The sequence below is a fragment of the Pongo abelii genome, chromosome 1 (assembly GCF_028885655.2).
Source record: "Pongo abelii isolate AG06213 chromosome 1, NHGRI_mPonAbe1-v2.0_pri, whole genome shotgun sequence".
NCBI classification, from domain to species: domain Eukaryota; kingdom Metazoa; phylum Chordata; class Mammalia; order Primates; family Hominidae; genus Pongo; species Pongo abelii.
In genome coordinates, this window is record NC_071985.2 from 75,972,271 (window position 1) to 76,088,968 (window position 116,698).

Genomic DNA, 116,698 nt, shown 5'->3' on the forward strand with positions numbered 1-116,698 from the left:
GAGTTCCAGAGCAGCCTGGCCAACATGGTGAAACCCCATCTCCACTAAAAATACAAAAAAATTAGCTGGGCGTGGTGGCACATGCCTGTAATCCCAGCTACTCGGGAGACTGAGACAGGAGAATCGCTTGAACCCAAGAGGCGGAGGTTGCAGTGAACTGAGGTTGCACCACTGCACTCCAGCCTGGGCGACAGAGTGAGACTCCGTCTCAAAAACAAACAAACAAAAAACTGGAGACCAAAATGCTTGAGATTAGACTTTGGATTTTTCCTGGATTTTAAAATATTTGGGCCAGGCGCAGTGGCTCACGTCTTTAATCCCAACACTTTGGGAGGCTGAGGCGGGCAGATCACCTGAGGTCAGGAGTTCGAGACCAGACTGACCAATATGGTGAAACTCCGTCTCTACTAAAAATACAAAAAATTAAGGTCTGGCGTGGTGGCTCATGCTTGTAATCCTAGCACTTTGGGAGGCTGATGTGGGTGCATCACGAGGTCAGGAGTTCAAGACCAACTTGGCCAAGATGGTGAAATCCGTCTCTACTAAAAATACAAAAAATTAGCCAGGTATGGTGGCAGATGCCTGTAATCTCAGCTACTTGGGAGGCTGAGACAGAGGATTGCTTGAACCTGGGAGGCAGAAATTGTAGTGAGCCAAGATTGTGCCACTGCACTCCAGCCTGGGCGACAGAGTGAGACTCTGTCTCAAAAAAAAAAAAAAAAAAAAAATTGTGTATACATAATGAGATCTCTCAGGGATGAGACCTAAGACTAAATATGAAATTCATTTATGTTTCTTTTCTTTCTTCTTTTTTTAGAGAAAAAAAACAAAACCTGTCAACCCCACTGGAGTGCAATGGCATGATCATAGCTCACTGCAGTCTTAAATTATTAGGCTCTTGGGCTCAAATGATCCTTCTGCCTTAGCCTCCCAGTAGCTAGGACTACAGGTACAAGCTGCCACACCTAGCTAATTTTAAAAATTGTTTACAGATGAGGTCTCGCTACATTACCCAGGCTGATCTTGAACTCCTGGCCTCAAGCGATTTTCCCATCTCTGCCTCCTGAGTAACTGGGATTATAGGAGCTAGCCATGGTGCTCAGCTCATTTATGTTTCATACATACTTTATACACAGAGCCTGAAGTTAATTCTATACAGCATTCTAAATAATTTTGTGCATGAAACAAAGTTTGTGTACATTGAACTGTCAGAAAGCAAATGTGTCACTGTCTTGGTTACCCATGTGGACAATAAGTGTTTGTTCGGCATCACCATCATTCCTGACTCAAAATTTATGTGCTATTGATAAACAATAATTTTCTGACACTTATTTACACAAAAGTAAATTCACACACAAGTGGGAGGGTCTTGTTTCCTTTGAGGATGCTGAATAAACTGTGTTGTGCGTCTGCATTTTGACTACAACTCATTACATGAGATCAGGTGTAGGATTGTTCACTTGTGGCATCATGTCAGTACTGAAAATGTTTCAGATTTTGGAGTATTTTCGATTTTGGATTTTCAGATTAGGGATGCTCAACGTGTATTACCTCTCAAATTTTCTACTTCCCTTGCTACAATTCCGTTCTCACTAGTAAACTCTCTGGTTTTCCAGGGCCCCTGATGGTGGGAAGAGAGAGCCCCAGAGAGTGGTAAGAGTTTCCAGACGCTGGAAAGAGAAATGCTTTATGACATTATGGCCAGTATATAAGTGTCCTGAGTTTGGTCTGTGTGAATTGCCTTCAAGACACTGTTCATATCTGGGTAATGGAGAAAATCCAGTTTATGAATCTCCAAAGCTGAGGAGCAGTCACCAGGCAGTGGTGATCTTGCCAAGTATTCTGCTAAGGAGAGCCTGCCAGAACAGTCAACCCTTAAGCCATACTTCCACTCAGTGCCCCAAATTGTTACACACTTCCACTTGACAACCATCTGTCCTGATGAGACCATACTAGAGAAGCCATATAGTGCAGTAGTCAAGAGAGTAGACTTCAGAGCTAAGCAGCTGCAGTTTGAATCATGACTCTGTTATTATTCATTGTCACCTTGGGCAAGTAGCCAACCCTTCTGTGCCTGTTTCCTCATATGAAATAGTATGCTAACTGTGCCTACCTCACAAGGATGTTATGAGGAGCTAGGATAAGTAAAATGATTCAGACAGTGCCCAGCGTATAAGTGCTAAAAAAATAACAATTATGCAAAAAGCAAGTTCTGGGTAGGACTATGATAAAACTAGTTTAGGCCCAGTCTATTAACTCATTTTGGTAAAATATTAGGAAAAAATTGTAGAACTTGTTTACATTTTGTGATTATTTGTTGCTTCCCCATTTTCGTCTATTTCTTTTGCCTACAAATTTGTTTCCCCATAGCTGTTAACAGTGATTCCTTAAAAAGGAAAAGGGCCTCTGGGCTTTTTTTCTAAGGTAATCGAGGATGGTTAGAGAAGGCTGAAGAGATGGTTTCTCAGACAGCCTTGTGAGGAGAAACATAGATGGTGTGGTGGCAACTGTGTAGAACAAAGGAATGCAGGTCAAATTACATAAACCCCTGAGGGAAGAAATAAGTGTCCAAAGGTGTTGCTGGATCTCAAGATCTGTTTTTTTTTTTTTAGAGACAGGATCTCACCACGTTGCCCAGGCTGGTCTTGAACTCCTGGGCTCCAGTGATCCTCCCACCTTGGTCTCTCAAAGTGTTGGGATTACAGGTGTGAGCCAGCATCACGCCCAGCCTTCATGATCTCCTCATGAACAAGAGCTGATTTAAGCTTGGCCCAATGCTTACTCTCAGCGTACAAAAAGACAGTCTCCAATTGTTCAGTAGATAAAGTTGTTTGTAATACAAGTAAACTCTTGGTTAATACCCAAGGATGTGCTTTTTTTTGTGGCTGTTTTCCTAGGGTATCGAAATACATGGTATCCCATATATTCTTTGGGTGATTTAGAACACTGATGCACTTTTTAATTCGCTCTGACCTTCAATAAATTTCTATATTTATTGAAGGTCAGAGCGAATTAAAAAATGCATCAGTGTTCTAGGCTGCAGTGCAGTAGCACGATCATAGCTCACTGAAGCCTCAGTTCCTGGGTTCAAGTGATCCTCTTGCCTTAGCCTCCCAAGTAGCTAGGATTACAGGTATACACCACCATGCCTGGCTAATTTTTTTTTTATTTTTTGTAGAGACAGGGATCTCACTATGTTGTCCAAGCTGGTCTCAAACTCCTGGCCTCAAGCAATCCTCTGGCCTCAGCCTCTCAAATTGCTGGGATTATAGGCATGAGCCACTGCACCCAGCCCAGTAAATATTTCTGAGTCTTCAACCTCTTATGAAGGTCAAAACCAAACTGATCTCTTGGATTGATTCCAAAATCTCCACTGAGTATACTGGAAAATATGTTTTTGCATATTCAACAATATTGGGTAATTTTTCCTCCTACTCTTTAGCAGGACGACTTCACAGTCCAGATCCTGCAGCAGATTGCCAAGCTCAATTTCCAGCTCTATCACAGTTTTGACGAGTGACCGCTGGGCAATAACTTAACCTTTCTCTTTCCTACGTTTCCTCATTTGTAAAATGGTGATAATAATAATAATACCAATTTATAAAGCTGTTGTAAGAATTTAAATGAGTTAGTACAATTAGAACAATGCCTGACACAACCTCAGCACTCAATTAAGATTAGCTGCTAGCTGGGCATTGTGGCTCATGCCAGTGATCCTAACACTTTGGGAGGCTGAGGTGGGTGTATCACTTGAGGTCAGGAGTTCAAGACCAGCCTGGCCAACATGATGAAACCCCATCTCTACTAAAAATTAGTCAGTAGTGGCTGGGTGCGGTGGCTTACGCCTTTAATCCCAGCACTGTGGGAGGCCGAGGCAGGTGGATCACGAGGTCAGGAGTTCAAGACCAGCCCGACCAACGTGGTGAAACCCCATCTCTACTAAAAATGCAAAAATTAGCAGGGCGTGGCGGCATTCACCTGTAATCAAAGCTACTCAGGAAGCTGAGGCAGGAGAATCGCTGGAACCCAGGAGGTAGAGGTTGCAGTGAGCTGAGATCACGCCACTACACTCCAGCCTGGGTGACAGAGCAAGACTCCATCTCAAAAAAAAAAAAAAAAAAGAAAAAAAGAAAAGAAAAAAGAAAAAACAGGATGGAAAAAATCTACAGATGCCTTAAAAACTGTTTTAGGTTTTTATATCGGTTGCAGGAAACATAAGCACACTCAGATTATATCAAGTGGTAGATGGTTTACTAAAAAGATATTCAGGGAAATTTTAAAAAGAAAGTAAAGACGAATCTTAGCCACAAATCTCAGCCAATCAGGAAAATAGGAAATGGCAAGATCACTGGATCACACAGGAATAATGTGAATCTGAATACAGCTGAACTAGACAGAGTCAATACTGTGGTTTCTGAACTAAAAACTTCTTCAGGATTCAGCACAAATAAAGCATCCCCTCTGCTGCAAGAACTTGCCAACATTTCCTGAGTGCTCAGCTATTGACATCGTATCTTTTCTCTACGATTCTGTTTCTCTCAGGATGACTTTTCTGCCGTTGCTCCTAATACCAACTAATTGACCCCCTAAATCTATAGATCAAACACCAGATAGATTGTTGCTAAGGTCCTGATGACAAAGCTCTCACTCCAAGTTCTTTCATAGGAAGCCAGCCAGTCAGTCAATCGTTTGCTGTTCTTGGGCCAATGGCACTCACCTGGTCCAGTCAAGAGGAACAAACACATCCACTTATTCTGATGCCCAGGGATATCGCATTGTTAAAGATTTCACTAGAAAGAGGCTATGGTACAATTAGTCCTTCCAGTGAAATAGACTGTTCTTTGAATATATATACATAAATATACGTATATGTATATATATCAAAACAGGGTCTCACTTGATCACACAAGCTGGAGTGCAGTGGCGCCATCTTGGCTAACTGCAGTCTTGACCTCCCAGATTTCAAGCAATCCTCCTGCCTCAGTCCCATAAGTAGCTGGTACTACAGGCGTGTGCCAACATGCCTGGCTAATTTTTGTGTTTTTTGTAGAGATGGGGTTTCACCATGTTGCTCAGACTGGTCTTGAACTCCTGAGCTCAAGCAATCCACCCTCCTCAGCCTCCCAAAGAGCTAGGATTATAGGCATGAGCTACCATGCCCAGCCTTGTTCTTTGATTATATTTGAATCATGTAAAAATGTTTGGTGGTATTATCAATGACAGAATTCAAAGCTTTAAGCTAAAAATAATAATAATAATAATACTTTTAGGCTCTCACCAGTAAGATTAGAGATTATCAGAATGAGAAGAGAGGTCCTTCAGTCCAAACTAGCAATATCCTATCCATGACACTGGCCAAGACAATGTCCATACCAGGGTCCTATCAGGCTTGTGGAAGATACTCTAAATATTTAAAACAGACAAAGTTTGATGCACGGAATTAGTTACATAATTGTTATGAGAGGCAATCCAGAGATTAGCCACCAACAACACTAGTTAAAAGGGACAAAAAGAGGAAAATGTTTTACAGGGGCCCAGGGACTAGCGTTACCTGATGGAAGCCTGCTCAGCCTCAGCTGGGGCCATGAAGGAAATAGCTGTTGCCCAGGATTCCACCTGAAGCAGGAGGAAGAGAATCAGCAAGAAGTAACTTGGCTTCTTTTTCCTCCTTCTTAGCCAAACACACCAGGAAGGCAGCTGACACAGGAAGGCCAGTCCTTACTGTGATTCAGGGATCAAGTAAAGCAAGAAATGGATCTGGAGGTAAACAGTCTCAGGACCAGCCCTGTGTCTTATCATTAACTGAGTCAAATGGGTTATTACTATCATTAAAAAGAGAAAGCCATTCAAGCTTTAGATTAGCTAAATTTACTTGAGATATCTAAGAGAGTCAGCACTGTTATAATCTAGACTGAGTACATTGGAATGAGTAGAACTGGCTTTGAATCCTAGTTCTGCTATTTACTGTGTTTTATTTGGAGTGAGTTATTGAACCATCCCAAACCTCAGTTTCTTATTCTGTAAAACGGCAGTAATAATATCCATCTTCCAGTATTGTAAAGATTCAATATAATGAGTATAAAGCTTCTAGATGTGGGGGATGCTTACTTTTTATGATGGTGGTCTTAAATACCTGGGCTCAAGAGATCTGTCCTCCTCAGCCTCTCAAAGTCCTAGGATTACAGGCATAAGCCACTGCGCCTGGCCAACAGGGAAATCTTGCCATGTCCCTCTTCAGCCTTTCAGACTTTGCTCTTAAAATAGAGAATAGCCCAGTGAGGTGGAGCTTGCCTGTAGTCCTAGCTACTAAAGAGGTTGAGACAAGAGGATCACTTAAGCCCAAGAGTTTGAGATTACAGTGAGCTATGATCGTGCCACTGCACTCCAGCCTGGAGTGAGACACAGTGAGACCCTGTATCTCATAAATAAATAAATAAATAAATAAATAAATAAATAAAAATAATGGATAATTTTTTCAATTTATGTTCCATGCAATATTTGGGACATATACTAAAATACTATTGTTTATTTAAAATATAAATTAGTTTAACATCCTGTACGCTATCTGGCAAACTTATCTTAAAATAAAGCTCAAATGATTTGAAGATATTGAAAAAATAAATAAAGCTCAAAATTCCTACTTTGGCTTCCAAGGTCTACCTGCTGGCCTCTGTGGCATCTTCTTTGTTTGCTAGGCTCCCTCTGAATCTGTATACTTTCTTCAGCCAAACTGGATTTCTGTTAGTTCCTTGAATATACCACACTTTTTCCTACCTCAGAGATACTGCACATGCTATCCTCTGCCCTGAAACATTTTACCCCTCATTTGCCTAGCTAATTCCTACTCATCCTTTCACTTCAGCTTAAACATCACTTTCTTGAGGAAACTTCTCTGTTCATCAGACTAGGTCAATTCTTACTGCTAAACATCCCCATGTACTTTGGCCTTCAGGACACTTAACATACTTGTGGTTATTTAATTATAAGTCTTCTATCTTCCACACTAAACTATAAGCCTCTGAGGGAGAGACCCTGTCTGTTTTGTTTACTGTCATATCAACATAGCACGGCCGGACACAGTGGCTCATGCCTGTAATCCCAGCACTTTGGGAGGTTGAGGTGGGCGGATCACCTAAGGTCAGGAGATCAAGACCAGCCTGGCCAACATGGTGAAACCCTGTCTCTACTAAAAATACAAAAATTAGCCAGGTGTGGTGGCAGGTGCCTGTAATCCCAGCTACTTGGGAGGCTGAGGCATGGGAATCATTTGAACTCGGGAGACAGAGGTTGCAGTTAGCCAAGATGGTGCCACTGCACTCCAGCCTGGGTGACAGGAAAAAACAACAACAACAAAAAAAAAACAAAAAAACATAGCGCGGTGTCTGTGGTGTTATGTGGCACATAGGAGATTACCAAATATTTGTTGTGATTGTAATAAAGTGAATGCAAATTAATTTTATTCTGTGACTTTTATATCATCACTTGAGAACATTTGTGACTCAATTAGATGTTGCAGAAACAAGGTTAAGTATCTTTGCAGAAAAAAAACCCATAAATGAACATTTCAATTTTGGTAGTTAAAATATTTTTGCAAAAATGTAGAAAATAATTCTTTTTTCCATGTAATTTTAGCAAGGAAGGCTTTGATTGCTTGATTGCCCCAGTTGAAATGCTTGATTAGAAAAATTCTTCTGAGATTGCGCCACTGCACTCCAGCCTGGGTGACAGAGCGAGACTCCGTCTCAAAAAAAAAAAAAAAAAAAAAGAAAAGAAAAGAAAAATTCTTGTTAGGAATTCAAGAAAAAAACATTTATTTTTTGTAATAGTTTTTAGCCAAGAAAGAGATTATTTTATTCTTCTTTTTCTCCCCTAGCATATAAATCCTAAGAGAGAAATTGATATGGAGACTTTCCCCTTGAGAAATTAGTGCAATATTAGTTTTAAAGTAGACACTGAACATTCTTGACAGATGGGTTAGAAAGTTCAAATCGAAAGCTTGAAAAGAGGTCTTATTATTTGGGAATAATAAATGAACTGAGTTAACAAAAGGAAACATGTCATTTAGGATGCCTTCACTTCAATTTAATTGAAATGGATATAGATGTTCCTTGAAGTTTTGAGACTCTGACAACTGCAATCATAAAAATCAGGGCACAGAAAAAGAAAAAACATGGATAAGTCCTTTAAACTGAGTAAAGAGTGTCTATATGAGAAATAGAAAAGTAGATTATTTCTGCAGTCCCTTGATTTCTACACTCTTCCTCTTATAGGTCAAACTATCTCAGTGGCTAACTTAAGCAGAATAGGAATTTACTAGGAGCAAACTGAGTAGCTCAAAGTTTTTTTGTTTTGTTTTGTTTTTTTGAGATGGGGTCTCACTCTGTCACCCAGGTTGGAGTGCAGTAGCATGATCTTGGCTCACTGCAGCCACTGCCTCCCAGGCTCAAGTGATCCTCCCACCTCAGCCTCCTGAGTAGTTGGACCACAGGCACGTACCATCATGCCTAGCTATTTTTTTTTTTTTTTTTTTTTTTTGTATTTTTGGTAGAGAAGGAGTTTCACTGTGCTGCCCAGACTGGTCTTGAACTCCTGAGTTCAAGCCTCCCAAAGTGTTGGGATTACAGGCCTGAGCCACCGTGCCCAGGTAGTTCACAGTTTTGAAGAACAGGAATTGAGAGAACCTAGATAGCCAGAATCACAGCTAATGTCAGCCTTGAAATGCCCTGATAAGAGTACCATTGCCACTGCCAGTGGATGCTGGCCATCACCTCAGGGATTGCTGCCATCAGACTCTGATGTCCCACCAGACTCTTGGTACCAGCGCTGCTAGTGGGATGAATTCTACTTAATTCTGTGTAACTCATTGCAGATTCACAGTCCCAACTAACAGCATCTATAGTCGACCAAGCTTAGATCACTTTCCTTCAGCCTAGTTGGGTGCGTATTTTGTGTTTGGCAGATTGGGGAAGGGCATTTAGGCAAGTATCTGACCTTTCCAGTCCTTATAGTGGGAGAAGAGACCCTGCCATCCACTAAAACTCCCAAATGGAGAATTCCCAAAGAGAGGGAGGAGGAGAGAGTCAGATGCTGGGCAGCCAAAATTACTAATGTTCACAACAGTTGCTCATCCCTCAGGGCTATATAAGAACCTTGCCCTATCCAACAGCTACTACTGCATCCTTTCTACTATTGTAGGCAGTAGGTTACTAAATTACCAATAACTTTATTTAAACATACCTATACACACTTGCACACACATCCACACAAACTGATCCACTGACTTTTCCTTTAAGTTTACTATTTCTATTGAGACAGAAGATATTTTTCTTTGTTCCAGGTTAAAGGTAATGAGCACTGGTATCATTAAACTTAACCATAATATAGCCCCTAAACTCAGAGGATAAATCAGACAATAATGTATTTTGATGAAGAAATCAGTGTTGAGAGAAGGTAAATTCAGCCGTGTGGAAAGCCATGAAGTACTATTTAAAGGATCCCTTTTTAAAAGATGCTCCTTTACAGCCTGTTGCTGAAAAAAGGGAGCTACTCTGTGGCATCATTCTCCTCTTTACATTGGTTCCTGAATGAGTCCTTATGTCCCTTTTATTTTATCTGATATTTGTAAATGGAAGCATTAGGAGAACCTGGCCATTCCTGAACTCAGTTTCACATGTAGTCTTGTATAGTCATTTGTTTATGTGATAATTACTCATGCAGGATTACTTATAAATATTATGTCTGTGTTGTTGTTGTTTTGAATGACTAATTCCTTGGAAGGCAGGAGCGTTGTCTATTTAATTGTGTATTGCACCAAACACTGTAAGGCTTTTAATGCTGCCATTGAATATAATAATAATATACTTTCCCTGGCTATAGCAAATTAAAAAAATCTCCCTCCACATAAGAAAGTGTTGGCAAGCAATTGTCTGGGGACCAAATCTGGCCTGCCACTTCCTTTTGTCTGTTTTTATAAATAAAGTTGTATTAGAAACACTCATTCTTATTTGTTTACATATTGTCTATAGCTGCTCTAACACTACAATAACAGAGTCAAATAGCTGTGACAGAGACCATATGCCATGTAAAGCCTAAAATATTTACTATCTGGCCATTTACCAAAAAGGTTTGCTGACCATTGCCCTATGTCAGTGGTTCTCACTCAAGAAGACAGGATAAAATCACCTGTAAAATCCAAAAAACATAAAGATGCCTGGCCCCACACCAACACTCCAAATCAGAATTTCTAGGGTCAGAGCTGGAGATACATAGTTTTTTGTTGTTGTTGTTTTTGTGACAGGGTCTCACTTTGTGTCCCAGGCTGGAGTGCAGTGGTACAAACACAGCTCACTGCAGCCTTGACTTCCCCGGGCTCAAGTAAACCTCCCACCTCAGCCCACCAAATAGTTGGGACTACAGGTGTGTGCCCCCACACCTAGCGAATTTTTGTACTTTTTGTAGAAACGAGGTTTTGCCATGTTGCCCAAGCTGATCTTGAACTCCTGAGTTCAAGCGATCCACCTGCCTCAGCTTCCCAAAGTGCTGGATCACAGGTGTGAGCCACCATGCCTGGACCATAGTTTTTAAAAGTTACAGCAAAATTGAGAACCACCAGCCTAATGCAATGTACAGTACCTAGTATAATTTTAATAACTCTCATTCATCAAGTGCCTAATAGATGTCAGACATTGTACTAGATGTTCTACATATATTTTCTCATTTTAATCTCCATAAAATAAATTTCACTATCCTTGTATTTTACATTAGATACGTTTGACAAATCTTATACTAAAGGAAAGTGAACATTTCTAAGGTTAACTTGTATAAGATCACACAGGTAGTAAGCAGTGGAACAAGGGCTTGAACTAGGTCTTTCTGCCTGTCCCAGTTTGACAACTGAAGAAAAATATCAAGATGGAAAAAGACTCTGACTCTTAACCCGAGTGATTTGCTTTTCTTCTGGTGGAGCTCTAGATATTTCCCATCACTCGTGCTATACTGGCCCAAGTATGGTTGCAGAACTCTCCCATTAATAGAAGATTAGCACTGAGAAAAGACTACAGCACTCAAACACTTTATTCAAACTTAGAGGATAACAAAAAGAAAATAAACTCATGTAGTAACATGAAGCTGAATATTCATCTTCAATGAGGAGCCTACTATACAGACATTTTACTGCATGGTTCATGAACTGCCTCCAAGTGATAGGGATAATCTTTGGTCCCTAACCTCTTAGAAAAACAAAAAACTCTAAAGACTCCCCCAAGTCCAGATCATACAAAGTAAAGTATGGAGCAAAAGGAAGTTTCTTCTTCATATTGCTTAAAGCATTATGTTTCAAATTCTAGTTTCCTGAATGATTTACATATGAATGTCCAACTTTTTCTTAACTGATATTCATGATCGGATAAACCTAATATTGCCCAATAGATATTGAATATACATTTGTGCTACAGGACATCATTTGGTTACAAAATATATTGAACTCAGTATATCTAGAATTGTTATGTTTAGATAGACAGAGCCCCACACGAGGTTCCAATAATTAGTTATATAAACAAACAGTCATCTTTCCCTTCACTTTCAGTCTACAAGAGTCCTTCAAGGCAATGATCCCCAACCTTTTTGGCACCAGGGACCAGTTTCTTTGAAGACAATTTTTCCACGGACAGGCCAGGGGTGGGGAATGGCTTCAGGATGAAACTGTTCCACCTCAGATCATCAGGCATAAGATTCTTGCATGTGCATTTCACAATAGGGTTCGTGCTCCTATGAGAATCTAATGCTGCCACTGATCTGACAGGAGGCCGAGCTCAGGCGGTGATGCTCTCTTGCTAGCTGCTCATTTCCTGCTGTGTGTCCAGGTTCCTAACAGGGCACAGACCGGTACTGGTCTATGGGGACCCCTGCTTTAAGGTGAAGTGATTCTTATGTAGGCAGCATATACTTTGGTCTTGTTTTTTGTTTGTTTTTAGAGCTAGGGTCTCATTCTGTTGCCCAGGCTGGAGTATGGCAGCACAGTCATAGCTCACTGCAGCCTCTAAGTCCTGGGCTCAAGCGATCCTCCCACCTCAGCTTCCTGAGTCACTGGGATTACAGGGGTGAGCCACTGTGCCAGCTCCAAGGGTGTTTTTTTTTTTTTTTTTTGAGATGAAGTTTCACTCTTGTCACCCGGGCTGAAGTGCAATGCACGATCTTGGCTCACTACAACCTCCGCCTCCTGGGTTCAAGTCATTCTCCTGCCTCAGCCTTCTGAGTAGCTGGGATTACAGGCACCCACCACCATGCCTAGCTAAGTTTTTTTTTTTTTTTTGAGTTGGAGTTTCGCTCTTGTTGCCCAGGCTGGAGTGCAATGGTGTGATCTCGGCTCACTGTAACCTCTGCCTCCTGGGTTTAAGCAATTCTCCTGTCTCAGCCTCCCAGGTAGCTAGGATTACAGGCGCCTGCCACCATGCCCGGCTAATTTTTGTATTTTTAGTACAGACAAGGTTTTGCCAAGTTTACCAGGCTGGTCTCAAACTCCTGACCTCAGGTGATCTGCACGCCTTGGCCTCCCAAAGTGCTAGGATTACAAACCTGGCCTCTAAGGGTCTTTTTTTTTTAATCTATGCAGCCACTCTATGCCTTTTGATTAGATAATTTAATCCATTTATATTCAAAGTAATTACGTATAGGTAAGGACTTATAAGTGCCATTTGAAAAATTGTTTTCTGGGTTTTTTTTAAATTATTGTTTTGTTATTCTGGTTGATTTGTAGTTCCTTGTTCCTTTCTTCCCCTCTCATTTTCTTCCTTTGTGGTCTGATGATTTTCTATAATGGTATGATTTAAATTTTTTCTTATCCTTTGCATGCATATATATATATATGTTTGTTTTTAGACTAAGTCTCGTTCTGTTGCCCAGGCTGGAGTGCAGTGGCACGATCTTGGCTCACCACAACCTCCACCTCCCAGATTCAAGCGATTCTTCAGCCTCAGCCTCCCGAGTAGCTGGGACTACAGGCGTGTGCCACCATGCCCGGCTAATTTTTGTATTTTTAGTAGAGACAGGGTTTCACTATGTTGTCCAGGCTGGTCTTGAACTCCTGACCTCATGATCCGCCAGCCTCGGCCTTCCAAAGTGCTGGGATTACAGGCATGAGCTACTGTGCCTGGCCTGCATATCTATTATGGGCTTTTGCTTTATGGTTACACTGAGGCTTACATAAAACATCTTATACTTATCCTGGCCAGGCGTGGTGGTTCATGCCTGTAATCCCAGCGACTCAAGGGGCTGAGGTAGGAGAATTGCTTGAACCAGGGAGGCAGAGGTTGCAGTGAACTCCAGCTGCACTCCAGCCTGGGCAACAGAGCGAGACTCTATCTCAAAAACAAAACAAAAATCTTATACTTATCCATTTTACACCAATAATAACTTAGCATGCTGCCATGTGGGATTATGTTTAAAAATCAAAAAGCCACCCAGACTGTGGCATTTGGTGTGATAGCCCTAGCAAACTAATAGTGAAAACAACAATATTCCAGTGAGTTTTGCCACTGGAAAAGTGGAGCTGCTTTCTCTTAACCCAACTGCCTAGAATGGACCACTTTGCTGAAAGTTGTTTGATGTCTCTTTTGTAAAGGCATTCTGTTTATCATTGGCTTCAGATAAGTCTCTAAGGGTCAGTTGAAGTTCAGACAGCTCAATGTTGGGCTGGACGCCTTTATGGAAGGCAGGCCAATTTAGAAGCAATTTCGTGTAAGACTCAGAAACATCATTTTACTTAGCTCTTTTGGAATCTCAAGTCTACAGGAACCTAGCTCTTGAAATCTCAGAACTAAATTGGGCTATATTTGCCATGTGATTATCACCCTGAATCTACAGCAATCCCTTAGGCTTAATTTGCAGATGATGATTTGGGTCTGATTTTGGACTTGACTCTAAAGGTGTAGGGTAGGTCAGACACCATCGGTTTCCTCACATTTCTATAGTGTATTGCATGGGACATCTTCCACTGCTTCTTATTTTTTAGAGTTTTATTTTTAATGAAATTTTAATAGGAGGGGTACAATATTGTGGACTGGGGAGGAAGTAGGAGGTCATGGAGAATCTTTGTATAAGAGTAAGAGAGGATAGTAAGGATGGAGAAGATAATTAACTTCCCACTCTTACTTTACCTAAAGCAGTTCAGAAAACCCAAGTGGCTCGGCTCAGCTCCAGTACTCCCTATTTTGTGTGTGTGTGTTTGAGGATGTCATTCCCTCCCCTTACATAAATTATTTAGACTGGAGAGGTCTCAGGTCCACCTGTACTTTAAACCAGGTTTTTTGGTTAATCCAAACTCTACTCTCATACCTTTCAATTTCTCCTTCCTTATCTCCTTCATCCCCCTGGTGTCCCAAATTGAGAACTGATTGGATTTCTATGCCCCGGGTACACATCCGATACCACAGAATTGCCACCTGTCAGAAGGTAGGTTCCATGACATTAGAATGATTTTAACTCTCAGAGGACTTTGTACTTACTTACTTTCTTTTTTTGAGATGGCGTTTCACTCTTATTGCCCAGGCTGGAGTGCAATGGCACAATCTTGGCTCACTGCAACCTCTACCTCCTGGGTTCAGGTGATTCTCCTGCCTCAGCCTCCTGAGTAGCTGGGATTATAGGCACCAGCCACCATGCCTGGCTAATTTTTGTATTTTTAGTAGAGACAGAGTTTCACCACGTTGGCCAGGCTGGTCTTGAACTCCTGACCTTAAGTGATCCACCCGCCTTGGCCTCCCAGAGTGCTGGGATTATTGGCATGAGCCACCGCACCCTGCCTGACTTTGTACTTTCTATGCACTAATCACTAAGGTACTTTATATTCTAGTTTACATGACTATCTTATTGTATTGTTCCTACTAGGTTATTCAATTTCTCTAAGGCAGGGATACATACCTCATTCATCTTTTCTCCTCTTTTCCCAGCCCTCTTTGCTCCCTAACCCCCTCCTAAATTACATGGTGTTTATCCATAAAGAAGTAGTTGGGTAGGTAAGTGATCTATCCAGTCTTTCTTACTCTCAGCTTCGACTGTTGAAATAAATGAGTATCTAAGGTCATTTCTAGCCTTAATATGACAAACAGTGTGTTAGGCTGACATTTACACATTCTAGAACAATTTTAAAGCATGTAATAGGTTAAAAAGTCATGCAGCATAACCTAAAAAGCATTAAGTTATTCTAAAAAAATAAATAAATAAGAGGAGGCCAGGCGCGGCGGCTCATGCTTGTGATCACAGCACTTTGGGAGGCCGAGGTGGGAGGATCACAAGGTCAGGAGATTGTGATCCTGGCCAACATGGTGAAACCCCGTCTCCACTAAAATACAAAAAATTAGCCGGGCATGGTGGCGAGCACCTGTAGTCCCAGCTACTCTGGAGGCTGAGGCAAGGGAATCTCTTGAACCTGGGAGGCAGAGGTTGCAGTGAGCTGAGATTGTGCCACTGCACTCCAGCCTGGTGACAGAGTAAGACTCCGTCTCAAAAAAAAAAAAAAAAAAAAAAATCAGAGGAACAAACAGTATAGTACAGGCATATCAGAAAATACAGTACAGGCATATTAGAATATATATTGAAAACATAAGGCATTATTTTAACTGATTTGTGTATGATCTGAAAAGTTGCATTAATCTTTTTTTAGGGTTCATGCAAAGAGCAAAAATGTATTTGATGACTTGTCATTCTTATCTGACTGATTAAGAAACAGAAGACTATAATAACACATGCACAAAATGAATTTGAAAAAAATTGAGTACTTACTATATGCCATGTGCTGATATTTTATATGAAATGACTCATTTGATTTTCATAGTATATCAGTAGTGGAAGCCAGGGTGGAGTCTAAATTTCTGGGTATTCCACATCAGAATTATTAACAAAATATGAGATAAAACAATTTGTTTAAGTTGTCTTGAAGCTACAAAATAGTGATTTTTTTTTTTTTTTTGTGAGACAGGGTCCCACTCTGTAGCCCAGGCTGGAGCGCAGTGGCATGATTTCCATTTGCTATAACCTCTGCTTCCCAGGCTCAACTGATTTTTCCACCTCAACCTTCTGAGTAGCTGAGTAGCTGGGACTACAGGCACGAGCCACCAATACCCAGCTAATTTTTGTACTTTTTGTAGAGATGGGGTTTTGCCATGTTGCTCAGGCTGGTCTGGAACAACTGAGCTCAAAGTGATCCGCCCACCTCAGCCTCCCAAAGTGCTGAGATTACAGGTGTGAGCAAAATAGTGATTTCTGAGCACAAATGGCTATGAAACATATAAGCTGTTTATCTTAAGTAATATACTCTTAATTAACATATAATCTAAGCTCAAGACACTTCTCAAACACTATTTCAGTGTATTAATACGAGTTTCAGTGGATTAAAACAAATTTTAAGAGTTCTGAGGTTTAAATATATATAATTTAAATTTCAACATAATGTCTCATTAATCTTTTTTTTTTTGAGACAGAGTCTTGCTCTGTCACCCAGGCTGGAGTGCAGTGGCGTGATCTCGGCTCACTGCAACCTTTGTCTCCCGGGTTCAAGCAATTCTCCTGCCTCAGCCTCCCAAGTAGCTGGGATTACAGGCATGTGCCACCATATCCAGCCAATTTTTGTATTTTTAGTAGAGATAGGGCTTTGCCATGTTGGCCAGGCTGGTCTCGAACTCCTGGCCTAAGGTGATCTGCCTGCCTCGGCCTCCCAAAGTTCTTGTATTACAGGCGTGAGCCACCTCGCCTGGCGTCATTAATCTTTTATAAATTTTCTTTTTTAATTAAGTAGAGACAAAGTCTCGCTATGTTGGCCAGGTGGTCTTGAACTCTTGGCCTCAAGCAATCCTCCTGCCTCAGCCTCCTAAAATGCTAGGATTACAGGCATGAGCCACCATGCTCGGCCTCATTTAATCTTATTTGTATTAATTCACAACTAATCTCAATACTCTAACAAGAGTAAAAACATTTTAAATAAAATTTTTAAAAAGAGCTTATTTCCCTAAATTTTCAAATAATTGTTAATTTAGGAATAAAACCCAGAATATCTTTTTCCCCCTTGCTGAATATTCATATTATCTTTATTTTAAATAGACTCAGTTTCAAGAGATAAATTATCCTCCTCTGTATCTTTTTTTTTTTTTTTTTTTTGAGATGGAGTCTTGCTCTGTCGCCAGGCTGGAGTGCAGTGGTGTGATCTCAGCTCACTGTAACCTCCGCCTACCGGGTTCAAGCAATTCTCCTGCCTCAGCCTCCCAAGTACCTGGGATTACAAGCGTGCACCACCATGCCCAGCTAATTTTTGGTGTTTTTTGAGACGGAGTTTCGTTCATGGCTGGAGTGCAATGGCACAATCTCAGCTCACTGCAACCTCCACCTCCCAGGTTCAAAGGATACTCGTGCCTCAGCCTCCCTAGTAGATGGGATTACAGATGCCTGCCACCATGCCCAGCTAATTCTTTTGTATTTTTAGTAGAGATGGGGTTTCACCATGTTGGCCAAGCTGGTCTTGAACTCCTGACCTCAGGAGAGCCACCCTCCTCAGCCTCCCAAAGTGCTGGGATTACAGGCGTGGGCCACAATGCCTGGCCAAGACCGAGTCTCGCTGTCCTCCAGGCTGGAGTGTAGTGGTACAATCTTGGCTCACTGCAGCCTCCGCCTCCCAGGTTCAAGTGATTCTCCTGCCTCTGCCTCCCGAGTAGCTATGACTATAGGCGCGCGCCACCACACCCAGCTAATTTTTGTATTTTTGGTAGAGACGGGGTTTCCCCATGTTGGCCAGAATAGTCTCCATCTCCTGACCTCGTGATCTGCCCGCCTCGGCCTCCCAAAGTGCTGGGATTACAGGCGTGAGCCACCGCTCCCGGCCTTAACCCCTATATCTTATACTTCTAGTCTGACTGGGGAGTTGAAAACATGTGACTTCTCACAGATTTTTTTTTATTTTTTTATTGTAAGCATAAGTGTTTTCTTCAAAGCTGCTCTTCTTTTTCCATCAAGTGCGTCTTTATATCACTAAAATGAATTTGGGTTTGGGGAAGCGCCTCTTATTTTTAACTTTTTTTTTTTTTTTTTGAGAGAGTTTAGCTCTGTTTGCCCAGACTGGAGTGCAATGGTGCGATCTCGGCTCACTACAACCTCCACCTCCCAGGTTCAAGTGATTCTCCTGCCTCAGCCTCCCGAGTAGCTAGGACTATAGGTGCATGCTACCACACCTGGCTAATTTTTGTATTTTTAGTAGAGATGGGGTTTCTCCACTTTGGTCAGGCTCCCGACCTCAGGTGATCCGCCCCTGTCAGCCTCCTAAAATGTTGGGATTACAGGCGTGAGCCACTGCATCTATTTGGCCTTTAACGTATTTTTAATTGAAATATTGACGAGATAAAAATAAACAACTTAAAAATCATATTGCTTAAGGGAACCTTTAAGGAGCCTTACCAACTGTGGTACAACTATTAATAGTTCAAAGAAATTACATTATCTAGGTTACTTGCAATGGAAGTTGAGTTACTTGCTTCACCTAAACAAGGAAGTTGGCATGTTTGCCTAGCAACAGTCGCTAAAACCTTCTGTTGTGGAAGGTTCCCTAGGAGTGAGAAGAAGGGAGGAGGAGGAAAAGCAGGAGGAGCAGATTAATCTGTTTTTCCCAGCAGGGTACAGAGGCCTGGTCTGAGGAGGGAAAGGCTTTAAGAGATCCCTTTAGATTGGCATATGCTAACCTAAATCCCCCTGTGGTAGCTAGAAATTCACTCTCTGTAGGACTGGGGTTACTATTTAGTAGGCTGAAAAGACGATTACAGATTAAATCCAGTTCAAAGGCAGCAAATTCCAATCAGTAGAAAGACATCAATAGGTCTTCTAAACAGAAGCTGAGATCTCAGTAGCAGGAGGGTGTTAACAACTAAAAAGAATTCTTCTCTGCCAAGAGTTTAGGAAGGTGTGTGATATTTCTTAAAAATGATACAAAAACACTATCTGTGATAGCGATTCCAGTGTATCAAGTTAAAGGCAGAAGTGCTTCTCTTGGGGTACTGTGATGTAAACAGTGAAGAAAGGACAGAAAAACATAATCTCTGCTCTCTTGGTCAAGTCTTGAAGCGAAAAAGGTGATAGCGCCGAGTAGAGAGTATGAAATGGTTGTTTATTTGGGGACTCTCTCTCTCCTCTATTCTAGATGATTTATTTTGAAATTAGCACTGTATGGTGTTACAATAATCCCATTTCTTCCCCTTCTCAAAAGCGAGGGTTTGGCTAAAATGAATTGTCTGAAGGGACCTCCCATTACCCAAAACCAAAACGGCACCTTTTCCACAAGGGACAAGAAACTTTTAAAGAGTCGCAAGGTTAGATTTCAGGAGCTCTTCTATGGGCCATATCTTTTCCTGTCGTCCCCAAATAGCTCTTATTGTTCACACAACCCAGGAGAGACGTTTTGGAGTAGCGTGTCCGGGCCTTTGGGCTGTTTCACAGCCTTAGGAGGCCGAACTCCGAGAGGGGGGACGAGGACAAAGCTGATGAGATCCAGAACCTGGATAATATGGAAGAAGAAAAATGGGGTGGGGGACAAGACGTGAAAAAGAAACAAGAGTTGGGGGACAACGGCTGAGAAAGCCAAAAGAGTAGACGTAGTGTGGGGTTCGATGGAAACGACAGAAATTCCCCCAATTTACTCTCGCCATCTGGCCACTGGCCCGCTGAGCCCAAAGGCGCCGGTGTGGGAGGGCAGGCCGGACGGAGGGACCGGTTCCTCTGCTCAGGGCGTGTGAGACTTTGGGTCGTGGCGGAGAGCGTCGCCGGTCTCCCTCCGGGCGTTGGTGGCCGGTGACTCAGAGCTTTGCTCCCGCGCCCGCCCCGCCCCTCCGCCCGCCCCGCCTCCTGAGGGAGGATCCTCGCCCTCGTCTCCGCCCCAGTCTCCGGGGCGGGCCGGAGCCTGAGGAAGAGGAAGGGGACGAGGACAACGAGCGACTGGGCGGCGGAGGACGAGGAGGAGGAAGAGGAGGCCGAGCAACAAGATGGCCCCTGCTGCAGGAGCAGCCTCAGCAGCAGCAGGTGGGAGGCCGGAGGCGGTGCTGGCGGTGGCGGCGGCAGCCGTGGCCCGGCGGCCTGGGACAGAATCAGAGTCAACGGTGGCCTCGGCGGCGGCGGCGGCTGCCGCGGCGGTGGCGACGGCCGCGGGGACTCGGAGCTGAGAGGAGCTGCTGCTCGGACCAGCGCGGTGAGCGAGCGGCGGGCGGCGACTTGGGGAGCGGGGCTGCCGCGGCCGGGGCCTCAGTCGGGAACAATAGGCAGCTGTGGTCGTGAAGGGTTTGTCCTCGCCCGCCCTCTGCTCCTCCGCGGCAGCGGCCGCCTGGCCGGCCCCAGGCTCCTCAGGGCCCCCGCCGGCTGCTCTGGGGCTTGTCAGTGGCCGGCGTCCTTTAGGCCTCAGGCCTCTGCATGCCGCCTGGAGGGCCTGTCGGGGTAGGTAGGCCGAGAGGGGGGCGAAGGGAGGCTCGGACGAGAGGGAGGGGGCGAAAGGGCTCCCTGGCTCCTCTGGTACTCCCAGGGCCTGGGCCAGGCGGGGAGTGCGCACGGGAACTGCTTTTTGGACCCCTCGTCTGTGGGGGTGGGGGAGGGCGAAGGCGTCTGTAAACAGGCGCCGCCTCGGCCTCCCAGCACCTCAGGGCTGCTTCCTCCCCCAGCCCCTGAAGCGCTCCCCTTCTTTGGCTAAGTGGATTTCACGGTGTCTGTTTCCCTGAAGCCCCTGGAGATCTAGCCTGGTAGTCTTCTCCCTGCTGGCGATGGGAAAATTGTGTGTGTGCAGGTGTCTTTAAAAAACAAAACAAAACAAAACAAAAAAACAAATGCAACAAAAACATACAAAATGTGGTTATCGATAAAGGATGGAGTGGTAAGGGATGCGCCTCTCTAAACATCTCTAAGCATCAGTTCTGTAAACATCAGTTATGCCCGCGTCCCAGGTGAGAGTGGATTGAAACAAGGGTTCTTTTGGAACAGTAATAATACAACTCTTGACATACCAGAATAGCCTATGAAACTGGAAACAAACACTTACTGGCAACGCGGAGACAAACTGTAATGTTTAAAGAGGACTTTTATTCCAGCTAGGCGTTTTCAATTACTAACGTGCAGTATAAGAAGCAACATTAACTAGCATAAAGTGGACCTCAGGAAGCACTTTTAAAGGAGACAGAGGTGGTTCATCTCCGGCCGTAGAGCTTCTAGTGCCTTGTCTCGTGTTTCAGTAGTTTTTCCTGAAACTGTTCAAGACCAGTCTTTTCTCTGAGTTTGAAATTTGATTTCGTTTTTGTTTGTTCTTGTTTTATTTTGCGACGGAGTCTTGCTCTGTCACCCAGGCTGGAGTGCAGTGGCACAATCTCGGCTCACTGCAGCCTCCACTTCCCGGATTCAAGCGATTCTCCTGCCTCACCATTCAGAGTAACTGGGATTACAGGTGCCCGCCACCACGCCTGGCTGATTTTTGTATTTTTGGTAGGGACGGGGTTTCACCATGTTGGCCAGGCTGGTCTGGAACTCCTGACCTCAAGTCATCTGCCCTCCTCCGCCTCCCAAAGTGCTAGGATTACAGGCGTGAGCCTCCTCGCTCAGCCTTAAACTTAATTTTTCAAGGTTTCTACCACATTTTCTTACAAGTGAGGGAAAAGGTGGATTTATTTCTAAAGTACTTTCTACCTATGTATGCAGAAATTTATATTAAAATTACTTGGATACATCCAAGGAGATTGCTTTTCACTTGTTAACATTCAACTGCAAGGCCTAAGGGTTATAGGTTGTGTTCTTTTCAGCACTGACCTTTGCTGAAAAGATGCCAGTTAATATCTTTCACTTCTTCTAAGGGTAAATTTCTAAGTAGAATTGGGCCAAGTCTGTTATAATTAAAAACATTATAAGCAGCACTAGTCTAGTTCTTAGTTCTTCCACAACAGTTGGTACTGAATAGACTAGCAATTGAATAAACATAAAGGTTGAATTATCTTGTTTAGGATTTGAAGTATAGTGAATGAATATCAATATTGACCTTCATTTTATGCTTAGCATAAATAATGTTGGAGATGTTTGATTTTTTGAATGATGGAGAAATAACAACTTTCTATGGCTCCTGATGCTGTGACTTTTTTGCAGATATTTCAGAAAGGACAGCGTTTTTCAGGTGCTCAAATCTGTGATTTTTTTTTTTTTCTGTGCTAAATTTTGTTAGGTCAGCACAGATTCCAAGTAAAGTCTGTGTTACAATGATACTTAAATTTATGTGTGGCCCTAAACCTATCAGAACAATAGTAGTAATTCATAGGTTGTAAGTTTTAAGTGGTTCATGTGCTGTGTTATGAAAAAAATGTCACCGTGTTATGTCAAGGGCAGATTTACCTCATATTTAATATCATTTTCCTGAAAATAAATATTTTTAAGTGATAAGGTTTTGTATTTCAGATTGGTTATTGACCCAGTAATTTATGGGCTTAGTCTGGGTCCGTATTTCTGTTTAATAGAAAAAAAATTTAGGGAATTGTTTTTATTTATTTTGTGTCAAAACAGTTTTAAGATATGATCCCTCAACTGTCCCGTCTTCAGTATCATTACTTATTACTTAAGTTCACATTTTCTCAGGTAATAAAAATTTACTTCTAAGAAGTTTTGGAACCAGAGCTTAAGAATTAGATTTATATTTTCTTGGTAATATTAAAAGTTAATATATGCTTGATTTATTTGAAGAAATTAAAAAGGGTAATTTTGTACACAACGCCTTTCAGAACATATTTGTTGAATGAATAAAAATATTTAAGCTTCCTCATTATGCTGCAGTATTAGTTCTGTTGTCCTCATTTTTTCATATGAAGAATCTGAAGCTAAGAGTAGCTACGTAACCAGCAAAAAGATCACATAATTAATAGGTAAAAGAGCTTACTCAGACCCAGGTCTTGTGACACAAATTAGATTCTTTGCCACTACCACATGTGTCACAGTTAAACTTTGAAGCATCTTCTGTGTTGACAGATTCCTTTTTTTGCCTGTGAACTTACCCTATTATCATTATTTGTATCCTGTCAGATATCTACTTGTAAGACCAAGAAAGTATTTGTTCATGTGAATCACAAAAGAAACACTTAAACTTTTGTTTTTAGCATATCTGAATGCTATAAAATATAAAAACTCATACTGTTTACATAGGACAGATTTATCATACTGCTGTAATTGTTTTCATGGTTAATTTGTTATATAGGCAATTACTAAATTGTGCCTTTGAAATACTTTATAAATTTTTTTAAATAATTAAAGATATTCAATGATGTTAAAGTTGGGTCAGCTAATATTTGAAGTTCTTAATTTATAATTTTTTTTCTTTAAGCCATAGATAATTTAGAATTCTGCAGTATTTTTCATCTCCAGATCTTAGGGCTTGAAGTGGATTTTGATGGGTCTAATCAGTCCACTCTTGTATATATCTTGAAAATGGTCAGCATCCAACAAAGTGAAGAATAACCTGATAAATGATCCCTGTTTGGTGAACACCTCGGATCAGGATGTTCCTTGGCAGGGTATTCTGACCTGGTTTAGCTTTGGCCCTGTCTGTGCTCAGGGTTCAGGTATTCTTCAGGATTGGGTTCAGAGGGATTAAAATTCTCAGATTGGCCTGTATCAAAACAGTCACAGATTTCAGTCAGCTTTTTCCCAGAACCGTCTCCAAGATTTTTTCTTTTGCGTAATTCTGGAATCTAGGCTGGATTTGGACTAGCTTTAGAGGTTATGATAAAAGATTAATTTTGTCAGGCATTTATACAAAGGAGTTTTTCTTACTACAGAGTTTCTTAAGGTAGATTCCTTCTATTTTTAAAGTGTGACATTTACCAATCTGAAGTAATGTTGCCCTACATCCCCAAGACAGTTAACTTTAGCATATTTATTTCTGTCCATTTTTGGTCAGGATTGTGCCTGTTTATTTCTTATATAATATTCTTGTTTACTTTTTGTTTATTAGATACTTCTTATTAGTTTATAATGTTTTCCTGATTGAGGCTTGGGGAAAGAATTTTCCTCAAATTTAAAGTCACCTTACTTATTTACAGATGTATGTCAGAGCAATATTCTTTTGACAATTATCAAGCATTTTAGCAATGCTATATATATATATGTATGAATGAATGACAGAGTCATTCATGGTCTGTCACCCAGGCTGGAGTGCAGTGGCATTATCATAGCTCACTTCAGCCTCAAACTCCTTGTTTTAAGTGATATTCCTGCCTTACTGGCTACTTTTTTTTATTTTTATTATTTTTATAGAGATGGCATTTTGCTATGTTGCCCAGGGTGGTCTCAAACTCCTGGGCGCAAGTGATCCTCCCACCTCTGCCTCCCAAAGTGCTGAGATTACAGGCATAGCAATGTTTTAAACTGACACTGGTATACCTTCACTGATTATTACTGTGCACATGTGGTAATAATTTAACTTATAATTGCATTTTATCTAAAAAATTTCCAAGATCTAAATAGCATTTGAACATGGTAGCAGTTTTGTTTTTTTTGGTTTTTTTTTGTTTTTTTTTGAGGAAGAAAAGAGTTCTAAAGGGATCAGTTTTATCTACAGATTAACATAATTTTTTTATTGAGGTTAAGTCACATAACATAAAATTAACCATTTTAAAGTAAACAGTTTAGGTAGCACTTTGTACATTCACAGTGTTGTTCAACCACCAGCTCTAATTCCAAAACATGTTCATTACCCCAAAAGGAAACACTGTACCCATTAAGCAGTTACTCTGTATTCCCCTCTTCCCTAATCCCTAGCAAAAGCCATTCTGCTTTCTGTCTCTAATTTGAGCCAACTTCGAGGAAGACTACTCTGTACAATTGAAATTGCAGAAAAAACTTTGGGATGTGATTGTTAGGAATAAAAAACCACCTAATTCTTTGCATGCTTCTCTAAGTACAGTAGACATGCTGCCAAGGACTCTTTGTGGAAGAAAAGTTGAGAATCATAGAAGTTTGCAGTTTTGTTTTGATCACCCCAGAGGGTTTTGCTCAAACTCTTAGAGTCATTTGTATTTCTTCATTGGGTTATAAGAACTAAAATTTAATGTTCTATACAAATGTGAACAACTAATACTTAGTCTCCTATCTAGAACTTGTTTGCCTTTTAGGTTTTCTTAATGTATAGAAGAAACTAGGAATATTCACAAAGGATTTATTTGAAGTTACACTGGGAAATGATTTTTAGAATTAGGTTGAAGCTCTTTGATCCCTGTGAATCTAACTTTATGACTATTTTATTCAGCTAATCTTTGAGAATATTTAGAGTTTTGATTTGCCTGACACTCTGCTTTTAATCCCTTGTTGAATAAGTGTTAGAAACCTTGATCTTGGCCCTATACCTGATCACCTCTAAAAACATGAACACTGTTACAAAGGCAGTTGTTTAGTAAGCTTTTTTGGATTGTTTTAATTGGCTGACTGAGGGAGACAAAATTAGGTTTTTTTTTTTCTTTCTAGAATAAAGAGTAATAAACTTGGACTTTAGAGTTACTGCTAAGATTGACATTTCCATTTGGGGCTTTGGAAATATATCGTTATGTTAAATTCAAAATGGTACTTTATCTAATTGAATTGAAATCTTAAAATTTTTCAGAAACAAAAGTCACTTTATGTTCTTAGTAAATATTTCTATTGGGGTTATAGGAGATCTAAGTAGAAAAAAATAATTTTAAATTTTGTTATTAATCTCCGCTCCTTAAGGAAAATTTTATTAATATACATAATTATAATTTAGTTATAAGAACAACTTGAGTGCAGTGGCTCAAGCCTGTAATCCTAGCACTTTGGGAGGCCAAGGCAGGAGGATCTTATGAAGCCAGGAGTTCCAGACCAGCCTGGGCAATAGAGTGAAACCCCACCTCAAAAAAAAAAAAAAAAAAAAAGAAAACTTAAAAAAAGATAAGGAAAAGGATTATATCAGAATATTTAGAACTCTGCAGTAAAATTTCTGGTTTTCTGTAATTTTTTTCAGGAAAATGTCAGCTTTTTGTAAATACATGTTTCTGTGTTTTTATATATGCCTCATTAATTTTTTAGAGTAACATTTAGTGGAAAGCTAATGTACTCAATGAATACATTTAAATTATAAAAATAACTTTTTTTTTTTTGAGACGGAGTCTTGCTCTGTCACCCAGGCTGGAGTGCAATGGCATGATCTTGGCTCACTACAACCTCTGCCTCCTGGGTTCAAGCAATTCTTGTGTCTCAGCCTCCCAAGTAGCTGGGATTACAGACTCACGCCACCATGCCCGGCCAAATTTTGTATTTTCAGTAGAGACGAGATTTCACCGTGTTGGGCAGGCTGGTCTTGAACTCCTGAGCTCAGGTGATCTACCCGCCACAGCCTTCCAGAGTGCTGGGATTATAGACATGAGCCACTGCACCCGGCTGAACTTTTATCTTGAAGTAGATAGTGTCAACAAATACAAAAATAAAAATAATGTCTTTAAATGAGGTGATGTTTAGAGCTATATCCATGAAAAATATGGGATAGGCTAGGAGGCGGTGACTCATACCTGTAATCCCACCACTTTGGGAGGCCGAGGTGGCAGGATCACTTGAGGCCAAGAGTTCCAGACCAGCCTGGCTAACATAGTGAGACCCCATCTGTATTAAAACATATATATATGAAAAATGTGAGGCCAGGTGCAGTGGATCACGCCTGTAATCCCAGAACTTTGGGAGGCTGAGGCGGGTAGATCACGAGGTCAGGAGTCGAAGACCAGCCTGGCCAAGATGGTGAAACCCCATCTCTACTAAAAATACAAAAAAATTAGCCGGGCTTGGTGTCAGGCACCCGTAATCCCAGCCACTCAGGAGGCTGAGGCAGAGAATTGCTTGAACCCAGGAGGTGGAGGAGGTTGCAGTGAGCTGAGATCATGCCACTGCACTCCAGCCTGGGTGACAGAGCGAGACTTGTCTCAAAAAAAAAAAAAAAAAAGAAAGTGTAGTGGAAAACTTTTGAATGAAACAGAATCACTAAATTCTTAGCTTTATTATAGAACAGTATTTATTTTTTATTTTTTTAATTTTTTTCTCTGTTACTGTTCTTTTATACTCACACCCACCTGCTGTCCATCCCCATCTCTAACCAGGCAGCCGCAAATCTAGAACAGTATTTAATTTGTCCAGGTCTCAGTTTAGATTAAGAAGTAGGCCAAAAAAAAAAAAAAAAAAAAAAAAGGCCTGTAATTGTCAGAAAAATTAATGAACTAAATCATCTGCACTAACACATTGGTTTAGAAGTTCTCTTGCTTTGTACATAATTCAAGGAATTTGATTATCTATTTTCTCATTCCCACAGCAGATTAAAAGGTGCAAATTAGATGTTGGAGTAGAGCCATATAGGTAGGATGGAGGGCCAGCTGGGTGGCAGGAAAAAAGTCACATTAGCCTGAGGCTGTTTAAAATAGGGACAGCAGTTACCTATACAACACCTCGTTAGCCTCTGAGTATATCATTAACTGTTATATTGTGTTATATATAAAGTATTGCTCCTGATGGAAACGTCATTGTGGGAAAATTATGTTTGTAATTTTGGGAATCATAAACATATATACAGTAGAGTGGTGTATATTAGAATATAGACTTTGCTAAAAAAAAAAAGAACATGGACTTTGGAGTCCAGTATATCTAGGTTCTCACCTTTTATGACTTAAGCTTTGTAATTCCTCATCTCCAAAAACAGAAATGGTAATACTTTTCTCTAAAGGTTGTTTGGAAATGTAAATGATAATGTCTTTAGTATAGTACCTGACACCTTTAATAAATGTTATTTTCCTCCTTAAATTCTGTTTAACAAAAATTAGAAAGATATTCATCCAGAATATTTTTGATCAAGTTCTACTGTAAAATGTTAATATAGAAGCTACATATAAAACCTTATATAGTTTAGGGTTAACTGTATGTGTACTTTTAGGAGTGGTAGTCAGAAATGAAGTAATTCTTCATATACCATTCTCATTTTCTTCCCACATCAGTCTATTTATATGGGCCTATGTTGTTCAATACTGGCCACTAACTATATATGTGGCTATGTAAATCTGAGTTTTTTGAAAGATACTATTTTTTTAGAACAGTTTTGGATTTACAGAAAAATTGCACAAAAAAATACACAGTTCCCATCTATACTGTCCCCCACAGTTTCCTCTGTTAGTATCTTGCATTAGTGTGGTGTGTTGGTTATCATTGATGAACCAGTGTTGATACATTATTAACTAAAGTCCATAGTTCACATTAGGATTTACCCTTTGTGTTGGAGAGTTCTATGGGTTTTGCCAAATGCATAACATTATATATCCACTATTCTAGAATCGTGCAGAATGGTTTCTCTGACCTAAAAATATCCCATGTTCCACTTACTCATCTCTGCCTCGTCCCTCTGAACCCCTGGCTACCACTGATCTTTTTACAGTCATAGTTTTTCCTTTCCACAATATCATGTGGTTGGAATCATAGTATATAGTCCTTTCAGACTGGCATCTTCACTTAACAATATGCATTTAGGTCCCTTCGTCAATATCTTCTTCTTTTGTTTTTGTTTAAAATAGAGATTGGTCTTGAACTCCTGGGCTCAGGCAGCGCTCCTGCCTTGGCCTCCCAAAAGTACTGGGATTATAGGCATGAGCCACTGCGCCTGGCCCTCTTCATGTCTTTTCATGGCTTCACAGTTTATTTATTTTTACCGCTTAATAATATTCCATTGTGGCTGGGCACGGTGGCTCACACCTGTAATCCTAGCACTTTGGGTGGCCAAGGATCACGAGGTCAGGAGATCAAGACCATCCTGGCCAACATGGTGAAACCCCGTCTGTACTAAAAATACAAAAATTAGCCACACGTGGTGGTGTGCGCCTGTAGTCCCAGCTGCTTGGGAGGCTGAGGCAGGAGAATCGCTTGAACCTGGGTGGCGGAGGTTGCAGTGAGCTGAGATCACGCCACTACACTCCAGCCTGGCGACAGAGTGAGACTGTGTCTCAAAAAAATATATATATAATAATAATAATATTCCATTGTATGGATACATTTAAATTTTATTTAAAATTTAAAATCTAATTCCTCCGTCTCACCAGCACATTTCAAGAGCTCAATAGCCACATGTACCTAGTGGCTACCATATTGGAAAGCACTGATCTATATGATTCCCCCAAGGTTCAATTCTCCACTTCCATTCACTCTCATGGAGAACTTTCCTGTTTATATGATCTCAATTTTTCCTCAAGCCTACATTTTCAATGCATTATCTATTTTGTTTTGTTGCTTGTACTATCAGCAACCCTCAATTGGATATTTAAAATCCTTTACTCCCCCAAAGAACCATCCTTTTCAAATGTTGTCCATTATAGTATGGTTTCCTAGGTTTTCCATCACAGCATCATCTCTTTTTAGTCTGCTCTTCTTTTTTTTTAATTTTCTATAATTTTATTTTGTTTTTGATCCTTCATTTTTTAAAAAATTTTATTTTATGTGGCAGTGTTCTATAATAGTCTGATCCTTTTTGTCCTTAAAATCTGGAGTCATCTTTTTGTTTTTTATTTTCCTCTAACCCTTTTGAATATTTAGCAGAGGTGTGCAGATCTCAGCACTAATAAATGGCAGAGTTGGTATTAGAATCTAGAGCTCCTTATTCTAGTTCTTTGTTTTCTTTTCTTTTCTTTTTTTTTTTTTCTTGAGACAGAGTCTTACTCTTGTTGCCCAGGCTGGAGTGCAGTGGCGTGATCTTGGCTCACTGCAAGCTCTGCCTCCCAGGTCCACGCCATTCTCCTGCCTCAGTCTCCCGAGTAGCTGGGACTCCAGGCGCCCGCCACCACACCCAGCTAATTTTTTTGTATTTGTAGTAGAGACAGTATTTCATCGTGTTAGCCAGGATTGTCTCGATCTCCTGACCTCGTGATCTGCCCGCCTCGGCCTCCCAAAGTGCTGGGAGTACAGGCGTGAGCCACCGTGCCCGGCCCTAGTTCTTTCTTGGGATCACCACTAGTTGGGGCTACTTTTAGAAGTTATTTTGAAGAGGGTTTTGGAGACTGACTATGTATTATGTGACTTAAAATATCTTTATAAGTTAAATCTATAGAAGCTATAGCTATAGATTTCATAAACATATTATTTATAATTCTTTAAACAATTAGAAACTAAAATGAGGAAATTTATCCTAATCAGCTAAATAGCTGATTCTCTCGATGGAAAAATATTTGTCCCTTCATATGTTACCTATTTTATTTTATGAGACAGAGTCTCACTCTGTTGCCCAGGCTAGAGTGCAGTGGAGCGATCAGGGCTCACTGCAGCCTTGACCTCCCAGGCTCAAGTGATCCACTCACCTCAGGCCACCCCTGCCACCTCATCCCCACCTGGTAGCTGGGACTACAGGTGCATGCCAGCACACCCTGCTAATTTTTGTATTTTTTGTAGAGACGGCGTCTCGCTGTGTTGCCCAGGCTGGTCTCAAACTTCTGGGCTCAAGCTATCTGTCTGCCTCAGTCTCTCAAACTGCTGGGATTAGTCATGAGCTACCGTGCCTGGCTGTGACCCGTTTTAGATGAAAAAAACTAATTTTCAATGCTAATACGAATTGGTTGTTAAAGGTGAATAGAATTAAACTGAACATTACTGACATCCTAAATCCTTTATTGGCCATAATTTACCTTTGGATTCTATTCAAACTACACTTTGATCTGTAGAGCCCAAATTGGTTACTATATGAACTTGCATCTTCCTAAACTCATCATGTTAAAAATTTTCACAGCTTGAAAAATGGAGGTCCTCATACCAGTCTCTTAATTTTCTTTTGCGGTAAGCTGTCCCTCTGCTTAGTCCTTGACTAAAAATAATCGTACTGCTTATGGTCTTGATTTGACTTTTCTGTATACTGGTTACACTGGCTCAAAAGTCCATTTTTGTGGAGACTCTTTTAAAGAGTAGTAGTCTTCTACATTCAAGTACTGTACTTGAAAAAAAAAACACCTGGATTTCAGCTTTCATTTAGAAATGCTTTCCCTGTAATTACTACTTTTAAAACCCATATTTTATATGTCAATTTTTACATTAATTACCTCATTGATAGCAGTTTTTGAATGGTTTTAGTTAAAACTGTCAATCTTCTTTGCTTGAATCTAGCCTCTCATTAAGTTTATCAAAAACTTTAAAAAGTAAATGTAAGACTCTTCATATAGTGTTTTTTTTTTGAGTTATGGATTCTTTGGATTTATTCATTATCTGAGTTAGTTTTTTCAGAAATGTCTTATTTTGTAGGTCTGCGGTTGATGAAAACCTGCCCATGAGGGCACAAAAGACTCTTCCAGTTTATTCTATCACTATAAAATAGAATTTGATGGGTTTTGAAGTAAGAAAATTCTTAGAATAGAAAATAGGATGGTAAATCTCTTTAAATGCACGTGAGTAATTAGAATATCATAAGGCTAGTACAGATAATATTCTTACAAAGGCATCCATAAATAACGAAGTGGTAGCACCTATTCCCCCATGATTGACATTCATTAATTAATCCATTGTACCCAGAGTTTTAAGATGAAAAGCTTTAAGTACCTTCTTCCCCTCATGAGTAATTGCTCCTCAGTGAACATATTCTATGCTTATTGCCATTTGAATATCCTTTTCTGTTCAAGTGTATCATCCTTTTTAAAAATTGAGTTGTCATGGAAGAATTTGATGTAGGTAAGTGACTATCAGCTGTGAGGAAGGTAGAGGAAGGCAAGAACTATCCTGAGGACAGAGATCCGTTAAACGGTTGCTGTGTGGTCAGGTGTGATGGCTCACAATACCAGCACTTTGGGAGGCCAAGGCAGGAGGATCGCTTGAGTCTAGGAGTTTGCAACCAGCCTGGGCAATATTGTGAGACCCCATCTATAAAAAAAATTGAAAAAACAGCCAGACATGGTGGTGCATGCCTGTAGTCCAGCTACTGGGGAGACTGAGGTGGGAGGATTGCTTGAGCTTGGGAGGTTGAGGCTATGGTGAGCTCTGATCATGCTACTGCATTCTAGCCTGGGTGACAGAGTGAGACCTTGTCTCAAAAATTAAAAAAAGAAAAAAAAGGTTGTTGTGTGATCTAGGTGATGAGACTGTATTCTGTATGAGGGCAAGGACTTTATTTCATTCAGGACTATATCAGTTTCTGGGACACTGGCACATAGTAGATGCTCAATAAGTAGTTTTTGAATGAATGACTAAGGGCCTCAATCAAGAAAGTGGAGATGAAAAGGAAATTATAGATACAAGAGGTAACTTATTATTATCATTTTACTTATTTTTAATTTTTGTGGGTACACAGTAGGTATGTATATTTATGGAAGTTTTTTTTTAATGGAAGGAAAAAGTGAGGACATCAGGCATGATTACCAGAAATGTACATTGTCTAGTGGTATCACTAAAGAAAGATTACAGAAGGAATCACCAGCTCAAAAATAAGAATGAATTTAGTTGCCAAGTGACCAGCATATTACCTAACATCTCTGTTACAGTGTTCTCGGCCCTAAAATTAATAATGAGACCAAATAGGCTCATTGCGAGGATGAAGTGTATGCATGTGATCCACATAAAAGACTTCCTGGCACATAGAGTGTACTCAAAAATAGTTAAATATAGAAACAAAAATCTGTTTGTTTGTTTTTGAGACTGAGTCTTGTTCTGTGGCCCAGGCTATAGTGCAGTGGCACGATCTCGGCTCACTGCAACCTCTGCCTCCCGGGTTCAAGTGATTCTCGTGCCTCAGCCTTCCAAGTAGCTGGGACTACAGACGTGTGCCACCATACCCAGCTAATTTTTTGTGTTTTTAGTAGAGACGGGTTCACCATGTTGGCTGGGCTGGTCTTGAACTTCTAACCTCAAGTGATCTACCCGCCTTGGCCTCCCAAAATGCTGGGATTACAGACATGAGCCACCATGCCTGGCCCACTTTTAAGGAGCTAATATTTCAGTAGTGGTGGGTATACGCTGTAACAAAATAAATATAAAACATAGATGTTGGATGAGAAGTATTGTTGAGAAAAATTAATCAGGAAAGAGATGGGAAGCATGCAGTTTAACGTGTGGTTGGACAGCAGAGGGCTGGGGAGGGATTGAGATTGGGGCATCTATTTGAAATAAGGTGATCAGGGAAGGCCTTCTCTGAAGGAATTCATATATTAATGCCTATATAGAAATGGGGAGAAGGTTCAGGGTTGGAGGAAGAGTAGGACAAACTATATTCTTAAGCAGGGTCCCTGTTTTTACCGAGCAGTAAATAGACTTATCTGTTTATTGTGCAATCCACAGTGGTTAGACTTATCTCAACCTTTCATTTCCTCTTCTCTATAACATGCACACTATACAAACCTAAGCATGAATTTAATCCCTGAAAAATCATCATTACATATTTTGGAGGAAGTGTCATATTTGATTCTGATACAGCAGCAGCCAGTCAGTAGGTTCTCTATCATTCGCAACTACTTGGGAATCAGCAAAACATCTTTTTTTTTTCAGACAAAGTCTCACTCTGTTGCCCAGGCTGGAGTGCAGTGGTGCAATCTTGGCTCACTGCAACCTCCACCTCCTGGGTTTGAGTGATTCTCCTACCTCAGCCTCTCAGGTAGCTGGGATTACAGGCGCCCGCCACCATGCCTGGCTAATTTTTGTGTTTTTAGTAGAGATGGGGTTTCGCCATGTTGGCCAGGCTGGTCTCAAACTCCTGACCTCAGGTGATCTGCTGGCCTTGGCCTCCCAAAGTGCAGGATTACAGGTGTGAGCCACCGCACCCAGCCAGAACATCCCCTTTTACAATTTATTTCCTGTTTCAAACCACTTTATAGAAAGATAAAATAATAATACAGTATAAACAAGATACATTGTGGCTATAGGATTCTGTGTTTGGAGTTCATGTAGCAATTTTTTCATTCTTTTAAACCCTTCAAAATGGAATTTTGCTTATATTTTGCAATAGTAGTTGAGAAATAATTCTAAAATGGTAAATGAATCAGCTCCTCCTCTTCCTCCTTCTCTTCCTCCTCCTCCCTTCCCCTCTTCTGCTTCTTCCTCTGCTGCTGCTTCTGCTTCCTTCTTTCTTCTTTTCTAAGCACTGTTTTTCAAGTATCTGCAATTAAAAGTCTCTGTGACATTGTTTTCTGGAAATAGTTTGAATTCTAGGAGGCATATTTCAAAACAAAACAAAGTAATGAAATGTCCTTAAGACCTAAGAGATTATGGGGAAATACATTTTAAAAATATTGATGTTATTGCTATTATTATTATTAAATATACTAGGTTTTTAATGCAAATAAAATTTCTAGGTCAGAATATATAATTAGATATGTACCTGTTGTGAATACATCTACATGTTTCTAGAATTAGTCAGAACATGATGGCAGCCACCAAATGCCACAAGGAAGTCTAAAGCACAGGATCATAGGGAAAAAGAAATAGAAGCAAGTAATAGGAGCAAGAAGCAAGTAATAAGAGACTTAGTGTGTGACACATATGCTGTGTGATGCATACACTGTTTTCTTGAGTAAAGAGGAGATTTTTGTCTACTTTTTTATTGACACCCATTTTTGTTCCTTCCAGTTCAGCATGATAAATCTGCTGCATTCAAAATCTACAAGTCATCATTGCTCCAAAAATAAGTTCATAAAGGGTAGCTTCCTAACTGTGATCATTTTAACTGGAGTGCTTTGTAACAGTTTAAAATGTAGTAAATGCTGGGAAAAAAAATCTAACAAAAATAATATTGTGTGGGCCGGACGCAGTGGCTCACACCTGACATCCTACTGATCTGGGAGGCTGAGGTAGGAGGATCACTTGAGGTCAGGAGTTTAAGACCAGCCTGGGCAATATAGCCCATATCTACAAAAATTGTAAAAAGTAGCCAGGCATGGTGGCCCATGCTCATAGTCCCAGCTCCTCAGGAGACGGAGGTGGGAGGGTCGTTTGAACCCAGGAGTTCGAGGCTGCAGTGAGCCATGATCATGCCACTGCACTCCAGCCTCGGTGATAAAGCAAGACCCTGACTCAAATAATAACAACAACAACAACAACATTGCGTGAAAGAACCAGGTACAAAAGAATACATACTGATGATTCCGTTATATAGATTTTTTTTTGAGATGGAGTCTCGCTTTGTCGCCCAGGCTGGAGTGCAGTGGTGTGATCTCGGCTCACTGCAAGCTCCGCCTCCCGGGTTCACGCCATTCTCCTGCCTCAGCCTCCCGAGTAGCTGGAACTACAGGCGCCCACCAGCATGCCCAGCTAATTTTTTTGTATTTTTAGTAGAGACAGTATTTCCCCGTGTTAGCCAGGATGGTCTCGATCTCCTGACCTCGTGATCTGCCTGCCTTGGCCTCCCAAAGTGCTAGGATTACAGGCGTGAGCCACTGAGCCCGGCCTGTTATATAGAATTTTAAACCAGGCAAGACTAACCTATTGTGTTAGGAGTTAGGATGGTAGTGATATTTGGGGAAGAATAAAGGAGTAATCATTGGGAGGGATGGTGAGGGGGCATTTTGAGATGCTGATAATGTATGTCTTAAGTATGCAGGTATGCTCACTTTGTGACAATTCGTTGAACTAAACACTCTTGATCTGTATGTATGTTACACTTCATCTTAAAATATCAGTAAGGTGTCTGAAGATATATGATTCATTTTATTTTAGTTCCCTTCTCATTTCTCAGTGAAATATTTTAAGAAAATCTTCAAGACAAAGTTATCCTTTTGGTTCTCTTCAAAAGAAATACAGTAGTTGCTGCTGCAACCTAATTTTTTCTTTTTAATAAGCAAGTAGGTTTATACAGTTCCAGAGTTCCTACTTAAAACCAGTCATGCTCAGATTAAACCCAAAACAGGCATCATTTAATTTATATCTTTAATTATGGCTGACTAATAATTATTAAAAAGTATAATAAAAAGTTACAAGTGCTCAAAGTTGGAAGGCATGGTGTTATAGTGGAAAAAATACAGGTTTTGGAGTCAGATAGATGTGGGTTCAAATTATGACTAAATCAGTAAGTTAGCTGAGTAACTGAGTTTTCTTTCCTTCCTTCATCAGTAAAGTAGAGGTAATAATATCTATGTCAGAAGGTTGTTGTTGGAAAGATTAAATGAGATAGTGACTGGCAGCCACACGCCCTTCTTTTCCTCCTACAGTTTCAAGATAGAGAAAATATTTGGGGAGTATATGAAGATAGTTGTAGGTAGGTAAAAAGTATAACTTGCTGAAGATGACCAACCTTAGCTGATGATGGTAAAGAACAGTCTTTATTTATTTATTTATTTGTTTTGAGATGGAGTTTCACTCTTGTTCCCTAGGCTGGAGTGCAGTGGCGTGATCTAAGGTCACTGCAACCTCCGCCTCCTAGGTTCAAGCAATTCTCCCGCCTCAGCCTCCCAAGTAGCAGGGATTACAGGCACCCACCACCACATCTGGCTTACTTACTGTATTTTTAGTAGAGACGGGGTTTTGTCATGTTGGCCAGGTTGGTCTCGAACTCCTGACCTCAGGTGATCCACCTGCCTTGGCCTTCCAAAGTGCTGGGATTACAGGCATGAGCCACCGCGCCCGGCCAGGAATGGTCTTTAGATTGTCACCAGTAAGGACTGACAACATCTAACTTGGAAACACATGAAACATTATCAGTATTAAGAGTTAATAATGCTACTTTGGCACATCAACATAGAGGACTGTTGCATGGATCACAGCTTAAGTATGTTGAGCTGGATTATGATACATTTTAGATAGGTTTAAATTAAGCACAAATGGTACATATTTTTAAGTCAAAAGGGATTCATTGCCCATGTTGTGCTTTGAAAATGTATCCTTTTGTTTTTCTGTTACTGATAATTTATGATGCAGGATTGAGGAGCCAAATTTAGGCATGTTGTGTTTGTGAAGGTCCATCAGTATCTCAGTGATTTTTAGAGCTATGTTCTGTCTAAAAGGTTATCATTCAATTGAGAGAAGCTTTCAAATTCCTACGTCAATATTATGTTTTCTCAAAAGACTATAATGAAATTTATATATGTAAAACTATCTTAATTATATAATCACCAGATAATCTATTATTAAATAACAAACCACTCCAAAATTTAGCTGCTTAAAACAACCATTTTATTCGCTTACAATTCTGTGAGTCAGCAATTTGGACTGAGTTTAGTTTGGTAGTTCTGCTAGTCTCCCCTGAGGCCACTTGTGTAGCTACAATCATCTGACAGCTCAAATTAGGACTGGTTTTAGGGATCTGAGCTGTTATAAAACAGTTCTTCTTTGTTTCGTGTACTCTTGTCCTCAGACAAGCTAGTTCAAGCTTCCTGCAAAGTCTCTTGAGACCTAGGCTCTGAAACTCTCCCAGCATCACTTCTGTTGCATGGGACTGTTGAAAGTAAGTCAGGGCCACCCAGGTTGAAGGATGGGGGAAATAGACCCCATGTCACTATTTTCTCTATGGTTTTTAATACTTAGGAAGCTGTCCTATATATGTTAGCAAATCTATCAAGCTGGAGTATTCACGTATTCTCTAATAGAAAGTCAACTGACTCCTGTCCCCCTGCCCACCCCCCTCTAAAAAAAGCTTTTGGGCTAATGGGAAACTGTTGGGGAAGAAACCTAGGGCCTTTGCATGTTACTCTGAATGGTAAGACCCTATCTTCCCTGGCAGTTTCCCATTAGCCCGATAGACGTTTTTCTTTTCTCTCTTTTGTGATCTCGGCTCACTGCAACCTCCGCCTCCTGGGTTCAAGCAGTTCTCATGCCTCAGCCTCCCTAGTAGCTGGGATTACAGGCACCTGCCACTATGCCCAGCTAATTTTTTTTTTTTTTGTATTTTTAGTAGAGATGGGGTTCCACCATGTTGGTCAGGCTGGTCTCGAACCCCTGACCTCAGGTGATCCACCTGCCTCGGCCTCCCGGAGTGCCTGGATTATAGGTGTGAGCCACTGCCCCTGGCCCTGCCAAGTGACATTCTCTTAGAGAACACATAAATACTCCAGCTTGATTGATTTGCTAACCTATATAGGATAACATATGTATTTGTGTATTAAAACCATAGAGAAAATAGGGCCAGGCACAGTGGCTCACGCCTGTAACTTCAACAATTTTGGAGGCTGAGATGGGAGAACACTTGAGCCCAGGAGTTTCAGACTGGCCTGGGCAACATTGTGAGATCTCATTTCTACTAAAAATTTTTAAAAAACTAACCAGGTGTGTTGGTGCACGCCTATAGTCCTGGCTACTTGGGAGGCTGAAGTAAGAGGATCACTTAAGCCCAGAAGGGTGAGACTTGAGGCTGCAGTGAGCAGTGATTGTGCTGCTGACTGCAGTCTGGATGACAGAGCAAGACCCTGTCTCAAAAAATAAAAATAAAAATAAAAATAAATAATATATAATAATTAATAATATAATTATATATGATATATAATATATATAAAATAATTGTAAAAGATTAAAAAAAACTTCAGTGACTGACATACCAGTTACTGTGATAAAAGCATGGGGAATTGCCGGACGCAATGGCTTATGCCTGTAATCTCAGCACTTTGGGAGGCCGAGGTGGGCAGATCACAAGATCAGGAGATCAAGACCATCCTGGCTAACACGGTGAAACCCCGTCTCTACTAAAAATACAAAAAATTAGTAGGGTGTGGTGGCGGGCTCCTGTAGTCCCAGCTACTCTGGAGGCTGAGGCAGGAGAATGGCGTGAAACCCGCGAGGTGGAGCTTGCAGTGAGCTGAGATTGTGCCACTACACTCCAGCCTAGGGGACACAGAGAGACTCCGTCTCAAAAAAAAAAAAAACAAACAAAAATTCTCTGATTTTCAGGAACTTACAGTCTAGTTATTATAGCCTAGCTTTGCTGTATTAGGGATGTTTGTTACCAGGGATACCAGTTAAGAAATTGTCACAGTGATCCAGGTCAGAGATGTTGGTATTGGGAATGGATAAGAAGGTTTTAAGAAACATTAAAGAAATAATATGTACATGGTGATTGATGAGTTGATGGGTAGGAGTGTGAGAAAAGAGAGTAGTCAAGGATGATTCCCCATACTTTTTGTGTGTGTGTGTGTGTGTGTGTGTGTGTGTGTGTGATGGGAGTCTTGCTTGTGTGTGTGTGTGAGATGGGAGTCTTGCTTGTGTGTGTGTGTGTGTGTGTGATGGGAGTCTTGCTCTTGTTGCCCAGGCTGGAGTGCAGTGGCTCAATCTCGGCTCACTGCAACCTCCACCTCCCGGGTTCAAGCAATTCTCCTGCCTCAGCCTCCCGAGTAGCTGGGATTACAAGTGCCCACCACCACGTCTGGCTAATTTTTGCATTTTTAGTAGAGACGGGGTTTCACCATGTTGGCCAGGCTGGTCTGGAACTCCTGACCTCAGGCAATCCTCCACTTCAGCCTCCCAAAGTGTTGGGATTACAGGCATAAGCCACCGTGCCTGGCAATTCCCCATGCTGTTATCACAGTAATTGGTATGTCACTCAGTCCCTGACAAAGAGAACAAAAGGTTTGGTGGGGAGGAGATGAACATGGATGACTTAGTAGTCAACTGGTTATATGGCCCTGGCACTCAGAAGAGAAGTCTGAACTTGAGAGAGAGATTTGGAAGTCAGCAGGATCTAGTTGGTAGTTGAAAACATAAAAACAGATGAAATTACTCAGGGAAACTTTCTAGGGAAGAGAACTGGGGAAGGAATTCTAAGAACCAACACTATTCCAAGGATGAATAGAGAAGAAGCCCTCAATAGATATGGGCAAGGAGTGGCCTGCCAGTCATTGGACAGGATGTTGTATAGAAGCCAGAAAAGGGCAGCTTTTGTAGGAGTAACTGTTTAATATTATTAAGTGCTATATAGAAAGAAGTAAAATAAGAATTGAGATATGACTCTTGAATTTCATAAGGTTCTTAATGTGCCTGTTAAGAGTTATTTCACAATAGTGGTGGATGGAAACAGGGACAAGGATTGAATGAGTCTTTTTTAGATGAGACAAGTTGGAGACAAATTTCTTTCAGCTCCTGAACAAAGATTTAAGCATGCCAGTGGGGAAAGAACTAGTAATGAAGGACAAGTTGAAGAAACAGAATATTAGTGCCACCCTCTAAAATGTCTTAATTTCATCATATTCCTTAGGATTCTATAGGATAGTATTTAACAACCTGAAACATAAATTTATTAGGCATAGGTTAGATTTTCTTTTCATTGTGATTATTTGTCCCTGCATCCCACATGATTATTTGCCAGTCAGGTTTGTGTGTCTCAAAATAACTGGACAAGAGGAGTAAACTTCCTTTATAAAAATGAACCATTATTGCAGCAAGAGGACTGATTTCAAAAGATGACCTGGAAAACTGTTTAGTCTTGTTAAAATATTTGGCCTCATCTTCAAAATGTATTCATGAATCTTTCATTTTGGGACTGAAATATCTTTCTGATGTAGAAAAGAAGCTTGATTAAGAAGGAGATGTCAACTTTTACCTCCCCCGCCCCCAACAAAAAAACAGTTTCAGAAATTTATGATTAATTTAAAAGCAGTTAAGATAATAAACAAACTATTTTGTAAAATTTTTTGAGAGTAATGAGTAAACTGAAATGCTCAATGTATACTAAAAATACTCCTGATCTTAGTAACCAGTTTTTATTACATCCTTAGTGTTTGTACTAACACTAAATTGGTGATTATAAATTTATTTACTTGATAGTATAGTGTATGTAATATTCAACAGAGTGTTAATGCAAAAACTGAAAAAATTGAAACATTTTGCTTTTTTGCTTAATTGGTAAATTTTCCTTGCTACTACCTTTAAAGATGATGCTTTTGGCTGGGCGTGGTGGCTCACGCCTATATAATCCCTGCACTTTGGGAGGCTGAAGCTGATCACTTGAGGCCAGGAGTTTGAGACCTGGCCAACGTGGCGAAACCCCATCTCTACTAAAAATACAAAAATCGGCCAGGCATGGTGGTGCACATCTGTAATCCCAGCTACTCTGCATGAGAATGGCTTGAACCTAGGAGGTGGAGGTTGCAGTGAGCCAAAATCGTGCCACTGTACTCCAGCCTGGGCAACAGAATGAGAATCTGTCTCAAAAACACAAAAACAAAAAAAGGTGATGTCTTTGAGTCTGGTCACATCATTCTGCCACCTCTTTGATAATTAATGAGGGCTAATGCCCTCTTTAGTGTAGCACATTTATATGTAATGCATAAGTTGAACCTGGAGATTCAAACTACATATGTAAAGTTAAAGACTGTCTTACTTTCTCAGGCACTCTGTTTCAAACTCAGGTCAGGCAGCTTCTCCATGAATGATTTTGTCCTTTCTTACTACTTCTCCTAAATCTGGCATTAGGTTGGAGATAGAAATTTTTCTTTTTGCCTCTGAACGCTGAAAAAGTAAGCAACCTGAATTAACCCCTTGAACTTTCCTTGACCTTTCTTTATCAGGTTCTATTTTTCAAGCTATTTTTCCCTCTAACTCAGAAGCCCTTCTCTTTATGCCTGTCCCAAGTATTTATCCATTTGTACTAACATAATCATATTAAATTATTTATATCCAAGATGTTGTATATATAGGGTTACAGTTCAGTCCATACATTTTGGGAAGAGGTATTTTTACAATCAAAACTGGGTCTTTGTTCACAAGATATTATTGCTGGAAAAACCTTGAGCCTCCTCAAATTTTAGACTCTATTTCCACTGTAAATTAGTTGATGTTCTGCTGAGGATTAAAAAATTAAGTGTTATAATAGGCCTTCATTAGTTTTCTTCTTTGTGTTTTTATCTCTTGCTTCTAGCTTCATTTTTCAAGACAGTGAAACATTTTCTCTTCTGTGATGTGGCCCTACATGCTGGTTGCTATGGAAATGTTCCAGATAAATGAAAAATTAAGTTAAGGTCAAGAATAATGAGTTAAAATCTCATCTCATCGGGCATGGTGGGAAGAGAGCCAAGATTTTCTTCTTACAGACAGTGTGGTTTTGTTTGATAAAACATTTTTCACAGGCCAACTTATACTTCAGATATGTAAGACCTGGTGTTAATCCCAGTTCAACAGTTTATTGATTTGGGGCCGTTACTTAATGCTGCCAAACCTCGAGTTATCTTCTGTAAAATGGACATAGTAATGCCTCAGAGGAGTGCCTGGCTCAGAGTAGATAGTTGAATTTTAATTTCCATTTTTCTCTCTCTAAATCAGGAACATATAAAATGAACCTATAATAGAGGAGATAGTAATAAATGTGTGATACGTTTAAATGAAATTTTCACAGCAATGTAATTTAGCTATTTAATAGGGCTATTGCTGTGCTCATAGAACAGATTTGAATAGTTTCTGTGTTTCTACATTATTACTTAACATTTTTGAAAACTAAGACTATTAAACAGCCCTTAATGACTATTTTAACAGCTTTATTGGAGTATAATTTACATACCATAGAATTCACTTATTTTAAATACACAAATGATTTTTAGTAAATTTACAGAGTTGTGCAACCATTACTATGATACAATTTTGAGGCATTTCTGTCACTCCCAAGAGCTCCCTTGCCATAATTACTATAAACTTTTATTCGTGTGGTGGCACAAATTATAGAGTTTCAAAGTACCAGCTTGGGAGTTTAGCTGGCCTGAGTTTGAGTCTTAGTCGTGCCACTTTCTAGCTTTGTGACTTGGGTACTTTGGTTTCCTTATCTTTAAAATGGGCATAATAACTACATTACAGTGTTACTGTGAACGTTAATTAGATACTGTATATAGAGCACTGAAAGTATAATGTCCTGGTTTTTGCTTCACAAATGTTGGTTATTGGTGGTAGTTCACATTGTGGATATTTAAATAAGAGAAACATCTGAAAACACCTAGCACAGTGACTGACACATGGTTGATTTTCAGAAAACAAAGCTGTTTTACATCTTTCCAGATGCATCATGTCATCACAATTTTATCTGCAGTAGCTCATTGACAGTGTTTTAATCATACTTAAACATCGATGCTCACAATATATAGTTATTTGTTATTTTGCAGAGGCATATATTTGAATTTAACAGCTAAGGGAGCTGTAAGACTTGGAGTTTGGTATCTATAAACTAGTCACTTAACTGGTGGACCCAGGCAGTAGCCTTGTTGTTTATAATTCATATCTTTATTTCTCTCTTTTTTTTTTTTTTTTGACGGAGTTTTGCTCTCGTTGTCTAGGCTGGAGTGCAATGGCACGATCTCGGCTCACCGCAACCTCTGCCTCCCAGGTTCAAGTGATTCTCCTGCCTTGGCCTCGCGAGTAGCTGGGATTATAGGCATGTGCCTGCTAATTTTTGTATTTTTAGTAGAGACAGGGTTTCTCTATGTTGGTCAGGCTGGTCTCAAACTCCTGACCTCAGGTGATCTGCCATCCTCAGCCTCCCAAAGTCCTGGGATTACAGGTGTGAGCCACCACGCCCAGCATTTTTTTTTTTTTTTAGAGATGGGGTTTCACTGTGTTGCCCAGGCTGCAGTGCAGTGGTGCAGTCATAGCTCACTGAAACCTTGAACTCCTGGGATCAAGCATACCTCCCACCTCAGCCTCCTGAGTAGCTGGGACTACAAGTACGTGCCATCACACTCTGCTCATTTTTTATTTTGCTTATAGAGACAAGGTCTTGCCTTGTTGGCCAGGTTGATCTCAAACTCCTGGTCTCAAGTGATCCTCCCACCTCAGCCACCCAAAAGTGCTGAGATTGCAGGCTTGAACCACAGCACCCAGCCGAAATAATTTTTTTATTTTGATAATAAGATCTTTATTTCTTTGTTAAGAAAAAAAAACTGAGTAAAGTCAAATGGCAATATTAGTGATAAAAGTTTAGAGATTTAAGAAAGTGATGGTTCTTAACCAGAATTTAGACATTGGGATAAATTAATAGTGAAATGTCAGATGTGATATTCTGTACTGTAGCTTCAGTCAATGCCATGAACAAGGCATATAACCAAATAAAGCAGTCTTTTCAGTGTTTTCTATGAGCACTCTTTAGTGGTGTAAAAATGTGTATATATAATTGGGGAAATTATACGGTATTTTTGAACTTGGGTCTTAGGTCAGACCCTTGAACTGATTGCTATTTAATTATCATGTGTATTCTGTATTTGCAATTATCAACAGTAAAATCTTGTCATTTTTATAGGAGAGGAGTCCTTATTTAAACTGATGGGGAAACTAATCATTGCTTTCATACTTGAGCAGCAGTGTCACTCTTTTGAATCTTTTTGGAAATAAAGAGGGCTCATCATTTGTCTTCTGTTTCAATTAGGAAGGTTCCAATAGAAATACTCCTAATGAACTAGATTTGGCCTGACCCCCAACAGTTTATCTGCAGGCCTTGAATGCATGTGCTTTGATTAGTAGAATTATTTACAGCTGTTTTTGTTTTGTGGCCTTTTTTAATTTGCTGACTGACATACCTTGTTCTGAGGAAGTTCAAAAAATCTGGATGTTGGTATATTAATAATTTTATTTCATATGTTTACTTTTGACTGAAAGAATGCTTATTGTATTTAGTAAATCATGTCTTTTGTGGTTTAGATACATGTTGTGGTTGAAGAGTATATAAACTGTCTTTGAGAAGCTTGGAGAATGTTTGGAAGAATGCGTTTAGAGAAAGATACTTAAAGAATGAGGAAATGGAAATTCTTCTTAGATCTACGTCTACAATTAACTGACACTTTGAGTCTCAAAAAAATCTTTGCCTTGTGATTTTTTAAGTCCTGAAATAGGGTCATCTAAGAGTGACTTTCTGTTATTAATCATCAAATTTCCCAGAAAAAGTCAAGCTTTAAGAATATTATTTTCCCCTTGGTCTCTCAAACCTGTATTTATGGTCAAAATAATGCTTTTATTTTTAATGAAGAACTGATTGCTGATTTTTATATTTTTATTCTATCAAGTTGTTTATAGTTGTGTCAAAGAACTATTTAACTAGAAAATTTAAGAGATTAACAACTACATACCTTACTTTACAAAGTTAATAAGAGATGGAGGTGATAAACGAAATTAATAAAGGAATGCTAATTCTTTGAAGGGATAAGTTACAAAGTATTTTCAGGTTCTTAAATTTTGAAAAGAACTAATAAGTTTTGATATTTGGCTATCCAAATGTGTAAAAGAAGATTAATAATATTAGGACAAATGTTTTGAATCATTTTAGAGTGATTATCTTAAGAAGCTTAAATTGTACTCTAAGTGTACTCTAGCTTTGTGTTACTCTTTCAATTTATTTGTACTTATATAAGTAATTCATTATTACATACTTTTGTAAGTTGCCCAACTGTGTAACTGCCATTAAGTTTTTTTGTTTTGTTTTGTTTTAGACAGGGTCTCTCTCCGTTGCCCAGGCTGGAGTGCGGTGGAGCAAACATGACTCACTACAGCTCCGACCTCCTGGGCTCAGGCAGTCCTCTTGCCTCAGCCTCCCATATAGCTGGGACTACAGGTGCCCATGTGCAGCTAAATTTTTTATTTTTCTGTAGAGACAGGGTCTCACTTTATTGCCCAGGCTGGTCTCAAACTCCTGGGCTCAAGAGATCCACCTGTCTCCACCTCCCAGAGTGCTGGGATTACAGGCGTGAACCACCATGCCTGGCAGTGCCGTTAAGTTTTGTTACCCAAAAAAAAAACAGAGTTCCTTTGCCTTTCAAATAACAAATGACTCCACAAGAACACAGATTTTGATCAATGGAAGTTTTATTACTTGTCACAAGTAAGGAGAGCACTGGGAGTATTCTCCAAAGCAGTGGCTCTCTGAGGGAAAGTGAGAGGAGGGTTTTATGGGGCGATGGAGAGGGAAGAGAGGGTATGTCACTGCATGTAGAGGAGGGGTCCCAGTGGAGCACATATAGTGAGTCTTTATGCCCGGATGTAGGTCACATGCTATGGTAGTGAAGCTATAGCTTCTCCCAGGATGGAGACTTTAGCATGGTAATGAGGAAAGTTCACTCAGGTTTATCTATGAGTTGCCAGGGTCTGTGAGGAACTATGTCCAGCTGTCTAGGTGACTGCATTCTACACAGGGTTTAGGCAAAAATAGGCTGCAAGGCAGGAGGCTATAAAACAGGCTGATTGTTCAAGTTGATTAATTCCTATAGTCCATGAAGACCTTGCTGTCTGCTTACAGCTTGTTGAGTGTCTTTTCAGACCTTTTTCTTCCATTCATTTACATATATTAATACATAGACTGATATGTAAGGGTTCTTTTCCCTCAGCACAAATGATGTTATATGTATTGGTCTGCAAGGCTTGTTTTTTTACTTAATGTAGTTTGAGTCTCTTTCCATACATTTTCATAGCACTGGTATGTCTCTGTTTATCTAGAGTGCAATGGCGTGATTTCAGCTCACTGCAACCTCCCCCTCCTGGGTTCAAGTAGTCCAACTGCCTCAGCCTCCCGAGTAGCTGGGATTACAGGTGCCCATCACCACGCCTGGCTAATTTTTGTATTTTTAGTAGAGATAGGGTTTCACCATGTTGGCCAGGCTGGTCTCAAACTCCTGACCTCAGGTGATTTGCCCAACTCGACCTCCCAAAGTTCTGGGATTACAGGCGTGAGCCACCACACCCAGCCCAATTTTTTCAATTACATTGATTTCTAGTCGTTTAAATCTTATTATAAATACCTTGGTAAAGTTTATTATCTTTCTGTAATATGGATAATCACTGTAATCAATCTGTTTTCCATATTAGAGTTTTTACATATCAGGTTTTCTTAAAGTAAGCATCATGCTGGTGTAGCAGCATATGAGTGCTTTAGGGCCCAAGAGTGAGAAAAGACATAGTTGTTACTCTTCCTAGTTGAGCCTTGAAGGAGATCATAGTGGACTGTGTGTGATTGGTGAGAATAATATCACAGGAGAACATTCAAAACAATAAAGTGAGTCACCTCCTGCCCCTTCAGTGGCTTTGCACTACTCTTCATATAGTAACCAAATACCATCATATAAGTTAGAAGATCCTGTGTTCTTTGGTCCTTGCTAATTCGTTTTTTCTTTTTCTTTTTTTTTTTTTGAGGTGGAGTCTTGCTCTGTCACCCAGGCTGGAATGCAGTGGCACAATCTTGGCTCACTTCAAGCTGTGCCTCCCAGGTTCACACCATTCTCCTGCCTCAGCCTCCCAAGTAGCTGAGATTACATGCATTGTGCCACCATGCCTGGCTAATTTTGTATTTTTAGTAGAGACGGGGTTTCTCCATGTTGGTCAGGCCGGTCTCGAACTCCTGACCTCAGGTGATCCACCTGCCTTGGCCTCCCAGAGTGCTGGGATTACAGGTGTGGGCCACCATGCCCGGCCTCATCTGTACTATATTCTATCTAGTCTCAGAATCCATGGTTATGCTGTTTCTTTACCTAGAATCTATACTACATATATTAAACATTATTCTTCCCTTAACTTTCATTCAGCAGTCATCTTTAAAATCTTACCATAAATATCACTTACCTGTACATCAGCTCCACCCTAATTTGGTCAGGTTGCCTCTGTTATATATGCTTGTATCTCCCTGTACTTTACCTGCATATCACTTACCATACCTTGCAATTATATATTTAGTCGTGTGATTGGTGTTTATATGTTTAGTGAAAGAAACAGTGCAAGCTCCATGTGGACTTAGAATGACTTATCATTTTTTTATCCTTAGTACTGAACACATATTAAAGACCAAAAAAACTTTTTTTGTCATTTAACTAAATTTAATTTTTCCTGGGAATGGAATGTTTCTTTTTTTTCTTTTCTTTTTTTTTTTTTTTTGAGATGGAGTCTTGCTCTGTCACCTAGACTGGAGTGCAGTCACGTGTTCGTGGCTCACTGTAGCCTCAAACTCCTGGGCTCCAGCGATCCTCCTACCTTAGCCCTTAGCTTCCTGGGTCGCTGGGACCACAGGTGCATGCCACCACACCTGGCTAATTTTTGTAGAGACAGGGTCTCCCTATGTTACCTAGGCTGGTCTCAAACTCCTGGGCTCAAGCAGTCCTCCCATCTCAGCCTCTCAAAGTGCTGGAATTATAGGCATGAGCCATCACACCCAGCCTGAAAAATTTGTATGAGTCTGTCGAGATTGTGGTATAAATACAGAGGAAACATATGTTTATATAAATTGTTTCTACTTTTAAAATATTCTTATATTGTCAAAAGTTATGTTTGTTTGTTTGTTTTGAGATGGAGTCTCACTGTGTTGCCCAGGCAGGAGTACAGTGGCGGATCTCGGCTCACTGCAACCTCCACCTCCTGGGTTCAAGCAATTCTCCTTACTCAGCTTCCCGAGTAGCTGGGATTACAGCCATGCACCGCCACACCTGGCTAATTTTTTATATTTTTGGTAGAGACGGGGTTTCACCATGTTGGCCAGTCTGGTCTCGAACTCCCAACCTGAGGTGACCCACCCGCCTCAGCCTCCCAAAGTGCTGAGATTACAAACCTGAGACACCGCGCCTGGCCATCAAAAGTTATTTATGTCTTGTTCAGTAATTCTTCCCTCCCTCTACCCCCTTCCCCAACAAAGCTTTTTTTTTTTTTTCTCTGAGACGGAGTTTCGCTCTTGTTCCCCAGACTGGAGTGCAATGGTGCGATCTTGGCTCACCACAACCTCTGCTTCCCGGGTTCAAGTGATTCTCCCACCTCAGCCTCCTGAGTAGCTGGGATTACAGGCACCTGCCACCACGCCTGGCTAATTTTTGTATTTTTAGTGGACATGGGGTTTCACCATGTTGAGGCTGGTCTCGAACTCCTGACCTCAAGGAATCTGCCCACCTTGGCCTCCCAAATTGCTGGGATTACAGGCGTGAGCCACCGTACCCAGCCAAGATTATTTTTTAGATATATTTATTTTTTAAAAATTAGAGATTTAGCTGGGCGTGGTGGCTCACACCTGTAATCCCAGCACTTTGGGATGCCAAGGTGGGAGGATCATCTGAGGTCAGGAGTTCAAGACGAGCCTGACCAACATGGAGAAATCCCGTCTCTACTAAAAATACAAAATTAGTCAGGTGTGGTGGTGCATGCCTGTAATCCCAGCTACTTGGGAGGGTGAGGCAGGACAATCGCTTGAACCCAGGAGATGGAGGTTGCACCATTGCACTCCAGCCTGGGCAACAAGAGCAAAATTCCATCTCAAAAAAAAAAAAAAAAAGACTTAGATAAACTTAAGAGACTAGGGTCCTGGATGGAACTTTATTACTAACTTCAAGTCTCCTCTCAGGCAGGGGACTACTTCCCATCTCTAAAATGAGGGAATGGAAATAGATGTTTTATCATGGCTCTAATTCTGTAAAAGTGTGAAAAGATGGATTACAGTGATACAAATGTGGTATAAAAAGTTGTGGAATAAGACTGGACTTGTGGTTCTTTTTCAACAGTTTAATTGAAAAGAAAGACACTCAATTTTTTTCCTTTTTCTTTGTTTTCAGGTTATATTTCACACTATGTGCTGACTGTATCTACAGAAGATATTTAAAAAAAAAAGATAAACTTTTTTTCAAAGATTTTGATTCCAGTGGAATCTTTGCTTTAGATTTGTGTGTGTGTTTGTGTTCGTGAATTGTAACTCCAGAAGCAATGCCTGTACAAGCTCCACAATGGACGGATTTCCTCTCCTGCCCAATTTGCACTCAGACTTTCGACGAAACAATTCGGAAGCCCATCAGTTTGGGTTGTGGCCATACTGTCTGCAAGATGTGCCTAAATAAACTCCACCGCAAGGCTTGCCCATTTGACCAGACCACTATCAATACAGACATTGAGCTCCTCCCTGTGAACTCAGCATTGCTGCAGCTCGTGGGTGCTCAGGTAAGATGAGTGACTTAATACTTTTAAGTGTGTGTGTGTGTGTGTGTGTGTGTGTGTGTGTGTGTGTGTGTGTGTGTGTGTGTGTGTGTGTGAGACTTAATACTTTTGTGTGTGTGTGTGTGTGTGTGTGTGTGTGTGCACGCGCTGTGCATGTTTTTCTCCCGAGAGAAACCTGTTGAATTAAAATTGGGTAACATTGCCTTCTATTTAAATAGGTATAATTCTGTTTGGTACTGTAAATCCTTTATTTCAGCATGTTAGATTTATTGTGGTAGTCCAGTGCTTTTTAGTCATAGTACAGTAACATCCATTTAATCTTGTCAGATATTCAATAAACCTAGCTATGCAGATCACTAGAGAAACCTAAGGCTGGGTGTGGTGGCTCATGCCTGTAATCCCAGCACTTTGGGAGGCCAAGGTTGGTGGATCATTTGAGGTCAGGGGTTCGAGACCAACCTGGCCAACATGGTGAAACCCTGTCTCTACTACAAATACAAAAAAATGAGCTGGGTGTGGTGGTGTGTGCCTGTAATCCCAGCTACTTGGGAGGCTGAGGCACGAGAATTGCTTGAACCTAGGAGGCGGAGGTTGCAGTGAGCCGAGATCGCGCTGCACTCCAGCCTGGGTGACAGAGTGAGACCCTGTCTCAAAAAAAGAAAAGAAACCTAAGAGGTAAGTCATAAGGACCTTTTTTAACATTGAGAAAACTATTGTTCATAAAACCACTGCACTTTACTCAGTAGGGAAGGTGCAGCTGCTTCAGGCAGTTTTACTCAGTAGACATTAACTGAAATGAAAGATGAGAAAGGTGACAAAAACTACAGCACAAAGTTTGGGAACCATTAGAACACACTTAATGCTTTATAGACCTAAAAATGGTTGAGATGGTAAATTTTGTGTTATGTATATATTATCACAATAAAAAAAATAAAATTTTCCCAAATTTTCCTTTCATCTAAAAGGAAAAAGAAAAAATAAATTAGACTTTAAAATATATAATCACCAATTTCTCCTAGGAATGTAAGGTTGACTTAACATCTGCAAATCAATTAATGTAATTCACTATATCAGTAAAAGTTGCAAAATTGCACACATATGATCATCTCAATAGACACAGAAAAAGCATTTGGCAAAATCCAATACCTTTTCATAATAAAAGCACTGAAACAACTAGGAAGAAAACTTCAACCCAAAGGACATGGATGAAAAACCCACAGCTAACATACTGAATGGTGAAAGACTAGATGCTTTTTCTTTAAGATCAGGAACAAGTCAAGGATCTCCATTCTTAACTATTTCTGTGCAACATCATACAGGACCTTCTAGCCAGGGCAATTAGGCAAGTAAATGAAACTGGTGACATTCAGATAAGAAGTAAAAAATAAAAACAATCTCATTCACAGATGACATGGTCTTATATATAGAAAATGTTAAGGAATCTACAAAGGAAAAGCTATTAGAAACAAAAAACTAGGCAGAGTTGCAGGATATAAGATGAGTATATAAGTATCAGTTGTCTGAAAAAGCAAAAGTCTTTCTAAGGTGTAAAAATGTGTTTACAGTGTTTCATAATTTCTTTCTTTCTTTTTTTCTTGCTCTGTCACCCAGGCTGGAGTACGGTGGTGTGATCTTGGCTCACTGCAATCTCCACCTCTCAAGTTCAAGTGATTCTCATGGCCTCAGCCTCCCAAGTAGCTGGGATTACAGGTGTGCACTACCATACCCGGCTAATTTTTGTATTTTTAGTAGAGATAGGGTTTCGCCATGTTGGCTATGCTGGTCTCAAATTCCTGACCTCAAGTGATCCATCTGTCTCAACCTCCCAGAGTATTGGGAATACAGGCATAAGCCACTGTACCCAGCTAGTTTTGCATACTTTCATCCACAATATGTTAATAATAGTTTTCTTAGGCCAGGCGCAGTGGCTCACGCCTGTAATCCCAGCACTTTGGGAGGCCGAGGCGGGTGGATCACGAGGTCAGGAGATCAAGACCATCCTGGCTAACACAGTGAAACCCGTCTCTTCTAAAAATACAAAAAGTTAGCTGGGCGTGGTGGCAGGCGCCTGTAGTCCCAGCTACTTCAGAGGCCGAGGCAGGAGAATGGCGTGAACCCGGGAGGCGGAGCTTGCAGTGAGCCGAGATTGTGCCACTGCACTCCAGCCTGGGCAACAGAGCGACACTCTGTCTCAAAAAAAAAATAAAATAAAATAATAATAATAATAGTTTTCTTACACGTAAGAAAGACTGTCTGGCACATAGTAGGCCCTTAATAAAGATTTGTTAAAGAAGTAATATATATGTTGTATTTCTATATGCTAGCAGTGGACAATCTGAAAATAGATCAATTTCATCTACAAGAGCATTAAAAAAAAAATTAAGAATATATTTAACAAAAGAAATGTAAAATTAGACCGGGTGCAGTGGCTCATGCCTGTAATCCCAACAGTTTGGGAGGCCGAGGCTAGCAGATCTTTTGAGGCCAGGAGTTCCAAGACCAGCCTGGCCAACATGGTGAAACCCCGTCTCTACCAAAAAAATACAAAAATTAGCCAGGTGTGAAGGTGCCCACCTGTAATCCCAGCTACTCAGGGGGCTGAGGCATGAGACTTGCTTGAACCCAGGAGGCCGAGGTTGCAGTGAGCTAAAATCATACCACTGCACTCCAACCTGGGTGACAGAGCGACTCTGTCAAAAAAAAAAAAAGAAAGAAATGTAAAACTATATTTTGAAAACTACAAATCGTTGTTTAAAAGTAACTTAAAACTTGAATAAACATTTACGCCATTAACTCAAAATGGATCAAAGGCTAAATATAAGAACTAAAACTATGAAACTCTTAGAAGAAAATATAGACATAAGTCTTTATGACCATGGAGTAGGCAGTGGGTTTTTTCAAGGTGTGACACCAAAAAGCACAAGGAACAAAAGAAAAAGATAAGTTGAACTTCATCAAAATTAAAAACTGTGTTTCAAAGATACGAACAATTGGCTGGGCACAGTGGCTCACGTCTGTAATCTCAGCACTGTGGGAGGCCAAGATGGATGGATCATTTGATACCAGCCTATACAACATGGCAAAACCCCATCTCTACAGAAAATGCAAAAGAAAAATTTTTGCTGGGTGTGGTGGCACATGCCTGTAGTCCCACCTGTCTGTGAGGCTGAAGTGGGAGCATCACCTGAGCCCAAGAGGCCAAGATGGATGGATCGTTTGAGACCAGCCTAGGCAACATGGCAAAACCCCATCTCTACAGAAAATACAAGAAAAAAATTGCTGGGTGTGGTGGCACATGCCTGTAGTCCCACCTATTTGTGAGGCTGAGGTGGCGGCAGCACCTGAGCCTGATCACCTGATCGAGGCTACAGTGAGCCTCGATTGCAGCACTACGCTGTAGCTTGGGCGGCAGAATGAGACCCTATCTCAAAAATAATAGCAACAATGAAAAACAAAGATACCAACAAGAAAGCAAAAAGAACAACCTACAGAATGTGAGAAAACAATTGTAAAATCCTATTTCTGATAAAGACTTATGTGTAGAATATATAAGGAACTCTTACAACTCAGAGATAAAAAGACAACCCAGTTTTTAAAATGGACAAAGAGCTGAACAATCACCTCGTCAAGCAGATTATACAGATGGCAAATTGGCAAAATGAAAAGTAGCTCAGCAGTTTGTCTTTAATTGCAAATTAAAGCAAGTGAGATACCACTATACACAAATTAAAATGGCCAAAATCCAAAACATTAGCAACACCAAATGCTGGTGAGGATATGGAGCAACAAAAACTCTCATCTTTTTGGAAATGAAAAATGGTATAGCTACTTTGAAAGACAGTTTGGCAGTTTCTTTATAAGCTTAACATAGTAGGTATTTACCCAGTTAACTTGAAAATTTATGTCTACACAGAAACCCTCACATGACTATTTATAACAGCTTTATTCATGCTTGCCAAAAAATGGAAGCAGTTGAGATATCTTTTAGTAGGTGAATGGATAAACAGTGGTATATCCATACAATGGCACATTGTATAAAATGAAATAATAAAAAGGCATAGCTGTCAAGTCACAAAAAGACATAGATACATCTCAATGTATATCATTGCTAAGTGAAAGATAACCAGTATGAAAAGGCCACATACTGTATGATTCCAGTTATGTGATATCTGTAAAAGGTAAAACCATAGCAACAATAAAAGTATCAGTGGTTGCCATGGATTCAGGAGTAGGGAGGGAGGATAGAATTGGTGAAATAGTATTTCTTAGGGCAGTAAAACTGTTCTTTATGAGTCTGTAATTGTAGCTATATGACACTCTGAATTTGTCAAAAACTGTAGAACTTTACAAAGATTATGGAAAACAATCTGAGGTATATGAAACCATTTCACTAAAGGGGTGTAGGAGAAAGGTAGATTGTGTAAGATTAAAGATAGAGAAAGATATTATCTATAAGCAGTGTGCTCTAGTCTTTTCCCGTGGTGGTACGAATTAACTCTGATACTGCTGTATGTATAATACATATTAGAATTGAACAGTTAAGTAAGTGAATGGGAAATGGTTGGAGCCAGTTAACAGATAAACAAGGATGATGAGGTTAGAGTGATTCATGTGATAATGGATTGGAGTTGGAGGCATCAGTATGAACTCATTTTTAGCTTGATATGGATACAGATGGTTATATACAGAAATAGATATGTGTATATCTCGGGTTATTACAGTGACATATTTCCTTGCTCTGTCATCTAAGATTGCCTAGAAGGAACAACACCCCAATAGTAATTGCATACATAGCATTCATATCTTGGTTTCTAATACCATTCTCCAATAAAAGGAACCAGAGTTCCTTGGAGAAATGGCTAATTCTAAGACTGGGACAGGAAATACACGAAATGAGTCTGGAGTAGCTTGTAGCACTGGAAAGTATAGAGAAGTATTCAAAACACACACAGACACATACACAGAGTAATGGGGGCTATATCAAAGGCACATAGGAGCCAACTGAAAGAGCTCTCAATGGCCAAAGCTAAAACAGTTTGAACAACAAAATAAATGGAATTGGATTATAACCCAGGTATAAGATAAATATCCTTGAGTCTACACGATAAAATTAAATGATTGAATAAATAAATGGAAGAAAGAAACAAATCTCCCATGCAGAATTCCAAATTAATTACATAGATATTCTGCTCTCAAGGATGTAGAATATGTGTGGGCTACGCATAGTGACTCCTTCCAAAAAGTACAGTTTGGAAGGTGGGAGATTATGTAACTTTATAGTGGAGAAACCTGGTAAACACTGACTAAACCAGCTGATCAAATTTAACATCAGCAATAATAAGTTGTGTTGGTGGTGTGTAGCTTTGATATGATGTGATAAAAAATGGCACTTTTCCCCTATGATCTTCCAAAAATCCATAACCCCAATATACTAATGAGAAAAATGACAGATCCTAGATCCCAGTTTAGGGGCATTCTACAACATACCAGACCAGTACTCCTCAAAACTGTCAAGGTCATTAAAACAAGGAAAGTCTGAGAAAGTGTCCAAGCCAAGAGGAGCTTAAAGAGATATTGAAGCACCAGCGCAGTGGCTCACACCTGTAATCCCAGCGCTTTGAGAGGCCAAGGCGGGCAGATCACTTGAGGCCAGGAGTTGGAAACCAGCCTGGCCAACACAGTGAAATCCCGTCTCTACTAAAAATACACAAAATCAGCTGGGCATGGTGGCGCATGCTTGTAATCCCAGCTACTCAGGAGACTGAGGCATGAGAATCTCTTGAACCTGGGAGGTGGAAGTTGCAGTGAGCCGAGATTGTGCCACTGTACTCCAACCTGGGCGACAGAGTGAGACTTTGTCTCAACTTTGAAAAAAAAAAAGGGAGAGACATGGAGGGAGAGAGGGAGGCCAAGGTGGGTGGATGGCTTGAGCCCAGGAATTCGAGGCCAGTCTGGGCAATGTAGTGGGACCTCCATCTCTACAAGAAAATACAAAATTAGCTGGGTGTGGTGGCGTGTGCCTATAGTCCTAGCTACTGGAGTCCGAGGTGGGGGATCACTTGAACCTGGGAGACAGAGGTTGCAGTGAGCCCAGATGCTGCCACTGTACTCCAGCCTGAGTGACAGAGTGAGACTCTATCTCTGAAGACTAAGTGTAATATGGTATCCTGAATGGGATCCTGAAACTGAGAAAGAACATTACGTGAAAACTAAGGATATCTGATTAACATATGGATTTTAGTTGTTAATTATGAATATATTGATATTGGCTCATTAATTTTAACAAATGTACCATACCAGTGTAAGATGTTAATAGGGGTAACTGTTAGCCAAGTGTGGTGGCTCACTCCTGTAGTCCCAGCTACTCGGGAGGCTGAGGCAGAAGAATCGCTTGAACCCAGGAGGCGGAGGTTGCAGTGAGCCGAGATGGTGCCACTGCACTCCAGCCTGGGTGACAGAGGGAGACTCCATCTCAAAAATAATAATAATAATAGGGGAAACTGAATACAGGATAATGAGAATTCTGTGTACTATCTTTGCCATTTTTTTGTAAATCTAAAACTGTTCTACGAAATAAAGTTTACTAGGCAAAATGGGCAAAGGATCTGAATAGATATTCTTCCAGAGAAGATATACAAATGGATAATAAGCATATGAAAGGATGGTCAACATCATTAGCTATCAGGGAAATACAAATCAAAACCACAATGAAGTGGGAGGAAGGTAGATGGGAAGAAGAGATAATTATCAAAGAATACAAAGCTTCAGTTAGACTGGAGGAATGCCTTTAGTGATCTATTGCACAGAATAGTGACTATAAATAGTAATACATTGTATGTTTCAAAATTGCTAAAAGAGTAGATTTTACTTAAAATCTACAAAATAAAAATGTGAGGTGATGGATTTGTTAATTAACCTGATTTAGTCATCTCACATTGTCACATTGTACCCCATAAATATATGCAATTATTATTAATTTAAAATAAAATTTAGAAAAACCACAATGAATTACTACTTTTCACCCAACAGGATAGCTATAATAAAAAAGATAATAAGTAGAAGAATTATCTTTCTTTTTTTTTTTAATTATTATTATACTTTAAGTTTTAGGGTACATGTGCACAATGTGCAGGTTAGTTACATATGTATACATGTGCCATGCTGGTGTGCTGCACCCATTAACTCGTCATGTAGCATTAGGTATATCTCCTAATGCTATCCCTCCCCCCTCCCCCCACCACACAACAGTCCCCAGAGTGTGATGTTCCCCTTCCTGTGTCCATGTGTTCTCATTGTTCAATTCCCATCTATGAGTGAGAACGTGCGGTGTTTGGTTTTTTGTCCTTGCGATAGTTTACTGAGAATGATGATTTCCAATTTCATCCATGTCCCTACAAAGGACATGAACTCATCACTTTTTATGGCTGCATAGTATTCCATGATGTATATATGCCACATTTTCTTAATCCAGCCTATCATTGTTGGACATTTGGGTTGGTTCCAAGTCTTTGCTATTGTGAATAGTGCCGCAATAAACATACATGTGCATGTGTCTTTATAGCAGTATGATTTATAGTCCTTTGGGTATATACCCAGTAACGGGATGGCTGGGTGAAATGGTATTTCTAGTTCTAGATCCCTGAGGAATCGCCACACTGACTTCCACAATGGTTGAACTAGTTTACAGTCCCACCAACAGTGTAGAAGTGTTCCTATTTCTCCACATCCTCTCCAGCACCTGTTGTTTCCTGACTTTTTAATGATTGCCATTCTAACTGTTGTGAGATGGTATCTTGTGGTTTTGATTTGCATTTCTCTGATGGCCAGTGATGATGAGCATTTTTTCATGTGTCTTTTGGCTGCATAAATGTCTTCTTTTGAGAAGTGTCTGTTCATATCCTTTGCCCACTTTTTGATGGGGTTGTTTGTTTTTTTCTTGTAAATTTGTTGGAGTTCATTGTAGATTCTGGATATTAGCCCTTTGTCAGATGAGTAGGTTGCGAAAATTTTCTCCCATTTTGTAGGTTGCCTGTTCACTCTGATGGTAGTTTCTTTTGCTGTGCAGAAGCTCTTGAGTTTAATTAGATCCGATTTGTCAATTTTGGCTTTTGTTGCCATTGCTTTTGGTGTTTTAGACATGAAGTCCTTGCCCATGCCTATGTCCTGAATGGTAATGCCTAGGTTTTCTTCTAGGGTTTTTATGGTTTTAGGTCTAACGTGTAAGTCTTTAATCCATCTTGAATTGATTTTTGTATAAGGTGTAAGGAAGGGATCCAGTTTCAGCTTTCTACATATGGCTAGCCAGTTTTCCCAGCACCATTTATTAAATAGGGAATCCTTTCCCCATTGCTTGTTTTTCTCAGGTTTGTCAAAGATCAGATAGTTGTAGATATGCGGTGTTATTTCTGAGGGCTCTGTTCTGTTCCATTGATCTATATCTCAGTTTTGGTACCAGTACCATGCTGTTTTGGTTACTGTAGCCTTGTAGTATAGTTTGAAGTCAGGTAGTGTGATGCCTCCAGCTTTGTTCTTTTGGCTTAGGATTGACTTGGCAATGCGGGCTCTTTTTTGGTTCCATATGAACTTTAAAGGAGTTTTTTCCAATTCTGTGAAGAAAGTCATTGGTAGCTTGATGGGGATGGCACTGAATCTATAAATTACCTTGGGCAGTATGGCCATTTTCACCATATTGATTCTTCCTATCCATGAGCATGAAATGTTCTTCCATTTGTTTGTGTCCTCTTTTATTTTGTTGAGCAGTGGTTTGTAGTTCTTCTTGAAGAGATCCTTCACATCCCTTGTAAGTTGGATTCCTAGGTATTTTATTCTCTTCATAGCAATTGTGAGTGGGACTTCACTCATGATTTGGCTCTCTGTTTGTCTGTTATTGGTGTATAGGAATGCTTGTGATTTTTGCACATTGATTTTGTATCTTGGGACTTTGCTGAAGTTGCTTATCAGCTTAAGGAGATTTTGGGCTGAGACAGTGGGGTTTTCTAAATATACAATCATGTCATCTGCAAACAGGGACAATTTGACTTCCTCTTTTCCTAATTGAATGCCCTTTATGTCCTTCTCCTGCCTCATTGCCCTGGCCAGAACTTCCAACACTATGTTGAATAGGAGTGGTGAGAGAGGGCATCCCTGTCTTGTGCCAGTTTTCAAAGGGAATGCTTCCAGTTTTTGCCCATTCAGTATGATATTGGCTGTGGGTTTGTCATAGATAGCTCTTATTATTTTGAGATAACGTCCCATCAATACCTAATTTATTGAGAGTTTTTAGCATGAAGGGTTGTTGAATTTTGTCAAAGGCCTTTTCTGCATCTATTGAGATAATCATGTGGTTTTTGTCTTTGGTTCTGTTTATATGCTGGATTACATTTATTGATTTGTGTATATTGAACCAGCCTTGCATCCCAGGGATGAAGCCCACTTGATCATGGTGGATAAGCTTTTTGATGTGCTGCTGGATTCTGTTTGCCAGTATTTTATTGAGGATTTTTGCATCAGTGTTCATCAAGGATATTGGTCTAAAATTCTCTTTTTTGGTTGTGTCTCTGCCAGGCTTTGGTATCAGGATGATGCTGGCCTCATAAAATGAGCTAGGGAGGATTCCCTCTTTTTCTATTGATTGGAATAGTTTCAGAAGGAATGGTACCAGTTCCTTCTTGTACCTCTGGTAGAATTCTGCTGTGAATCCATCTGGTCCTGGACTCTTTTTGGTTGGTAAGCTATTGATTATTGCCACAATTTCAGATCCTGTTATTGGTCTATTCAGAGATTTAACTTCTTCCTGGTTTAGTCTTGGGAGAGTGTATGTGTCCAGGAATTTATCCATTTCTTCTAGATGTTCTAGTTTATTTGCGTAGAGGTGTTTGTAGTAGTCTCTGATGGTAGTTTGTATTTCTGTGGGATCGGTGGTGATATCCCCTTTATCATTTTTTATTGCGTCTATTTGATTCTTCTCTCTTTTTTTCTTTATTAGTCTTGCCAGCAGTCTATCAATTTTGTTGATCCTTTCAAAAAACCAGCTCCTGGATTCATTAATTTTTTGAAGGGTTTTTTTGTGTTTCTATCTCCTTCAGTTCTGCTCTGATTTTAGTTATTTCTTGCCTTCTGCTAGCTTTTGAATGTGTTTGCTCTTGCTTTTCTAGTTCTTTTAATTGTGGTGTTAGGGTGTCAATTTTGGATCTTTCCTGCTTTCTCTTGTGGGCATTTAGTGTTGTAAATTTCCCTCTACACACTGCTTTGAATGTGTCCCAGAGATTCTGGTATGTTGTGTCTTTGTTCTCGTTGGTTTCAAAGAACATCTTTATTTCTGCCTTCATTTCGTTATGTACCTAGTAGTCATTCAGGAGCAGGTTGTTCAGTTTCCATGTAGTTGAGCGGTTTTCAGTGAGTTTCTTAATCCTGAGTTCTAGTTTGATTGCACTGTGGTCTGAGAGACAGTTTGTTATAATTTCTGTTCTTTTACATTTGCTAAGGAGTGCTTTACTTCCACCTGTGTGGTCAATTTTGGAATAGGTGTGGCGTGATGCTGAAAAGAATGTATATTCTGTTGATTTGGGGTGGAGAGTTCTGTAGATGTCTATTAGGTCTGCTTGGTGCAGAGCTGCGTTCAACTCCTGGGTATCCTTGTTAACTTTCTGTCTCAGTGATCTGTCTAATGTTGACAGTGGGGTGCTAAAGTCTCCCATTATTATTGTGTGGGAGTCTAAGTCTCTTTGTAGGTCACTCAGGACTTGCTTTATGAATCTGGGTGCTCCTGATTGGGTGCATATATATTTAGGATAGTTAGCTCTTCTTGTTGAATTGATCCCTTTACCATTATGTAATGGCCTTCTTTGTTTCTTTTGATCTTTGTTGGTTTAAAGTCTGTTTTATCAGAGACTAGGATTGCAACCCCTGCCTTTTTTTGTTTTCCATTTGCTTGGTAGATCTTCCTCCATCCTTTTATTTTGAGCCTATGTGTGTCTCTGCACATGAAATGGGTTTGTTGAACACAGCACACTGATGGGTCTTGACTCTTTATCCAATTTGCCAGTCTGTGTCTTTTAATTGGAGCATTTAGTCCATTTACATTTAAAGTTAATATTGTTATGTGTGAATTTGATCCTGTCATGATGTTAGCTGGTTATTTTGCTTGTTAGTTGATGCAGTTTCTTCCTGGTCTCTATGGTCTTTACATTTTGGCATGATTTTGCAGTGGCTGGTACCAGTTGTGCCTTTCCATGTTTAGTACTTCCTTCAGGAGCTCTTTTAGGGCAGGCCTGGTGGTGACAAAATCTCTCAGCATTTGCTTGTCTGTAAAGTATTTTATTTCTCTTTCACTTAGGAAGCTTAGTTTGGCTGGATATGAAATTCTGGGTTGAAAATTCTTTTCTTTAAGAAAATTGAATATTGTTCCCCACTCTCTTCTGGCTTGTAGAGTTTCTGTGGAGAGATCTGCTGTTAGTCTGATGGGCTTCCCTTTGTGGGTAACCTGACCTTTCTTTCTGGCTGCCCTTAACGTTTTTTCCTTCATTTCAACTTTGGTGAATCTGACAATGATGTGTCTTGGAGTTGCTCTTCTCGAGGAGTATCTTTGTGGCGTTCTCTGTATTTCCTGAATCTGAATGTTGGCCTGCCTTGCTAGATTGGGGAAGTTCTCCTGGATAATATCCTGCAGAGTGTTTTCTAACTTGTTTCCATTCTCCCCGTCACTTTCAGGTACACCAATCAGACATAGATTTGGTCTTTTCACATAGTCCCATATTTCTTGGAGGCTTTGTTCATTTCTTTTTGTTCTTTTTTCTCTAAACTTCCCTTCTTGCTTCATTTCATTCATTTCATCTTCCATCGCTGATACCCTTTCTTCCAGTTGATCACATCGGCTCCTGAGGCTTCTGCATTCTTCACGTAGTTCTTGAGCCTTGGCTTTCAGCTCCATCAGCTCCTTTAAGCACCTCTGTATTGGTTGTTCTAGTTACACATTTGTCTAAATTTTTTTCAAAGTTTTCAACTTCTTTGCCTTTGGTTTGAATTTCCTCCTGTAGCTCAGAGTAGTTTGATCGTCTGAAGCCTTCTTCTCTCAACTCGTCAAAGTCATTCTCCATCCAGCTTTGTTCCATTGCTGGTGAGGAACTGCGTTCCTTTGGAGGAGGAGAGGCGCTCTGCTTTTTAGAGTTTCCAGTTTTTCTGCTCTGTTTTTTCCTCATCTTTGTGGTTTTATCTACTTTTGGTCTTTGATGATGGTGATGTACAGACGGGTTTTTGGTGTGGATGTCCTTTCTGTTTGTTAGTTTTCCTTCTAACAGACAAGACCCTCAGCTGCAGGTCTGTTGGAGTTTGCTAGAGGTCCACTCCAGACCCTGTTTGCCTGGGTATCAGCAGCGGTGTCTGCATAACCGTGGATTTTCATGATCCACAAATGCTGCTGTCTGATCGTTCCTCTGGAAGTTTTGTCTCAGAGGAGTACCTGGCCGTGTGAGGTGTCAGTCTGCCCCTACTGGGTGGTGCCTCCCAGTTAGGCTGCTCGGGGGTCAGGGGTCAGGGACCCACTTGAGGAGGCAGTCTGCCCGTTCTCAGATCTGCAGCTGCGTGCTGGGAGAACCACTGCTCTCCTCAAAGCTGTCAGACAGGGACATTTAAGTCTGCAGAGGTTACTGCTGTCTTTTTGTTTGTCTGTGCCCTGCCCCCAGAGGTGGAGCCTACAGAGGCAGGCAGGCCTCCCTGAGCTGTGGTGGGCTCCACCCAGTTGGAGCTTCCTGGCTGCTTTGTTTACCTAAGCAAGCCTGGGCAATGGCGGGCGCCCCTCCCCCAGCCTCGCTGCCGCCTTGCAGTTTGATCTCAGACTGCTGTGCTAGCAATCAGCGAGACTCTGTGGGCGTAGGACCCTCCGAGCCAGGTGTGGGATATAATCTCCTGGTGTGCCGTTTCCTAAGCCTGTCGGAAAAGCGCAGTATTCGGGTGGGAGTGGCCCGATTTTCCAGGTGCTGTCTGTCACCCCTTTCCTTGACCAGGAAAGGGAACTCCCTGACCCCTTGAGCTTCCCGAGTGAGGCAATGCCTCACCCTGCTTCGGCTGGTGCACGGTGCACTGCACCCACTGTCCTGCACCCACTGTCTGGCACTCCCTAGTGAGATGAACACGGTACCTCAGATGGAAATGCAGAAATCACCCATCTTCTGCGTCTCTCACGCTGGGAGCTGTAGACTGGAGCTGTTCCTATTCAGCCATCTTGGCTCCTCCCCCTGAAGAATTATCTTTCTACATAAAATGTAGAAGAATTGGAACCCTTATACACTCCTGGTAGATATATAAAATGCTACTCTGCTTTTGGAAAATAGTTTGGCAGTTTTTCAAAAGGTTAAATACAGACTCCTAGGTATATACCAAAGAGAAACAAAAACTTTTGTCTAGACGAAAACTTGTACACAGATGTTCATAGCAGCATTATTTATAATAGTCAAAAATAGAAACAACCCATATGTCTGTCAACTGATGATTGTATAAATAAAGTGTGATATATTTATACAATGGAATTTTGTTCAGTGATGAAAATGAATGAAGTACTGATATAACCTGGAAGACCCTTGAAAACATTAAGTGAAAGAAGCAAGTCAGAAAAGACTATTTATTGTATTGATTTTGCTTATATGAAATGTCCAGAATAGGCAAATCCATAGAAAATAGATTCTTCTTTCCAAAGGTTGGTGGATGGTTGGGAAGAAATAAGGGGTAATTGTTAAGAGGGTACTGTGTTTCTTTTTGGGGTAATGAAAAGGTTCTAAAGTTGATTGTGTTTATGTTTGCACAACTGTGAATATACTGAAAACCATGGAATTGTATATACTTTAAACCAGTCAGTTGTATGGTATGTGGATTATATCTTAATTAGGCTGTTAGAGAAACAAAACAAAGGAATGCAAAGATACATGTTAATAGGAAGGATCTTTTGAAAGAATTCAGTAAATTTGGTGGGCGTTTTGATGTTACCAGTGTTAGCATTATGAGTGAGTAAACTATACTAAATAAAACATTTAATTAATGAATTGAGCACTCATACAGATCTTTTGTTTTGGCCTCCAGGTCCCTGAGCAGCAGCCTATTACTTTGTGTAGTGGGGTTGAAGACACAAAGCATTATGAGGAAGCCAAGAAATGTGTAGAAGAATTAGCATTGTACTTAAAACCGCTCAGCAGTGCTAGAGGTAAGTTTGTTTTTGTTTCTTATTTAAAGAGTAAAATTGCTTTTTTAAGTACTCAGTACATAATCCTATATAAGTCCTGAGGAATTCCCAGAAAACCTAACTAGAGGTAAATTTGATGCAATTATCCGTACTAAGTAAATGTCTACTAAAGAAACTTGTTACCATAAAAATTGTGAGCTATTAAGCAAATGTTAATGAAATTTACCTATTGTAAACTAAACTCATTTTGTGCTAAATATCATTACACAAACCACATCAAATAAAATAGTGAATTTTGAGTTTATGTGATGATGGAAACATTATTCGAATGATCGTAAAAGCAAATATAACTACTTACTTCAGAAGTGCTTTCCATCATTTGACAATTCTGAATGGTTTGCCTTCTATCCAGTTTTATGTGCTATGCTATAGGCGGTATAATAAATATGGAAGTTGCCATTACTGCACAGAAAGGGCTTGCTATTTAGTTAGGAAAATAAGGTTATCCACTATGAAATAATATACCAGAACTCTTCGGACCTCAAGATTTACATTATAAACTAATTATCAACATTGTCTAGTCCTTTTTTCTTTCTTCCTCTGTGATTAAAATGAGTAATGGTATATTTAATGTCATAATGAATGCTAAGTGCACATGAGATAACTCATGTATACATTTGTATACTTTAAAAATGTATACGTAAGTAAGCTTTACATGTGTCGTTTTATTTGTTGCTTATTTTAAATACTCTAGTAAGACCCAGAACTAGTCACATACCCACAAGTTAACCCAACAGAAGAATTGCTCCTGGACTGTAAAATTGCATTGTGAACCTGGGAATAACTTCTTTACTCTTTTAAAGGAGTGGGTCTGAACAGCACTACTCAGAGTGTTCTGAGTCGCCCAATGCAGAGGAAGCTTGTGACTCTAGTCCACTGTCAGCTAGTAGAAGAAGAAGGCAGGATTCGTGCCATGAGGGCTGCTCGATCTTTAGGTGAACGAACAGTTACAGAGCTCATTCTCCAGCACCAGAATCCTCAGCAGCTCTCTTCCAATCTTTGGGCAGCAGTAAGGGCTAGGGGATGCCAGTTCCTTGGACCAGGTACAAATTAACTTTTGGTATTTATTCTGCTGGTAATTCTAAAAGTATGATGTAGCAATTATAAGTGATGTACAAAGCCTTGTTCTTTGCAGTATTTTATTGTTACCAGGTAATGTCTTGTTTGATGTTCATGGCTTGGGCAATTCCACGTAACTTAGTGGACTTACTAGGTGAACTTAGTGAACTTAAAACTTTTCTCTTAATGCCAAAAGTTGTTTCTTTTTTTAATTTTTTAATTTTTCCTTTTTTTCATACCTGTAGCAGGAAGTTCATTCATTTTGATAAGAAGTTTTTCTTAAATGTATTAATCACTTATCTGTTTTCTTTATAAAATATATAGAATGTAATACAAAATTGCTCACAAAAATGGTGTGAAAGTGTGTTGCTGGTTAATCTTAACTGTATTGCCAGTTAATTGAGTGAATAGCTGCAGAAATGATTAAATATTCCCCTTCTAATAAATGGATTTATCCTATCTATGTACTTGATAAATTTTGGTTTTGCCCAACTTTCCCTAGCAATGCAGGAGGAAGCTTTAAAGTTGGTTCTGCTGGCCTTAGAAGATGGTTCTGCTTTGTCAAGAAAAGTATTGGTTCTCTTTGTGGTGCAAAGATTGGAGCCACGGTTTCCTCAAGCCTCTAAAACTAGCATTGGGCATGTTGTTCAGCTCCTTTATAGAGCCTCCTGTTTCAAGGTATGAACCTACATTAAAGCTCGGCTTGAAAGGAAACATTGTTCTTTCCCCAAAGTTAAGTAGTAAAACTTTGAGTTTAATAAAGTTGCCTGTATCTTTTCAGAAAATTTCAGCAATTTTTCTTTATCCTTTTAAAGAATGTAGATGGTGTCTTATTATAGTTAAATCCTATTATGTTGAATTTTTGTGTGTTCGATATTGAACAACATAGATCAAGTCAAGGTTTATAGATTTTTGTATTTGAAGAGACTAAGAAACTATATCAATTTCTTACCAAGACTGTGCAGAATTGGTCTGAAGAGAGAGTTATTGAAGCACAAATAAATTTTATTTATTTATTTTTATTTTTTTGAGACAAAGTCTTGCTGTCACCCAGGCTGGAGTGCAGTGCGTGATCTCGGCTCACTGCAACCTCCACTTCTGGGTTCAAGCGATTCTCCTGTCTCAGCCTCCCGAGTAGCTGGGATTATAGGCAGGGCCACTGCGCCTGGCTACTTTTTGTATTTTTAGTAGAGACGGGGTTTCGCCATGTTGGCCAGGCTGGTCTCGAACTCCTGACCTCAGGTGATCTGCCCGCCTCAGCCTCTCAAAGTGCTGGGATTACAAGCGTGAGCCACCGCACCCAGCCAAATAAATTTTATTCAGAGATTTTCTCCTAGTGTAATTCCACATATACAATAATGAAATTCCATTTGCCATTTCAGTTTGTATGGTAATGCTGGACATAGTCTCTTATCCCAAATTGAATGAGCACCGCCTCAAACATTGCTACTCACTATGTATCATTTATTGTTCATCCAGTATTATTTTTCTGACTTTTTTTTTGAGATGCAGTCTTGCTCTGTCACCCAGGCTGGAGTGCAGTGGTATAGTCTTGGCTCACTGCATCCTCTGCCTTCTGGGTCAAGCAGTTCTCCTGCCTCCAGCCTTCTAATGATAATCATTATGATTATTCTAGTCTAGCATCTCACTTTACACTTTCTGGTGGTAGCCCATCCCACAAAACTCCGTGGAGAATTAAGCCAAGTACAAATTAAATCATTTTTAGAATTACACCAGCATCTGAAGCTCTACAGTCATCAGTCCCACCTAGCTCATTGTCAGGCAATCCCAAGAGTCATAATCCACATTTATGGAGAAGAAACATATTGTTTTTCAGAATATAGAATTGTATTCGTATTTTTTTCTTTTCAAAAATACATATACACACACATACACCTTAAACTGAATGTATATGTTAAAGTCTGTCAAATCTTTGGATTTCATTCCAGCACGTACAGATTGACTATACAAAAATCCAAAATCCAAAACTTTTTGAACACCAACATGATGCTCACACGCTCATTGGGGCATTTCAGATTTCCAGAGTAAGGATGCTCAAGTGGTTTAATGCAGATATTCTAAACTTTGAAAAAATCTGAAATCTGATAATACCTCTGGCCCAAGCATTTTGGGTAAGAGATTCTCAGCCTGTATTTATTCTTTCTGAAAGACCTATCCAGAAAATGTTGGCCTAAATCCAACTTGACTCAGAATGGGATGATAACAATATACCTACCTCAACAAGTAGAGGAGAAAGTATTTTGTAGGCAAATGGTATGTTCATTTAATCTTGCTGTTGCTGCTAAATTTGTTACATTAAAAATTATATGTTCTTATAAAGCATAAACTCATTTTTTTGACTTCATTATGAGATCATTTGTGTCTTATTAGGTCACCAAACGTGATGAAGACTCTTCTTTGATGCAGCTGAAAGAAGAATTTAGAACCTATGAAGCTCTGCGGCGAGAACACGACTCCCAGATAGTGCAGATTGCTATGGAAGCAGGCTTACGAATTGCACCAGACCAATGGTCCTCTTTGCTTTATGGAGACCAGTCTCACAAATCTCATATGCAGTCCATTATTGACAAGGTAGGACCTTTTTTGTTCCTTACTTCTTAGACTAATCTTGGCATTTTGGTAATTCATTTAACAAATGTATATTAAAGTGAATACTGTATAGCTTTTGTAAATTGTATTTATAGCCAGTGTCATGTCATAGCCAATCATATTATAATACCACTTTGTTCATTTAAAGATTTGATTAGTTTATATTTCTTATTTTATTTATTTTATATTTTATTTTATTTTTACTAGAATCACAGAGATGAAGGCCAACTCTAGAGACCACTCTACATTTAATTTAGAGAAATAGAGTCAAATAGTAAGAGTAACCTAAAAAAAAATGAACATTTACTAAAATCTTAATATGTATCTAGTGGTTTTAAATAATTCATTTAATCCTCTAACAGCTCTGTATTATCCATTTTAGACAAAGACAAAGGGAAGTTAATATGTTTTTCCAGCATCACATAGATAATAAATGACAGAAGTGGATTTGAACTTGGCCATTCTCACTGTAGAGTACACTAACCTTTTACCAAACTGTTCCCCCCAACCTTTTTTTTTTTTTTTTTTTTTTTCCTATTTCTAAAGATAGAATTCCTTGAATGGGTAATACAGTGAGAATTGGGAAATATGTTTTTTAAATGCTTGGTGTAGGGTGGGCACGGTGGCTCATGCCTGTAAACTCAGCACTTTGAGAGGCCAAGGTGGGGGGATTGCTTGAGGCCAGGAGTTCAGGCACAGCCTGGGAAACATTGGGACACTCATCTCTACCAAAAAAAAAAAAAAAAAAAAATAGCCAGGTGTGGTGGTAGGCGCCTGTAGTCTCAGCTACCTGGGAGGCTATGGTGGGAGAATCCCGTGAGCTCAGGAGTTTGAGGGTGCAGTGAGCTATGTTAGCACCTCGGCAACAGAGTGAGACCCTGTCTCTTTAGGGGGGAGAAAAGGCGGTACATAATTTTCAGTTACAATGTAGGTTGTTTGCTCTGCTCTATAAGTCTTCCCTGCATACCTTTAACCAGACTTTACCTGCAACTCTTAGGTTTGGACAGGAGCTTGTATCGGAAGTTTTGCGACTGATTTATAATTTACGGAAACGCTTAACGCTTAGTAATGATCTATTAAAGGAGTACCTTTCTACCTCTGAAGAGAAACTTGGCTTTTTTTTTTTTGAGACAGAGTCTCGTCCTGTCACCTAGGCTGGAGTGCAGTGGCACTATCTTGGCTCACTGCAATCTCTGTCTCCCGGGTTCAAGCGATTCCTCTGCCTCAGCCTCCCAAGTAGCTGGGATTACAGGCACACTCTACCACGCTCGGCGAATTTTTTGTATCTTTAGTAGAGATGGGGTTTCACCATGTTGGCCAGGCTGGTTTCGAACTCCTGACGTCATGATCTGCCCACCACAGCCTCCCAAAGTGCTAGGATTACAGGCGTGAGCCACCGTGCCTGGCCTGGCTTGTCTTTTATAGATTCTACAAGGTGGTTAATCTTCCTGTCTGAACTGAACTGTGTAACTCGGTGTATATCCTACAATAATTTTCTCACATCACGCGCAGTGCTTTAAATTTAATATCCAGAGACCTTTATACAACAAACTGGTAAACTTTGCAGTGTATGTGATTTTTTATAGAGCAATAGAACTTTCTGTAATCATGAAAATGTTCTGTGTATGCACTGTCCAATATGGTGATCACTAGTCACACACGGCCATTAAGCACTTGAAATGTGACTTTTGCAACCGATGAATTGAAATTTTTATTTCATTTAATTAACTTAAATTTAAATAGCCACATATTGCCAAGGTTGCCATATTGGATAATACAAAAGAGAATTTATAAAAAGTGATGAGAAAAGCACTAATTCTAGTAAATTAATGTGGAGAGAAACAGGAATTAACAATTCACAAAGAAGACTCATCAATATATCTAATTGATGGTAGGCTGAATTGAGAGAGGTCTCACATTTGAAGAATGTGACAGCAGAGGCAATACAGTACACAACGTGCCAAGCTCTGGATACAGAGAAGTACAGAATTTATTTGGGTAGCAAGTAATCTACTCTGGCCAAAGTGTAGGGTATATGGGAAGATAAAAATTAAATTTAATAAATCGCAAAAATGATCGTGATATAAATAATCTTTATATTTAAAGGATTATCTAACCTTTGGGAAAGTTAACATTTATCTTTTTTAAGTTGCAGACCCCAGCCTCTTTTGCACAGAGTGTTCAGGAACTAACAATTGCTCTCCAGCGGACTGGAGACCCAGCAAACTTGAACCGACTAAGACCCCATTTGGAGCTGTTAGCAAACATTGACCCTAGTCCAGGTAAACCCACGGGAAATTAATGGACTATCTTATATGTGCCTTTCGTGCTGCTCAATGGTTCTTTAATTATCTTTTGTTATTCCTCTAGGGTTTCCCAAAGTAGTTACTCCAGATCTTTTTTACAGTATTTTAAGTTTCCATTTTAAATCTTTTCCCTCTTTATCTCAGGTTAGTTCACTTTAACATTTATTTAATACTTTTTACACTGTTGCTCATTTCATCAGGAAAATAGATTTCTCTGGGCTTCTTTATGTTTCTTCTTTCTCTCGTCACAAAATTGTGTTGTGTTTTACCATTCTTACCTCTTCCAAAACTCGTTTTTCTCATTTTTTCTGTATTATGTATCCTCAGTTGCATTTCCTTGATCCTGTTTTTGCCCTCTCCATGATATCTTGTTCATTCAAGTATCCTCTCTTGTATATCTTTACTTAGGCTTTTTCTGCTCCTTCTCCTTAACCTGAAAATATACCCAACCTTCATTTTTCAACTTATACTTACATCTGAGTTATTTTAGCTTCTCTGTGTTTATTCCTACTACTGATCTGAAGCTCTCTTAATATTCGCTAGTAGATTCCCAGTCTCTGATTCCAAAAGCTTTGTCTTAGTCTTTAAATCACTCCCATTTGTTTTCAGCATTTGGATAATGTTGTTAATCACTTTTTTGATATCTTTCTGTGATCTCCTAGTTCTCTTCTGACCTGAGTGCTACTTCTGTCTTATTTGTACCATGCTTTCCCCTCCTGCCCACTAAAGAGTAGGCAGGTTATGCTCTTGGAATTTTGTTTTCTCTACATGCTCTGATGGTGGTTATTCATTCTTAGCATCGGGTATTACCTTCATGTAGAATACAGACTCCCAAATATCTCTATCACTATTTTCTCTGCATCACTCCAGATACATCTCCCAGTGCTTGCTGAGATTCCCCATCATCTCCTCTGAGTGCTTCAAAGCAAGCTCATCATTACTTGATACTTGCTCTTCCTTTAATGTTTCCTCTTTCTGATAATGACCTCATTCTCTGAGATATGTAAGTTTAAAACCTTAATGTTTTGTCTTGCCTCATCTTTTCCTTTCACTTGTTCTACATACTGTTTCATGCAATAGGATTTATCTGTTCTTCTTTCACAATATCCCTATATCTTCTGCTTATAAGTACTTCCTTTGTGAGCCTCCTTTTCCCTGAGACTGAATGTCTTCCAAGTTCCTCTACTATGAGTTCCTCCAATCCAGTCTACTTACTGCTGTAAAAGAAATCACATCCCTGGCTGGGCGCAGTGGCTCATGCCTGTAATCTCATCACTTTGGGAGGCCAAGGCGGGCGGATCACGAGGTCAGGAGATCGAGACCATCCTGGCCAACACAGTGAAACCCCGTCTCTACTAAAAATACAAAAAAAATTAGCGGGGCATGGTGGCGGGCGCCTGTAGTCCCAGCTACTTGGGAGGCTGAGGCAGGAGAGTGGTGTGAACCCAGGCAGCAGAGTTTGCAGTGAGCCGAGGCAGGAGAGTGGTGTGAACCCAGGCGGCAGAGTTTGCAGTGAACTGAGACCGCGCCACTGCACTCCAGCCTGGGCGACAGAGCGAGACTCTGTCTCAAAAAAAAAAAAAAAAAAGAAATCACATCCCTGATCTTGCTTCCACACTCATAAACTTTCATTGTTTGTAGAATTGCTTACAGAATAAGGTTTGACACTCTTGACTATGGCATTCAGAGCCCTCTTAGTTTTTTATCAGCCTACTTTTATAGATTTGTTCCCAAAATTGCTTAGTAAACCAGATCAATGTTACTAGAATATAGAGTGATTTTTTTCCCCGACTGCTGTGCTTTGATCATCCTGAGCAGTCAAAAGAGAACTTCCACAAGTTCCTAAACCATTTTTGACCCCATTTCTCATCTACCTACCACTTCATTTCTTTTTTTGGCACACTCTTGAACTGAACTCCAGTCAGGCATTTATCTCCACTGCTCTATCCAAACTTATTTTGTCAAGGTCATAAATTACTTCCATGTAGCTAATTCCAAAAGTCAGTTCTCAGTTCTTACTGTACTTGATTTAGCAGCATTTAACTTTTTTTTTTTTTTTTGGAGACACAGTTTCACTCTGTCCCCCAGGCTGGAGTGCAATGGCAAGATCTTGGTTCACTGCAACCTCTGCCTCCCAGGTTCAAGCAATTCTTGTCCCGAGTAGCTAGGATTACAGGCGTGCACCACCACATCCAGCTAATTTATTATTATTATTATTATTATTTATTTTTAGTATCTTTAGTAGAAACAGGGTTTCACCATGTTGGCCAGGCTGTTCTCAAACTCCTGAACTCAGGTGACCCGCCTGCCTCAGCCTCCCAAAGTGCTAGGATTACAGGCATGAGCCACCATGCCTGGCCATTGTTCTGTACTCTCTCTTCCTTGAAATGCTTTTTTCTTGGCTTCTAGGCTACTAATTCTCTTCTTACTGTATTGGACTCTCCTCAGCATCCTCTGCTTTCTCATCTCCATATCCTGTACTCTTTGGAGTGTTCTCAGAGTTTAATCCTATACCTGTTTCCTAGATAATCTTATCTATTCCATAGCTTCAAATACAATTTATGTAACTCACAAATTTACTGTATTTTTATCAGTTCTGAGGTTCATAATTATTTCAGATCTTAGCATTTCTGAAGTTGGAATGCATTTGTATGAAGACATATTATAATTAACAACCTTTTTTTTCTTTGTTGGCACATAAAGTAATACGTATTACAATTGATAGTCTTTTAGAGTTTGAAATATATATCCAGCCCATGCCTTTTTCCTGAACTTGTATATAAAACTGCTTTCTCGGCCGGGTGCAGTGGCTCACGCCTGTAATCCCAGCACTTTGGGAGGCCGAGGCGGGCGGATCACAAGGTCAAGAGATCGAGACCATCCTGGACAACATGGTGAAACCCTGTCTTTACTAAAAATACAAAAACTAGCTGGGCGTGGTGGCAGGCGCCTGTAGTCCCAGCTACTTGGGAGGCTGAGACAGGAGAATCGCTTGAACCCGGAAGGTGGAGGTTGCAGTGAGCAGAGATCATGCCACTGCACTCCAACCTGATGACAGAGCGAGACTCCATCAAAAAAAAAAAAAAAAAACTGCTTTTTCAGCATCTATCATCTACATCTCATAAGCTTTTCAAACTGAATCTATCTAAAAATGAGCTCTCCCCTGCCATCCTGTTTGTGGCAACTCTATCATTCCAGTTGCTTAGTCCAAAAACCTCAACTCTTCTTTCTGTTGTAATGTATATCTGATCCATTAGCAAATTCTGTAGGCCCTACCTTTAAAATCCATCCAGAATCCATCTACCTTCACTGCTGCCGTCCCCATCTCTCAGGGGATTATGGAAAAGCCTTCCTGTTGTCTGTCTAATTTTAACAAAAGAGCCAGAGCGACCCTGTCACCCTCTGCTCATAAATTCTCCTGTGGCTATCAACTCAGAGTAAAAGCCAAAATCTTTCACATGATCTATAGGGCCTCATGTGGTCTGGTCTTCCATTACCTCTCTCAAACCTCATTTCCTACCCTTTTTTTCACTTAATTCCCTCCTCTCTGATTCCACCTCCATGCAACATGCCAGGCACACTTCTTACATCAAGGACTTTGCACTTACTCTTCCCTCTAACTTGGATGTTTTTCCCTTGGTATATTATTCTGCATGTCAAGAAGAATTAGTTACAGAATATTCTTTGATTATAGGGCCTTTGTAGTTTTTGTGGTGTGTTGTATGGAAGCATACATATAGCTGTATTGAACATTGTACAAAACAAATATTAGAAGATAATTTATATATTTGAAAGTCTCCAGTAGGCACACTTAAACCCTTCTTTCAGGTCTTTAATCAAATGTAACCTTCTCAAGGAGGACTTTTCTGGCCTCCGTCTAAATTTTTTTTTTTTTTTTTTGAGACAGAGTCTCCCTCTATTGACCAGACTGGAGTGCAGTGGTGCGATCTCAGCTCACTGCAACCTCCGCCTCCCAGGTTGAAATGATTCTCCTACCTCAGCTTCCTGAGTAGCTGGGACTACAGGCGTGTGCCACCATGCCCAGCTAATTTTTTTGTATTTTTAGTAGAGCACAGTGGCTCATGCCTGTCAATCCCAGCACTTTGGAAGGCCAAGACGGGCAGATTGCCTCTGTCTAAAATTTTACACATTGGCCCCACTTCTCTTCTTAGCTCTATTTTTTCAATTCGACATTATCTAAATACTACTCTATATTTTGCTTATTTGTCTTGGTTATTATCTGGCTCGTCTCCTTGAATATAATGGGGATTTTTGTTTTAATCACTATTGCTTACCCAACAACTAGAACAATAACTCAGATTTAGCAAGTGTTCCAAAAACTACTTTTTTGGATACTTGTTTTCTTCACCTTTTTTCCTTTTCAGATTCCATGTGTCCTTCAAAGCCCGGTTCAAATGCCATACCCTAGAGTTCTTTCAGGGTGTCTGAGCAAGAAGTTATCTCTACGTCTCTCTTCTTGTTTCATTTTATATATTTCTTTTAAAGAATATATTTAGCCTTATAGTTAATTTTTCTTTTATAAATCATAGTGCTGGCACTGGGCAAATACCTACTAAATGAAGAAGACATGTAGCAGAGTTGCTTTATATAATAGCTCTTCTATTAAACTTTTTTTTTTTTTTTTGAGATGAAGTTTCGCTCTGTCACCAGGATGGAGTGCAGTGGTGCGATCTCGGTTCGCTGCAGCCTCCACCTCCGGGGTTCAAGCGATTCTCCTGCCTCAGCCTCCCAAGTAGCTGGGACTATAGGCGCGTGCCACCACACTTGGGTAATTTTTGTATCTTTAGGAGAGACGGGGCTTCACAATGCTGGCCAGGATGGTCTCCATCTCTTGATCTTGTGATCTGCCCACCTCGGCCTGCGAAAGTGCTGAGATTACAGGCCTGAGCCACTGTGCCCGGCTCATTAAACTTTTAAAGCTTTTTGTTTACCAAAACTTGATTTATATAAAAGTTCAAAATAAACATGCAAATTAACTATAGGCAGTCCTCAGTTTTGTTTAGTCCTAATGGTGCTGGTCTGAGCAATGGTCTAAATTTCTTAGATGCCAACATTTTAAAACTGGGAAATTTTTACTTAAAAATCTCAAGTTTCAGGTTTCCCTGGGAAACAGTGAATGTATCTGGCAGTGCCAGCCTTGCATCATCACATAACAACAATCATCTAAAGCTGAGCTATAACCATACTCTTAGATGAGGGACATGCTCCCCAGTTCAGCAGTCCCTGTCACTCGTTGTTGTCTCCTCAACACTAAGAGTCTAATGACAGTTACCACTATTGTGTGGCCTATTTACCTCTTTCACGTTACCTTTCTTGTTCCTATGGTTATTTCAGTTTGCAACCCCAGCTTTGAAAGAATATGTCCATTCCTTTAAAATGATGGTTAGGTGAATAAGCTATTATCTAAAAAGCTAAGGTGTGAAGCTTGATTTCACTGAAATGTTGTCAACTAACTCTTTTATTAGTTTGATATTAGGGAAAATATTGAGTAACATTATTATCATTGGTTGTATAGATGCTCCTCCTCCTACTTGGGAACAGCTGGAAAATGGGCTAGTTGCTGTGCGTACAGTGGTACATGGGCTGGTTGATTATATCCAGAACCACAGCAAAAAAGGAGCAGATCAGCAGCAGGTAAGGAAGCTGTTTAAAACTTATTAACCCACTGTGGATATGCCTTAAAACTATAGGTAAACCACTATGGGTATACCTACAGATACAAAGCCAAAAAGATGACATGAATATTTTGAGACTCTGACTATAGAAACTATAAATTACCTTGGCATGATTAACAATGTACTGCATTAGGCTGATAATTTTATCTGACAATATTGACATTAAATAATCCTTATTGATCTGATGTCATGCTGGGGTCAGTCTTCACGTTGGATATGGTGGCATTTGATGGAGAAAATGGATTCAGTGCTGAAGTTTGTTCCATTTATATAAGATTATTATTCTCTTTAGTTTGTTTTACATTTTGGTTTGACAATAAGTATCACTTTTTAGTGCTAATACTGTGTCTTTCTAATACTGTTCAAATTTCTATAGATTTTCTTATTAATATTTTAAGATTTTTTTCATTCATAATGTCTGTTAATGCCATTGGGCCAAATTCCCTCAAAGTTTTTAGATGAATTACGATGGTAGACTATAATAACTTCTTATAGCTAGAGTTTTAAATTTTATTCCCAATAATTTTATTTTGCTCTCAGGATTTATATTAGGTTCATTAGATCTTTTATTTTGCAGTAGTAAGCCTGTGAAGGTAAAACTCTTAATTTACCTGGTTCAGGTAAATATCAATAGATTACTCAGTATTTCTTTTTGCTTAAGAGGCAAGAAATATAAAAATTATCCTGCTAAGTAAAGTAATCTGGATATGATTTTCCTAACCTATCTAACACAAGTCAAAGCTTTATTTATGAATAGGCATAAAAGAAAGGAGAACCTACAGTTTTTAACTCTCTGTTTCATTAGACATCTTGAAGAAAATAACAAACGTAATGAGACTAACCTTTAAAGTCTGCCATATAGTGATAAAATACACTAAATTTTGTCTAGTTTAGTGTTGTGTCTCATATTTCATTAACTTTCAAATCCATCCTCCTGCCTTATCCTTGAGTTGTAAATAAGTGTCACTTGTACTTTTGGAACTATTTTAAGTTCTTCGTATATTATTCTGCATGTCAAGAAGAATTAGTTACAGAATATTCTTTGATTATAGGGCCTTTTGTAGTTTTTGTGGTATGTTGTATGGAAACATACATATAGCTATATTGAACATTGTACAAAACAAATATTAGAAGATAATTTATATATTTGAAAGTCTTAAACTACAGTGGTTTGCTTTTTCATTATAAATGTGGAAATGGGCTGGGCACAGTGGCTCACACCTGTAATCCCAAGCACTTTGGGAGGCTGAGGCAGGCGGATCACCTGAGGTCAGGAGTTTGAGACCAGCCTGGCTAACATGGTGAAACCCTGTCTCTACTAAAAATACAAAAATTAGCCAGGTGCGGTGGTGGACACCTGTAATCCCAGCTACTCGGGAGGCTTAGGCAGGAGAATCTCTTGAGCCGGGGAGGTGGAAGTTGTAATGAGCCAAGATTGCACCGCTGCCCTCCAGCCTGGGCAACAGAGTAAGACTCCTTCTCAAAAAAAAAAAAAAAAAAAAAAAAAAGGGGGAATGAGATGATAGTGCCCCCATGAGCTTTTTCTTTTTCCATATAAAACAAGTATAAGAATGCCCATGAGATTTATTCAAGAATTTATATGATGCTACTTGTTTGAGAATTAATATCAACATATCAGAAAAATTAGGACTACTTTCTTTGTTTTTGCTTTATTTATATTTGGACTTGAAACTTCAGACAGAATGACTTTCCAGCACTTCTGCTCTTGGTAATCTAAATAAATATGTGAATTACTTATCTAGATTATCAAGATCCTAAAATGACAACACAAAATGTATGTTTTTTTGTGGGGGGTTATTACACATCTAATGTTTTGATTTTGGTTTTAGCCTCCACAGCATAGCAAATACAAAACTTACATGTGTCGAGATATGAAGCAGAGAGGAGGATGCCCTCGTGGGGCCAGCTGTACATTTGCACACTCACAGGAGGAACTGGAAAAGTAAGTGTGAAAGTCAGGAGACTTTGGAATAAGATGTAAGTGGAATAATTTGCTGACATACAGAAATACAGAAAGAGTAGTTGCTTTATCTTAAATGAATAGGACAGTTTTAGAATGTAACACAGCTTGAACATTCCTATTCTGAAAATCTGAAATGCTTCAAAGTCCAAAAATGCTTGAAAGCCAACTTGACAACGCAAGTTGAAAATTCCACACCTGACCTTGTGATGCATAGCAGTCAAAACTTCATGCACAAAATTATTTAAAATAATGTATAAAATTACTTCTAGACTATATGTAAAAGATGTATATGAAATATAAATGAATTTTGTGTTATACATTTGGGTCTTATCCCCAAGACATCTCCTTATGTATATGCAAATATTCCAAAATCCAAGAGAAATCCAAAACTTGAAACACTTGTCGTCTCAAGCATTTCAGGTAAGAGATATTCAACCTGTACATAATTTTTAAAAATGAAAAGCAGTTTCTTCAGCTTTTATTGCATCATGCCTATAGATAGGAAACTATTTTATGATTAGCTAAATCTAAAAGTGGGTCATTTTCACTCCAAAAAAAATTAAAAGTCTAAGAATTTCAATCAATTTTGACTTAATTTAACTAATTGCATAATGTATTTCCAGTGGAAAATTTTGCCCTTGGCTCAGTTTAACAGATTCTTTTAAACTTCAAGGACAAGGTAATTTCAGGGATGTTAAATTTTTTCAGCTCATTGAAGAAAGGAAAAGCCTCTTAATTTTTTTTATTTTTATTTTATTTTATTTTATTTTTTAAAAATAAAGACAGGGTTACAGGCAGGAGCCACCACACCCACTGCCTCTTAATTTATTTATAAATCTAATGTAACACTTCCATTAAATTTGACAAAGATAACACAAAACTGCAAATCTATCACACGTATTAATATTAAAAATCTCAAAAATTTAAATATAATTCAGTAATACATTACAATAAATGCCATGTCTATGGGCATAACACCCTGAATCCACCTGAGCTCATCTGATCTCGGAAACTAAGCATGGTCAGGCCCAGTTAGTACTTGGATGGGAGACTACCTGGGAATATTGGGTGCTGTAGGTTTTTTTTTTTATATATATAAATAATATAATTTTTTTTTAAAGAAAAGAAAATAGATGCCATGACTCTGCAAAAGTAGTACAATATAATTATCACAACTTAGAAAATAACATGATAATATCCAAAAAATGCCAAAGGCTTTTGAATAAAATTGAATGTCAATTAAAAATCAAATTCCAGCAAGGTGCCGGTGGCTCACACCTGTAACCCCAGCACTTTGGGAGGCTGAGGTGGGTGGATCACAAGGTCAAGAGACTGAGACCATCCTGGCCAACATTGTGAAACCCCGTCTCTACTAAAAATACAAAAATTAGCTGGATGTGGTGGCATGCGCCTGTAGACCCAGCTACTCGGGAGGCTGAGGCAGGAGAATCACTTGAACCCAGGAGGTGGAGGTTGCAGTGAGCTGAGATTGTGCCATTGCACTCCAGCCTGAACGACAGTGTGAGACTCTTGTCTCCAAAAAAAAAAATCAAAATTCCTTAATAAGAAATACCATACTTTCTCAGCATGGTAATAAATTATATTGTAAATCAGAAGCCAACATAATAGTATGATGCTTAATTAGTAAAATATTCAGTTCACTCTCATTAAAGTCAAGGATAAAGAAAAATTTTCTGCTAGTAATTAATAGTAAATTTTTCTACCACTGTTATTTAACATTGTGGAAGTAGTAGCTAATGTATGTAAGAAAGAATAAAATAGCCATAAAGTTATTGGGAAAAACTTTAGTACTAGAAACAAAAGAAATGAGAATTTAGTAAGATGGCAAATTTTAAAAATCACAAAAATGAATTGCCCTCATGTAAACTAAAAAGAGAAACATAACCAATTTAAAAATAAGTTAAAATTAAGGATCTCTTCCAGGGTGTATATAAATTGAACCAATAAATTACCTAGGAACATAAGAGAAATATTGAGTAAACATACTGTGTTCTTGGATATGGTTTGACGCTAGGAAAGTTTCATTTTCCCATAAACAACAAATTCCAAGAAATCCGAATTTAAATCTCACCATGATGATGTTAAGATCCTATCAAAAATTCACTTGTAAAGAATAAATAGGTACAAATAGCCAGGAAAATTCTGAAAATTCTGAAAAAAAAATTTTCGACAGGAACTAGACTAATAACTATTAACCTGTATTATGGACTACAGTGAATAAAAGACTATAGTCTTTTGCGTAGGAATAGATAGATTAATGAAATGCAATAGAGAATCTGGGAGGAGCTTAGCATATGTGCTAAAGGTGGCATTTCACATCAGTGACCAAATGAATGATGGAAAATAACTGTCACCTATTTGAAAAATAGAGCTGGATTCTTACCACAATCTTTATACTAAAATGAACTCTAGATGTATAAGAGATTTAAATATTTAGGAAGGCAAGAAACCACAGAGTAGTGAGAGGGTTTTTGGTTGTTTGTTTTTAGTTGTTAAATAAGGAAAGAAGGAAAAGATTTTTTTAAGAACTGCAACCCAGCATCCATAAAGGAAAAGATTGATAAATTTGATTACATAAAAATTATAAAACTAAGATATGGTACAAATACAGTTTTTTATAAAAAGCTTGGTGAGGAAATGACATACAGAGGGCTGATATCCTAACATAAAATGAGTTCTTACAAATCTGTAAGAAGGAGAGGAACCAATAGATTTATGGATCATAAACATAGTTTACAGAAGAAATACTAATGGCCAATTATCCTGTGAAACTATGTTCAATCTCACTAGTTGTTAAAGAAATGCAAATTAAAGCAACTTAGTATTTTTGGACTACCAAATTAACAAGACCAATACTGCCCAGTATTTGAGGAGGTTTTGAAAGACATTTTCCTTCATGATCAGTAGGACTTAAAATAGTTTGAGAGAGCAGTATGACATAAAAATTTCTAATTTGCGTGCTCTTTGACCTCATTCTGCCTTTGCTTATTTGGTTATTCACATGAGGTGCAAGTACATGTTCATAATTATCTGTTACTTTTTTTTTGAGACAGGATCTCACTGTGTCTCCCAGGCTGGAGTGCAGTGATGCGATCATGGCCCACTGCAGCCTCGACTTCCAGGCTCCAATGATCCTCTCACCTCAGCCTCCCGAGAAGCTGGGACCACAGGTGCATGCCACCATGCCCAGCTAATTTTTGTATTTTTGGTAGAGACAGTTTTCCCATGTTTCCCAGGCTGTTTTTGAACTCCTGAGCTCAAGTGATCCACCCATCTCAGCCACCCAAAGCGCTGGGATTACAGGCGTGAGCCACTGTGCCCAGCACATTATTTTAATAGCCAAAAAAAAACCCAACCAGCCTAAAATGAACTGACATAAAGGGATATCTAAGATTATTAAGTGGAGGGAAAAATTAGCAGTAATACATGACTCAACTGCTGCAAATAATAGTCTTATATGAATATAAAGCTAATGTATAAAGGAACAATTCCATATAATGATATACTAGACTTTCAACAATAATTATCCCTGAGGGGTAGTTTTCTCCCCAACCTCAGAAATTTGTCAGTTTTGGGAAACGTGGAAAAATAGCATTATTACTCTGATGGGGTTTTATTTTTTTTTTTAATTTACTTTTTTTTGTTTTTTGAGACAGGGTCTCGCTCTGTCGCCCAGGCTGGAGTGCAGTGGCACAATCTCGGCTCACTGCAACCTCCGCCTCCTGGGCTCAAGCAATTCTCCTGTCTCAGCCTCCCGAGTAGCTGGGACTACAGGTGCCTGCCACCACACCCGGCCAATTTTTGTATTTTTGGTAGAGACGGGGTTTCACCATATTGGTCAGGCTGGTCTCAACTCCTGACCTCAAGTGATCTGCCTGCCTCGGCCTTCCAAAGTGCTGGGATTACAGGTGTGAGCCACCGCGCCAAGCCGAGGTTTTATTTTTCAAAATAAAAATGCATTAGCAGTTGTAAATGGACTTGCTTTCTTTGTTAAGGAACAAAGATCCTGGAGTCTGATGGCTTATATTTTTTCCTTTGGTTAGATTTCAGAATCGATGTGCTTGTTGTACCACAAGCATCTGTTTAAACTTAGGCAATTATTCTGTATTGGTTCCATTAACCTACTTTTAAAATAACTTTAATTTTGTATTGGCATACATAACATCAGCATCTCTGAAGCAGTTCTAATAAAAGTCACTATCCTTAATTGCTTAAATTTTTTTTTTGAAACAGGGTCTCACTGTGTTGCCTAGGCTGGAGTACAGTGGTGCAATCTTGGCTCACTGCAACCTCTGCCTCAGGCTCAAGTGATCCTCCCGCCTCAGCCTCCCGAGTAACTGGGACCACAGGCATGCACCACCACACCCGGTTCAGTTTTTATATTTTTGGTAAAGACAAGGTTTCACCATGTTGTTCAGGCTGGTCTCAAACTCCTGAGCTCAAGTGATTCGCCTGTTTCGGCCTCCCAGAGTGCTGGGATTACTGTTGTGAGCCACAGTGCCTGGCTGCTTAAATTTTTTAACAGAGTAAATGATAAATGTTTCACAGTGCATACTGGCTTTGTTTTTCTTTTATTCCTAATTTTTTGACATTGGCTCATTGTATCCCAAGGCATTTGAGGGAGAGCTGAAGTAAAATGTTTCAGAAACTATCTTCTAAAGATTTTTCTACTAGCTTCTCCAATAAGTTTTAGAAATACAAATGTCCACAGAAATATATTATAGCAAAAATATTAATAGCATAATTTATAATATGACAAATGTTACTCTTTTTTTTTGAGACAGAATCTCACTCTGTCGCCAGGCTGGAGTTCAGTGGTGTGATCTCGGCTCACTGCAACCGCTGCCTCCCAGGCTCAAGCGATTCTCCTGCCTTAGTCTCCCGAGTAGTTGGGACCACAGGCACACGCCACCACACCCAGCTAATTTTTGTATTTTTATTAGAGACGGGGCTTCACCATGTTGGCCAGACTGGTCTCGATCTTAACCTCGTGATCCGCCCACCTCGGCCTCCCAAATTGCTGGGATTACAGGCGTGAGCCACAGCACCTGGCCTATGTTACACATTTTTATGAGGAATTTTATGCTTAATATGTCTTGCTGCTAGAGATTTTATGCAAAATATACACACTGATAGAGTTAATGTTTCAAGAGAGAATATTTCTAGAAAATAATATTAAGTACATTTTAGTTCTTGGTTTTGCTTTTATATTTGCTTTTTGATATGTGCCTATGCTTTTTATATAGATTTCGTAAAATGAACAAGCGCCTGGTTCCGAGAAGACCCTTGAGTGCCTCTTTGGGTCAACTTAATGAGGTGGGCCTGCCTTCAGCAGCTATCCTTCCAGATGAAGGTGCAGTGGATCTCCCTAGCAGAAAACCTCCTGCTCTGCCAAATGGAATTGTATCAACAGGGAATACAGTAACACAGCTTATTCCACGAGGGACAGACCCCAGCTATGATTCTAGTCTGAAACCAGGAAAAATAGATCATCTGAGCAGTAGTGCTCCTGGATCCCCTCCTGACCTGTACGTCATTTTTCCTAACTCTTATTTCAAAATTTCTTCTTCATAAAGTCGAAGGAAGATAGAATAATTAATGTTTGGAATTAAAAAAAAAAAAAACCCTGATTTTTTTTTTTTGGTCTTTATTTTGTTGCTTTTTTATTTCCCATGCTAGTGTTTTTAAAGAAACAATTAGCATAGCCAGGCATGGTAGCTCATGCCTATAATCCCAGCACTTTGGGAGGCTGAGGTGGACGGGTCACTTGAGGCCAGGAGTTCGAGACCAGCCTGGCCAACATGATGAAACCCATTTCTACTAAAAATACAAAAATTAGCCAGGCATGGTGGCACATGCCTATAATCCCAGCTACTTGGGAGGCTGAGGCATGAGAATCACCTGAACCCAGGAGGCGGAGGTTGCAGTGAGCCGAGATTGCACCACTGCACTCCAGCCTGGGCGACAGAGCGACAGAGCGACAGAGCGAGACTCTGTCTCAAAAAAAAAAAAGAAAAGAAACAATTAACGTAGGGGAAATAAGATTAAAAAATTGCAAATTTTGTAGAAGAGAGGACTATTAGAATAAGTGAGTTTCCCAAATTGTAGCAATCTTTTTTACTTGTAACAATTTATGCACGTGAGAAGTATTTTTTAAACAACTTCCATAATATTATTCCCTTAGGCTAGAATCTGTTCCTAAGAGTATTTCTGCCTTACCTGTGAATCCACATCCTATACCTCCAAGGGGGCCAGCAGATCTGCCTCCAATGCCTGTTACCAAACCACTTCAGATGGTACCTCGAGGTTCTCAGTTATATCCAGCACAACAGACGGATGTTTATTATCAGGATCCTCGAGGAGCGGCTCCACCATTTGAACCAGCACCTTATCAGCAGGGTAACGATTTTTCATTTATATTGCTCACTTTTCTTAGGAATTATCAGAACTGTTCAGGTCAGAGTGATCATTTACACAGTAGCCTCTTTAAGATAAGTAAATGTATAAATGCATTTTTTAATACTTTGGAAAAATTGAGATTTTATGATTAACTAAATACTATGAAATAAATGAAACAAAGTAATAAAAATCAAACCGCCATATCTACTAAAAGCAGTTGCATAATACATGTGTTCATATGTAATATTTATGGAAATAACAACTCACACAAGTAGGCAATGGAAATTTGCTGAGTAAGACAGCATATATTCTCCTGACCAAAATTTTCTTCAAGCATGAAAAAAGAATTAATATTATAGTATGTGTAAATTAAACACCCACAGTACATTTTTCTTCCTTTTAATTATTATTTTTCTGGGCCCTGTAATATATATGAAAAAATGCAGCATACACACCTTTAGAGAGTTTACAGAATAGAATAAATAATGGTAAAGAATAGAAAACTATTTATATGCATGAGTAGTAGATGCGTGTGTGTGGTGTTCATGTATGTGTTAAAAATTAAGTGATCTGTTGTGGTTAATATGAGCTCGATAGAGATTGACTGAAAGACTCAAGGGAGATCATTGAGAACTTGAGGAATCAAAAAGACTTAATGGAAGAAATGCACTAAATAGAGGTATTTGGAATAGAAAAAAAAATTTGAACGGATTGGAAAAATGAGAGTTGAGTTAGGAGGCTATTAATCCTGATGTGAGTATTGAGGAATTAGTGTGGTGGGAAAGGAGAAGAAGGGATTTCAAAAATAGACAAATTTGAAAATTAGCCAGCCTTAATGATAATACCAGGTATGGAGAATGAAGGACAGAAAATAAACTAACGTTTTACATATACAATTTATATGTAAAATAAACACTGAATGATTTTAAGTATTGGATCTCTCTGTCAGAAGCAGTGTAGTACTATAATTTTTAAAACGGGAATAGATTAAAAGTGCTCTCTTTTTCCGAGTCTGTCATTTAATTTTGAATCATGTTGTCTTCTCTACATTCATTCATGAGAATGTTTTTTAATTGATATGGCATTACTAATTCATGCAAAATATGATAAAACGTGATTTGTATCTTCCTTTTGACCATCCATTATAGGAAAAATGCAACTATTTTTGTAGCCTGGTTTCAATTTTAGGTAAATTATTTTAGCTATATTAAGCAGAAAGAGATTTAGTGCAGGAGTTAGGTGCCTGCCATATTGGTGGAGGTACTAAAGAAGCAAACAATGCTCCAGAGCTAGCTGCCAAGAGAACTTGTTACAATGAGGAAGCAGTAGAAGTAGAAACTTCTGTCCTAACTACTTAATGCCAAGATCACGTCATTTGAGGCAAAAGTCTGAAAATTGAGAAACTATTGCCACAACTGTTGTCTCAAGAACTGTAGAGCCAAGCAGTAGCTATTAATCTGCACCAGTAAAATTGGCCTTTTGTGTTCCATGTCCCCTCCCAGTTATTTCAGTTTCAAATTCAAAACTCATGCAAGTGATTGATTTGTGGAACCTGACTTCAAGGATATCTGGGAAATGTAGTTTTTTTGTTTTCCAATGTCTTCATTACATTAAGACACACCAGAAAGAGGGTCAAACAATGAGAGCCAATCTACTATTATAGATTATAAGTAGGGTAGTTTTTTCAATGACTTTTACAGATAATTTTTGCTTATTTTTTAAAAAGCTAACCTGATTATATGAGCAGATGGAAAACTCCTAAAGAAATAAGTAGATTATTAATACTTTAGTGTTTCAGTATTTTAAAAGGTAAAATCTTACATAGAAAACTAAACTGGCTCATTATTTGCCTTTGGGTCCTCTTTTGTATTGTACAGGTATGTATTATACTCCACCACCACAATGTGTGTCCCGCTTTGTCCGACCTCCACCATCTGCTCCTGAACCTGCTCCTCCCTACTTGGATCATTATCCACCCTACCTCCAAGAACGTGTTGTAAACTCTCAGTATGGCACACAGCCACAGCAGTACCCACCTATATACCCATCTCACTATGATGGCCGTCGAGTGTACCCTGCTCAGTCTTACACGAGAGAAGAGATATTCCGAGAAAGCCCTATACCCATTGAGATTCCACCTGCAGCAGTACCATCGTATGTACCAGAATCCAGAGAAAGATACCAACAGATCGAGAGTTACTATCCAGTGGCTCCTCATCCAACTCAGATCAGACCTTCGTACCTCAGAGTATGCTGTATTTTTTTTATTACATAGACTTAATTTGACTATTGCTTGCTGTGATTCCTTTTTATGCAATGACAATAACCCTTTGATGAATTCTTTTTTATAAGAGAGCTTCTTTTTTTTTTAATCTTTTCATAATTTGGGTAGTTTTTTTTTTTTAAACTATATAATGAGAAAAAAATCTGCCTCCTCCCCCCTAATTAACCTTTCTTAGTTTCTGAACTTTAGATGGTTTAATTAACAATTCTAGATCTACTTGGAAATTATGACCAAATAAAAGAAACCTAAATTTAGCTATTTGGAAGATCTTGAGAGTTTGGGGGGTTTTGTTTTACTTTGTTCTATTAAGTGTTGGTGTTTCCAAATGTTAAGAAGGGTATACAAGCTGTTTCATAACTTAAAATATACGCTGAGTGTATTAAATGAATTAATCTGTCCTGAAATTCTCTTTCAATTTTAACTAAGCTTTCTATTTTTAGGAACCTTCTTATAGCCGGCTTCCTCCTCCTCCCCAGCCTCATCCTAGTCTAGATGAACTACATCGCCGACGAAAGGAAATAATGGCCCAGCTAGAGGAAAGAAAGGTTATCTCTCCTCCTCCTTTTGCACCTTCACCAACCTTGCCTCCTACCTTTCATCCGGAAGAAGTAAGCAAATCATTTTTAGTCTCATTTATCCGTGTTTTTGTGTGTGTGTCCGGGTTAAGTCATCTTTGCCTATTCCCAATGGTATGAAGATTTTTTTTCCTGTTTTCTTCTAAAAGGTTTATTATCATTTAGCTCTACAATCTATCTAGAACTGATTTTTGTATGTATGTAATGTAATGTATTAGGAGTCAAGATCCTTTTTTTTTTTTGTTCCTATAAGGCATTGACTCAGCACAATTTAATGAAATCGGCATGCTTTCCCTGGTGTCCTGCTTTATCATAATCAGGTGACCACACACGTGTTTCCTGACCCTATTCTTTTCCATCAGTCTATTTCTATCCTTGAACCGATGCCACATTCTATTCGTGTAGTTTTATAATAAGTCTCAATATGTGGTGTTTATATTTTCTAGTATTGTTATTTTTCAAGAATCAGCATGTTGATTTCCACAAAAACATCTGCTCCAGTTTTGATTAGGATTACATCAGATCTCTAAATCTGTGCTGTCCAATATGGTAGCCACTAGCCACATGTGGCTGTTGAACATGTAATATGTGTCCAGTTTAAGTTCAGATGTACTGTAGTCATCAAATACACACTGAATTCAAGGATTTCATACCAAAAATGTAAAATTCACTAATATTTTTGATATATTGGATTAAATACAATTATTAAAATTAATTTCACCTGTTTTTATTTTTAATGTGGCCACTAAAATGTTTTAATTTTAAATGTGGATCACATTATATTTCTGTTAGACAGTGTTACTTTATTTTTATTTATTTATTTTTTTGAGACGAGTCTCACTCTGTCACTCAGGCTGGAGTGCAATGGCACAGTTTTGGTTCACTGCAGCCTCTGCCTCCCAGGTTCAAGCAATTCTCATTCCTCAGCCTCTCAAGTAGCTGGGACTGCAGGTACACACCACTACTCCTAGCTAATTTTTGTATCTTTTTTTTTTTTTTTTTTTTTTTTGAGTCAGAGTCTCACTCTGTCGCCCAGGCCAGAGTACAGTGGTGCAATCTCAACTCACTGCAACCTCCACCTCCTGGGTTCAAGTGATTCTCCTGCCCCAGCCTCCCGAGTAACTGAGATTACAGGCGTGCACCACCACGCCCGACTATAATTTTTGTATTTTTAGTAGAGACATGGTTTCACCATGTTGGCCAGGCTGGTCTCGAACTGCTAACCTCAGGTGATCCTCCCACCTCAGCTTCCCAAAGTGCTGGGATTACAGGCGTGAGACACCACACCAGGCCTAGACAGTGTTGTCTTAGATCAATATGATGAGAAGTGACATCTTTCTTTTTTTTGAGACAGAGTCTTGCTCTTTCGCCAGGCTGGAGTGCAGTGATGCGATCTCAGCTCACTGCAACCACCGCCTCCCGGGTTCAAGTGATTCTCCTGTCTCAGCCTCCCAAGTAGCTGGGACTACAGGCATGAGCCACCATGCCCGGCTAATTTTTTGTATTTTAGTAGAGACGGGGTTTCACCATGTTGGCCAAGATGGTCTTGATCTCTTGACCTCAGGTGATCTGCCTGCCTTGGCCTCCCAAAGTGCTGGGATTACAGGCATGAGCCACTGCGCCCGGCTGAGAAGTGACATCTTTCTAATATCAAGTCTCTATGAACATGATATACCCCTTCATTTATTTGGATTTTCTTTATACTTCATACTTCAGTGTCTTGCGCATCTTACATTGAATTTATTCCTAGATAACCAATGTTTTTTGAAACTATTTTAAATAGAATTGTTTGGAAATTTTTATTTTCTATTATTAATATAGAGAAATTAAATAGATTTTTATGTATTGACCCTTCTATTCAGCAGACTTGCTAAATTTCTTTATTAATTACAATACTGTTAGTAGATTCTTTTGAATTTTCTGTGCACACAATTATGTCCTCTGAATAATCTTTTTTCTCCTTTTTAATCCTTTTGTTTTGTCTTTGTCTTATTATTTTGGACTCCAGCATAATACTGAATAGAAGTCATGATAACACATATTCTTGACTCCTTTCTAATCTTTGAGTAAATGGAGCTTTTAATAATAATTTACCATTATCATTTTTGCTGTAGGCTTTTTGGTAGAAAATCTTTATCATATTTATGAAGCTTTTCTCTAATCCTAGTTTCAGAATTATTTTAAATAAGAAAGAATATCAAAGATTTATTTAACTCAGTAATGAGGAAACCAGCCAGAAAAGTTGGTTTAATGAATAGGAAAGAACAGGTTAAATATAGATAGTGAAAATCAGAAAAAAAAAACAGTCAAATAAGATTGCTTTAAAAAAAACTGGTTAATCTATCACAGGGCAATAACCATAATTTGGGGAGTCAACTTCTTTGTATTTCTGTATGACAGTGCTACTAGTTATAGTGAATAAGTGTTGTCTTATTATCTTAATGTCTATATGGTCTACAGTGATGTTCGTTTTTCTATTTCTATATTGGTAATTTTTTTTTGTCAGTCCTGCTAGGGGTTTATCAATTTTATTCATCTTTTCAAAAAACCAACTTTTTCTGTTTAAATTTTGTGAGACAGAGTCTTGCTCTGTCGCCCAGGCTGGAGTGCTTGGTGTGATCTCGGCTCACTGCAACCTCTGCCTCCCGGGTTCAAGCGATTCTCCTGCCTCAGCCTTCCCCAGTAACTGGGATTACAGGCATGTGCCACCACACCCAGCTAATTTTTTTGTATTTTTAGTAAAGATGGGGTTTCACCATGTTGGCCAGGCTGGTCTCGAACTCCTGACCTCAAATGATCTGCCCACCTTGGCCTTCCAAAGTGCTGGGATTACAAGCGTGAGCTACTGCGCCCAGCCCAAAAAATCCAACTTTAAAGTAATCGTATTTGTTTTGTTGATTGTACATACTGCTTTAGCTTATAGTTTGTATTTTTTTTTTAAATAATCAAGTAAGATTTCTCAGGATTACAGTTGATACTATGTAAGGAACTTATCTTGCATCCTTTGTGTATAGAATTATGATTCTAAACATTGCTAACTGACAAATCATGAATAATAAATGAAAATTGAGAAGTACATCACACATAGTAAATAGTATCTTGTTGGGTGTATGAAGGAAGTCTACTAAATAGAAGTTGTTCACAATATCTAGTTTTCCCATCTAAACTCTTTGGATGAGTTTTCCACAAAAATGTAGGTTATTAGTAAAGTCACAGCATCTTCTATTAATGTAGTTTTATTTGTAAAGTAAAAACAGCCAGGTGTGCATTAGCTCACACCTGTAATCCCACACTTTGGGAGGCTAAGGTGGGAAGATTGCTTGAGCCCAGGAGTTCAAGACCAGTCTGAGCAACATAGTGAGACCCCATCCCTACAAATTTAAAAATAAAAATTAGCTAGATGTGGTGGGACACGCCTATAGTCCCAGCTACTTGGGAGGCTGAGGTGGGAAGATCGGGAGGATTGCTTGAACCTGGGAGGTCCGTGCTGTAGTGAGCTGTGATTGTGCTACTGCACTCCAGCCTGGATAACAAAGACCCTGTCTCAGAAAAATTAGAGGGGGGGAAGAAAAAACAGGTGTGATATTTTTTCGAAAATTCTTTATTAGAGTACACCCTGGAACTTTGTTTTGCCATATTGTTTTATAAGAAATATGGAAAACAATATGACATTGTAAAAAGTGAGCAGTTTTTGGTATCAAACATTCTAAACTTTGAGGTTCAGTTGTATCCTTCACTATGTGATCTTTTTAAAATTACTTAGCCTCCCTGAACCCTGAGGTGCACGTTTCTTCATTTATAAATCAAACATAATAAAGCCTACCTCATAGTGGTATGGTGAAGATGAAACATAAGGCATCTGGTATGTAGCAGGCATTCAGTAAATATTTCATATTTATTATTGTTATTTTTACTCCTAATAAAAATTATAATAATGTCTTGCTATTACGGAACATTATCTAGAATGATTTTAGTTACTGAGATGCAAAGATATATATTTAAACCTCAGTTCTGATTGTAAACAACCTGAATACAAAAATTAGCTGGGCATGATGGTGGGCGCCTGTAATCCCAGCTACTCGGGAGACTGAGGCAGGAGAATTGCTTGAACCCGGGAGGCGGAGGTTGCAGTGAGCCGAGATCGCACCACTGCATTCCTTCTCAACAAAAATTTAAAGAGCGAGACTCCTTCTCAACAAAAATTTAAAAATAAATAAATAAAACAACCTGTGTATAGTTGTACTAAATTCATACGTTATAGAAATACATGATATAGAAAGAGAAGTTTCTCCAAAATCTCATTTTCTATAACCGTTTATTATGTATTTAAACTTCTTATATATATTTCACCTTCTTTCTGTGCATGAACTAACATTTTTTTAGTAGACACATGATAATTATACAAGTTTATGGGATACAGAGTGATATTTCTTTCTTTCTTTCTTTCTTTTTTTTTTTTTTTTAATTTTTTGAGGTGGAGTTTTGCTCTTGTTGCCCAGGCTGGAGTGCAATGGCGCGATCTCGGCTCACCGCAACCTCTGCCTCCTGGGTTCAAGCGATTCTTCTGCCTCAGCCACCTAAGGAGCTGGGATTAGAGGCATGCGCCACCACGCCCAGCTAATTTTGTATTTTTAGTAGAGATGGGGTTTCTCCATGTTGGTCAGGCTGGTCTTGAACTCCTGACCTCAGGTGATCCGCCTGCCTTGGCCTCCCAAAGTGATATTTCAATACATATATACAATATGCAATGATCAAAGCAGGGTAATTAGCATATCATCTCAAACATTTATCTTTTATTTATATTGGGAACATTCAAAATCCTCTCTTCCTTGGACGATTCGGTATATGATACTCGCTGCTGGAAGGTCAAGGTTACAGAAATGCAGGATGCTTCCAGAGAGTTTCAGGTCACCCTTTGACTGGTAGGCACGTAGCATTTAAATCATTCAGAACAGTCATCTAACTTTTCTTTTCTTTTTTTTTTTTGAGACAGACTCTTGCTCTGTTGCCCAGGCTAGAGTGCAGTGGCACGATCTCGGCTCACTGCAACCTCCACCTCCCTCCCGGGTTCAAGCGATTCTCCCGCCTCAGCCTCCCGAGTAGCTGGGATTACAGGCGCCCGCCACCACACTTGGCTAATTTTTTGTATTTTTAGTAGGAACGGGGTTTCACTATGTTGGCCAGGCTGGTCTCGAACTCCTGACCTCGTGATCTGCCTGCCTTAGCCTCCCAAAAGGCTGGGATTATAGGTGTGAGCCACCATGCCCAGCCTAAGATTGTGGTTTCTTTCTTCATCAAATCAAAAATCATTTTGTTGATATTCCTTTCTTTTGTCAATCTATCATAGGTACTTTCCATTTTATTTTGACTTTGAAGCTCCTAAGTAGAAAATTTTTTTTAAATGTTTCTGTTTTCTTAAAAAAGAGACAGGGTCTTGCTGTGTTGCCCAGGCTGGTGGTCTCAAACTCGTGGGCTCAAGCAATCTACCCACCATGCCCCGTCCAAATTTTTTATGTCATTTGTAAATAAGTAAATAAATCTGAATTGAATTGGTCTATAGAAATAATGAATAAAATTGTATATAAAGATCAGTTTATGATGTTAAAAGTTTTCTTCAAAAAAAACATAATTTTTTCAAATCAGGAAAAACAATCCTCTCTTCTAGCTTTTAGAAAATATATAGTAAATTATTAACTGTACTCACCCTGCAGTGCTATAGAATGCTAGAAGTAATTCCTCCTGTGTAGCTATAATTTTGTATCTGTTAACCAAGCTGTCTTTCCCCTTCCCTCCTCCCATTCCCTTTCTAGTCTCTCATAACCACAGTTCCACGCTCTACTTCTGTGACTCAACTTTTTAGCTCCCACATATGAGTGAGAACATGAAATATTTATCTTTCTGTGCCTGACCAATTTCACTTAATGTGATGTCCTCCAGGCTCATCTATGTTGCTGCAAATGACAGGATTTATTTTTTTATGTCTGAATAGTATTTCATTGTATATGTACCACATTTTCTTTATCAATTCATCTGTTGCTGGATACCTAGGTTGATTCCATATCTTGGCTATTGGGAATAAAACATGAGGGTGCAGATATCCCTTCATATACTGATTTCTTTTCCTTTGGATGAATGCCCAGTAGTGGGATTGTTGGATCTCTTTATTATTTTTATTATTATTCTTATTATTTTTTGAGACGGAGTCTCACTCTGTTGCCCAGGCTGGAGTGCAGTGGCACAAACTTGGCTCCCTGCAACCTCCGCCTCCCAGGTTCAAGCGATTTTCCTGCCTCAACCTCTCGAGTAGCTGGGACTACAGGCATGCACCACCATGCCCAGCTAATTTTTGTATTTTTAGCAGAGATAGGGTTTCACCACCTTGGCCAGGCTGGTCTTGAACTTCCGACCTCAGGTGGTCCACCCGCCTCGACCTCCCAAAGTGCTGGGATTACAGGCTTGAGCCACCTTGCCCAGCCTCATTATTATTTTTTAATAGGATCATTTAGTAAATACATCTTGGTTTTATGTCTGTTTTGCCTTTGTTTTTGTTTTTACCTAATCCATTTTCCTGGCCGTCTTTGTATGTCAGTATATAAATTTATCTTGTTCATTTGAATAGCTGCATATAATACACTACTGTCAGAGATTTTAAAAAGGAGCACTCTTGGCCAGGCGTGGTAGCTCACGCCAGTAATCCCAGCACTTTGGGAGGCTGAGGTGAGTGGATCACTTGAGGTAAGGTGTTCCAGACCAGCCTGGCCAACATGGTGAAACCCCTTCTCTACTAAAAATACAAAATTAGCTGGGGGTAGAGGTATGCACCTGTAATCCCAGCTACTTGGGAGGCTGAGTCAGGAGAATGGCTTGAACCTGGGAGGCAGAGGTTGCAGTGAGCGGAGATCATGCCACTGCACTTCAGCCTGGGTGACAGAGCGAGACACCGTCTCAAAAAAAAGGAGCACTGTAATTGGTAGGTCATGTGTTTTAAAAGTTAGCTGTTCTATCTAAAGTTAGTAAGTAGAAGAAAAATAAAAAAGGATAAAAATTTTTTAAATAGTAGGACAAAAGGGAAGAGGTTATGAATAATAGAAACAGAAGAGTGATTGACAATGAGTGATACTAGTGAGCAGCAGACCCTATGTCAATGCAAAAGGCCAATAATGATGACTCAGAAAAGAGATGTTTTTAGTATAGCGGGAGGCATAGATCCACTTAAATGAACCAATACAAATGAACACTGATATCCCTACATATCAGTGTATATATGTCTTGTGATAAAATGAAAGAAACATTAAAGTTATAGTCCTAGCACTGCCCTATACTGGTATAGCCTTGGTCATATCTGTGTTGTCTATCATGGATTTAGGAGCTTATTAGGTAGTATACATGAAAACACTTTGAAAATGTAAAGCATTTTATAAATGTGAATGTTGCAATTTTAGTGAAAATACATTAGCCTTAGAATAGCTATTCTGTTATTAGACTGGAGAACTTAGCTTGAGAAGATAAAAATTAGACATCCTTTTCATCTCATTGAATCAACCTAAGGAACAGAATTTATTCAAGATATGAATTATTGCTATTAAAGAGATTTCAGTAAAAAGTTACTACATCATCATGTACTACAAAAATCAAAATTTTTAATGTTCTTGTTTACCTTGATTTTATTGAAAGAAACATTGAGGAGGGTCTAGCAAAACTATGGCTTGGTACATATATGCTTAAATGTTTACTGATCTAATGAAGAAAAGGATGAGCAAACCCATAAAATCCTAGCTTGATTCCTGGAAGGATATTGAAATACCTTTTTTTTTTTTTTTAACTTCTGCTAAGGTTAAAAAAAAAAAAACAAAAAAAAACCTGAAAGCTAAAGATCACTCTTCACTTATTTTATATTTTTCATAGTAGTTTACAAAAATCTTCTATTGTGGCACTTAAAAATCAAGTAATCATCATTATGTTGCTTCAGCACGATGTTCTAAGAAATTCCCTGCTTTCTCTGTCTTGTTACTCATAGACCCATTTCCTGTTTTGTTTCTTTTTCCTTTTTTTTTTTTTCTTTCTCCATCTGTAGTTTTTGGATGAAGACTTGAAGGTAGCTGGGAAATACAAAGGAAATGATTATAGCCAGTACTCTCCCTGGTCATGTGACACCATCGGCTCCTACATTGGAACCAAAGATGCAAAACCCAAAGATGTTGTGGCAGCAGGGAGTGTGGAAATGATGGTATGTGTAATAGCTAAGCAATAATTCATACAAATTAAGATAAACCAAATAAATTTTTACCCATTACCATTTAGGCACAAATAATTCAGCTTTGCTTAAGAGTTTCAGACCATATTCTATACTCTGCAGTTGAGTTATCTTTAAACAGTATAGGTTTTTGATTTATTTAGGTGTAAATAAAAATATTTTAATACTTACCGAGACAGAGCATTTATTGTATTTCTGTGCAAAGAGCAATTTCTCAACAATTGTTTAGAACCCAGATTAAATTATTTTACATAATTAATTAAGATCGTGGACTTCTTCACCAAATAAGTTAAAATTCTTTTTCACAGAGAATGGCATGAACCCGGGAGGCAGAGCGTGCAGTGAGCCAAGATCGTGCCACTGCACTCCAGCCTGGGTGACAAAGCAAGAGTCCGTCTCCAAAAAAAAAAAAAATTCTTTTTCACAGCTCTGAAGTTTAAATAACAAAGTTGAATCTAGTGAACAAGAGTAGTATTTGAGTCAGAATTATAGCTGCTCAGCTTCAAGTGAACTCTGAGATGCTGAAATTTAATACTTGGGTTATTTTATTCTTTAGTGAAAAATCATGTAACACCAGTGTTTCTAATAACCAAGTTTAAAATATTATCAAAATATCTATTTTTTGGGGGGGGGATGGAGTTTCACTCTTGTTGCCCAGGCTGGAGTGCAATGGCGTGATCTCGGCTCACCGCAGCCTCCGCCTCCCAGGTTCAAGTGATACTCCTGCCTCAGCCTCCCGAGTAGCTGGGATTAGAGGCATGCGCCACCACGCCCAGCTAATTTTATATTTTTTAGTGGAGGCGGGGGTTTCTCCATGTTGGTCAGGCTGGTCTCAAACTCCCGACCTCAAGTGATCCACCCGTCTCGGCCTCCCAAAGTACTGGGATTACAGGCGTGAGCCACCTTGCCTGGCTTCATCTTATCTCTTTTTATAGAAATAGGATCAATCTTCGTCACCCAGGGTGTAGTGCAGTGACATGATTATGGTTCACTGTAGCCTCAAACTCCTGAACTCAGGTGATCCTCCTGAGTACCTAGGACTACAGGTGCTTGCCACCACACCCAGCTAATTTTTTTAAAAAAATTTTGTAGAGATGGGGTCTTGCTATGTTTCCCAGACTGATCTTAAGCTCCTGGCCTCAAGTGATCCTCCCGCCTCTCCCTCCCAAAGTGCTGGGATTACAGGCATGAGCTACCCTACCTGGATAGTATCTTAATTCCCTTTTTATTTTTTAAAGAAATAAAATTTTCAAGAAGTAGTTATATCCCCCTGTATAAATTTCCCAAGTCTCATTTTTCTCCCTCTTTCATTCCCTCTAAGAAATCTCTATCCTGAGTTTAGTATTTATCATTTGCATGGATAATTTTATTTCCCCTAAGACAGGATCTCCCTCATGCTGGAGTACAGTGTCACAATCACAGCTCACTGCAGCCTCACACTCCTGGACTCAAGTGATCCTCCCACGTCACCCTCCCAAGTAGCTGGGACACAGATATGTGATACTATGCTCAGCTACTATTTTTTTTTTTTTTTGGTAGAGATGAGGTCTTGCTATGTTGCCTGGGCAGGACAGGCTGGTCCTGAACTGGGCTCAAGCTATTCTCCTGCTTCTGAAAGTGCTGTAGTTACAGGTGTGTGCCAGTATGCCTGGCCATGGATAATTTTATACTATTCCTAAACAATGTTGTTTTATATGTTTATAGACCTTATGTAAATTATACACTTCAGCTTGCATTTTCATGTTTTCACTTAGCATTGCTTTTAAGATGTGTACTTTTTTTTTTTCTTTTGAGACGGAGTTCCACTCTGTACCCAGGCTGGAGTGCAGTGGCGTGATCTCAGCTCACTACAACCTCTGCCTTCTGGGTTCAAGTGATTCTCCTGCCTCAGCCTCCTGAGGAGGTGGGACTACAGGCACATACCACCATGCCCAGCTAATTTTTATGTATTTTTAGTAGAGACGGAGTTTCATCATATTGGTCAGGCTTGTCTCGAACTCCTGACCTCAAGTGCTCTGCCCTCCTTGGCCTCCCAAAGTGCTGGGATTACAGGTGTGAGCCACCACACCCGTTCCGTATTTATATCTGTAGCTCAGGATTATTGATTTTAGCTGCTTTTATGAGATATTCTGTGTAACTGATACCAGTGATTATTTTTTGTATTGGTGGACATTTAGGCTATTTCTGATCTTTCACTATTATGTATGGTACTCCAACAAACATTCTTATGTATGTCTTCACGTGTGTGAAAGTTACACTTAAAAATGGTATTGCTGGCTGGTTACTGTGGCTCATGCCTGTAATCCCAGCACTTCCGGAGGCCAAGGCAGGCGGATCACTTGAGGTCAGGAGTTTGAGACCAGCCTGGGCAACATGGCGAAACCTCAACTCTACTAAATACACAAAAATTAGCTGGGCATGGTAGCAGGAGCCTGTAATCCCAGGTACTTGGGAGGTTGAGGCAGGAGAATTGCTTGAACCTGGGAGGCAGAGGTTGCAGTGAACCAAGATTGCGCCACTGCACTCCAGCCTAGACAACAGAGTGAGACTCCATCTCAGAAAAAAAAAAAAAAGAAATGGTATTGCTGAAAGGTATGCCTTGACTATTATTATTAACCCATTTGTCCTTATTAACTCTAACAGAGGTTTCCTAGGTTATTATATAGATTTTCATAGATAAATACTTTTCCAGGTGGTTAAGAAAAGACCAATATTTGCAATAAAAAAAGAAGATTTGGATGCTGATAACCACTGTAAATGAGTGAAGTGATATCTAATAGCATAAATATGATTATATGCCAGCCCCCCCCCCCCAAAAATAGAGAGTTTTAGAGGAAGAAAAAGCAAAATAAATCTTTTTTTTTTTTTTTTTTTTGCAGTAGGATTACAGAAGCATTGTTTTTAAGCTGTAGTAAGGCTTTTATTGGAATGAAATGAAGGGAAATTAGGCAGGAATCTTTGCCTTGTACTTGGCTTTCAAAAGGAAAGGGTTATTATATTAAAGTAACACGAGTATTAGCAAAATAAAACTCATTTTCTTAAATCAGTAAAGAATTAAAAAGTTTGGGCCAGGCATAGTGACTCAAACCTGTAACCCCAGCACTTTGGAAGGCCAAGGTGGGAGGACTGTTTGAGCCCAGGAGTTCAAGACCAGCCTGGGCAACATAGCAAGACCCCATCTCTTCAAAAATTTTTTTAATTAGCTAGGTGTGGTGGTGCACGCCGGTCCCAGCTACTTGAAAAGCTGAGGCAGGAGGATTGCTTGAGCCCAGGAGGTTGAGGCTCACACACTACTGCAGTCCAACCTGGTAACAGAGCAGAACGCTGTCTCAAAAACAAAAAGTTGCAATCCAATCTAGAGGTAATTGAAAACCTCCCAAATAGGTGAAAGAAGTCTAACCTAGTATTTCTCAAATGTTAATGTGCAAACAAATTATATATTTGTGTGTCTATATATATATGTGTAACATTATATAGGGATAAATATATATTTGTATGCATATATATACTAGGTCATTATATATATTTCTTAAAGATTGAATTGGCTTTTATTAGTGATTGATTAATCAGGAAGCATTTCATCTGTGAAATAGAAAGATGCTCTAATGAGCTAAACAGAAAGGAACAAAACTCAGATTAGTTGTTTCAAAGTTATTTTCCTTATAGGACTAAAGCAGAAGGGACTTACCAGTTCAAACTGAGTGGTCCTCTTATGATTGATTGCTGTGAATCTCCTGTTTTTTGGAAAACTGGTCCATTTTCAAGTTCAGTTTGATTTTGTGGCATCTAGCACAAGTGATTACATTCTGCTTTGATCTGGTGTCTTGGGGCTTAGTGCGGGAGCTTAGTCCAAAACAGTGGCCTCCCATAAATTTTAAAAATATATTTCTTAGGACAGGTGCAGTGGCTTATACCTGTAATCCCAGCACTTTGGGAGGCTGAGTTTGAGGCAGGAAGATTGCTTAAGCCCAGGAGTTTGAGACCAGCCTGGTCAACACAGGGAGACCTCATCTCTATAAATAATAAAAAAAAATTAGCTGGGTGTGGTGGTACATGCCTTTAGTCCCAGCTACCTAGGAGGATCACTGGAGCTCAGGAGGTTGAGGATGCAGTGAGCCATGAGAGTGCCCCTACATTCCAGCCTGGGCCACAGTGTGAGACCCTGTCACCCCTCACCTCAGAGGTTTAAAAACCAGTGTTACATAAAAACAACCAAAGGTAACTAATGATTTTAGTCTTACCAGTAAGAGTGTTGTACTCTTCTTTACCCTTATTACAGATCTAGAAAAAATTAGGTTACAGAGCAATCTGAGTGTGGGGTAATTTCTCATTTTGCTTTTTTATCAGAATGTGGAGAGTAAAGGAATGAGGGACCAGCGATTAGATCTTCAGAGAAGAGCAGCAGAAACCAGTGATGATGACCTCATCCCATTTGGAGACCGACCAACAGTGTCTCGGTTTGGTGCCATCTCACGAACTTCCAAAACTATATATCAGGGTGCTGGTCCAATGCAGTCTATGGCACCTCAGGGAGCTCCTACAAAGTCTATTAACATTTCAGGTAAGAATCTCAGAGGTAAGCTGACCTAAAGGGTTCATAATCTTGACTTTCAGCATTACCCCTGCTCCCCATTTGCTATCAGTGTTTTTAGTAATCTTGCAAGGCAGTAATTTTCAAACTTTCCATGGAATCATCCCTGTAAGAAAGGTAATATAACCGGGAGAATTTTAGGTATATAAACTGAAATTAAATGTCTATATGTGAAGCTTTCCTAATGTTTCTTCCCCACTCCACCCCCACCCCAAATAGCTTGTTATTTGGGGGAATAACATTCTCATTATACAGTAATTTGGAAGAAAAACTACAAAGACTGAAAGTTCATTGGGGAAGAAACAAACATATATCAGCACCCAGCATCATGCTGCCTGACATTTAGAAAAACAAAGTTAAAGAATTTTAAAAATCTGGCCATTTAGGGTAGATACCAGATATCTGTGTATGCAATACGCTGATGTCTTTCAGATTATGAGTACCTTAAAAGAAGAATCAAATATGTGAATTAAACCATAATAAATCATTCTCTTACAGATTATAGTCCATATGGAACCCATGGTGGCTGGGGAGGTTCTCCATATTCACCTCATCAAAACATACCTTCTCAGGGACACTTCAGTGAGAGGTATGAGTCATTCTTTTTGCTTGAACAAACATGTAGAAACCTTTAAAATTAGGCAACTTCTTTTTGTTTTTCTGGTCAGTAATATGTTAACAAAATGAAACGTTAAAATTTACTTCACACTTTCTTTCTAACCAAAGGGAGAGAATATCTATGTCAGAAGTGGCCAGTCATGGAAAACCCCTTCCATCTGCTGAGAGAGAACAGCTACGACTAGAATTGCAGCAATTGAACCATCAGATTAGCCAGCAGACCCAGCTACGTGGACTAGAGGTACCAGCCTAGAGAGCCATTTTTATTCCAATTTTTGAAGGGTTCTCAGAGATTTTAAATAGGAACTTTTGAGGCACTATGAACAAAAAACTTTAAGGTCTGTTTCTTAGGAGTTAGTGTAGGTTTCCATTCTTCAAAGAATTCAATACTGGATTTAGCTCTGGGACAATAGAAAATGTAAAATTTCTACTACCTAAGAATAGAAAACAGATTACCTAAAATTTCCAACAGGAGCTTATATTCCCTGATGGCACATTTAATTTTTGTTTGTTTGTTTGTTTGTTTTGGTTTTCTTTTTTTGAGACAGTATTGCTCTGTTGCCCAGGCTGGAGTGAGGCGGCGTGCTCTCAACTCACTGCAACCTCCATCTCCTGGGTTCATGCAATTCTCCTGCCTCAGCCTCCTGAGTAGTTGGGATTATAGGTGTACACCACCATACTCAGCGAATTTTGGTATTTTTAGTAGAGATAGGGTTTCACCCCTGTAATCCCAGCACTTTGGGAGGCCGAGGCAAGCAGATCACGAGGTCAGGAGTTTGAGAACAGTCTGGCCAACATAGTGAAACCCCGTGTCTACTAAAAATACAAAAAATTAGCCGGGCATGGTGGTGTGCACCTGTAATCCCAGCTACTTGGGAGGCTGAGGCAAGAGAATCGTGTGAACCCAGGAAGCAGAGGTTGCAGTGAGCCAAGATCACGCCATTGCACTCCAGCCCAGGCTACAGTGTGAGACTCCGTCTCAAAAAAAAACAGAACTTTGACTTAAAAAATAAAACATAGTTCTGGTCTAATAAGAATAATAACACTTTTCATTTACGTAGTTCTGTACCACTTAAAAATCACTACCACTTATCTTATTTGACACTTACAATATCCCTGATAGGTTAGGCAGGTGATATTGTCCTCCTTTTTTGACTGAAGTATATGAGTTTCTCAGAAGTTGAAACATGAACCCAAGTCTTCATACTCCAGATTCAGTGTTCTTTCCATCATGCTGCCTGACACTTAGAGAAACAAAACTAAAGAATTTTTAAAATCTGGCTGGACGTGGTGGTTCATGCTTGTAATCCCAGCACTTTGGGAGGCCAAAGCAGATGGATTGCTTGAGCTCAGGAGTTTGAGATCAGCCTGGGTAACATGGCAAAATCCCTTCACTACAAAAAGTGCAGAAATTGGCCAGGCATGGTAGTGCACGCCTGTAGTCTCAGCTACTCAGGAGGCTGAAGGCATGAGGATCACCTGAGCCCAGGGAGGTCGAGGCTGCAGTGAGCCCTGATGGTGCCACTGTACTCCAGCCTGAGTGACAGAGTAAGACCCTGTCTCAAAAAAAAAAAAAAAACAAAACAGGAATTTTTAAAATCTTTTAAGTGCCACATAAGGAAGACTAGGTTTTGTTTATACATCATCCTTTACATTGGAACATATTCTTTGAATATGGAAAACTGAAGACATTCTAATGATAAATACATTGTCCTTTCTGGAGGAAAAAATGGTACTGTTAGAACATTACTCTGTCTCTCTACCATAATCTTTAATAAGTAAGCCATCACTTTTGGGGGGAAAAAAAGTTATAAGACAGACTTTCTTAGTAGACTTTCTTTTTAGGAAGACCAGTAGGAGATTGTTTTTGGAACATATAGCTGGCTTGTGCCCCTATGTACGCAATTAGATTTAGGAATTTTAAAAATCTATGTAATATTTAGATTTTGTCTGCTTTTGCCATTGCTTATTTACATTGATTCAGAACGTCTTGCTGATTCCTGTCATAGAAACAGAATGCCATGTTTGCTTATGGCAATCTTTCGTTTATTAACTTTTTAAAGATTCAGACCTTCAACCCAATAAGGCATTACTCCATATCTTCAAATGCATGGTTTTTTGTTTGTTTGTTTGTTTTATATACTTTAAGTTCCAGGGTACATGTGCACAACGTGCAGGTTTGTTACATATGTATACATGTGCCATGTTGGTGTGCTGCACCCATTAACTCGTCATTTACATTAGGTATATCTCCTAATGCTATCCCTCCCCTTTCCCCCCACCAAATGCATGGTTTTTTGTTTTAAAGTTTCCAGGCGCATTTTCTGTCCAAAAAGACTATCAGTATTATTTAGAAACTTGCCACATATTTAACTCAGTATGGTTAAAAGTCCTTGCCATTACTGAGGTTTCATTGAAATAAGTTATAGGATTTACTTCAGAGAAAATTACCATTAAAAACAGAGGGGGAAAGATGCACATCTGTAGTTGACTTGTTTTTCTTCCATTTCCTTTTTTTTTTTTTTTTTTGAGAGACAAGGTCTCACTCTGTTGCCCAGGCTGGAGTGTATGGAGTGCAGTGGCATCATCATAGCAGCTCGCTGTAATCTTAAACTCCTGGGCTCAAGTGATCCTCCCTAGTAGCTAGGGCTATGGGCCCACACCACCATCCCAGGCTCATTTGTTTTTTTTTTTTTATTTTTTATTTTTTATTTTTTGTAGAGGCGAGATCTTGATATATTTCCCAGGTGGATCTCAAATTCCTGGCCTCAAGTGATCTCCCACCTCAGCCTCCCAAAGTGCTAGAATTAAAGGCATGAGCCACCATGCGTAGCCAACTTCTCTTTCAGATCAGAAAATACAAGGAGCAATTTATACTTAAGATGAAATTACTGTTTACTAAATTTCAATGTCCCTGTTTTGTTATTTTTTTGTTCAGATGGCACTCAAAGAGAACAGCTCCTTACAGTTGCATTATTTTTGTTGCAAATAGCTGGGTGATAAGCTACTCAAGGCTGTGGTCTGGAATTGAGCCTGGTTATTCTGTGCATGGTGTGAAATGTGTTGAGTTTTCTGTGTGCTTGGCTTTATGCACTAGGCTGTTAGTAACAGGCTGGTGTTGCAGAGGGAGGCAAACACCCTGGCAGGCCAGTCACAGCCCCCGCCACCACCACCTCCAAAATGGCCTGGGATGATGTCAAGTGAGCAGTTGAGCTTGGAACTGCACCAGGTGGAAAGGGAAATCGGGAAGAGAACACGGGAACTGAGTATGGTGAGTGTTATGGTGGGGAAAGAGAGGGAAGGTGAAATGAAATCTTTCATGTGGCTCTAGAATTATCTAGAGGTACAGAATCATCACTTCAAGGCACTCTGATGAGTGATTAATATTTAAAATAATTCTCATGCAGGTGGGCTACCTTCCGATTTTATCATTCCCTTCCTCATTCTCTTCTGGTTTGGGTGTGTTCTTTGTCTTAGAATTCTTCATTAACTTTTAGGGAAAACAAGGTTTTAATGCTTCTTTAATTTAAGAACTTAATGGAAGTTCTTAAATGTCTGTTTAGCATACTGATTAGGGAAGCAAATAGGATGGTGTTTACTATTTTGCAATGACAACATGTTATATAAAGATGTATTCACCAGATAACATTCTAGTTTCGTAGCCTTTATAATGATGACCTATTTTTGCTATGAGTGATATGCAATCTGCACATTCTTTCCTGTATCCATTATATATGCTTAGGAATAACTATATCCATTAATATTCTTAGGATTTGCTTCATAGTGCACGGACATTCATTTTAGTAAATTTTGAATCTTAGGGGATTCCTCAGGTTGCATGATATGATTTTTTTTGTTGCATAGTTTTCAAAATCTTTTTTTTTTTTTTGAGGCGGAGTCTCGCTCTGTCGCCCAGGCTGGAGTGCAGTGGCGCGATCTCGGCTCACTGCAAGCTCTGCCTCCCGGGTTCATGCCATTCTCCTACCTCAGCCTCCCAAGTAGCTGGGACTACAGGCGCCCGCCACCTCGCCCGGCTAATTTTTTGTATTTTTAGGAGAGACGGGGTTTCACCATGTTAGCCAGGATGGTCTCGATCTCCTGACCTCGTGATCCACCCGCCTCGGCCTCCCAAAGTGCTGGGATTACAATTGTGAGCCACCGCACCCGGCCAGTTTTCATAATCTTTCTAAGCAAATAAATTGAGTATGCAGGTTTTTTTTGCTTTCAGTAAGTATGTTAAAGATATTTATTGTACTTTGGTTTGCTTTTTTTTTTTTTTGAGATTGAGTCTCTGTCACCCAGGGTGGAGGGCAGTGGCGCAACCTCAGCTCACTGCAACCTCCACCTCCCATGTTCCAGTGATTCTCCTGCCTCAGTCTCCTGAGTAGCTGGGTTTACAGGTGCCTGCCACCACACCAGGGTAGTTTTTGTTTTTTATTTTTTATTTTTTTAGTTTTTTTTTGAGACACAGTCTCACACTGTTGCCTAGGCTGGTGTGCAGTGGCACGATCTCAGCTCGCTGCAACCTCTGCCTCCTGGGTTCAAGTGATTCTTCTGCCTCAGCCTCCCAAGTAGCTAGGATTACAGGCGCCTGCCACCACGCCCAGCTAATTTTTTTTATATTTTTAATAGAGATGGGGTTTTGCCTTGTCGGCCAGGCTGATCTCAAACTCCTGACCTCAGGTGATACGCCCACCTCAGCCTCCCAAAGTGCTGGGATTACTGGTGTAAGCCACCATGCCTAGCCTTTTTTTTTTTTTTTTTTTGAGAGGGAGTCTCACTCTGTCACCCAGGTTGGGAGTGCAGTGGTGCAATCTCAGCTCACTGGTTAGTGAGCAAGTGGGTTGTATTCTGTTATGTTTTTATGTATGTCACTCTTTTAGTCTGCCAGTTTCTTTGGTTATTTTACAAAATTGAATATGATTTCTGGATCATCACTTTGTATTATCTGTAATTTGGTCTCTCCCATTAACACCATTAAATAGACGATAACTGATTTTATTTCCTTCTCTTTCAAAGGAAAACCAGTGTTCTCTGGACATGAAAAGCAAACTGAATACAAGTAAACAAGCAGAAAATGGACAACCAGAACCACAAAACAAGGTTCCGGCTGAGGACCTTACATTGACATTCAGGTAAAGAAAAGGAGATTTTCGTAGCCATATTAAATTACACACAAAAGAGAAACTAGTATATTATCCAGTCGTATCAGAAATACCCTCATAAATATAATTTGATTCTTAAAATATCCTTATTCTGTGTACATAAAGAATATTTTTGCAGCCGGGCGCAGTGGCTCACGCCTGTAATCCCAGCACTTTGGGAAGCTGAGGCGGGCAGATCACGAGGCCAAGAGATCGAGACCATCCTGGCCAGCATGGTGAAACCCCGTCTCTACTGAAAATACAAAGATTAGTTTGGCATGGTGGCACGTGCCTGTAGTCCCAGCTACTCGGGAGGCTGAGGCAGGAGGATCACTTGAACCTGGGAGGGGGAGGTTGCAGTGAGCCAAGATCGTGCCACTGTACTCCAGCCTGGCGACAGAGTGAGACTTGGTCTCAAAAAAAAAAAAAAAAAAAAAATTTTTGCATAAATCTGGAGTTACAAAACTTAGATCCAAGGTTGAATTATCTATTAATACCTAACAAAGGAAAATTTCTGGTTATGTTTCCATCTTCCCCTTGTTTTTAAATTTATTTCGAATACAGCCTTATATCTTTACATTATAAAAGTACTATATGCTCAATGTAAAAAAAAAAGAAAAAAACAAAAAATAAAGTCACTCCCCCATCTTAAATATGTTACAAAAAATTAGCTTTAGGAAATGGAAAATTTTAGAAAAGGGCAAATTTTAAAATTGCCTGTAATTCCAATATTGAGAGATACCTCTTGTTAACATTTTGGTGTATTATATTATCTTTCCAGTCCTTTTTTTTTTTTTTTTTTTTTTTTTGAGACAGAGCTTCGCTCTTGTTGCCCAGGCTGGAGTGCAATGGCACGATCTCGGCTCACCACAACCTCCGCCTCCCAGGTTCAAGCGATTCTCCTGCCTCAGCCTCTCGAGTAGCTGGGATTACAGGCATGCACCACCATGCGTGGCTAATTTTGTATTTTTAGTAGAGACAGGGTTTCTCCATGTTGGTCAGGCTGGTCTCAAACTCCCGACCTCAGGTGATCCACCTGCCTCGGCCTCCCAAAGTGCTGGGATTACAGGTGTGAGCCACCGCACCTGGCTCTTTCCAGTCTTTTTAAAGTGTGTGGGCATTTAGCCTCTTGCTAGTTTTACAAACCCAGCACTCCATCTCCCTGGTTTTTAATTCAGTCTATCCTATATCATCCAATATTATTCTGCAGATATGGAAAGATACATATCAACTACCATGAACAACCCTACAATAAACAGTATTACAATTAATGCTTTGTTTGCATATCTTAAATTATTTTCTAAGGCTCTTTTGAGGCTTTTGAATGCATAGTCCTAAGTTGCCCCCCTGACGATATATAACAAAAATTTCTAATGCTTTCAGGCTTGGATTTTGACTGTTTTTTTAATTCATGCATTACCTTGGATTCTTTTTTTTTTTTTTTTTTTTTGAGACGGAGTCTCACTATGTCACCCAGGCTGGAGTGCAATGGCATGGTCTTGGCTCACTGCAACTTCCACCTCCTGGATTTAAGTGATTCTCCTGCCTCAGCCTCCCGAGTAGCTGGGACTACAGGCGCGTGCCACCACACCCGCCTAGTTTTTGTATTTTTAATAGAGACGGGGTTTCAGTATCTTAGCCAGGCTGGTCTCAAACTCCTGACCTCATGATCCACCTGCCTCGGCCTCTCAAAGTGCTGGGATTACAGGCATAAGCCACCACGCCTGGCTTTTCTTTTTTTTTTTTTTTTTTGATAAAATCTCATTCTATCACCCAGGCTGGAGTGTAGTGGTGCGATCTTGGCTCAGTGAAACCTCTGCCTCTCAGGTTCAAGCAATTCTTGTGCCTCTGCCTCCCTAGTAGGTTTTTACAGGCACGCACCACCAGGCTAATTTTTGTATTTTTAGTAGAGACAGGGTTTCACCATGTTGGCCAGGCTGGTCTCCAACTCCTGAGCTCAAGTGATCCACCTGCCTCGGCCTCCGAAAGTGCTAGGATTATAGGCATGAGCTCAAAATTATTTCTTATGGTAGCAAACCTGCTAAATCAGGGATAAGTACTTTTCTTAAAGGCCAGGTAGTAAGTATTTTAAGATATGGGCCTTACAGTTTTTGTCGCAATTCTCAACTCTGCTCTGTGGTTTGAAAGCAGTAGATAATACGTTAAACAAATGACCAGGCTATATTCCAATAAAACTTTAGTTACAGAAATACGCACCTGAAAAAAAAAATGCACCTGGCTAGCTTTAGTTTGCCAACCGTGTGCTAAAACATGGATAAGGGGCTGTAGATTAAAATGTGGAAGCCATTTATATATTTTTTATCATGCTAAATTTTATCCCCTGTTGATTTTATTGTACTAATCATTTTTCTCTCTCTCCTTTTTCAAAATTTTAAAATGTCAGCAGTGATGTACCAAATGGATCAGCCTTGACACAAGAGAATATCAGCCTCCTATCAAACAAGACCAGCTCTCTGAACCTGTCAGAGGACCCTGAGGGAGGAGGGGATAATAATGACTCCCAGAGATCAGGAGTTACTCCCAGTTCTGCTCCTTAAAATATGAGGAGTCCTACTTTTATCTTCTGCTCCTAATCAGTTTGTCGGGCATAGGGGTAGGAGAATGCATAACTTCTAAACTTTTTCTCTTAAGAGCGGTCAGAGAAATCCAGGAAATTCACCAGAGGCAATGTGCACAAACACCACTACTAAAAGCAAACCCTGCACATAGTTCACATTAATGCATTTTTTTAATTTAAAGAAAAAGAAAATTAGCAGTATCTGCAAGCAATTCAGATTAAATTTGTTTTTGTTCTGTGAATGAACTTTATTTTAATAACTTTGGACGCCTTGGATCCAGGGCTTAAAAAAAAAAAAAAAGATATTATATATACACTCTGTTTGATTAATTGTATGATCTTAATGAAGTAGGTTTTCTTGTATTTTGGTATTACATACCCAGTGTATAATTTGTATAATTCCTCACCCCCAATCCTTATCAATTCTCATCACCCCATAAACTTAGACCAAAAACGTCAGCTTCCGGAGAATTCTGTGGTGCTTGAGAAACAGACAGTACTAGACTGAGTTATTAGAAAATGTGCAGCAAACCAACTTTTCCCAGAGCTGTTATTTGGAATTCTTTATCCCTTTCTAGATCACTAGCTTCATTGGATACGTATGTTTTTCTTGACATTGAAGCTTTTTGTTTGGGAGGGTTTTATTTCTTGTTTTTATTTTCAACTTTTCAAATAGAATTACCAATTTTTGAAGTCCTCATTTTCATATTAAGGATCATTTGCATTCTCTTAATATAATCAGAAAGCTGATTCAGTGTTTAATTAGATTTAAATGTTGATCAAGAATTAACTAACTTATTAGCACTGAAAATACATGTTTGGTGTTTCACCTGCGTTCAGCTCATGGTTGGAAATTTGAAGCAGTGCTTTTCAAATTAAACTTTTGCCGAAATCATAGGATGCTCAAAAACAAGGACAATCAACTATGTTTTAAAACTGCAACATTTGATTTGAACTTAAAATGAATAGAGCCACATTATTTTGATGGATGTTTTTGTTTTACTTGTAAACTGATTGAGTCTTAAGGATAGTTTATGAATTGATCACTTGTTGCTCAGAATCATTAGTATAAGTAGGTAGGAAATAGTTTGAAGTCATTTTTCATAGACTTAGCTGTCCAATGTTGAAAATGTTTCTTCATGAAAATGTTGAAAAGAGTAAGGATTTTTTTTTTTTTTATTCTGCTGCACATATTCTGATGCCATGTGTCTGTGCTTAACTAAGACCCTGTAAAACGTGTTTAGTGGGGACTGTTTGATATAGTTGCCCTCTCCATTCCTCTATTTGCCTGATTTTTTCAGTTTCCCTTTCTGGATTTTGCTACTAAATTAGAAAGCACTGGTTATGTAATAAGTTACTACATTGCTTTTTTGGGTAAAAACAAGAGTTTATATTTTTCTTGTTTCTTATTTTCTTAACCCTTAACTGCTGCTGAGGTCATAACAACCTCAGTCTAAGCTCTGTGTCCATCATACTGTTAACTTAAACAAATGGGTGGTGGGGGTGGGAAGGGTAATACAGTCCTGCCATTGCCTACCAGTAGGAGAGTCCAAACAGAACACTCTTTTGAGTAGCAATTATTTAATTTGCCCAGTCAAGGCACCGTGTTTATATACTATTTCACATTGAATTTGATTATGCCCTACAGACCTGGCTGGTCAAGGATTTGATATACACATATTGGCTTGGGATTCGAGCTTTCTTTTTTATTTAAATAAAAATTTATATATATATTATATATATACATATATACATAGCTATATCTGTATATATATTGGGTATGTTTTAAGGATTTTTTCGCATGAGCGCAGCTGTTGCGATAAATTGACCGATTGGGAGGTGGTAGAAGCACTGAATGAAGGTGAGGCTTTTTTTTTTTTTCCAGTTTTCTTATACATTTTTCTTCTTTTAAAAAAAAAAAATATATATATATATGCTTTTGCTTTTTTTTTTTTTTTTTTTTTGCTTTTGTTTGCTTTTTGACTTTTACTTAAAACCCTTTTTACATTTCCACTTTAAATGCCTATTGTTTATTGGGAGAAGGAAAGAAACAACTTTTGTATGTCTGACAGAGTCCCAATTTTTCATTTCTCTGCATAACAGTAAAAGGCAACATTATTGGCCTCCAACCTTCTTTTTTTTTTTTTGAGAGGGAGTCTCCTTCTGTCACCCAGGCTGGAGTGCAGTGGGTTGATCTCGGCTCACTGCCACCTCCACCTCCTGGGTTCAAGTGATTCTCCTGCCTCAGCCTCCTGAGTAGCTGGGACTACAGGCACGCGCCACCACGTCCAGCTAATTTTTATACTACAACCTTCTTATAAGCAGATTTGGACCGATCTCCTTTGGATATGTCAGATCATCCTAAATTTTAGAAGCAGTTGATTCACTTTGGAATTCAGAATGATTCTTGTATTAGAAGATAATTTGTGGGTATTAATTTTTAAGTTTAGAATAAAAGTAAAGATTCATTTTGAATATCAGTTGAAACCCCTTAGTAACTCAGTTTCTGTTATTCTTCTTCTTATTTCCTTTAAATACACTTGTTCTTGGCTTTCGCCATTTTGATTCTGTGAAGTAGGCAGGAGCAGGGATTAATTTATACAGTATTCCTGTTCTGAACAAAACCAGAAGAGTCACTGTATAAACTTGACTTAAAATAGTATCTTTCTCTTTTCGTGTATTTTCATTTGGGGGAAAAAAATCTTTTTAATTGTAACCTGAATTCAAGCTGTACCCCTCCATGGTCCTACACTCTAGAGCTAACCTGGTTGGGCAGAAAGGCAGAAGGATGGTATATGGTCCCATTGTGCCTATAATGTATTTTAAATTGGTCATTCCACCTTACCTAATGGAAATTCTTGCAGCTTTCCTAGTGCTCATCAGCGGTTTTAGGAATTCACTAACACCCCCAAAATTTGTTTTTTGTTTTTTTTTTTTCCTTTTCCTTTTCTCTGTGATATCATGAGCCTGTAAGGACAAATGGCATATTTGGGCATAAGTGCTTGACTCTGTAACTACTTTTTTCAAATCAAAATCTAAAAGGTATTAATTTCTTCTGGCTTTTTAATTTTGTTTTTTTTAGAGACAAAAGATGAAACCAGATAGGAAATACAGTTTCTATGTTTTCTACTTACTAAAATATTAGTTTCTTCTAAATATTACTTTATTTGTATTTCGGTAAATTCAAAAGCAAAAATTGGATATCTGAGATGGGTTAAGGTAGGAGTAATAAGCATTGTGTTCACTCATACATAGGTGAGGGAATTTTATTTATAGCGAGAAATATAAAAGTATTTTGACTTACTCTTTTTTCAAGGAGTCTCTAGGAAAGGGTAGAAGAACTGAGAATAAGACATCTAGATTCCATTTCTGGTTTATATGTAGCTCTTTTGCCTAATTTATATATAATTTTGTCATAAAATAAGTCCAGTAACTGTCCTGTCTTAGATAACTTACAGAGGCTGAAGTGACCAAAGATCCATTCCTTATTACTTTTCTAATTAAAAGAAGAGTTAGCTAGATTTCTAGTAGTAGTATTCTAGATATTGATAAGACATTATTCCTAATGCCAACTACAAATACTCAACTACTCAATGTATTTAAAAAATTGTTTGGTACAGCATTAATGTTGGTGATTCCTTTCTCCCATCTTATTTCCCTTCCCTTCTATTCTTTCCCATATATTTCTTTTGCCTAAAAGAATATTGGTATGATTCTCATTTGCTACTTTGAGTATATAACTCCACCAGACTTTCCAGAGTTCTTCAGGGATGGAGCTCAAGAAGTTTACATTTTTCCATAAATGTCTTTTTTTTTTTCTTGACCTTTTTCCACCCTGTAATTTCCCCTTGACTTACCCACTGCCCTCCCCAATCTGCAACAGTGACAGTTTGCTGCCTCAAAACAGAGCATTCAAATGAATTCGCTTAGCCAATAACTTCTGTGAAGTTGCCTTTTCTAATGGTGTTATTACTCAGTGATGCACAAATGTGGTATTTGCCCTACTGGTAGGCAAACAAAGGTCTGGTTAAGAATGGTAACCTGCTGTTTTCTTTAAAGGAGAGCCAAAGACTTGTGCTTTACTCTGTTTTGGTTTTGGGGGAAGTAGTAGCCATTTTGATCATGAAACCTTTTAGTATTTGTGAGTTGATTGTACTGTGTAAGTAGATTTATCTAAAGTTAACTGTTAAAGTTAGCTAGCCTTGTAAAATGTAAAAGTAATGAAAATTCATCAGTTTCTCTAAGCCAGTGAATGTCATCTTTTGTAATATTGTGTATAAGCATTTGTGCCCACCCCAGCTTCTGCTATCACTGTGGTCAAGTCATGGGTCTGAGTAAAAGAATTATTGAGTATGTGACTGGTGAGAAATAACTAACTATAGTCAGTACATGTACAGATTGTTAAAATTCAAGACAAAATATTTTCACTAAAAAAAGGATTCGTCTCAGTAAAGAAGTATTCAGTTGCTGTCACTTATATACAAATGGTGGTGGGTAGCAGTCTCACCATTTTTCTACTCTCTTTTTGCTCGTTTTAAATAATTGAGTAAAGGTTTTATTTGTAAAATCTATCTGTAAAAAGCACCCGGAACGATTTATATGTCATTGAAAGGAATGGCCCAGTTACTTTTTAGGAGAGATTAATAACCTACCTGGAAATTAACTACAGTGTTTACTTAGATTTTTTTCCCCCTAACAAGAGTCTAAGTGTGTTAAATTTTTAACTGATGATATGGTTACAGTGTTGCAAGGTGATCTCCTCCCCTGAAAAATCTGCCTATCCTTTTAAGAAAAATTAGACCTACTAAACTAAAGCAAATTTTACTTTCATCATTAGCACCTGAACAAGCAAGCAGTCTACTACTGTCATCATTTTACCTGAGTGCCCATTTTGCTGATCCACATTCATAGCTTTCTACTTTAGACAGCTATGATTTTTATATTTATTTGTTGCTTCAGCTCAGGTTTATGAAATTTTCCTGCTGAAATGACTTATTGGGAGTTGTAGGTTGATTATAGTTACTATTAAACATTTTCTCAATTTAGCTTTTCTGAGCCACTTCAAAAAGAAAGGTGTTTTTGTCAAAAGGTACTATTAATTGTAGCAAGTAAATCTTAAGATTTGAATTTTTAAGATTTTATTTCTGTGTTCACTAAAGATCTCACAAGTAATAGATTATAATTGATAAGTAGTACTAGCTATAGTGTTAATAAAGAATAAGACTGTCACCACCAGGAATAAGTAACACCTTTTAATAATAAATCTATTCCTAATAGTTACGTTTCCAATACTGCACTGAACAAAGTGGGTAAAGAGCCCTTTGAAATCCTATTGTAATAAAGGGACTTACCTCACCACTGGAATCCTTGTTTTCAGAGCCTCTGGATTTTCAGCCAAACACTGAATTTCTCCTAAACTTTATCCCGGAAACATCCCTAGAGAACAAACTTTATTTTCACAAGAAAGTAAGGCACAATAAGTGGGAAGAACTTAAACCTCAAGATAATATTGTGTCCAAAAATGTGTATTTAGAAAAATAAAATCCTGTGGAGTTTGTTATCCTAATGTTTTATACTAGATAAGGTGAGTTGTTTTCTTGTATTGAGGTCTTACTGTTTCAGATTTGTTTTTGTTTCTGTTCTAACTCTAAGCAGACAGAGCTCACAAGTCTTTGGCATCCATTTTAGGTTGTACACTCAGAGTCATCTTATAACTGGAAACTGTCAGGTGGTCCCCCACCCCAGTGAGTGTATGAAAGGGTCAAGAAAAAGATTGGAAACAAACTAGTGGGTGACTAATTGGTTGCTCTATTATTATTATTATTATTTTCATTTTTCTTTTTAATCACCATTTATTTGTGTAATGTTTCTCCATTGATTGGCTGTCATTCTTATAATATCTGAACTACCCCATAAAATAGTTCTCTGATTTAAAGGCATTTAGCTTTTGCTTATCGTTTTTACATCCTGTGTTCAACTAAGACACTGTCCTGAGAGTTATTTTTTCCAGATGGATCGTTGGCCTAAATTTTCACACTTCTCCCCCTGTTCATCCTTTTTCCTCTTCCCTGCTTCCTGGGAATAAAAAGAACTTTTTTTTAAAAATTAATTAGTCCACAAGGCTCATTATCTTTCTTTATGATTAATCTATGACTTTTTGGTACAAGAACAATGGAAAAAGTGAATTAAGGTAATGAACAAAACCTTTCACCCACTTAAACATTTTCCAGTTTTGAGATTCCTCTTCGTGTGTGTGTGTCTTCCCCTTGTTACCCCTTCTGCCTTTTTTCTCTGACTATGGTAATTTGGTCTTTAGGCTCATACCAGTCTCCCCGAGACATTCTGCAGTCATTATCACCTTTTTGGGTGGATTTTATTTTGTTTTATTTTGTTTTTTAAAAAAAATAACTTTTTAACATTGGTGCATATTTGCTTGGGATAGAGCTTGTGTAATTTACCAATCGTATTGATTGTAAGTGATTGTGCCCTGCAGAGGTATATTTAACAAGACAAAAATAATCTTGGTTAATAAAGGAGCCCATGAGATTTGAGTCAGGTTATAAGTGACTATGAAATCACTTACACTTTTGGATAGAATTTATATCTCCTGTTCTTATAAATCAGTGGTAGACATACCATTTTTTAAAGTTTTCTTGCATTCTTTGTTTTTTTATTGCCACAGCTCCCTATTCTTTCTTGCCTGCCTCCACCCACCTGTTCAGGAAAAAAAAATTGAGCCTTAAAGTGACAGCTGATTTTCTAATTGCTGAATTTTGTGAAATTTTACTTTTTCCAAGTGTTTCCAACTTTAAAAAGAGATGTGAAGACAAATAGGTTGGAATGGTGAAGACAAATGGATTGGAATTTCACAGGCTGTGAATAATTCCTTAGGATCTGGCAAACTGTGAAGTCTTATTTGAAGGCCTTATCTCCTGAGAGTTCTTTTGGAGTAGGAAAAAGAACCCTATTTGAAATAGACAATTTCTCTTGTTTTTAATCTGTTTAATATTTCTGATTTTTAAGCAGCTTTCAAAACAAGTGTGGTGGAAAAAAAGAAATAGTAGTAGGAAGATGTTTAGGGCAGCAGAACTCTGGGTCTAAATAAGTACATGTTCCCACTTGTTGCCGATTTTTGAGAGTACTAGGGCTATCTTTCTCAATTTTGTATTATTTGTGTGCATGTTTATATCAAAGATGCCCATTTCGTTAAAATGCTATTTCCTTTCTTTATTACCTTGGAAACTGACTCAGCCTCATGTTGCTCCTAATTAGTGTTTAAGGCTCCCATGAGTTGCAGATAAAACGATTTATTTTAACAAGTAGAAGGAGGTGATTCACCTTTTGGATTGTAAATATATGAAAGTGTCTACAAGGTCTTTATCTGCTTTCTGTCAGCATTTATATTAAATGATAAATTAATGAGGAACGTGTGTATTCTTTTTTGTAAATGAGTGTGTGCCATCTTATTCTAATCTTGAGATTACTTTCTTACACCTTTTTAATGGAGGGGGCTTTTTTAGGTGAAAAATAAAGAAATGGCTAATCTGCATGAGCAAACACATACTTGGAGTAGCCAATTTTGTGTGGACATCACAGGAATTAGTCCAATCTTGAATAAGCTACAGTCAGATTCCTTCATTTGTCACACAGTGATTGCACATTAGGAGTGAGGTTAGTGGTTCTGAGATACTGGCATCAATTCAATGAGATTCCATGGCTAACATCCAATGTCTTGGTTTTTCTGCCTTCTCTGAAAATTAGGGCCATCTTTATGCTTAAGTGAAATGGATTTGTCATGATAACTTCCTGATGCAAAATGTTTTTTTGTCTTTCCATTCTTTTTTTTTTTTTTTTTTTTTTGAGATGGAGTCTTGCTCTGTTGTTGTCCAGGCTGGAGTGCAGGGGCGCAATCTCAGCTCACTGCAGCCTCTGCCTCCTGGGTTCAAGCAATTCTCTTACCTCAGCCTCCCGAGTAGCTGAGAATATAGGCCTGTGCCACCATGCCCAACTAATTTTTATATTTTTAGTAGAGATGGGATTTCACCATGTTGGCCAGGCTGGTCTCAAACTCCTGATGTCAAGCAATCTGCCCGCCTCAGCCTCCCAAAGTGCTGGGATTACAGGCATGAGCCACTATGCCCAGCCTTGTCTTCCCATTCTTACTGACTTCTGATTGTCCTGAAATCCCCACCCATTAGTCATTCCTCGCAGTTAGTGGATATAAGTAAGTTTGTCTAATAGAGACCATACGTTAGTCAACACCTCAATGGCATGAAGAAGAAAAGGGAGGAGGTTGGGTGTGGTGGCTTGTGTGTGTAGTCCCAGCTACTCAGGAGGCTGAGGCGGGAGGAGTCAAATGCAGCATAGGTGATTTTAGCAAACCAAGTATACAAAGACTTTCGGATACAGGAAAATTTGATTAAGTATTGGGCATTAGATGATACCAAGGAATGGCATTTTTATTCATTGTGAAACATGATTATGTAAGAAAACATCCATTTTTTTAATAAAAATGGATAACTGACAATAGCTGCAATTTCCTTTAA

At 39.2% G+C, this 116,698-nt stretch overlaps 2 protein-coding genes and 1 pseudogene across 8 annotated transcripts; 2 read left to right on the plus strand and 1 right to left on the minus strand.

Annotated features, from left to right (window-relative positions):
• Window positions 1–18,013: 18,013 nt before the first annotated feature.
• LOC129057772 (microtubule-actin cross-linking factor 1, isoforms 6/7-like) lies at window positions 18,014–33,476 on the minus strand. Its single transcript, XM_054548427.1, has 3 exons — window positions 33,410–33,476; window positions 19,668–20,619; window positions 18,014–19,525 (listed from the first exon to the last, which is right to left on the minus strand). Exons 1-2 carry the CDS (start codon window positions 33,474–33,476, stop codon window positions 19,751–19,753), a joined length of 936 nt encoding a protein of 311 aa, XP_054404402.1. The 3' UTR covers window positions 18,014–19,525; window positions 19,668–19,750.
• Window positions 19,898–115,578, plus strand: RC3H1 (ring finger and CCCH-type domains 1). Of its 7 annotated transcripts, none has more exons than XM_024232244.3 (20): window positions 19,898–20,212; window positions 49,428–49,806; window positions 63,874–63,994; window positions 64,837–65,076; window positions 65,595–65,770; window positions 67,484–67,684; window positions 69,852–69,984; window positions 75,545–75,663; window positions 77,555–77,667; window positions 82,956–83,237; window positions 83,894–84,108; window positions 85,986–86,356; window positions 86,833–87,000; window positions 95,042–95,194; window positions 99,569–99,782; window positions 100,311–100,401; window positions 100,539–100,671; window positions 103,528–103,701; window positions 105,450–105,565; window positions 107,982–115,578. In XM_024232244.3, the coding sequence occupies exons 2-20, from the start codon at window positions 49,576–49,578 to the stop codon at window positions 108,130–108,132; spliced, it is 3,402 nt and encodes a 1,133-aa protein (XP_024088012.1). In that variant the 5' UTR covers window positions 19,898–20,212; window positions 49,428–49,575; the 3' UTR covers window positions 108,133–115,578. The 7 variants fall into 7 exon arrangements, with proteins under 7 accessions (XP_024088012.1, XP_063582499.1, XP_024088030.1 ...); XM_063726429.1 differs by having other exon boundaries at window positions 19,913–20,046; XM_024232262.3 differs by having other exon boundaries at window positions 19,922–20,212; window positions 103,555–103,701.
• Window positions 78,650–78,768, plus strand: LOC112131673 (5S ribosomal RNA; annotated as a pseudogene).
• Window positions 115,579–116,698: the final 1,120 nt, after the last annotated feature.

Bases quoted from the DNA above. Each gene is read 5' to 3' on its own strand.
- LOC129057772 (XM_054548427.1), bottom strand. From the start codon at position 33,476: ATGATAGAGAACCTACTGACTGGCTGCTGCTGTATCAGAATCAAATAT. The intron at 20,620-33,409 runs GTAATGATGATT...GCCTGTTTACAG, and splicing joins TGACACTTCCTCCAAAATAT to ACGCCTTCGCCCTCCCCCAC.
- RC3H1 (XM_024232232.3), top strand. From the start codon at position 49,576: ATGCCTGTACAAGCTCCACAATGGACGGATTTCCTCTCCTGCCCAATT. The intron at 63,995-64,836 runs GTAAGTTTGTTT...ACTCTTTTAAAG, and splicing joins ACCGCTCAGCAGTGCTAGAG to GAGTGGGTCTGAACAGCACT. The intron at 77,668-82,955 runs GTAAGTGTGAAA...CTTTTTATATAG, and splicing joins TCACAGGAGGAACTGGAAAA to ATTTCGTAAAATGAACAAGC.